The sequence below is a fragment of the Lacerta agilis genome, chromosome 14 (genome assembly GCF_009819535.1).
Source record: "Lacerta agilis isolate rLacAgi1 chromosome 14, rLacAgi1.pri, whole genome shotgun sequence".
NCBI lineage: Eukaryota > Metazoa > Chordata > Lepidosauria > Squamata > Lacertidae > Lacerta > Lacerta agilis.
The window spans coordinates 12,204,972-12,346,413 of record NC_046325.1 but is presented as its reverse complement, the minus strand read 5'-3'; the positions used below and the strand labels follow the sequence as shown (position 1 = coordinate 12,346,413).

The following is a 141,442-nucleotide window of genomic DNA, read 5'->3' as shown; positions in this document are numbered from 1 at the left end:
CCTAATGGACCATCTTCCATTGCCTGGTTATTCATTCCAACAGCCTTGGGTGGATTGCCATTACCTGGAAATCTGACAAGTAGTTTTGTTTTTATAAATGCTTAACTCCAGTTAGGATTTCTGGGGAATTCCCAGATAATTGTTAAAACACTCACCTCCTGGGAAAGAATAGGAGACCAGGAGACCAAGAAGGCAAAAGTAGGTGACAACCCCCATCTTCTGGTTGACCTTTTGTGGAAGGAAATTTGCAGCAAATTATAAACCTATCCTTACTTACGGCATTGTCAATGTGGTGATAGCAGAAAGAAGTAAATCAGCATTTTCTGTTCTTAAAATCATAAATGGGAAGATTAGAGAAAGAAGAGAGGATCCAAAACTTAAAGTTGGCGATTGTTGAAGTATCATGGAGTCAAATGAGTTTAGTGTGCAGGTGCACCTATTGCTGACCACTGACCCTTCTGGCCAATGGAATCTGGTGTCCATTGGGGCAGGTAGGTCATAAGGCAGGAAGACCAATGATAGGTGGAGCCAGTGTCAGTGACAGGCAGAACCAACCAATCCTAGTCTTGTTCCCATCCTCTTACCTGCAGAGTTCCCGTCCTCTGTAGTGTTTCCTTAGGACACTCTAGACCCAAAATGATGGACCATGGCTGTCTGAGTCATCTCTGTGAAGACAACTGCTGCATGATTTTGAGGAAATATTCATGGAACAAATCACCATGAGTTCTAGCATCTAAGGAGTGCCACTAGACTCCTATTTCCTCAAAGGCTGAGCTTCCTTATATGTGAAAAATCTGATTTCACTTCCTCTAAGTGTGAAACAGCAGCCACGATGTCAGAACAGAGGTGGTGGCCACCTTCAACTAGGAACGTGGGGAAAATATGTTCCAGTATGCATACAAAGGAAAATCCACCTGATTTGCATGTATTTCTCCAGATTGGCAGTGCAGTTCTCCAGCCAAGTAATGTGAAGGGAAATGCAATGACTAGAACACAGTGTGTAGAAATGCATATGTATATGAAAATAGCATGTAAAATGCATTATAGAAAGGAGAAACGTTTGCAGAAATGTGTAAATTAGTAGACGTTTACTAAAATGCAGATTTTTAAATTTTAAATGTGATGTGGAAGATTGCAAGAGACCAAAGCTGTCAGATTCACCCATCCCAGTCTCCAGCTTACCCAAGCTCCTTCCCGTTGAGGTGGTGGATGCTGCTTTCTGCTGTGGCAAGTTGGCGTCTCAGGCTGTGGTGCCCATTCTTATATAAAACTTGGCCAGGGAAGGGCATGGAAAAGAGGGAAGAAAGATTAACCGCTTATCCATATATGGAGTACAGATCAAGAGAGAAAGGGCAGCTTTCAAATTCCACTGAAAACCACAGACATTTTGATTGCGTGAATATTCAGAGCAATTGCTAATATGCTTGTCCTAATGCCAAGTTCCCTCTGCTGCTGCATTCAGATATGATTTATCTGAATGATTTATAACCAATTGAAAAAAAATGTTTAAAAGGACTTTTGTTAAAAAGCCGGAAAAATTTTCATTAGGGATTTTAGGACAAGATATACCAAAGAAAATAATCAACTTATTCATGTATGCTACAACTGCTGCGAGATTTCTGCTGGCACAAGGATGGAAGAATGAAGAAACACCAACAAAGGAACAATGGCAAGAAAAATTGATAAACTATGCAGAATTAGCTAAATAAATGATAAAGGACAGTCAGGACTTTATGGAAGAATGGGGACTTTTTACAAGCTATTTGAAAAAACAACAAAGAGACTTCGAATCACTGGCATTGTTTGAATAAACATTGTTGTTGTTGTTCAGTCGTTCAGTCGTGTCCGACTCTTCATGACCCCATGGACCAGAGCACGCCAGGCACGCCTATCCTTCACTGCCTCTCTCAGTTTGGCCAAACTCATGTTAGTAGCTTCGAGAACACTGTCCAACCATCTCATCCTCTGTCACCCCCTTCTCCTTGTGCCCTCCATCTTTCCCAACATCAGGGTCTTTTCCAGGGAGTTTTCTCTTTTCATAAGCTTAACCCCAATTAAAATTTCTGGGGAATTTCCAGATAATTGTTAAAACACTCACCTCCTGGGAAAGAATAGGAGACCAGGAGACCAAGAAGGCAAAAGTAGGTGACAACCCCCATCTTCTGATGGACCTTTTGTGGAAGGAAATGTGCAGCAAATTAAAAAAAACTATCCTTACTTATTGACATTGTCAATGTGGTGATAGCAGGAAGAAGTAGATCAGTATTTTCTGTTCTTAAAATCATAAATGGGAAGATTAGAGAAAAAGAGAGAACCCAAAACTTAAAGTTTCTATTGTTGAAGTATCATGGAGTCAAAGAAGGTTAGTGTGCAGATATACCTAGTGCTGACCTTGTCTCATCTTCTGGTTGACCTTTTATGGAAGGGAAAGTACAGTAAATCAAAACCTATCCCCACTGATTGCCATTTCGTCCATGTGGTGATGGAAGGAAGAAATAAAATAGTATTTTATACTCTTAACATCACAATTCTCCTTCATGTGAACTTCTAAAAATGAGAAGAGAAGGAAAAGAATGGGGGGGTGAGAAGGTTAGGGAAAAAAGGGAAAACCTAAAGAGTTTGCCATTGTTGAGGAATCACAGATCCTGGATTCTGGACCAGTAGAGGCTGGTGTCCATTGCGACTGGTAGGATTTGTAGGGCATCCTGTTACACTGTCTCTTACTGCATCAGTTGTCAGGGAATGACCTCCGTATTTGATTCCCTGCCGTGCTGAATTTCAAAAGATTTGTCTTATGTTAAATAGGTACTTACAAAGTCCAAATAGATCCTAATCGTGGAGGAATTGAGCGCTCCTTCTGCCAGCAGCCGCTACTTCTTGCTGAAAGGGTAGTGGAGATCCACAATACCGAGCCTTCGACCCCGCTCGCTTCAGCAGCCCTTACTAGGGCTTGCCGAAGAGTAGGGGAGGCTCTGGGGGTATCCACAGGATCCATGCCTCCAGGACGCTCTTCCTGGAGTTTTTCAGGGGGTCGCAGCGCAGTTGCGACTCCCCCTCCCCCCTCAGCAATAGAGAAACCTCAGAACCAAGGCTTCTCCCGACTGTGCAGCTCGGTGCCCAACCGGAAGTCTCTTCTCTCACTATTTGAACACTCTCTATTTGAAAGAAACATTTCCCATTTCCTTTACGTCTACAGTTGTACCTTGGTTTTCGAAGAGCCTAGTTCTCAAACATTTTGGCTCCCGAACGATCGAAACATGGAAGTGACTGTTCCAATTTTTGAACATTCTTTTGGAAGCTGAATGACCGACAGGGTTTCCATGGCTTCTGATTGGCTGCGGGATTGATTCAACTTCCAAGATACAACTGTACTTCTTTGCGCAGGTATTCCACAACCTTGGTTATTCTCAGTTGCAATCATTAAATCATCCACAAATGCCAAAACGCAAGAAAATTATTCATTTTTTTGCACTTGGTTTACACGCACATGTCTGCATGACCTTGTGTGTATCCCAGCTGTTTGAGCATTCCATGCTCCAGCAGCGTGTTTTAATCCTAAAGCCCCTTCTGAAGTTTGCATACTAGATGTACTTTGGTTTGATAAAACCTTGGGGCTGTTCCATATAAATCTCTTCCTAGATGTGGCCATGCAAAAATGTGGCTATATGAGACTGGTTATCCCACACTATGAGGATTCTCCTAATAACTCAGCACCCTTAACAAAGTGCAGTTCCCAGAATTCTTTGGAGGAAGGTATAAATGTGATGTAAAGAGTGCTTTAAATGTATGGTGTTGAAGTGACCTTGGTGTCAGAGAGATGTCAATGTCTGTGGTATAATGTGTATGCCACAGAGGACAGGAAATTGCATAGGTGCAGCTGGCAATGTAGGTTTGCTTCAATCAAAGCACCATCTAGTGAAATGTTCTCTTGCACTTTCACACTTGTGAAAGGAGACCCTTGCAGTCCACCTTAGGTGTCCCAAGATAAATCTCCAGCATCTACAGGTGGGACAGAGAATGTCCCCTGTCTGAATGAACCTGGAAAGCCACTGCCATTCAGTGTGGTGTAGTGGTTAAGAGCGGTAGACTCGTAACCTGGTGAACCGGGTTTGCGTCTTTGCTCCACCACATGCAGCTGCTGGGTGACCTTGGGCTAATCACACTTCTCTGAAGTCTCTCAGCCCCATTCACCTCACAGAGTGTTTGTTGTGGGGGAGGAAGGGAAAGGAGAATGTTAGCCGCTTTGAGACTCCTTCGGGTAGTGATAAAGCGGGATATCAAATCCAAACTCTTCTCTTCTTCTTCTTCTTCTTCTTCTTCTTCTTCTTCTTCTTCTGAGTTAGATGAACCTATAGTCTGACTTGGTATCAGGCAACTTCCTATACATTTCTTAACTGATCATCTTAGAGCAGTCTGAGTGGATTGTGAAGGACAGAAACACACCAGGAAATATGTGCATCCGAGAGAATTTATTAAGTTCATAGTGGAGTACAGGCACAAGAAAAGTTCGAACCAAAGTGGCACCTCTTCAGTTATGGTCATTTTTAAAGTGGTGAATGAGGACTGGAAGAGGAGGTACTGAGATCAGAGAGATTTCCAGCAGGCTAGTGTCCTCGCACACAGTGAAGGGAACTAGAATCTTCTTTAGGGTGATTGTTTACAGACAAAGGCATTTTTCTCTTTACAGGTAACAGCATCCCACTTCTCAAAATCTAAAATTCAAAAGACACGGCACAAATTATTTCTTGTTGCTCATTATTTAATGACCCATTCCATGTGGTCTACAGCAAACAGGAAGAATCAGATCCATCCAGGAGGCCCACCGTCTGCAGGTCGCTTGAAGTGGGTGGCCCACCTGCTGATCTCTGGACATCAAACTCTAAATGTTCTCCTGATCCTAAATATGCAACCAAATTCAGCGTTTTTTGAATATTGCACCTTTTTAAATATCACTGTTCAGGGAAACACAAAAAGGCGCCAAATTCAAAAACTGTAAATGTTTGCTGCAATGGAAGAATTGGGAGCCCAGTTGGCTTGTTTCAGTGTTTGGAATAAACTGTATCTGAAGAAGTGTGCGTGCACACGAAAGCTCATACCAAGAACAAACTTAGTTGGTCTCTAAGGTGCTACTGGAAGGAATTTTTTTATTTTTAATTTTGTTTTGACTACGGCAGACCAACACGGCTACCTACCTGTAACCATAGCTGTCAACCTTTCCCTTTTCTTGAGAGGAATCCTATTCGGAATAAGGGAATTTCCCTTAGAAAGGGGAAAAGTTGACAGCTATGCCTGTAACTGGAATAAACTAGTTCAATTGAACAAAGTTCAATGAATTATTTCAAAAAAATCTCTGAACTGCACCTGAATTTCCATAATTAAGTTCATTTTGAGGCAGAATTTTGTAACATTTCTAATTTATCTTCAAATTCACTCCTTCTTTCCCCAACCTATCAGTCTCTTAGCTTTCAGTTAAAAAAAAAGTCAGTCAGCAAAATGTGGAGACAGTGTTCTAAGGAGGTGCTGCTGTTACTAAGGACACCAGTAAATTAATCACAGTTGATATGCAGTCAAAAAGGAGAAGGGTAAGACATTTTCTGTATCTTCCCTGCTGAGGATATTTGCTGTCTTCCAGCAGGAGCAGCTTTCAGCAAGAAGTTCAGACCAATGAACAAAGCAAATTATGCTTCATGCCTTAGCTGTGCGGTTTTTCTAGTATGGAAATGTTTAAACTGTTGACATTTTGCCTGTGAGACATCTTACTTCATGTATGTGGCTCCTGATTTACATTTTACTTTATAACATTCTGAATGCTAAAAAAAAAAAAATAGCTGAGGGTGAACTTTTTATGAACTGGAAAGTTCATTTGGATTAACTTGAACTGAACTAGTTTGTTGTGCAAAAGAATGAACCTGAACAAGAACTAGTTCCTTTCAAAAGTGAAGTTTCCAATCACTCATAGAATCATAGAGTTGGAAGAGACCACAAGGGCCATCCAGTCCAACCCCCTGCCAAGCAGGAAACACCATCAAAGCATTCCTGACAGATGGCTGTCAAGCCTCCGCTTAAATACCTCCATAGAAGGAGACTCCACCACACTCCTTGGCAGTAAATTCCACTGTCAAACAGCTCTTACTGTCAGGAAGTTCTTCCTAATGTTTAGGTGGAATCTTCTTTCATGTAGTTTGAATCCATTGCCCTGTGTCTGCTTCTCTGGAGCAGCAGAAAACAACCTTTCTCTCTCCTCTATATGACATCCTTTTATATATTTGAACATGGCTATCATATCACCCCTTAAACGTCTCTTCTCCAGGTTAAAAATACCCAGCTCCCTAAGCCGTTCCTCATAAGGCATCGTTTCCAGGCCTTTGACCATTTTGGTTGCCCTCTTCTGGACACGTTCCAACTTGTCAGTATCCTTCTTGAACTGTGGTGTCCAGAACTGGACACAGTATTCCAGGTGAGGTCTGACCAGAGCGGAATACAGTGGTACTATTACTTCCCTTGATCTAGACGCTATACTCCTATTGATGCAGCCCAGAATTGCATTGGCTTTTTTAGCTGCTGCATCACACTGTTGACTCATGTCAAGTTTATGGTCTACCAAGACTCCTAGATCCTTTTCACATGTACTGCTCTCAAGCCAGGTGTCACCCATCATGTATTTGTGCCTTTCATTTTTTGCTGGTTTGCTCATAATTCTTCCTTCAGAGCCCCAGCTTGAATCCAAGTTTTCCTTTAACTTTCAAATACCTGGCATCATACAATATCAGGCCCATGAAAAGCAGGCGTGGTTTACACCAAAGAGCCTGGCCAGGGCAAACTCCAAGGCCTGGAAGGCCTAATTAGACTGGTCTGGAGGAAGTTAGTTTCTTCGAATCTCAGTTTTCATTTATGAAAAGCAAAAGATTCTTTACTTAAGACTTTCCCCAGTTTTCCCACATTTGGGCCTAACAATTTCTTAAAGGAACACACTAGAAAAAATATAATGTAACCCAGACTTTAGCAACCAATGCTTTCAAAATGTATAGTAATCATACACTATATTATGCAGATTGGCTGTAGCCAAAGCCTTCAGCTCCTGGTGTATTCGGAGGTGATTCCAAATGTTGAACAACTGGACAACTGCTCATCTGTGCAACTGACTTGTGAACCTTGCTGCAAATAAACACCTGGCTAAGGGTTGTCACCAGCTTAGTCACATTCAGAATTAACCACCAAAATCAATGGGCCTTTGTCACTACCAGCTTGTCTTTTAATTTTAATGTGCATATTTCTATTATGATTTAGTCCAGGGTTTCCCAAACTTGGGTCTCCAGCCGTTGTTGGATTACAACTCCCATCATCCCTAGCTAGCAGGACGTCAGGGATGGTGGGAGTTGTAGTCCAAAAACAGCTGGAGACCCAAGTTCGGGAAACCCTGATTGAGTCGGAAACAACCCTAAGAAAAGTTTGGAACTGATGGAGAAAGCAGGAGGTAGTGGAGAATCCAAAACCTTTTATCTGTTCCTACAAAATGGCTCGCTTACCTTTCTGTTCCTCCAGCTCTACACAAAACTTCTTTGCAGATTGAACAAACATGCCTGGCTGGTTTAAATTCCAGCTTTTGAAATTGAAGGGAGAATTATCAGCCCATTTCCACTTCCTATTCTGCAGGAATGAGACGGAAGAGATTGTGTGATTAGAGAAGACAGCATCCCACCACAAAAACGGGAGAGTTTGACCAACTGGAAATTACTGTTAGTTATGGTGGAGACATTTGAGGAGAACCCCACCCCACCATAGGAAAATAAAGCAGAATTTGTGTATGGAGTTTAGACTAGGAAATTGTTGAGACGATTGCGTTGCTAAGGAGCCCCATCTCTGATGACAATCAGGAACAAGCTATGTGAAAGCAGCTCACTTGCAAAGGATCATAGAGTCCAATCCAGACATCTGTACGTGTTTTCTGGTATGTTAAGATGTACTTGGCTATAATGGAAGATTCTTTCTGATTGAGGATGGAGGCAAGATGGACCCCGCGGCCATAGCTCTGGCACTCAATCTAAAAATGGAAGAGAAGCATTTGCTACCATTATCATATCTCACCAGTAAGATTATTGCAGAGTTGGAGCTTGCCAGTGTCAGATCAATTTCCTTGCGTCGAAGTTTTTAATGTTTTCTGAATTAGACTTTCATGAGTATTTTTAAGACACACAGGTCTTCCCGGAAGATTGGAAGGCAATGCTGTTCCATACTAACTTGTGTGATACAATGCTATTGAGCCTGTCAGTATTTTGCTGGAGGAATTTAAGCACATACCAGAAAAATGTTAAAGTTTGAACAATTAGAGTGCTTTAAAGCATCATCATGGCACAATAAATCTACTTCTAAAAAGAAACAAAAAAAAATTGTGGCTAGGAAAGTGATGGGGGAGTAGATTGAAAAATATGGGATCTTTGGAAGATGTATAAACACTCTCACAAATAATATACACAAGTATCAATTGTGGTGAAAATACTAGTTAAACACTCCCACAAGCAACTCAGGATGAATATTCATTGTTCTATAATCTCCCTGCAAACAAATGAGAACGAATGGGTGAGAAATATGCAACCCAACCCTCATGAAAACTGCAAGAGAATCGGGATGAATACCCAATGAATAGATCAATCTGGAAGAGCCTTAAATTAGTCTTTGTACAACCCCAGATTCAGAAGCATTCTTATTTGCAATTTTACAAACATTTGAGGGAAAGGGAACATATGGTTGGATATGTACAATGAAACTTGACCTTGAGAGATTGGCTTTGGAGTGTCTGCTCAGTAGCAGAGCAACGTGGGGGCGGTGGGGGCGGTTCACCCTGGGTGTCATCCTGAGGGGGGGTTGACATTTGGCATGCCGCCCACGACGACTCCCAAGCCTCCTCCAACTCCTGAGATGTCAAAACAAAGGGGGAAGACCTCCAGCAAAGTGGCACAGCTCTCCCCTTTCCACCGATGGCTTGGGGGAGAGTCGTGGGTGGGCGGCTAGCCCCTGTATGTGGCTAGTCCCCCTGGGATGTGCACAGCTAGCCCCAAACCCGGGTGCACAGCCTGTGCACAGCTCCGGGTGCCAAAACACCTCGCTCCGCCTCTGTGTCTGCTTTGTCTCCGCTTGAACTCTGCAACTCAGGTGATCAGCACTCCATCTAACCAGCTCTCCTTTGTTAACTCAAAAGTATCGGCTAGATGTTGTCATGGGACTACCCATGCCGATTGCCTTTCTAATTGTATTATGCCTTGGTTGGTGAGAAACTCCTCTTACCTCAGCATCAGCCCACGTCGTCCTCGTTTCAATATATGCGTAGCAGTTGCCCTGATTTGCCAGCCATCCATTAGGACAGGCAGCCTTGGCTGTCGGGGAGAGAAGGAAATGAGGAAAAATAAGGGATTAAAACAGTAAGCGGGTTGTTCTGAGTGTGACATTGCATATACCATTGGTGATTCCCTTTAGAAAGCACAAGTCATTTAGAAACCAATGGATAAAGATCTTGTTAATATTAAAAGTTTCATTTGCAGAAAATGTATGCATTGAAGTTTAAACGTCTGTAAATCTTTGCATTTGTAAAGCAGAGAAGTTTACATTAAGCAAGAGGTTTCACTCTAGCTGAAAGCGGAAGGCTGGTGTTTTTCCATTTCAGAGGGTTTGGCTTACCTGATCACTATTCTCTGGAAACCTGAGAAGATCCCTTGTGAGCAGGAAGCTGAAACCTGAGAAACTCAGTATCTCTGTGTTGTGGGAAGCCAGCAGAGATATTGCCAGCTCAGCATGGTGGGAGAAGGAGCCTCCAGCATAATGGAGTATCTCTTTGAGATCGGACTGTATTAAAGGGTAAAGGGACCCCTGACCATTAGGTCCAGTCGCGGATGACTCTGGGGTTACGGTGCTCATCTTGCTTTATTGGCCAAGGGAGCCGGCGTACAGCTTCCGGTTCATGTGGCCAGCATGACTAAGCCGCTTCTGGCGAACCAGAGCAGCACACGGAAACACCGTTTACCTTCCCACCGGAGCAGTACCTATTTATCTACTTGCACTTTGACGTGCTTTCAAACTGCTAGGTTGGCAGGAGCAGGGACTGAGCAACGGGAGCTCACCCCGTTGCGGGGATTCGAACCGCCGACCTTCTGATCGGCAAGCCCTAGACTCTGTGGTTTAACCCACAGCGCCACTGTATTAAAGGATTTTAAAGACTGAACTGCATTGCTGCTACTTTAATGCAATGTGTAACTTTGTATTTTTGTTCTTTGTAACATTTATATGCCACTAGTTTTAGACTGCTCTGCAGCAAAGCTTTGAAACTAATTCTTGGGATGGAAAGCTCATTTATTTCTGGTCCACAGCAGGGATTCCGCTGACCAACTCTACCAGACTTAATTTAAACTCTCCTGCTTCTGTGTTCTAATAGGCTTAGCTGGGTTGCCATCCCTTGAAAATCCACAAAGTACAGTACTTTCGTTCTCATGACTGCTTAATTTTAGTGAAGATTTCTGGGAAATTCTCAGGTGTTCGCTAAAATGCTCACCAGGACTAGAAACCAGGATTCCAAGAAGGCAAAGGCTGAAGTAGGTGACAAATCCCATCTTCTGACTGACCTTTTGGAGAAGAGGAATGTACAGTTAATTCAAGCGGTGTGTTTGTCAATTTTGCCTTTCATCCAATGTGGGTGGGAAGGAAGGAAGGAAGGAAGGAAGGAAGGAAGGAAGGAAGGAAGGAAGGACAGATAACTACTTTATATCCTATATAAGAAAGAAAAGAAAACCTGAACTTTGTCGGTGTTGTGGAATCACAAAATCACAGAATGTTAAGATCTGGAAAGGACCTTGAAGACCAATTCCTCAGGGCAGGAATCTACACCATCTCTGCTTGTCCCCGTCAGATAATAATCCAGCATTTTTCTCCATTGTCGAAGAACTCATACCTTTGTGGATTGTCTCCTGTTCTTCATCTAAAATCTACTCACCTGAAATTTCCACCCATTTAGCTTTGCTCTGTGGCACAAGGGAGAACAAGTCTGCTCTATCTTTTTTGAGACAGCACTTCAGATATTTGAACGCTGCTATGCTTAATCTCTTTAATCTTCATTTTTTTGGGGGACACACACATCTGAGTTGACATAGTTATGTCCTGTTTTCAAAGAAAAACTAAGGTCATGTCAGTGTGTGGAAGTATGAGAGGTTTTGTTTTTTGTTTTTTAATCCAAACTGGAAGGAAAATGTTACATTATTATTGTTTTTTAAACAAGGAGGAAAACAGTGCATGCTGGCAATCTTGTAGGGCCATTTCACCCACTACACAGTAGCAAATCCAGCAAAGGGTAACGCCCTAGGTTTTCCCTCAATGGGGTATTTTCCTCTATAATGTGCATATCATGAATGCAACCCAAGATCAGAGGGGAAATCAGAGAGACCAAGTCTACTATGTCTACCTGTCAGGCTTCAGGGGAATCTGATCCCCCTCCCTCATGGCTGGCTGCCAGAAATGGGAAAACAAGACATTCTTACCAAGGTAATTTATTCAATATTCACAGAGAGAGACGTCGCCTCTCAGATAATGGCGTTGCTCCAAATAAGTCCCACCCCCTCCGTCTCTCCTATTATACATCATTCCTATGTCAGCTAATCTGTGCTTTCTACCTCTGAGCTTTCTGTTCTCCTACTCTCAATGCCCACCGGGACCTGGGAGGGGGCTTAAGGAATGCTTGCTAAAGACACTGAGTCTGTCAGCTGTCTCTCCCCTAGTTCTTCTTCCTCCTGCTCCTCTCCCAATATCTCCCAGCTTCTCCCCTCTGCAGCCTCTGAATTATGACCTTCTGCAAACCACTGTTCTAAATCAATGCTGTCTCCTCTGGGAAGTGCAGGAGAAGGGGGGGAGCGGTCTCCACCATTCCTTCTCAGTCCAGTCCCTGACACTACTTAACACAAGTCTCCTAGGACCTCCCAGACTCCAACAAGACTGTGTCCAGAGGTGATCATCTGTGCTCTCCCCCTTTACATTTTCTATCATTGCCATGAGGGCAACCTGAGATCAAAGGGGGAATACACATACACCAAGGCAATGGTAGACCAGTCTTCAGAATTTTTTTTATTAATTCAATCCATCTAGAAGCTCTCAATCATTTATCACATTCACACTGTAGGGATATATATTTACCAAAGACTGCTGCTCTGTCTGATTAGTTGGCCGTCAATGGACAGGTCCTCCAGGTGTTGCTGCAAAGGTCTTTGACCCCAAACCGGTCTGTCTCCAGGGTTCTTATACTCTCTGCTTAATCTCTTATTATGTGTCAAGTGGATGAATATGTTGATTGCAGAGCTTTTGGATTATGTGCCCCTTTTCTGGCAGCATGATCCATCTCTAGCCTTGTCCCCGTGTCACTAGCAAAAAGGACACAAAGGTCCTGCAATGTGACATTTCTTCTTCCAAGGAATATTGTTCCTTCAAAGAAAGTCCTGGTGATCTGCAATGGCTATCAGTCACCAGGACTTGCTGTTCCTCTTTGGCAACCTTGCAGGTATTGACTTTTCATTCCAAACATCCATCTATCCTTCTCTCATTCATACAAGTTGCAATGAATTACATTAAAAATAATGCATGTTATAAGTGTAGTGGAGACTTGTTATTTTGAAAATAATACCTGGTGTGGTGGGAGACAATCCCCTTTTTGATCCTGAAATGTTCTTCCAGGTGAAAACCAAGGCCAAGGCATCAGTTCTGAAAAATAAAATATTGATTTCATCTACTCAGGAGCTCTCAATCATACCACATGTTCACACGTGTTCTGCAGGGATATATATACAGTTCTGTGTACGACTGCATTCCCAAGGCAGTTTATTCAATTTTCCTGACCATTTGCTAACTGTTAACTTGTACGTTACATTCAAGCATTTGCATGCTTCTGGAAATCTAGTGGAATAAACTAGAAGTTTAGCATTCATTTTTGTGCTATTTCCTTCGAGGGGGGGAAAATATATGTTTGCAAGCCTGGAATCCACTTGCAAGTCTGGAAGTCTGTATAGGGCTATGCACCACCTGAGGCCATGCAAGTTCCTCCACAAGTGCCTTTCCCAAAAGAAAGATGTTTGCAGAGCATCACACACACACACACACCCCAGATCAACTGCTCAACAATTTGGTCAATGGGCATAGATGAAGCTCCACTAGAAGCCTTTCTTTTAGAAAAACTGCTTGCAGAGCACTACTGGTGTGAATAAAATTTAGCTGGACATAGCAGTATACAGATACATGAGAAAACAGGATAGAATCACTGGCCTTTTGATCAGTAAAACTAATGAAATAAACCCCTTGTGTTCAGGCTGCCCAAGTAGATTACCAGTCTAATAGGACAGAGGGTTGTTAGACTGATTTTTGGGCTGCTTGTGCAAAGGTCTTCAACCTCAAATGGATCTGTCTCTGAGGTTCTTACACTTAGTCTCGTACCATGTGACAAGCAGACTGATACTGTGTATTGTATATCTTTTGAATTATGCACCCCTCCTCTGGCTACACAAATTGAAGATAATCATCTCTGGCCTTGTCTCAGTTTCTCTAGGCAAAAGGACACAATGTGGTCCTGCAATGTGACATTACTCCATCAAAGGAACATTGTTCCTTAAGAGAAAGTCCTGGTTCTTTGAGATGGCCATCAGGCACTGGGACTTGCTTCTCCTCTTTGGCAACGTTGCAGAGCTTGACCTTTCAAATATCACCTCATTCTCTTGCCATTTATACTCAGTTTATAACTGGGCCTGTTAAAATTAGTAACATTATCAAGGTAACAAGCATATATCCACAAAATCTTCAGACTCGTTTTGCAAAATAGCACCTGACTTATTATGGTGTGTGACACGTATGCACCTGCTTACAAGTCATAGGTAGGGATGCAGTGGCTATACTACTGATTTTTGTTCTGGGTATGATATGTGATGCTACCTCTTCATTTCTATTTATCAGGACAGCTAGATGGAACTTCCGTGTTAAGGGGCAGTAGACCTCTGATTACAAGTGAGATCCTCCTCCCCAGTGCTATTTTTCTTGAAAAAGAGGTGCTGGAACTCACCACGAACACCTCCCTTGCTCTCTTATAATGGCAATGGCACCTACCTGAGAGGTGCTGGAACGGAGTTCCGGTGAGTTCCGGCTGGGGAAAAAGCCCTGCTCTTGTCCACTCCACAAAGACACACACAGAATTCAAATCTCCATATTTAGAGACAGTATATAGCTCACTGCAAAAACAGAAGAGGAAAAATTAGGACTCTCTTGTGGTCAAAGTTCAGGGGTTGCCAATGTGCTGCTCAGAGGCACCAGTTGCCTGCCAATACCTTTTCTGTTATATCATGCCCCTCATGGCAGCCATTTTGTGTTATACATTTCCAGTGCTATTTTTCTAGAAAAAGAGGTGCCGAAACTCACTATGAATGCCTCCATTGTTCTCCTCTAATGGCAATGGCACCCACCCTGAGAGGTTCCAGAACTCCATTCCAGTGAGTTCTGGCTAGAAAAAAAGCCATGCCTTTATCAGCTATTTTGTGTTACATCACACGCAGCTCAGCAGCCATTTTGTGACTGGCACCCATGACCCTTTCTCACCATGGCCAAAAACGTTGGTAGCCCCAACTTAGTCTATTAAAGGCATTAGCAGTTCCCAGGATTCTTTGTAGGAAGCCATGACTACTAAAGTTGTATAAGAGTGCTTTAAATGTGTGGTGCGGATCTGACCTAAGTCTAGGAAGGCTAGAAATCCTCATGTTTTGTTAGCCCAAAAATGGAAAAAGAGCAAAGTCCCAAACAAAGAAAAATGGAAACTTAAATTGACGGAATACTCACAGCTTGCAGATTTAACATATTGAATAAGAGTATTAATAATAATAATAATAATAATAATAATAATAATAATAATAATAATAATAATAATAATACCCCACCCATCTGGCTGGGTTTTCCCAGCTACTCTTGGTGGCTTTCAACAGAGCATTGAAAACAGAATAGAACTTCAAACATACATACATGTAAAGAAGATTGGAAAATGTTTATTGAATATATGGGTGAAAATTGTGTACACTTAAAAACACTAGCAGAATTAAGATTAATTCCTCAGTGTGGATAAGTTCTGATGGATGTAATAATGGAATACTGAATGGTTTAGTTTATGTAAAAAGGGATTTCTTGTATGCAAACTGAACCAGGGAAAGAGAAGAAGGGAAGTCGTTGATTTAAGGTTGTTTAAATGAATATTCCTAAATGTAAAATAGAAAATATATATGAAATCCCAGCAGAACTGTCTAATTCAGGTATACAACTCCTCTGCCTGCCCCGCCCCCACTGAAACTCACAACAATATTTTTCCAAATGAAAGCCTAAATGACATAGCAGAAGTCCTTGAATGATTTAGGACAAGTGGCACTCCTCGTAAGAACATGGTGTTTGAACAGTATATTCCTTTTGGAACCATGCAGAGCTACAGTACATTGAGATATCATTGAACAGTTTGTTTCTGCAGAGACATCTGAGCAGAATGACCAGATTCTCCATCAAGTTATGGAGGCAGTCCATACTAAGAACATCACATTTTAAAAGGGTGAGATTCAGTCCAAACCTGAATCTGTGAAGTGCATGGGCTGGACAGTGACTGCAGCCATACAGCCAGAGGGGTAAGCTACTATACAGGAAGTCACAAAACAAGATTTCCATCTTAAAGCAGTGGAAGCGCTCATAAAGCATGGGTGGCCACAGTATCTGAGAAATGTGTCTTTGCTGCAAAGCCCTTTTAGCATGTAAAGGACTCCTTATGTTGTCTAGAAGTTAGGTAACGGTCTCCTCTGTGCTCCAGAAGTGGTTTTAGTCATGCTGGCCACATGACCCAGAAAGCTGTCTCTGGACAAACGCCGGCTCCCTCGGCCTGAACGCAAGATGAACGCCACACCCCATAGTCGCCTTTGACTGGACTTAACCATCCAGGGGTCCTTACCTTACCTTTACCTAGAAGTTAACTTTTATTTGAGAGACAGAGTGTCTCAAAGACAGCATATCCTCTTGCAACTTCATGACTCATCTAGGCATTCAGATAACTAAAGCTAGGGCAAGAGGATTGATGTATTAACCTGGCATATCTAATGATATTGAGAAGGTGGCTGGATGTTGTTGCGCTTGTGCTAGGCTTGCTCTGAGTAATCAAGGGGAACCACATAAACCACAGGTGGTTCCTGAATTACCAAGGAATATGTTGGGTGTAGACGCACTTGGATATGGCTCTTCCCCTTTTCTTCTTGTGGTTGATGATTTTTCAATATTGAGAAACATCGAGCCTGCCTTGGAAGACAGCAGTAACTGTGATTGTTAAGTTTAAAGTCAGATCACCAGATTTTTTTTTCAATGAATCTGGGGACACTTTTCAACTTCCTACTAAACAGATGGATTTTGTCAGGGGACTGATTTGTAAATCCATGGAATGTCCCAACACTGGGAAACGGGGGCATCTGGTAACCTTAGTTTAAAACTATGTTCATTGGTCATGGAATTCCTGGGATACCTATGTGTGATAATATGCCCTTCACTAAGAGTGTCAACTGTTTGTTCATGATTGGGAGTTTGAACAAGGTTTTAGAAGCTGTTCATCTGGTGGCAATTTTGTTTTTCAACAAAACCAAGCAACTGCTAGAAACTTGAGATGGTGACTGCCCAGTCAAGTCCACCCACGCTAAGGCTGGGGGCTCTTCTCCTTGCAAGGCATGTTAAGGGGGTTCCCTTTATCCATCTATGCTACCCAATGCCATTTCTACCACAAGAGTGTTTGCTGCCCATCCCAGCTACCTTTAAAAGGACCGGCTGCTGTCTTGCCCGGCCTCCTTCCTCCTTTTCCTCATGTAGAGGAAACTTAACCATTTCTCCCTCCCTTCCTCAGTTTACAGGCTCTCTCTGGGGCTTGAAGTCACCACCAGGGTTATCAGATCCAGAAAGGAATTTAACTCCCAACGACAATTGCCTCTAGGTTGATTTTTTTTTTTTTTACTATTCTTTCAGTGAGTAGCAGGAGTTTTATTAGACAACTCTTGTTCTTTGTCAGAACTTTGTGGAACCTGCAGGGTAGGCAGCTAAAGGGCAACCCCTGGTTCTAGCTTCGGCTGGTCTGGTCACTTGGCCACCTCAAATTTCCAGCACTCCCAGTCACTTGTTTGAACACCATTCCTGGGCCCTTAATGCTAGGTAACTTTCCCAAGGAATATCCTGGATGCAGGAAACCAAGCCAGATGAGTGGGGTATAAATAAAATTATTATTATTATTATTATTATTATTATTATTATTATTATTATTATTATTAGTGTTGATTTCTGCCCTCACTTGGACCATGGTATGGACAACCAGTGACTATACGGCAACATCATGTTCAAGCTTTAAGTATTTTTAAAGAAATGCTTGTGCTCAGAGCCCTTTGAAGTTGTTTTTCAGGGTTGAATTTCTTTGGAAATTGGGCATATGGTTCTTGGGAAGTAGATAACAGCAATGCCAGTAAAGCCTGCCAAATGATAAACCTGAACCAACAGAGCCCTGGAAGGTTTTCTATTGTCATTGTTGCTGGGGGGTTTTTTAAGGGCCATTATTACCCTTTGCTCAAATGATGGTGCCTACATTTGCAGACTACCTGAATGAAGCTCACCAATCAAGGACCACCATTTGGCAACAACCCCTACTGGGAACCATTGTGTTTTTCTGTTCTGCCTTTAGCCAAAAGAACACAAATGCAACAGACAACAACATTTCCACTGGTGTGTTCTTTCCCAGCCCTACCTGGAGATGCCAGGGATTGAACCCATGACCTTGTACCTGGAAGACACATGCTCTGCTACTGTCCTTTGTGCGGATAAGGAGAGGGGGGGAAAGCGGTGGGAATGAATTTCGATTGTAAGTGGAAGAAAATGGATTTTTAGTGGGATAAGAGAGTCACGGAGAAGGAGAAAGGCCCAGTTTCCAATTGTAAAGTTCTGGTGTCTCAGCAAGATAAGCAGGTGAGAATTTGGTAATGTCTCCCTGAAGCCATCCTGGTGCAGCAACAATACTTGCTCTCCAACAGCGGAGGTGAGGAAGCTGTAGAAAGCAAGAAAATGAGGATTATTTGAAATATCGTGAAAGACTGGATGTTTGAGTGAAAGCAGCTGAAATATAGGCATTAGCTACATAATGTTCGATATTAGGATATAAGAAGGAAAGAGTGAATAGGAGCAGAAGATAATATAATATGATTAAACAAGATGTTGTTGTTGATGTGTTATATTTAAGAATTAGAGATAGAGATAAGAAAGGTTTTAACCAATAAGCATTATTATGACTGTGAATTACACTGGTTAAGAAACTGCTAAAATAGATTTAATTAAGTACGCAGATAAGGGAATGGGGGAAGTCCTATAACAAGATTAGAAATAAGGATATAAAAATTAGAAAATTTTGTTTTTGTCTTTTTTGCATTGTATTGTTTTTTGATTGTTTTTATTTTTTTGTTTTGTTTTGTATGTTTTCCTTTTTGTAGTGTAGTTATGTTGTTGTGTATTTTTCTATTGTGTGTTTTGAAAAACTTAATAAACTCTATTTTAAAAAAAAGAAAGCAAGAAAATGAACAGGATGCATCTAACACTCCTTTGTCACTAGGTGGCAGCAAAAAGCAAGGACTGAACTCTCGATTGGGGAATCAGCAAGAATGTTAATCAGACTACCAAGATTAACAGTTGCATTTCCACAAATAAGTGCTGTGCTTGGTTCATTCCATTCAAACAATCAGGTTTTTAAAACCAATTTCTTTATTTATGAGAACAAATGGAATGGCTTTTTAAAATTTTTGTTTTTGCACGCCGCATCAGAGACAATAATAAAGTCAAGACTGGGAGTGGGAGATATTTACATTTTAGACCAGCATTTTATCAGCCTGGGGGCCACAGTTCCTTCTGTTCAACCTTCCAAGGGCTCCGTGCCAGCAGTGGGCACAGCAACAAATGAAAAGCTTATCTTTGTGCTGTAGGTTATTTTCTACACACTCACCCTACCTTCCTTCCAGAGAAGCAGCAGACATGATCAGAGCTTAAGGGCACATTCCAGCCATTCAGAATCATCTGGGGTGGCAAGCAAGGCCATGGAGCATTGTTGTTTCAGGAACGTTCAGAAGGCTGCATTCAGCCCCTAAGCCTGAAGTCCCCCATTCTCCTGTGTTAGCCCCGACATTAATGAACTTATGGGGTTGTCTCTTTATACAGCAAGTCAGCCTTATTGTGTTTGGGGGGACCCATTTTCGTTCTGCTCAGGGGGACCCTTGATGTCTGCCCCGAAGTTCTGCCCTGATGAAGGCACCTGAACCTGTTACAGCGTTAAATCTAAGCAGGTTTCAGGCTGTTTGCAGTCTGGAGAAAAAGTTTTGCGGAAGCAGTTCATTTAAGCAGATACTCTGAGCCCTCTGGAAGAAGAACAGTGTCTCAATTATCTTGACTCTACCCTTTTTACCCATCATCTGGTGTGCATCTTTTGGAAGCAAAAAAAAAAAATGCTGTTTCTTCTCCCCAACACAAGGGATTTGTAAAGAGAGACGGGTGTCCTCTCAGAAAATATCCATGCAGGGCAGGGCAGAAAACTATCTCCCTGTATACTTCCTAAAGGGGTCTTGCAGCAGAAAATATTAAGTGGGATCTGGACCTCGGATCACACAAGCTCTTAACCTCCTAGTTTAGGGGATCATTATTGCCGCAAGCAGGACCAGTGCTAGGGCTTCTGGCGCCCTAGGCGAACCACCTTCTGGCACGCCCCCCGCCAAAGCCTGCTTTAGCGGGAGCCGGAGGGGTGAAGAGGCAAGCAGCAGATTCTCCGCTGTAGCGGAGAGCTGCTGCTCGCCCGTCCTGCCCCCCGCCCCCTGCCAAAGCCTGCTTTAGCGGGAGCCGGGATGGTGGTGTAGGGGGCAAGCAGCAGTTCTCCGCTACAGCGGAGAAGCTGCTGCTAGCCCATCCCACCCAAGCCTGGCCAGCGCCCCCTTCATTTTGGCACCCTAGGCCAGTGTTTTTCAACCACTGTTCCACGGCACACTAGTGTGCCGCGAGATGTTGCCTGGTGTGCCGTGGGAAAAATTGAAAAATTACTTTATATATAGTCAATATAGGCACAGAGTTAATTTTTTTAACATTTTCTAATGGTGGTGTGCCTTGTTATTTTTTTCATGAAACAAGTGTGCCTTTGCCCAAAAAATGTTGAAAAACACTGCCCTAGGCAATTGCCTAGTTTGCCTAAATGGACGTGCTGGCCCTAACCACAAGGAATCCCGATGGCTCCCTGTTTGTGGGATGCTCTCCCTGGGGAGGTTTGCCTGGCACCTTCATTATACGTTTTTAGGACCCAGGCAAAAACGTGCCTCTCCAACCAGGCCTTTGACTGATTAGTATTCTATAGTGTTGTAAATGTGTCTGTTGGGGAAAGGGGGGGTTATTGTTTTGTCGTTTTTGTTCTGGTTACTTACTTGTGCTTTTGTCTTGTATTTTATTCTGTGAACCGCCCTGAGATCTTTTGATGAAGGGCAGTTTAATAATAATAATAATAATAATAATAATAATAATAATAATAATAATAGGAGTTTCAGAGCAGGCAACAAAATATCTCAAATTAGGTGTATTTAAGGACATATGGGCCCTACCAGATCAGACCTAAAGCCCATCTAGTCCAACATCCTGTTTTTCAGTGCCCACCCAGATGCTTCCAGGAACTGATGGTTTTGACAGGTGTTGAAGGAAGAGCCATAGCGCAGAGGGAGAACATCTGCTTTGCATGCGGAAGCTCCAGGATCTGGTCCTGCATTTCCAAGTGGAGTTAGGAAATACAGTACCCTTGCCTGTAGTTCTGGAGCCTCACCCCACATCAGCGAAGATCGGGGTGAACTAGGTGGACCAAGGACTTATCTCAGCACATGCTAAGCCACACATGGACTAACATGAAGAAGAAGCAGGAAAGAAGACAAGAAGGAAGACCTGAGAGGAAGTAATGTACTTTACGAACCAGTAACCTAAAGAGAGGGAAGAACAGTTTTCCTTTCCATCCATCAACCCCACCCCCACCCCAAATGCTTCAGGTAGCATATTGCAGGACAGAGTACGCAAGAGGCATTATCAGAGTTCAAGGACGCATTCAACCCTGGCAAAAATAATGAGTATGTTTATGATTAGTATACAGTATTTGTTTATATCCTGCGTATCAGTTATTCAGCTGGTATCATTTATTCAGCTGCAGAAAATCCCAGGGACCAAATATCAAACTTCACTGCAGACCCAACAGTCTCTGGTATCAAATATTACATTTCCAAACACCAGAAGCTTACAGTTCTACAAATACAGGTGGGTAGCCGTGTTGGTCTGCCATAGTTCAAACAAAATAAAAAAATTCTTTCCAGTAGCACCTTAGAGACCAACTGAGTTTGTTCTTGGTATGAGAACCAATCAACTCAGCCAGCCAATGAAATCATAGCCCACAGCCCAGCCATTTGTCAATGTTCACGAGCAGATATTTGGAAAAGGTGTATTTGTAAAGCCTTCTTGAGCGATTGCAGCACAGTAGCCCACCGGAGATGAAGTTCCAAAGTCACTGGGGCACAGTGGAAAAGGCAATAGACACACAAGAAAGGCCTCCACTGAAGATTTCATTTTGTAAGCAGGTTGTTGGTATGTCTGCAGGTGGGCCTTTAAACACCTCAAGTCAAAGTCGTTTAGGGCTTTAAAGTTTAAAAACAGCACTTTAAATTGGGCTCAGAAATGTGGTGGCAACCAAAGGAATGGTAATGGCCGCTGAAATATACTCGGAGTCCAGTGTGAATTTCATGCTCTTTATTCAGCTCATAGTAGTGAGGAATGCAGTTCCCCCAAAACGTTTGCTTTATATACACTATTTACACAATGGGCCCCACGTGATTGGCTAATTCCGGGATACTCCTGTATGCCAATCGGAGTGCGGATTCACTTCCACCTGGAGCTGGATTGGGTGGCTCCTGCGGACCAATCAGACTGCTGCAATCTCAATCCTATTGTTCTGGGACCAATCGGACTGCTGCAATCTCAATCCTATTGTTCTGGGACCAGTCAGACTGCTGCAATCTCAATCCTATTGTTCTAGGACCAATCAGACTGCTGCAGTTTGGATCCTATTCAACTCAGTACATAACAGCCGCAAAAGCCCCCACCTCCCCACAAAAAACTAATGTGGGGACATTTACTTGGGCCTGGAAAGGAACTGGCAACAAGTCCTGGAAGCTTGTCAGCTTGGCTAGCGAAACGACGACCCTGGCTTGCTCTGGTGCATATCTGGAGTGATATAAAGAAATCAGCAGGTGTAGGTAAACATTGTCTCCTGTTCATTTTACCACGACACCCCTTTCCTATCGATGCTACATTCTTTTTTTCTTTTTCTTTTTTTTTTTACAGAGCCATGTTGTGTAATTGTTGGTTAAATTTCAAACATTTCAGGTTCCTTTTTTTTTTTTAATTCTCCGGTAAACTCCTATTGGGTAAGTGGCTTGAAGTTCATTTCTTCTTTTCCCCTTGCCCTGCCCCCTTTTAAGCTTTTAAGCTCTGGGCAGGAGCAGCTAGAAGGACAGTCTCACCTCTTCGAAAAGTCGTATCCATAACTCAAGACCAGATTAAACTTGGGTAAGTTGTGTTTTTGTATATTCTATTGGAAACCACCCAGAGTGACTGGGGCAACCCAGTCCCGATGGGCAGGGAACATTAATTAATTAATTAATTAATTAATTAATTAATTAATTAATTCACATTTGGGGTTCTGGCTCCTCTAAGCTGCTGATTTGCATCCTGAGGACTCTGAAATGAGATCCTTCACAAATAAGGAAGCACACCCCTTGAGGAAGTGGGGGCCAGTTCCCCATCTCTTTGGTAGGCAGAGCTGAAGGGAATTTGCCTCCCTATAATGTCCTCAAAGGGACGCGGGTAGTGCTGTGGGTTAAGCCACAAAGCCTAGGGCTTGCTGATCCAAAGGTCGGCGGTTCGAATCCCTGCGATGGGGTGAGCTCCCATTGCTCGGTCCCTGCTCCTGCCAACCTAGCAGTTCAAAAGCACGTCAAAGTGCAAGTAGATAAATAGGTACCACTCCGGTGGGAAGGTTTCTGTGCGCTGCTCTGGTTCGCCAGAAGAGGCTTTGTCATGCCGGCCACATGACCCAGAAGCTGTACGCCGGCTCCCTCAGCCAGTAATGCGAGATGAGCGCCGCAACCCCAGAGTCGGACACGACTGGACCTAATGGTCAGGGGTCCCTTTATCTTTACCTTAATGTCCTCAAAATCACAGAGTTTGGGACCACTTAGAGCTGGCCAGGCCAACAGGCAGGACATTTTGTGCAGAGGATTTCCTAAGGACACATGGCTAAGGAAGGAGAAATGTCCTATATAGGTGTATTTCCTGTAAGGTGTATAAGATGCCTTAAGAAATAGGCATCTCTTTAATGTTCCCCCCTTTCTTCCTCTTCTTTTTCCTCCCAGAAGATTCTTAGACGCCACCATGCTGGTCTCTGGCTGCCTGCTGGTTCGCCTGGCCATCCTTCTCAGCGTCCTCCTGGTGCAGTCCTGCCAAGGGCAGTCTTGGGAAGCTTTTCAAAACAAGCACATTGATTATCCCCAAACCCGAGCCTCCAACCCCAGTGCCTACTGCAACCTCATGATGGTGAAGAGGAATCTGAATCCTAGTAGATGCAAACCGAGGAATACTTTCATCAACCATTCCAAGGAGTTTGTCCTAGAGGTCTGCGGCAAAGGTGGGAAGCATTGGCAAGATAAATTCTATGACAGCAACGAGAACTTCCCCATGATTGACTGCAGCTACACTGATGGCAAACCTCCAAAGGACTGCAAATACAAAGGCACAGGTTCCTCCAAACGCATTCGTGTCACCTGTGAAAACAAGAAGCCTGTTCACCTGGAGAAGGTGCTGTGATAGGCAGAAAACCACGCAAGCCAAGCTCTGCCCATTGAAGCCGGAATGCTTCTTGGGCCATTTCTCCCTGCAACGCATCCACATCATTGGCTTTCCCCGGTTTAACAGTCATTTGACACTAAGATAAGCAACAGACTTCATTTCCTTTATTCACCTGTGAACATACACATAGAGATGGCGGCAGCAGAGCAAAGACACGGTCAGCATCAAGGCTTAGCATGGTAGGGCGTTTGGAGTATAGGGCCTTACACCAAGTCAGTATCTGGCTCAGTATGGGGAGGATGTTAGCCATGCTTGCTGGGGCTGATGGAAGCTGTAGTCCAACAACATCTGGAGGGCCACAGCATTTTCATTTGTAGTCTGCACAGGCTGACAGGGTTTCAGGCAGGTGATATTCTCAGCTCTACCCTGGGGATTGAACCAAACTAACAAAAACCCTGGACTTGTTGCAGTCAGGAGGTAGACCCACTGAAGGAAAGGGGACCATGGAAGGTGTCAGGACCAAGGGCCCTGGGGCTGACACTGGCAGAAAAACCAGGAAGCTGGATATCACAGAGAGGGTGACACCATGAGTATCTATAATCAAATTCAAACATGCAGTGAGTATCTAATAGCCTAGGGTTACTGGGTTCAGTTTGTGAACCAGGCAAAAGATACTGTTCTGTTAACCAAGGGGGAGAGACTTGGTCGTTTAGCTGCTCACCTGAGTCCTTCTGCTGCTGAGCTTCCTTCCTTGGAAGATATGCTGGGGCTTGTCTGCTAAGTCTGTAGGTGCTTGGATGGTCTCCTGGCCACGCATAGCTTTAATATAGAGCTCAGGTGAACATGATGAAATATTAAAAGGTAACAGCTTTAAGGAAATGTCTTGATATGCTATTGGCAACATTGCATAACAGGGGGCCCAGCCAGCAGAAAGGTGATTTTTATCATGATCCCATTCACAAATTATGAGAGATGGGCCAAAATATGCCCTCTAGTTGAAAGTGTTCTGCCCCTGTGAATGGGGCTTCCCTTTTTCTGCCTCATTTCTGCTGTAGAATTTCAGTGGGTATGGATTCGGCATTCCTTATTGTGTTAGAAAGCTGGGGATGCGGGGGGTGGGGTGGGCAGAGGTGTTTCTTCCTGCTGAACTTTTCACCAGCAGTCTGCAGCCTCCCTAGGTGCCCACCATGAACACAATCTGTGCTGTGCAAGCCCAGTTGAAATGAAAAGAGAGTTCAGCAAAACCACAGTCCCAGGGTTGACCTTTCCACTAGAAAGGGGAAGAATTGGTATTCCATGGAGTGCAATTTTGTAGACTTCTGCTTTCAAATAATGCTGCCCAGCAGCAATGTAAATGAACTGGGAAATGACAATGGGAACTAGTGCTGACTCGATCACTTGCTGCTTCTGGATGCGTGGCTCCTGGAGAATGATGCAAATTATATATATATATATATATATATATATATATATATATATATATATATATATATAATAGATAGATGATAGATAATTTTATTAAATTTTCTGTTTTGCAATTTAAAATCTTCATTTAAACAACCTTAAAATATCAATGACTTCCCTGCTTTCCATGGGTCATTTTGCATAACATAAATCCCTGCATATTTTATATGAACTAAACCATTCAGTATTCCATTATTACTTCCATCAAAACTTATTTATACTGTTGAATTTATCTTAATGCTTCCAGCGTTTTCAAGTGTACACAATTTCCCCCCCATATATTCAATAAACATTTTCCAATCTTCTTTAAACGAATGTTCTTCTTGTTCTCTTCTTCTATATGTTAAGTCTGCAAGCTGCGCATATTCCATCAGCTTAAGTTGCCATTCTTCTTTGGTTGGGACCTCGTTTCCATTTTTGGGCTAACAAAACACCGGCCACTGTAGTGGCGTACATAAATAACCTTTTTTTACACCTGGGAATTTCCATCTGAATTATCCTCGGCAAAAAGGACTCTGTGGTTTTTTTTTGGGGGGGGGGAATACTTTTAAACATTTTTTTCAATTCATTATGAATTATTTCCCAATACCCTTTTACAGGTCCACCACATATGACAGAACATACCCACAGCCTCATTGCATCTCCAGCACTTATCTGATTCAGTCTTATACATATTAGCAAGTCTACTTGGAGTTTTCCATTTGGGGGCTAGCAAAACACAGGCCACTGTAATGGCATAAATAAATAACCTTTTAAATAAATAACCTGCCACGTGATTCTCCATACTTCCTCAATAATCAGTCAACGTTCCTTGTCCACTGAGCATACTCAGACTTCAATGGGATGTTTTGGGGGATTTCCCTTCTGTAGGGATTTTTTTTCCTTTTAAAATAATTTCAGTCTTGGGGTTTCCCTGAGCCAGCTGATACTTCCCTCTTGTGCATAGATGATGCCATGATGATCAGCACTCACACAACTGAGATTGCTATTTGCACTGAGAGTGGCATGCCCCAAACTAACCCAGAGACAACTGGATCTGGGTTTTCATTGGGTCACTTTCTCAATCTGGGGTTGCCCTCTTGTACTTGGTGACTATCTGCTAACAGGGGCAAAGGTTGTGTGTGAATCAACAAGGTAGAGTGGCCAAATGGGCAAATGTCATGGCTGCACTCGCATGCACACACACAAACACCACAAATGCCCCTGGTAAAATACCAATCTTATTTGTTTTAGTTCAGTTCTTTCACCTGTAGCCTGAATAAAAATCATGGGTTTTCATTCCACTGAAGGTATTAATTGGCTAACCAATGTCAGGATGTTTGTGTTATCATCAACACTGCTTTGTAATATATATGTGTGTGTGTGTGTGTGTGTGTGTGTGTGTGTGTAATTGTCACAGTTGGTGTTTTTGCTACTGCCTGAACACAGCCTTGAAGGTAAGAACAGAACCATCACAATAAAGTACACAAATAAAAGCAAAAGTAACTGGGTTTTTGCCAACCAGGCAGAAGGCGCTCAGGTTAAGGTGTTGGAGGGCTAAAATATGCAAATATCGTTCTTGACATGAAATACCCTTCCCTCCAGTTAGATCTCCATTTCAAGGAAACCCTCAGGGCTTGGGAGACTCCAGAGAAGCCTCCTAAAAGAGCAAAGTTTCATAAATCATCCCTCAGGGCTTGCTACTGTTAGTGGCGGTTTTAGCCAATTAGATCCAGAGACCACAAACAATGGGGCAAACCAGGAGTCAGGGACAGAGAAGTAAGTCAGGACTGAGGGCAAATGAGATTGAGGAGCATGAACAAGAAGCCCTCTTGCAGTAGCAAGAGGACCCATTGGCTAGCTTGGGTCAAAGCAATGGATCAGCCAGAGGTGGATCTATGGGTGAGCACGTCAAACCCACAGGAGCCTTTTATTATACACATATTCTACGTTGCATCAGCAAGTCTCTCAAGACTCACCATTTGTGACTTCATTACAGGCCCAGTCCTACCATTAGGCACAGTGAGGCAGCTGCCTTAGGCAGTGAATACCGAGATGTGTGGGTTGCAGCAAGATACTGCAGGACAGAACTCTGTGTGCATGACCTACTTTTGACAAGGGAAGGGACCCTCAGGCCTGGGGCTCAGTGCAGCCCTTCAATCCTCTCTCTCTGGCTCTCAGGGCTATCCCTAGGCTACATTCTTTCTCTGGTCACAACCTCTCTTCCCAGGCCATGTGTGTTTTTGTCTGGGTGGAATATCTCCTTGAACTCTTAATTATTTTTCCAGTGAAATCCAGCAATAGCAAAGGATGAGTGGAGAAGCTAGCCTAGTGCACAAAGATAAAATGTACATGTTTTGCTGTGCTCACTTTATATCCAGAACCCCCCACCACTACAGGAATTTGACACCCCACCCCCCACCCCCCAAATTGTTTATGACCCATAAACTGGAAAAGGTTTCCCAACCCTATCCTATGTAGAGATGTGAAGGCTCTAGGTGGGGGCTTAATCGTTTTCCCCATTGCTATTTCTTCCAAATTCTCCTCTCCCCCCCCCATGAAGAAAATGAATGGGGGAGGGGTTGTAGAATATATTATTTTAGAATGATGTATAAAATGTTTAAAGCAAGGCGTGCATATATTTACTCCCCACAAATGCTTTCGAAAAACTATGTAGTAGGAAGACTTTTATGTAAGAGGGTGCACAGCATCAGATACAATGAGGAGAAGCAAATCCTGTGTGTTAATTTGAGACTACAACTCTGAAATGGAAGAACAAGGTGCATTTATGCCTCTAGGGGGCACTGCCGTTGTCAACAAGAACGTTTCGATGCCTTGCTTCACTTGCGAAAGGGTAGAGATGAAGTCCGTTCCTTTGAATTATTATTATTATAATTATTATTATTATTATTATTATTATTATTAGAGAGAGCCAGTTTGGTGTAGTGGTTAAGAGCAGCAGACTCGTAATCTGGGGAACCGGGTTCGTGTCTGCACTCCTCCACATGCAGCTGCTGGGTGACCTTGGGCTAGTCACACTTCTCTGAAGTCTCTCAGCCCCACTCACCTCACAGAGTGTTTGTTGTGGGGGAGGAAGGGAAAGGAGAATGTTAGCCGCTTTGAGACTCCTTCGGGTAGTGAAAAGCGGGATATCAAATCCAAACTCTTCTTCTTCTTCTTCTTCTTATTATTATTATTATTATTATTATTATTATTATTATTATTATCTGGCTGGATTTCCCCAGCCACTCTGGGCGGCTTCCAACAAAAATCAGATACAAAAATATCACACATTAAAAACTTCCCTGAAAAGGGCTGCCTTCAGGTATTTTCTGAATGTCAGGTAGTTGTTTATCTCCTTGACCTGTGATGGGAGGGCATTCCACAGGGCGGGCGCCACTACCGAGAAGGCCCTCTGCCTGGTTCCCTGTAGTTTTGCTTCTCGCAGTGAGGGAACCGCCAGAAGGCCCTCGGCGCTGGATCTCAGTGTCCGGGCTGAATGATGGGGGTGGAGACGCTCCTTCAGGTATACAGGACCGAGGCCGTTTAGGGCTTTAAAGGTCAGCACCAACACTTTGAATTGTGCTAGGAAACGTACTGGGAGCCAATGTAGATCTCTCAGGACCGGTGTTATGTGGTCCCGGCGGCCACTCCCAGTCACCAGTCTAGCTGCCGCACCAGAAACTGCACCAGTGAAACGGGGAGACCTCAAGCTAGCCACCCATCGGAGGACAGACGAGGACGTTTGAGAGACTTTGCTGTACATACCATATCTATGAGCATTCATTGTACCATCACTCTACAGCACATAGTATCATATATGGAACTTTGCACTTTAAGAGTTGATAATATTTGGAAAGTATGCCATAGGCTACGCCTTTGAGGAGATACTTGTAGATAGGTGTTAAGTTATGCTATTTTCTGTCAATTTGTTGGTATAATATATTTTTGTAGTTCATACTTCAGAGTTTTTCACGGTTTTGTGTATTTCATATTGGATTATTATTTCTGTGATTGTCTGTTGGTTTTTGCACATCTCAGCTTAGTTTGGCTTAGCCAGCATGGTGTAGTGCAGCAGATCTGGCTTGTTGTTGTTCAGTCGTTCAGTCGTGTCCGACTCTTCATGACCCCATGGACCAGACCACACCAGGCACGCCTATCCTTCACTGCCTCTCGCAGTTTGGCCAAACTCATGTTAGTAGCTTCGAGAACACTGTCCAACCATCTCATCCTCTGTCGTCCCCTTCTGGCTTATAATTGCTTGTTTCCTGTAATTAAATCCAGTTCTGCTACTCGCAGGCATGAACAGAGGGATGCAGGACACTGACACACCCACTCTGCCCCAGATCACTAGAACCCTTAGACCAGGTGGGGCTATACTTTGCCCTCCAGGTGTGGCTGGACTACAGTTCCCATCAGTCCTGGCCCAATATTGGCTTTGATGGCTGGAGCTGGTGGGAGTTGGGAGTTCAGCTACACGGAAGACCATCACTTAGCCGTCCCTTCTGCTAGTACATCAAGGGGAATTGATCCACCCCAACACACTCACTGTGTGCTGGCCTTCTACTTGCAAGAATAGTGCAGGAGACCCTGCGGAACCACTGTCTTCCCTACTGGAAAGCTCCCATATGATTCCTCCCAGAGCACTCCGAAATGGAACGGTCCATTATAACCACTGCACAATTCTACCACCTCATTCTGTTGCCTGTGCAGACCAAGCCTTTATTCAGCCACCCCTCCAGCCTCTGAGATTTTGGGACAGTGCCGTGCACAAGAAGCTGGTGTAAAGCAAGCCATTGTGACTAAAGCTGACATAAAGTTACACCAGATAGAGATGCTGTTCAGCAGTGGGTCTGCTGCTGCTGCTGCTCTGCCTAAGCCTGACAGAGGGAAAACAAGCCTTTAAAAATAATCATAGAATTGTAGAGTTGGAAGGGACCATGAGGGTCATCTAGTCCAACCCCCTGCAATGGAGGAATATTTTGCCCAATGTGGGGCTCGAATCCATGACCCTGAGATTAAGAGTCTCGTGCTCTTCCGACTGACCTTTCCCAACAGTTTCATAATGTTTTATGCTGTCAGGTCACATGACCAAGGTGAACGGGCTTAGAATCCATCCTAAGTCTCCACTCTCTGGCCCCACCCACCACTAAACCCCAAAACACCACGACGGGGGGGGGGGGGCTTATACCAGCTTCAACTCAGACAGCTTCGGCTCAGCTGGCTGAGCCCAGAATCAGAAAGGTTGAGCAAGTTACACTGGCATATCTTAGGCTGCAGTTACAGGTAGGTAGCCGTGTTGGTCTGCTGTAGTAAAAAAAATCCTTCCAGTAGCACCTTAGAGACCAACTAAGTTTGTTCTTGGTATGAGCTTTCGTGTGCATGCACACTTCTTCAGATACCTTCAAATATCTTTGGCTGGTTAGGGGTTGGGTACTTAATGCTCGCTGAGCCCAAGAATCAATCAGTTGAGCTGGAAACCTGTTGCAACCTAAGCTGCTCATCCTAGCAGATCTTGCCCTAGGATTGACCCCTTCTCCATTTTTTCCCTCACAAACTTTCAGTTCTGCCTGCACAACTTTATGAAGCACTCTGCAGCCTTATAAGGACTCTAGACTATCAGTATTTTGTGGGAGAGATTCAAGCACATACAAGAACTTTAGGTTTGCATGATGAAAGTGGAATGTGCCACTCTGCCACCTTTGCATAACAATTCCACTTTTTAAAAAACTGACTATTTGCAGAAATAGTTTTTTGAAAGTGACAGGGAAATGTACTGAAAAGTGTGGGACGGATGAATTACTAATGGGCAGACATGTAAGCAAATGATGTTGAATGTTCCTTGTCATATACTGTAACTGCCCTGTAAACAAATCACACTGAATGCTCAAGAAAGGCCAGACATAATCTAACCACCGCATAAGCTTTCTGCAAACAAATCAGGATGAATGTGGAATAAAGAGGCCATTTGGAGGATCCCTATATACTAGACATTTGATTTAAAACAAACAACAACAAAGGGGAAACTGGGATTCCCCACAGCAGAAATGTAGACCCAAGGTGTTGGGATTTGTTGCCAACTGAGAGGTAAGAAAATATTAAAAGAAATCACTCACCAGAAAATTCATACTCTTAAGGAAGATTTTATTAGCATTTGTTTGTGCTGCAGCCACTGAAGGGTATGTAGGCAAAGCATATGGATAACTAAGGTTTAACTTCAGAGGGCATGTCTGCATTATGGACTTAAATGGGTTTTATACCACCTTAACTGTCATGGCTCTCCCCCAAAGAATATTGGGAACTCTAGTTTTATGCTGTTTTATGCTTGATAGGATGTGTTCTATTAAGGATCCCTTTCGCAGAACTATGGTTCCCAGGGTTCCCCAGGAGAGAGAGAATGACTTAAACTACTTAAAGTTTCTAATGCAGATAAATGCCCAGAGACTGTTTTGAAAAGGGGCAGTATCATTTGGGTTTAGAAGATTCTGTGTAGGTTGACCCAGAAGACCTTCTCCTTTGCAAAGGCGAGTCTTCGAGATGTACTGGAATTGCAGAAGGTCCATCGGGAGTCCCATTCATCTGAGTTCCTTCCATCTTGAAGTGACGGTTGAGCCAATGCCCTCTCTACAGTTCATGCTTGCAGATGTAGGCATTCTGTTTGTGGCATGCCGCATCATTCCATTTTGAGAAATCTAGAGGGAGAACAAGTCACCAGTTATTGGATGGTACAACAGTCAACAGCTTTGGGTCCCAATACTTTTGGGGTGTCAGAGGCAGTATGCCAGTTGTTGGGAAACACAAGTGGGGAGAGTGCTGTTGTACTTGGGCTGCCCATACGCATTTGTTTGGCTACTTGAGAGGAGGATGTTGGACTATGATGGTCCTTAGGCCTGATCCAGCAGGGCTCTTCTTATGACCCAACTAATCAAGGCAGGAATATTCAAAAACAGACAAGAGGTCCATGCTACACAATAGGTAGCATTACCTCCTACTCTGAAGTATAAAAATATTCTGCTACGCAAATCCAGTCAGTGGGGTTTTTCCACCTGGGAATCATACTTTTTCTCTACATACAGGTATAAAAAGGTAAAGGTAAATGACCCCTGACAGTTAAGTCCAGTCGCGAACGACTCTGGGGTTGCGGCGCTCATCTCGCTTTACTGGCCGAGGGAGCTCACCCCGTCACGGGGATTCAAACCGCCAACCTTCCGATCAGCAAGCCCTAGGCTCAGTGCTTTAGACCACAATGCTGTCCTGACCACAAGTGAGGGCTCATGGGTTAAGAAGAGACATGAGAGTGGCCTATCCAGTTAGTGGCATGTAGGGTCAGACTGAAGTTTCAGGACCTTGGATAGCTCCAGTTCACAGCCTATGGAAGACACTCCAGAGTGGCCCAATTGCTTGGGTAATATGTAGAATGAAGACAGGAGTGCCTGGCATGCTCTGGTCCATGGGGTCACGAAGAGTCGGACACGACTAAACAACAACAACAACAATGTAGAATCAAGCTGGCATTTCAGGACCTTGGATAGCTCCAAGCAGACAACTTGCTCCAATGGCACCAGGAACTCAGCTGAGGTTTCTTATCTCTCTTGGACCTAGTTACCCCTCTCAGGCTAACCTCTGTATCACAGTGTAGGAGATACTGAGATGCTTTTTGAACAGGACAGCCTCCCTCCTGGATAGCAGCTTCCAAAGACTGTTCACCTGAACGTTTAATGATGACTCTTTCTTCCCACTGTTGAGGTGAGTCGGCATCAGGAACAGCTGCCCCACTCACGGAACGTAGCAGCTCCACGCAGTATTTATTTCCGCCCCGTTTGTTGGGTGCCCCCAGCATCCATGCTTTATAGTTGTACGTAGACTCATCTGACCACCTCCACTTGCCGTTCTGCAGGGCAAAGAGAGAAAGGAACATGGAGATAAGTGTGTAGGTGAAGCAAAAGCCTCAATCCAGGATCTGGCGCGAGGCCAGTCCACCCATTAGGCAAAGTGAGGTGGCCACCTCAGGCAGCAGATTGTGGATATTGTGAAGGACATAAAACTGGGAAAGGGCCATAGTCCAGTGGTAGAGCACCTGATTTGCGTTCCAGGATCAATCCCCAGCATCTCTAGGTAGGGTTGGGAATGCACCTTGCCTGAAACCCTGGAGAGCTGCTGTCAATCAGTTAGATAGTCCAATGTTCTGACTCAGTATAAGGCAGTTTCCTACATTCCGAGTTGTTATTTAATTTATAACAACTCTAATGCTACTCCAAGGGGAAAACACATTTGATTTTGAAACTCAGGTGCCAAAAATAACTTGGCTGGCCCTGATTAATATCTACCTTGACTTGGGAGTGGGGGGAACCTCCACCTCACATAGAAAATGTCTTGCCAGAACCTAGATCTACTGGTTCCCTATTGTCTCTGGAATAAATTCCAACCTAGAAGGGTCAGCACCCAGCATCTATCATGCAGTGATCCAAGAACCTTACCCCCCCCCTTGCTACATTTGAACATGTTTCCTATGAATGTCAGTCTTGTGTGGATGCCTGTTTGGGCACCTGGATGTCTTATACCGACATAAATGTTTAATTTAATGCTGGTTTGTCAAGCACCATCTTTACCTAATTTTAGGTGCCAGGCAAAAGCTTTCCTTTCTACCCAGGTTTTTGGCCTTTAATTGGAAGGATTTTTAATGTATTGTTGGCCTCTTTTAACGGGACAGGATCTGCATGACCTGTTAATTATGTAAATGGTTTTTTTAAGGTTTTTATTGATGGTGTTTATTGCAATTGCTTTCAGTATTTATGTTGTATCTGTAAGTCTCTTTGAATAATTTCCATGAGTAAAGCGACACATGACTACTACTACTGCTACTACTACTACTACTTATTATTATTATTATTATTATTATTATTATTATTATACTGATGTCATTTTCAGGAGTGTCTCTCATTCACATTTCCCCTTTGTTTGCATTTCTTTCTTTCTTTCTTTCTTTCTTTCTTTCTTTCTTTCCTATTTGCTAATTTGCTTTGTAAATAAAGAATGAATTCTGAGACTCACATGATCCCAAATCAAATCTGCATCACATAATAGACTGCACACTGATTCCTGAAATGTGCCCTGCTGTATACAAGGGTGTGTGTTTTCTCTTGGGAACACTGTCTGAGGAGAAGCACAGAGGAGTCTAGATACTTACATGTCGGATATCATGCAGTCCAATCCACACATTGCTGGGTTCTGTCTGGTAAGCGAAGATGTGATCAGCCACCACAAGAGTCTCTGCAACAGTGAGGATAGAGGCAAGGTGTGCCCCACGGTGGTAACTCTGGCATTCGATCTGGGCAAAGGGGAAAGGTAGTAAAGGCTTTTAATGCCACTGTTGTCCTCCGACGTCATAAGAAGGAGGATGGTGCTTAGTGCCTCCTCCTAGACTGGCTATAAGTAGGTAAGCAAGTGTGGGCTGGTTGTGGGCAGACTGAGCTTCCAAAAGGAACAGCCTCCACTGCCTTCAAATCACCAAACCTGACAGGATGGAAAGGAGGAGAGCTAAAAAGTGAGGAAGCATCAAACGTATTGGAACCAAGAGTGGCCTCGGTGACAAATACCTAACCCAAGGCTTCATGCCCCCTCCGTTTCTTACCTCAGCTTCTTCCCAGGTCTTCTTAGCTTCAAAATAGCCATAGCAGTTGCCCTGGTATTGCAGCCACTCCCTGGCACATGTGTCAGCCTTAACTGCTCAGCAGAGAGAGAGTGTTAAACCGAAAGTAAGAGGAGTGAGACCGGGGTTGTTGTTGTTGTTGTTGTTGTTGTTGTTACATCCTTTTTCTTCAATAAGTATGCATGGTTCCCTCCCTCCCCCACATCATCTTCACAAGAACCCCATGAGGTAGGTTAGGCTGAGAAATAGTGCCAGGCCCAAGATCGCTGTGAAGTGTAGGTAGGTTCCCACGAGGGCAAGGCACAGTGATAACAGCAAGAACCTTTATTGAACTAACAGAACTTGACAACAGGGGAAAAGCAACTGCTTACATACATTTCTGAAGGCCTGGGCCACTCCCACTCCCAACGTGATTGGCTGTCCAAACTTCCAAGCTGCAAATCATAACTCAGAGTTTAAGGGCCAATGGCAGAGGCCCAAATCCTGAAATGTTCTGTGACTGGATATCATGTATTGAATCAGAACACAGAGGCTCAGAATCCTTAGTCCAGGCTCAAGCTCAGGCAAACACAGACCACTGAATACATAACACACCCAGTGAGCTTCTTGGCTAAGTGGGAATTTGATGACTGATCTCCTGGTCCAACACTGATCCAACACTCAAACCCAGGGTTTGGGAGCTGAATCTGGCCAGTGGGCTGCTCCTGACCTTTCCTAATCACCATTGGGCCATTTTGGCAGGTGGGTGAGAACATCGACTTGTCCGTCACCTTGCACCACCATGACATCAGATGACGCCCACACAGTCTGATGTCAAACTAAGGCACAGGGTTCTACAGCCACTATCAACCAGCTGACTGCTAGCACTTGGAAACCCCATGAATTTGTCCAGCCCCCTTTTGGAGCTGTCTAGGTTGGTGGCCATCTCTGCCTCCTGTGGGAGAGAGTGCCATAGTTTAACTATGCCCTCTCCTGAATCTTCCAACATTCAGCTGTGGTGGATATCATTTCATGCTGTGCCTTCTAGATTGTAAAAAAGGAAAAGGTTGGTGTTTTTTTAAAAACAGATCTGTAAGGTGCTGGGGAATTGGGGCTTTGGGGCTAAGGACCAGGGTAAAAATGCGTTTATACAGATGAAATATGCTTTAACTCTGGGGAAATCCTGCAGCTAAAGAACTGCCACTATGCCTGCTCCATTAGCGCTGAAGAATGCAGGAGAGACTTACCTCCCACAAGGGAGCTTGAAACCAGGAAACTGGCCAGGAAGACACTTAGATAAGTGAGAGACCCCATTTTTTCTTGGTTCACCTGAAATTACATAAGGAAATAGGACCAGAAGAACATAAGAATCCCCAGGCTGGAGCATCCTTGGGCAAATTCAGATCTGCAGCGTGTACTTCCCAACTGTGGATCCCATTGGTTATTTGCTGGGGAAATTTGCTGGGCAAAGCCAGAGCAGGTCTTCAATATTTAGACCAAACCAACAGTCTCGTGTTCACTGCAGATTGCAGTTGGCAATGTTGCACATCTCTGCTGCTTACTGTGCCTGAGACCAAACAGTCCCAGGCAAATTCATTAAGCTAACATAGGAACCTCAGATGTTGTGCTATACTGAGTCAGACCATTGGTCCACCAAGCTCAGTATTGTACCTGCTGACTAGAAACAAACAAATCTCCAGGGTTTCAGACAGGTTCCTTTCCCATTCCTACCTGCAGCTGCCAAGAATTGAACCCAGCACCTTCTGCATGCAAAGCAGATGCTCTACTGGTGAAACCCCAGAGCCCCCTTAGGGGAAGCGTCATAGCCCCGTTGTAGAGTATCTCTTTGCATGCAAAAAGACCAAGGTTGAACTTCCAGCATCTCCAGGAAAGGCTGGAAGAGAACCCTGCCTGAAACCTGGAGAGCTGCTGCCAATCAGTGTAGAGAATACTGAGCTAGATGGTCCAGTCATGTGACTTAGTATAAGGCTTCTTCCTGCATTCCTAGTTGCTCCTATAATACGGAATCAAACGAATCATTCGTCCAACCCAACACAGTAGTCGGGCCCAATTTATGCCCATTTTACAGATGGCCAACAAACAGTGAAGTGTCCATGGTTGAAACCACAGTGGCTTGGTCTGGAATTCAGATTTCCCTCATTTGGATCCTCCTTTATCCAATTGGTTTCACCCTGGCTCTTAACCAAAGTGTATTATTCTTGCTACAAGTGGCATCCGCAACAAGACCCGAACCCTGCAATCTTCATCTGAGGCCCTTCTTTGTGTGCCTCCTCCGCAAAACGTCTGGAGGTTGACTTCACAAGAAGCATAGCATCGTAAACTAGCATTGGTGATACAGAAAAATCACAGAAACTCAACTGCTCACCTGGACCCTTTGACTGATTCTCTTCTGAAGGTGTAGATGCGTATAGCTACCTGATGAGTTTGGATCTTCCTCAATGGTCTCTCCTGCTCCACAGATAGATGTTATATAGGACTCATCTGGACATGATGAAAGACCACAGGCAGCAGATTAAGGAAACGACTTGATGTGCTACTGTTCACATTACACAAGAGATGGCCGGGCTAGGAGATTTTTATCAGAGGCCAAAAGGTGCGGACCTCTGTCACAAATGACTCACTGGGGTTGTGTGGAACATTGGGCCAGTAGCTCATCCAGTCTAGTAGCATCCTGTTCTCACAGCAGCCAATCAGGTGCCAATAGGAAGTCTGCAAACAGGACTTTGTGCTCAAGCACACTATCCCTTTCTGTGGTTTCCAGTAGCTGGCATTCAGTGGTATGGAGGCAGAACATAGTCATCGGGGCTGGTTGCCGCCGATAGCCGTATCCTCTATGAATTTGCCCGATAGTCTTTGTAAGCTATCCAAATTGGTGGACATCACTATAAATACTGTAGTTTAACTGTGTGCTGTGTGAAGAAATTTGTTTGCCATGAATCTTCCAACGTTCAGCTTTGTTGGATGTTTATGGGTTCTAGTGTCCAAATAATAAATATCATTCATTCATTCATTCATTCATTCATTCATTTATACCCCGCCTTTTCCCTGACAGGGACTCAAAGTGGCTTGCAGATAAAATAAGAACAGCTGGAATAATTATAATAATTAATAAAATGGAATTACTTAGCAAAGTTTTTTTTCCCCGCTGAAAGGAGGAAATCTTAGTCAACAGCTCGGATTCTTCTGGGGTCAAACTTCCACCCTACTATTACCCAAGGGAACATATAATATCATACCTGGGGCTCAATTTAGTCACAGCAATTTTTGACGAAAGGTTGGGGTGGAAAAGGTCTTGTTACATGCACCACAAACTGTTGTCAGTATTAGACCATCATTTATTCTCCCTCAAAGAACCCTGGGAAGCCTCTGAAGCAGGGCCAGCCCTGCCATGCACCAGATCAAAATGATCTGTTTCAGGTGGCACCATGGAAGCATGGGAGCAGGAAGTTCAGTGGGGCAGTTGGAAAATATAAGATTTGGGAACTAGTGGTGTACAGGCAGGGATGGGCAAAACTCCATTTTGAGATCTCTCAGTTCTTCATTTTTCTGCTCTTAAGTTTAGTTTTCCACATTTCCACATCAGTCTGTGGGAGAGTAGAGGTTGGTTGTTTTGGGGGTTTATTTTTTAAGTCTTTATAAAAATTCATTAGCATTTCTTTGCAAATTCCTCTTAATATACAAATGTACCCACTGGCCCCAAAAGGGTTAGCCACATCTGCTTTGTAGTCATCCCTTTTCTTTTCTTTTTTTAAAGTAATTTTTATTGATTTATCTGTTTACAAATCCAAAATTTTTTACAATAACTTTACAAATCTGAATAAAAAGAGAAAAAGGGAAAATAGAAAAAATTCGCAACATACAATTTAAACCATGGACTTCCCTTCTTTCATATTATGTCTTCCTTATATCTTACATCTATATTTCGCACATATAAATTCATTTACACACATTTAATTCTTCCCTCTACATCATATTCACTTATTTTTCTAAATTCATTCCTAATTATATATCTTCACATATAACTTAATTTCACCTTCTGACTTTAATTTATTGTACCTTCTTCATTTATTTGGTGTGCCATGAGTTATTTAAAATATTCACATCTTACATACCTTGTCTAAGTAATCAATAAACTTTCCCCATTCCTTTCTAAGCGTTTCATCCCCCTGTTGTCTGACTCTCATTGTCATTCTTGCAATTTCCATATATTCAGTGACTTTCAGTTGCCATTGCTGCACAGTTGGTATTGTCTTTTGTTTCCAGACCTGTGCCAGCAGTAGTCTCGCCGCTGTTGTGGCATATAAAAAAAAACCTTTGATCCGGTTTCTTAATCTCTGGTCCTACCATTCCAAGAAGGAATGCCTCTGGAAATTTTTTAAAGGTGTATTTAAATATTGTCTTTAGTTCATTATAGATATTTTCCCAAAATTGTTTTACTAAATCGCATGTCCACCATAAATGGAAAAATTCCCCGTCCTTCACCTCACATTTCCAACAATATTTACTTCCTGTTTTATATAATTTCCTTAATTTAATTGGAGTGAGGTGCCAACGGTACATCATTTTATACAAGTTCTCCTTCAATGATGTGCACGCCGTAAATTTCAAACTGGTGTTCCAAAGTCTTGTCCATTTAGCAAATTCAATATTATGGCCGATGTCCATAGCCCACCTTATCATCACAGTCTTAACCTCCTCGTCTTTCAGAGTTCATTCTAGCAAGTAGTCGTAAGCCTTAGATAATATTTTTGTATTGTTTTGAACGACCTCCTTTTCTAACCATGACTTTTCTTGTTTAAAACCTTTCATTTTTTAATCCTTTACAAAGACACTATTCAACTGATGGTATTCTAGCCAACTTGTTACCCTTCCTCTAATTTCTTCATATGGCTTAATTGTTTGTATATTACATTCCATTTCTATTAGTTCTCTATATGTTAACCAGTTCGCTTCCTATTAGGTTTTTTAATTGTAAAAGCCTCTTGTGGTGATACCCAACCTGGCGTCTTCCCCTCAAACCAATCTTTATATCGACTCCACACCTGGTACAGAGGCTTCCAAATTGTGTGATTTAAAAAACCTTTATGTACTTCTACCTTGTTGTACCATAGGTAGGCGTGCCACCCAAATCTATTTTCCACCCCCTCCAGATCTAACAAATCCATATTTTTTAATCTAAACCATTCTCCCAGCCAATCAATGCACGCCGCATCATAATATATCTTGAGGTCGGGTAACGAAAAACCACCTCTTGTCTTTTTATCTGTTAATAATCTAAATGCAATTCTCGGCTTCCTCCCTTGCCAAACAAATTTTGAAATAATCTTCTGCCACTCTCTGAAATACTTCTGATTGGTAATGATAGGTATATTTTGGTAAAGAAAAAGTATTTTCGGTAGGATTGACATCTTGATAGCAGCTATCCTTCCCAGAAAAGATAGATTCAATCTTCCCCAGATTTCCAGCTTGTTTTTAATTTCCTTCCAGAGTACTTCATAATTATCTTTGAACAAATTTACATTTTTTGTTGATAACCAAATGCCTAAATATTTTATCTTTTTTACAATCTCAATTTCAGTTTCTCTTTGGATTTGATCAAGTTGTTGCAGATTTAATTTTTTTACCATCATTTTTGTTTTACTCTTGTTTATTTTTAACCCTGCCAATGCTCCAAATTCCGTAATTCCCTTCAAAGTCTCTCCAATACATAGATGTGGTTCCTCGATTGTAATAGCAATATTGTAGCCTTATTGCAGACCTTTCCGTTAACCTTGGGTTCTTTGTTGCACCCGGGGGGGTGAGGGAGGAAGGAGTCAAAAAAAGACACTGAGGATTTGAAATAGAGAAAGAGTTTTTATTCCTGTCATTTAGAATGGCAGGAAGGCACCCGCGTGATAATTCACAGCGAACTGCCCCGAGCATCAGTTGCATACAGTTTATATAATCTTCAAACCCCTCATTCCCCCTCCCCAGGAATCTGCTTCTTGCACGTCACACCATTAGTACCATCCTTGAAAATTCCTGTTCTTACAATCTTATCTTTAGGCCAAAAGGTCACTTAGGTTGAGTTCGTTCCTGGTGCCTGCCTGTCTCCTTGAGTGGGCCCCTCTTGATCTATTCCTTTCCTGGCTTAATATGCCAGTAAGGAATGCACTACTAATCAAGGTTCATATCTATCAGAAAAGGTTTCATCTAAACAGGTTACAGAAAAGCTTTTACTTAAAGGGTTTCAGCCTTGAGTTCATTATTGGGTGAAAGTTCCTGTCTCGCACTCTTATCTCAAAGTGGGGGTTAAGCAGCCCCTGGCTGCCCCTGGTACCTCCCGCCTTTCCCTCCAACCGGCAGGACCATCCATTAAAGAATTATCCTGTCTCTGGCTATCTGGCAACTCTCACATCCCTCGGCCAGGAATTCCTGTGCCATCCAGGGAAAGGGGCGCTCCAGTGAAGGGGCGCTTTTCACTGATTAATGATATGCCAGAGAGGTATGCACTAAGAGCAAGTAACACAAAGACAGAGCTTACAGAAAAAGCAAAATATTATACCAATAACATAGAAATATTAAAAAGGCCATGCAAATAGTATCAAATAAAAGGGGCTACAGACAAAAGCCAAAGTTTTACAAACTCAGGTAAAGTCTAAATACCATTTATAGTGAGGCTAGGAATGCTACACATCAGTAGAAGCTACATGTCAAATAAAAGAACTTAAAAAGCATGAGAGAGAGAGACAAAGAATCTCAGTTTAAAAGACTTAAAAGGGAGAAAGAAGGAAGGAAGGTAAAAAAGGGGACTTAAGAGAGACTTACATAGAGAAAGGAAAGTCAATTAAAAGGACTTAATTGCATAGGGAACAAGGTAAAAGGGGAACTTACATCAGGCTTTCCAGGAGGCTTTCAATATATAATCACAGAATAGAATCATAGGGTTGGAAAAGACCACAAGGGCCATCCAGTCCAACCCCCTGCCAAGCAGGAAACACCATCAAAGCATGCCTAACAAATGGCTATCAAGTCTCTGCTTAAAAACCTCCAAAGAAGGAGTCTCTCCTTGGTAGCAAATTAAAAGACTGTCTTTCAGAAGAAGAAGCTACCTGTATTCAGGGAGAAGGGTCTCTTTCTTTTCCAGAAAAGGAAGATTTTCAGCCCAGAAATCCAGTTCAAAATTAAAAGCTCTCTCTCTCTCTCTCTGTTCAGAGACTGTCCTTCAGAGAAAACCAAATGCGCGGCTCTGAGCCACTAAAAAAAAAACCTGACTTTCAGTTCAGCGAAAGTTGAAAGCTCTAGCCAAAAAGAATGCCATGCAGTACCAGGAGAAAGAGATAAGGGGAGGAAGCCCCCTCCCTTAGCTGCCCGCTTCTGGATTAACAGTATGTCAGTAAAGAATGCATTAGCAGACAAGCTCTTAGCTAAAAACTCCCCCCCCCCAACTTATACAGAGAGAGAGAAAGCTAACCAAGAAAGCTTGGTTACAAACAGACTTATAAACTTATAAACTAGAGAATTAAAACTCTCCCTCTTCAATATCATCGGCAAAAGCTTTAACTTTGCACTCTCTGCCTCCGTATCTTATACCTTTTATTTTGTCATCCCTTTTCTTCGGGGGACCCAGATAAGTATATAGAAAAAGAAAAAGAAGAGTTTGGATTTGATATCCCGCTTTATCACAACCCGAAGGAGTCTCAAAGCGGCTAACATTCTCCTTTCCCTTCCTTTCCCTTCCTCCCCCACAACAAACACTCTGTAAGTTGAGTGGGGCTGAGAGACATCAGAGAAGTGTGACTAGCCCAAGGTCACCCAGCAGCTGCATGTGGAGGAGTGGAGGTACGAACCCGGTTCACCAGATTACAAGTCTACCGCTCTTAACCACTACACCACACTGGCATGCCCAACACACTACCCCTGTGATCTTCAAAACCTAAAAAGGTGCTGGCACTGTATTTCCCATAGGCCATTATGCCATATTGCGGTCTACCCTCTTGTTCTTAAGGGATATCTGATGGCAAGGATGAGTGCATAAGACCGAATCAACAACATAGTGGCCAGACATGATTTAACTTTTTTAAAAAAAAATGAATGCAAGGACATATGCTGAGACACAGGTTTTTATTTGTAACTGATATTATTACTCATGCCCGTCATCAGCCAAATTACTGTTCTTACCCTATAGTGCACTGGTCGAAGCAAAAGTGAGATTTAGCAAGGCTGAACTGTCAAAAATCTGAAATATCCTTGCATACACAGACCTTTCAGCTGTCCTTTTCAGGCCATAAGGAAATCTATAGGCCTCAGGCTTCTCCTTTGACACTTCCTACAGTGGAGAGGTTTCATAAACCATCACCTGGGTTTGATCTTGTCTTTGCCTTTGTTTCTCAACATGGGGTAGCTGCGTACGAGTGTTTGTGTCTGTAGCCTCTGGTCACGCCATAGCGCGACTGTCACAATGCATCCGCAGCCGCTGGCCAGCCTGGGGAAAGAGTGGATGCATAATGAAAGCTGCCTCACTGAATCGACGTTGGTGAACTGGTGTCTCACAGGTTTGATTGGTTTTTTTATTTGAACTGGGCTCTATGTCACAAGTGTTCCTTGAGGACACCCTCAGGCGAATTCATGCCAAAGGTTTGTGCCTATGGCAGCCGAGTTGTTTCGGGTGTGGACTTTCCAGCTGTCTTCTCACAAGCTCAACCTGTTGTGTACATACTAACTGCTACACAACACATGGAATTCAGTCTGTTTGGGTTTGTAACACATCTTCACAACTGTGAGATTTGTTGATAGCCGACATCCATATGCACCTGCTCAAGATAGATAGATAGATAGATAGATAGATAGATAGATAGATAGATATATTGTTGTTGTTCAGTCATTCAGTCGTGTCCAACTCTTCATGACCCCATGGACCAGAGCATGCCAGGCACGCCTATCCTTCACTGCCTCTCGCAGTTTGACCAAACTCATGTTACTTTTCTTTACAGCATTGGACTTTCCTTTCGCTTCCAGGCATATCCGCAACTGAGCGTCCTTTCGGCTTCGGCCCAGCCGCTTCATCAGCTCTGAATCTACTTGTACTTGTCCTCCGCTCTTCCCCAGTAGCATGTTGGACGCCTTCCGACCTGAGGGGCTCATCTTCCAGCGTCATAACTTTTATATGCCTGTTGTCTTTGTCCATGGAGTTTTCTTGGCAGGGATACTGGAGTGGGATGCCATTTCCTCCTCCAAGTGGATCACGTTTGGTCCATACTCTCCACTATGACCTGTCCATCTTGACCTGTCCATAGCTTCCCTGAGTAATTCAAGCCCCTTCGCCACGACAAGGCAGTGATCCATGAAGGGGTATACACATACACACACACACACACACACACACACACACTTCTCTTCTTCTCTTTCCATGGTTCATTTTGCATATCATAAATCCCTGTATATTTTACATAAACTAAACCAGTCAGTATTCCATTATTACATCCATCAAAACTTATTTACACTGCTGAATTTATCTTAATGCTTCCAGCGTTTTCAAGTGTACACAATTTTCCCCCATATATTCAATAAACATTTTCCAATCTTCTTTAAATGAATGTTCTTCTTGTTCTCTTACTCTATATGTTAATTCTGCAAGCTGCACATATTCCATCAGCTTAAGTTGCCATTCTTCTTTAATTGGGCCCTCACTCGTTTTCCATTTTGGGGGCTAATAAAACACAGGCTGCAGTAGTGGCAGACATATATAATCTTTTTTGACACCTGGGAATTTCCGTCTGAATTATCCCCAACAAAAAGAACTCTGGTTTTGTTTTTGTTTTGTTTTGTTTTTTGAAAAGTACTTTAAAACATTTTTTTCAGTTCATTATGGATTATTCCCCAATAATCTTTTACGCTTTTACAGGTCCACCACATATGAAAGAATGTTCCCTCGACCTCATTGCATACCCAGCACTTATCTGATTCAGTCTTATACGTTTTAGCAAGCCTACTCCAAGTTCAGTACCATCTGTAAATCATTTTCAAGTAGTTATCCTCACCTGCCCAAGCTTTATGTCGGCCATCCAAGCCCCTGCAGTCTGGCTGAGGATGACTACTTGGGGGACAGGAATACTAAGCAATAATTTCATAGAAAAGCTGGGTTGGGGGGGTCAGATGCTGAAGCTCTGGGCTAGAAAAAAAGTCACTCTCTGGAATGTAATCCCACAGAAGAAAAATGAGCAGGTTTCTTCATATTTGAGAACCGCTTTCATAAATGCTTTAGCTACTCTCCTAGTTAATAATACCACTTTTTAAAAAGCCTCCCCCCACACCATATGCCTTTCTACACCTAAATATTTGGTTTTGATCTTATGTAACAAATTTATAGAAAAGTAAAGGGTATCATGATGCCCTTTTTGCGATGCTCAAGGCTAGTGATACAAGCTGCATTCCACCGATTCAGCCCTGGATTATGCAAAACTGAAGACATTGGACCAGTATTTTCATGGCTGATTAAGAATGTGGTTCCTGTTCCTCTTCATAAGGAAATGAATTCAAAACTCTCCCCCCCCCCTTCAATATGCTTTTCCCCACCAAAATGAAAGAGAGGTTGGTGCAAGCTACATTCCACTGATTTGGCCTTAAATTATGCAAAACTGAAGGCCAGGATTTCCTTGCAGCATTTTGCTCATCTTAGTATTGCACCACCTCTGCCTGGGGTCTATATAACAGCTGCCCAGACTAGGTGAGACCATCAGAGAGGCACCTGGCTCAGCTGACAACCACATTGGTCCACCCAGAAGAACAGCATCGCAAGGTAAGAGCTTGTGGAAGTGATCTACGTGTCTTTGGTGAGGGTTTTTTTTCAAAGGCCATGAGGGAGATGGATGAAAGGTTCATGAACAAGGACTTGTGGTGACGGTGCCTGGTGCCCACTGGAATTGATAGGGCGGGAGGCCAACAGTTGATGGAGCCACAGCCAATGGCAGGCAGAGCCACTCACTGATTGGTTGTAAATAAGAAAGTAGGAAGATGAGGATTGGCTGGGGGGCAGGCTGAGGTTGGTGGGGCAGTTCCTATTTGCCCTAATGCAGTGATGGCCAAACGTGGCCCTCCAGCTGTTTTGGGACTACAACTCCCATCATCCCTAGCTAACAGGACCAGTGGTCAGGGATGATGGGAATTGTAGTCTCAAAACAGCTGGAGGGCCAAGAATGGCTATCACTGCCCTAATGGGTCAGTCTCCACTGATTTGTGGGAAACAACAATGTAATAATTCTGTCACTAAGCAGATAAGGGCTCATCCATGCTTCCTTTTATGCTGTGTTTCCAGGCACAGGATTGGTCTTTCCAAGTCTGTGTCTGAGCAGAGTTTTGTTTTGTTTTTTTAATCCCATAGTTTTCCCTGGGAAAACTCACATTTTACCGCTTATTCAGAGCAAACAGCAATTGAGCTTTCCACAGACTGCCATTTGCTCCGATTCAGTGGTAAAACTTTGGTTTTCCCGTGGAAAGAGCTGGGACAAAAAAAAAAAGCCCTGCTCAGACACAGACTTGGAAAACTTGAACCTTTGCCAAGAAAGCATGGAGTAAGTGCAGGTGAGCCCTAAGTTCACAGATCAGACAGAAAAAGAAGATCAGACAGAGAGGAACATTGGCACAAAAGCTGAACAGAAAACCTGCATGGACTCATTTGTGTGCAGATCAAAATTTGATTTCCAGTTAACAGGTAGACTGAATAACCACCAGGGGGCGTATGTAGGGCAGGGAGAGAAAATGGATTTAAAGGCAAATGTGTCAGATTCTCACTTTCCGGGAAAAAAAAATGCAAACTGAAACACAGCTCTCCTTCAAAATTCAAACTTGTCCTTATTTTATGATGCAGTTCTGCAACCAAATAGTGCTTCCAAAAAATGAATTATACAGGGGGAAATGGCTTGCAAAAAATGTGTACATTACTCAAAACTGCATACAAAGCGGTGTTTATGAACAGAAATTTGCGCTAAAATGTAATGAATTTTCATGAGCATTTTTTTTAAAAAAAGTAAGATCACAAAATGTTCCTAATTGAAGCTGATGAAGTTCACTTTAAATCAATGCCAATATACCCTTTCATAACACTGACAACTATTTGAAACTTTAGTTTCTCCCTTCTTTCTCTAACCTTCCCAGTTCTTGGAAGCTCAAATAAAGGAAAATTGCAATCCTTCCTTCCTCCTCCCCTCCCTTCCATTGTATGTATGGCAATCAGTGAATGCAACTTTGATTTTACTGTGCTGTACGTTCATCTCCCTCAAAGGTCAACCAGAAGATGGGACTCTTCACCTACTTCAGTCTTTGCCTTATTGGAATCCTAGTCTCCAGTCCTTTCCAGGAAGGTGAGCAATTTTATAAATACCTGAGGCTTACCCAGAAATTGCCGTTGGATTGAGCAGTAATTATTGTCCATGTCATGTTTTCAAAGGATGGTAGGCCAGCAAAGGATATTAGAACAGAGCAGAAGGATGTTTTAAATTAGGCCGTAATTTATTGATTTTGAAGTTATCCATCCTTTCTCAATGGAGTCATATTTCAGAACCCAGATCCAGAGTGGTGGATCCATTCACTTCTATGGGATATTTTAGTGCACATTATTTTCATTCAGGTGAAATTCCTGGCGAATCCCATTAAAATGACTGCATAACAAAGGATGAGAAAGACATAAGAACATAAGAAGAGGAGGCTGCTGGATCAAGCCAGAAGCCTATCTAGTCCAGCATCCTGTTCTCATGATGACCACCTTGTGGGAAACCTACAAGAAGTAACCTAGCACAATAGCACTCTTCCCTCCTGTGTTTTCCAGCAGCTAGTGTTCAGAAGCATTACTGCCTCCAGTTGCGTAGGCAGAGCATAGCCATTGATAGCCTTTCCTCCATGAAACCCAAGAGAGTTGCTACCAGTGTAACTTAGGGGCAGCAGCCTGTGTCTAGGGCTGATGGGATCTGGAGTCTAAGGCCATAGGTCCTATTAAATAGTGGGTGGACATAGCAGACGACACAGTGATTCTCCAAGCAGCTCTGTTTATTCTCAGGCTGGAACAGAAGTGAGCTGAAGGGCTCAGCAGCCTGCTTATATGGAACTCAGCTACAAAGCAACAGTAACAACTTTCTGTAGTTACCCAATCCCTGAACGTCACTTTCAATCCCTCATTTGCATGTGCGGACCTGAGTGAAAACTGCAGCAGAATAAACTATATACACACACCCCTAGTGGCCTAGGGTGAGAACTTCAATATATAACAGGTCCCATCAGCCCTGGGGTAGCCAATACTGGTCTGCAATAGATACCAATGGCCTAACTCATTATAAGGCAGATTTCTATGTACAATTATTTGTGTCCTCTCCAGCAAACCCAAGAGGCATCCCTCCTTGTCCCAAAATGCCACCTGTGCGTTTCTTTAAATGTTAAGAAGTCTGTTTGTTCATGAATAGACCTGCTTCTGGCTAGGGATGCCAGCTTCCTGTTTAGAAAGGAAGGCAGAGCTGCCTACTCCTGAGCACACATAAATGCCCTATTTTGCAGGGCAGAAATGTTTTTTATAAATTAATAAATAAATAACACATACGGTGTAGACAGAAGTGGGATTTCAGAGAGCACATTAAAGACATGTCTTCTCACTGCTTTGCCTTCTTGGGGCATCTCCCCCCCCCCCATCCTTTCTCCATACAGCTGAGGCCGACACCTGCGCCAGGGAGTGGCTGCAAAACCAGGGCAACTGCTATGCGTATTTTGATAATAAATTGAGCTGGCAAGAGGCTGAGGTAAGAAGAGATTCTTGCTGTCAATGTGGGGGTGCTACAGTGCAGGGGTGGTGAAACACAGGCCAGGAGACTAAATCTTGCCCATTTGATCTAGCCTCAAGGATCTCTCTAGTCCACATCTAAATCTAGCCTCAAGGATCTCTCTAGTCCACATCTCCTCCCCAGTCACACACCCTCTTCCCTGAGTGTTTTGCTGGGCTGGAATGTGTCCTTGAACGGCAAGGATGCTTCTTGGATAGGGGATAGAAGGGTGAGTGGAAACTAGCCTTCAATACAAATTTACGTTCATTATTCTGCCCACTTTTGCCTGTGGTCCTGCTTACCATTAGCATGAGGTTGCCCCAGTTGTGGAGGAAGGGGGCAGGAGTGCCCTGCCCCAGGTGCAACCTCTGAGGGGGGTGACAAGAAGGCACCCCATGGGGGACTCGCCCTGCCACCATCCGTGCGGCAGCCGCAAGCAGAGGATCCCACCGCCGTACATATGGTACATGTGCGGTACATACGGTGCAGTGCATACGCCAGCGGGTGGTTTGCCCCAACGCCCCACACCAGGTGCCAGTTCTCCTTCCTTCGCCCCTGGGTTGTCCAGAAGGGAATGGGGTCCTCAGGCTGAAAGGGGTTCCCTACCTTATTATGGGTTTCTCATCAGATTTCCATAAGTAAGATTATCAATGTGAGTTGCCTTGAGGCAGCATGTGGCCAGCATCTCAGTCTCCACGGTTGTTCATGTTCTGGTGATATGTCTCCTTGGGCACCTAGAAGGCTAGGTGACAGTCAGAAAGGACAACACCATTCTTAATAGTCGGATATGACAATTGGGGACAAAACCTCCCTGCTTCTTCTCCGTCCTCAGATTGAGTGCCAGAGCTATGGCCGTGGGGCCCATCTTGCCTCTGTCCTCACCAAAGCAGAGACTCTCTTGGTGGCCGAGCACATCTCCACTTACCAGCAAGAAATAAGCAATGTCTGGATTGGGCTCCACGATGTCCGTCAGGTGAGCTTCTCTCATGTGCTTCATTCCTGGCTACCATCAATACTGAGTAGTGACTCTATAGCAATTCCATCCCATCTTTATCCCAATAATCTTCCAGACAGAGTCATACATACACCACTTTGTTATTTTCCATGAGAGTCCTTCTCTTCTCTATCATGGTTGACATTAGCTCCCCACAGGCCAGCCTCTCCAAATCATCTCTGTATTGGGCTCCTCACACTTCCCTTATCTCATGATCTGTTCTGTCTCCTTCCTGCAGTCCAAGGAATAGAATAGGGCTCCATTTCTGGTTATCATAACTGAGCAGTGGCTCCTTAGCAATACCGTTCCACTCTTACCTCAACAATCTGCCAGATTTAATCCCATATGCTGTTTCTCCATTATTTTCTATGGGTGTCCTCTTCTACTGTCAGCATCACAGCTGGCAACAGCTCCCCATTGGACAACCTTTCCAGTTCATTTTGCATTGGTGTCATTCCAATGGTATCTTCCTTTTTCTGGGCCCATCATTCCCTTCATCGCACGATCTGTTATGTCTCATTTCTACAGACCAGGAGATGGAGGTGGGCTGATGAATCCACCTACAACTACAAAGCCTGGATGAAACATCAGCCAGACAACTACCGCAATGCTGAACATTGTGTGGAGCTGAGAAGAACCACAGGTAAGCAAACCATTTGCGCATTTTCCTGATGGAGAGGACCTCCTTTTGTCTTGTCCTCAATCTTCCAACATCCAGCTTCATTGGACGGCCCAGGTATTAAAGGCCTTAACAGTTTGAGTCCTCCTTTAATGAAGCTGGATGTTGGAAGATCGAGGACAGACAAAAGGAGGTCCTCTTCACAGAGAACATGGTTAAACTATGGGATTCACCCCCCGAAAAGGCAGTGGTGGCCAGAAGCTTGGGTGACTTTAAAAGAAGATTGGGCAAATTTATGGAGGATGAGGCTATCAATGATGACTATGTTCCCACCTCTGCTGAATACCAGTTGCGAGGAATTGTTGGGGAAAGATGCTGTAGTACTCAGGTCCTGCTTTCAAGCTTCCCACTGTGAGAAGAATGCTGGACCAGATGGGCCTTTGGCCTGATTCAGCAGGGATCTTCTTGGCTTTAGCTGATTCTCCATCACTTTCCCATGGTTGTATCCGACACTAAATCATACTCAAAATAGACTTAAACTATTCATCACTGAAGTCTGCTGGTTTCAATAGATCTACTTTGCACAGGCATAGGCAAACTCGACTCTCCAGATGTTTTGGGACTACAACTCCCATCATCCCTAGCTAACAGGACCAGTGGTCAGGGATGATGGGAGTTGCAGTCCTAAAACATCTGGAGGGCCGAGTTTGCCTATGCCTGGCTTTGCATATAACTTGGTCAGATACTACCTGGCATTTTTGTTAGTTCTGTAGACCAGACCAGCTATGCTCCACCTACATCATTTCCCAATATGCCATGAGCCAGAAGACTCAGGCTAATCCATATGGTTTAAGTTACAGGTGGGTAGCCGTGTTGGTCTGCCATAGTCGAAGCAAAATAGAAAATTCTTTCCAGTAGCACCTTAGAGACCAACTGAGTTTGTTCTTGGTATGAGCTTTCGTGTGCATGCACACTTCTTCATATGGTTTAGTTGCATGTGATTATCATAATTTATCATTCTTTCCCTAGAAATGGTAGTTGCAAACCAAATTCCAGGCTACGTATTCCTCCCCCCCCCCCACACACACACACATTTTTCCTGTAAGAAACTATTAGGCCCAGATTGGAGGGGCGGGCGGAGATCACTACTCTTGTTAAATGTGCCTCCTAACATCTGAACCTTAGCATGAGTTCTATTGGGGGGGGGGGTCTTTAAAAAAAAAAGTTTTTCAAGCTATGAGAATTAAAGCTTTTGTTTTTAAAAAAATGAAAGCTGAATCCTGAGAAATTGACAACATCCTCCAGACCGTACTCACTGGAGCAAGAAGTAGTAAATTTTTGTTCTATCTTTTTGCATTTTAGGTTTTAAGGAGTGGAATGACGCTCAGTGCAAGAAACTCAATGCCTACATCTGCAAACATGAACTGTAAAGAAGACTGTGGTTCCCAAACTGTGCCTGTCGGGATGCTGGCTTGGTGGATTTCTCTCTGATCGCATTAACCCCTCTCCCATCCCTCAAAGTGAAAGACCATCTCTCCCATTCATCCCATCTCTGAAGAGCAACCTCTTTGATCTCTCTCTTTGGCATTTTTCTGTGCGTGCAGCACATAGTGGTCTTAATAAACTCTCTTTTATGCATATATTTTCTGGTGCGTTTCTGTCCCTCTCAGTTGACCTAACCTGCTCCAGGATGGTCAGATAATAAGTGCATGGGAAGCCGGTTTATACAGAGTCTGACCACTGGTCCATCTAGCTCAGCATTGCTCATACTGAATGACAGAAGCTCTCCAGGGTTATTCAGACAGGGCACATTCCTGGTTCTACATGAAGATGCCAGGGATTGAACCTGGAACCTTCTGCATGCAAAGCATATGTTCTGCCACTGAGCTATGGCCCTTTTGCATAGAGGGATCACATGGGCTTTCTTTTGCATATTATTATTATTATTATTATTATTATTATTATTATTATTATTATTAATGTTTTAAGCATTTTACATCAAAAACATCAACCTGCTTATTACTGAACAGCAAGTTACTCAACCCACCTACTCTTGGATTGGACAATATGGGCTGGGTGGGAAGGTGTGTGGTGTTATAGAATGACAGTTTTATTTTAAGTTGTTGTTGTTGTTGTTATTATTATTATTATTATTATTATTATTATTATTATTATTATTATTATTATTTACTGAATTTATATACCATCCTACACCCGGAAGTCTCAGGGCGGTTCACAGAACAAAATCAAGATATAAAACCACAAAATATACAATCAAAATAAAAACAACAACCCTATAACCTGTCTACACACACACGCCCGCCCCCCCCCAAAAAAACAACCCACATTTTAAAAGGGCATAGTGTTCCTGGCGTTTCTGCATTTACATGTTGAACCCCAGAACCAACCTTTCATATGGGTTACTCTCATTGTTAATGGGGAGACAGAAACTCTTGCCCATCTGTTGCCAAACATGTAGAGATCTTGTTGTAACCCCACTGCTGAAGAGATTCAAGATTGCCCAGAGAAAGACCTGTGGAAACTTGATTGTTTCCATACTGAGGGCCGCTCATCTCAAACTCCCTAAGATTTGGGAAAGTTTGTTGCTGGTTGGTCCCAATCCTTTCCTAATGATCCCTAATATGAAATGACATATTGAAGAGAAAGGGGACACACACACACACACACACACACACACACACACACCCCAAAAAGTGCACGACAGATCTCCAGCAAAAATTTCTACTCTGAACTTAGCCATTCAAGCAGAGATTTTAGAAAGCAGACCAGGCTTGATCTTACAATGTGACAATACCACTGCAGCGCCAGCCATAGTAGGCAGTTCTGAGCCAGATAGACCAATGGTCTTACTTGCTGTAAGGCAGCTTCCTATGTAACACTCTCTGCAAGAGCAGATCAGGAAGCAGCTATCCACTGAGTTATCCAATCTCTGGGAAAGGCTGATCCAGCCCTACACTAACTAACAAGTGTCCAATCTCTCAGCATTACCTTGATCCTGTGTACCTGAGATGCTACTGACTGAACCTGGGACCTTGGGCATGCAAGGCCATTTCCAGAATGACTAGCTGTGTGATATTGGGACGGTCAAGCAGGTCTGAATACAGAATTTAACACCAGGGGCAATAGAAATCTTGTGACATCTGGCTGAAGGGTTAGTACATTGTCACAACACTCTTGTCTCCCCTGTACTGCAGCAGTTATTATGTGCTCCTGGCAAGAGCTTGATGAGACCTCTGTGGTCAAAATGATGGACCTGGTGGTAATGGCAGTGGGAACTAAGGTTGCATTGTGGAGTGGATGAGATGTTACATGTGTGTCTGTGTTTGTAACTTCACACGTTTCTGCAGGTATACTTAAAGCTGGTCATATGGTGTATGTGAGATGCAGAGTGCGAGTTCCTGTATTCGGAGTAAGCAAGCTCTGTCTCACTAACTCTCAGCTATACAGCTGCAAATAGAATGTTCTAAATGTGCTGTGAAGTGCAATATACAAATGTGACACTAGATGGCGAAAGTGAGCTATGCCAAAGTCAATGCATTTTTCAAAAAGTTTTTTTTTTTCAAAAAAGCATTTTCACCACATTTTTAATAGGTGTGTAGATCCCACCTAAGATGTAATAAGTTATATCTGCTCTGTTTGAAGGAACTCTGTTCCCTGTGGGGTCTGCTAATTGCTAGTTAAGGGCTTTCCCCTATTGTGTTTCTGTTTTTGGTCAATAGTTATCAATGTATGCCAATGTATGTCGGGAAGTTTCATACTGTGTTCTGTGTTAGAAACAAGAGTGAGGGTCACATAACCTGATATCTTAACACAACGCAAGCAAGACCGACGCCTTGTTCCATCAAAATGAACCAAAGAAAAACCAGGTCAAGTGATCTCTCATTATAGTCACCCATGAGAAATGGGTTATTCACTTTAATGTCATTGCACTGCCTGGAGCCAAGAGCATAACCAACAGAGGTGATCACAACAGCATTTCAGAGACCAGTCCTGGATAAGGACTGAGAGTGAGTTGATAGATGTCATCTTTTGAAGGAAGAGCTTCTTGGCATAACAAAGGATGAACTGTAGAGGTGGTAACATTGCTGGATCTTCCTCTGACTCCCTTGACTCCATGGGGATATGCTTTGATCCATCTAACCTAACCATCCCCTAGAATGACAATATACCTTCTTCTACATCTCATGTTTGCAGATGTAGGCTTTATGTTTCTTGCAAACAGCATCAATCCATCTCTTATACCCTGCAGTGGAAAAAGAGAATCCAAGCTCCATTCTTATCCGTTCTCCGTTTCAAGCATTTTCAAAGTATCTCAAGGTACAGTCATTGTTCTTTTTATCTGCATATACCTGTGTTTGTTATGGCACCAGGGATGGGCCAGGAATCTGTCAGCTATAGTCCCGGGATATTTGTGGGGTTCCTTCCTAATTTAGGAGGCAATTTCTGAAATTTACATCTTGCCATGAGTCTATTTGTTCTGCTCTAACAAACCCATTTTGAAAATTCCCTGGCTTGTTTTAGAAGATAATGACATGGTATAGTCTGGTTAGCTCATGAGCAAATGAGGATGAGGATTTACCTGCCTTTTACCCTAAAGTGCCAGGGTGGGTTTCAACAATTAAAGCACAATGTTAGAAACAGTTTAAAACAACTCACAATCACAGAAACAAGGTGGGTCTTAAAAATATACATCTCATGTTTCAAAAGGCAGAGTAAAGAGCTATGTATTTACTTTGTACTGCTTTGTGCCAGATCTAACCATCGGTCTAACCCAAAGCTGTGGCCCTCAGGATGTTGTTCTGCTCCAAATCCCATCAACCTCAGGATGGGCAATGGTCAGGGATGATGGGGGTTGTAGTCCAACATGATCAGGAGGGTTGCAAGTTCCCCACACCTGATCCAAGCCAGCTTTCTGAGTTGCATCCAATTAAGTTCCACTTAATGGATCCAAGTGTATTTACCTGTCTGAATACCACACATATATGGGAGGGCACGATAAACTTGAATGTGTGTTTGGGGTTGAGGTGCATGCTTTGCAAGAGACCTCTACAAATATGTGTGTGTTTGTGTGTGTGTGTGTGTGTGAGAGAGAGAGAGAGAGAGAGAGAGAGAGAGAGAGAGAGAAGAGAGAGCTGAAAAATCATGCCCCCCCCCCAAAAAAAAAATCTAAAAATGAGACCATTAGATAAAGGAGGGTGAATATTTCATAAAATCACACAATTTTAGCACTCAATGGAACTTAGGTGTCATCTACTTCAATCCCCCTCTTCAGTACAGGAATCTGCAGCATCCTTGACAGAACTCTGTCCAGCCTCTGCTTAAATGCATCGGCCAAAGTGACCCTTCCCACAAGGGAGGCTGCTGCCCCACTGTTTGCCCCCCTCCTTTATTTGGCTCAGCCCAATCCTTTCTGTTCTATTTATGTCTCACCGTAGCAGTACACCTCAAGGCTTAACAACTTCCCATCCGTGGGAGGACAGTAACATGCCCACCTGTGGAAGCCCTCAAAGCCACACAGTACTCGGAATTCCAGAGGTTGTTGGGCTCCCCTCGCATCCAGTTGTTGTAGTTGTAGGAGGACTCATCGGACCACCTCCAGTTCCCATTCTGCAATGACACGGGAGATAAAAGGAGCCCTGATTGATCGGGAGAAAAGTGACATCACGCTCAGCATTCTGTTTCTGACGGGGGACAGCTTTCAACACGGGAACACAGGAAGCCGCCTTACACTGAGTCAGACCATAAGTCTGTCTGGCTCAGTATTGTCTGCTGCATCCTTAACTGCTCATTCCATAGGATCGCCCACTTAGTGGCATATAAATCCTATTTTTTAAAAAATACAAATGTATTTCATCTCAAAATATGCATTATAAAACAGTTTGATATCAACTTTTGATCCCAAGATTGTATTAGAATATTCAGGACATATGGCAGCCAACAGATAATGGATGGATGGCGGCTAATGGATTGAGGTTGAATCTTGACAAGACAGAAGTACTCTTTTGGGGGGGACAGGGGGCAGGCGAGTGTGGAGGAGTCCCTAGTCCTGAATGGGGTAACTGTGCCGCCTGTGTCTAGGGCAGCTGTCTACCAGCTCCATCTGGTACGCAGGCTGAGACCCTACCTGCCCACAGACTGTTTCACCAGAGTGGTGCATGCTCTAGTTATCTCCCACTTGGACTACTGCAACGCGCTCTGTGTGGGGCTACCTTTGAAGGTGACTCAGAAACTGCAATTAATCCAGAATGCGGCAGCTAGACTGGTAACTGGGAGCGGCCACCAAGACCATATAACACCGTTCCTGAGAGATCTGCATTGGCTCCCAGTATGTTTCCAAGCACAATTCAAAGTGTTGGTGCTGACCTTTAAAGCGCTAAATGGCCTCGGTCCTGTATAACTGAAGGAGCGTCTCCACCTCCATCGTTCAGCCCAGACACTGAAGTCCAGTGCTGAGGGCCTTCTGGTGGTTCCCTCACTGCGAGAAGTGAGGTTACAGGGAACCAGGCAGAGGGCCTTCTCGGTAGTGGCACCCTAACTGTGGAACGCCCTCCCATCAGATGTCAAGGCAATAAGCAACTATCTGACTTTTAGAAGACATCTGGAGGCAGCCCTGTTTAGGGATTTTTTTTTAAGTCTAATGCTTTATTGTGTTTTTAATATTTGGTTAGGAGCTGCCCAGAGTGGCTGGGGAAACCCAGTCAGATGGGCAGGGTATAAATTAATTAATTTTTTTTTATTATTATCATCATCATCATCATCATCATCATCATCATCATCATCTAACTTCTGATCCTTGGATCAGGCCAGTTCTTCTCAGAAATTGCAAATATTGTGTTCTTTCAGCAGCCATGAATTGATGGTAGATGGAACAGGGTAGCCCAGTTGGCTAGAGTGTGGTGCTGATAACGCCAAGGTTGCAGGTTCGACCCCCGTATGGGTCAGCTGCATATTTCCTGCATTGCAAGGAGATGGACTAGATGATCCTCAGGGTCCCTTCCCAACTCTTTCATTCTATGGTTCTATGACTGATGGATCAATAAACTCAGGAGGCTAAATGCTTACCTGGTGAGTATCATGGAGTCCAATCCAAACGTCAACCCCTGTTTCTTTCTTGTCAGTGGAGATATGTTTGGATACCATCAGAGTTTCTGCCCTGACAAGAATGGATGCGAGGTGGGTCCCACGACCGTAACTCTGACACTCAATCTGGAGAAGGGGCAAATGCACAAGAACTTCCATCATTCAACTGGACATTCTCTGCAACCTGTTAATGGATTGTGAGTCTTACCTCAGCTTCATGCCAACTCAACTTGTTGTGGAAAAACCCATAACAGTTGCCCTGGTACTGCAGCCATCCCCTGGGGCAGCGATCCGCTTCAACGGCTTGCCAATGGGGGGGGGGAGAGATTATGAAAGAGATGAAGAGCAAAGTCATCACAGATAAACTAGTTGTAGAGTTGCATGTTATAACGCAGGGTAAGTCAACGTTTTGTTGTCTGTAACAAAATGGCCACTGTGGGTTGTGTGACCTAAAACAAAATGCCAGCTGTGAGAGTGTAGCTCGACACAAAATGGCTGCTCTGGATTGCGATGTAACTCAAAAAGCCTGTCATGGAGAATATGGCACAACATAAAATGGCATGTGGGGAGTGTAACCCGGAATGGCGGCTGTGGTGTACTACAAATGGCAGCTATAGGGTTTGGCGTAACACAAAACGCCATCTGTGTTGATGTGGCTGCCACCTGTAAAAGTACAAAAGAAGAAACAGGAACAAAAAATGGTGCGGGCATACTCCACTTCACCCCATCGTGTGCATTTTTACCCAAATATTTCCTGGCACTTTTCATGGATGCCATAGGAAGTTCTTCTGTGCACATTATCACCTGTAGGTACTAGCTTGGTGGCCCTTGTTTTAATGTACTAGTGGGTTCATCTCTAACTGGTCTCCTAAAGCTTTTAGAAATTGCTAGGCAGGTTAAACTGACTCTCCAGGGTGAGATATGTCAGTATATTCAGTTTTCAAACATTATTCCTGAAGTCTATCACTCTTTATTTGGCAGCCTTTGCCACCCTAGAACGGTCTTTGGCTGCATTCGCCTGGCAGTTTATTTCATTTCCCCGATGTTTCCCTAGCTGTACATTTCTGCATTTTAAGTGAGCAACATTCCCCAAGTCTGAATGCACCCTATAGGACAGAGAGTGGTACTATAACTCAATAAGGACTCACCTCTCATGAAGAAGCCAAGCAAACATAGGCTGACACAGGCCAAACGCCCCATCTTTCTTCTTCACCTAAGAAGAAATCATGAGGTATTGTTGCATGACGAAAACATTGAGTTAGCAAGACCACTTGTGAAATGTGGGTCTTGAAAGGAGAAATTTCCTTGTCGTAAGTTAACAGTGTTTGGCTCACACTGCTGCAGGGTGTATTTATCATCCACCAGGGCCAGACCGGGGCATTTGGCTGCCTGAGGCAAAGGACAAAACGGCCCCCCCATTTCACATACATTTATTGGACTGGCAGCTGAATCTCATTTTGACAGTGGTGATGGGACAGCATCTTCCTGAGGGCAGCTAGCTAGCTTAGGAAGCACAGGGCACGCTGCTCCCTAGCACCTCCCTGGCCAATCACCACACTCCCTGCCATTGGCCGCCTGAGGCAACTGCCTCACTCTGCTCAATGATAGGGCCAGCCCTGACATCCACCCTGATGAGTTCAGAGTTGTATACCTGGCATATATGTCCAGTTTAGGACCAAACAGGATTTGATCTCAGCAGTGCCATGGCTGGAAAGCCACGAAAAGATAATAAAGAAGCCCTGCTTGAATTTTTCTTTCTAAAAACCAAGTTTGTCTGGTCTCTAAAGGTGTAGGACATAGCTGTCAACCTTCCTTTTTCTTGCATTGGGAAGCGGCACTGGAATAAGGGAATTTCCCGCAAAAAAGGGAAAGTTGACAGCTATGGTGTGGGGAGACAATCCTAATTGATCAGGGGTGGACTGGGGCAGGGTCAAAAGAACTGTGGCAGAACATTTCAGAAGTGTGAAAGCTCACATTAGTTTGGGAAGTGCAAGTGAGGTCTGTTCATACTAGGATTTATAAAGGTTGAATTCCTTGAGAATCTCTACCAAATTTGCTTCTGCCTCCCTTATAGTAGTGGGTTTGAGCCTGGAAAGAAAAAGGAAATGGCTTTTACTCTCATGTTGGAGGATTTAGAAATGGGAAAGTACAGGCAACAGGAAGCTTTATAGAAAACAAACAGTGCTTAAGTTGGGCCCTGTGGCTGTTGTATATAATTGCACCCTGGTCATCACTAAAACCCTGGTAGGTAGGCTCATGTGAGAGACTGGTCCATGGTCACCAAAGGGTTTTTATGGCTGAGAATGCAATTGAACCAAGTCTATCCAATCATAGCTCTCGCTTTCAACTATGCTGCATTGACTGTGTTCACACATAGCTCTAAGCTATGGTTTATTCCACAAACCAAGAGCTATCTCACACATGAGCAATCATGCTACAGCTTGCTTCTCCAAAGCTTGATTTGTTTTCCAGATGCTCTTGCCTTTGGGGTGTAGCGCTGAAACAAACCATGGTTAAGCGAGACTGGTGTGTTTGGACATAACACCAAAACATAGTTAAAACAAGCTGTGGTTTGTAAGCCGACAACTAACCATGGCTTCACATTGTGCTTTGTTGACAGAAAACAAAACACAGATCGTCTGTTGGACAGGGTTCACTGATTCAAACAAATCACAATCAAACTAAATAAACCATGGCTTAGTGTTATGTACGCTGGTTTATCATAGAGTTTAGCTCTGAAAGTACACATGGCTCAGAATATAAAATGTTCTTTAGAAAAATGTTTGGCATGTCTGCCCCTTACAAATCCAATAAAAAGATAAGGTGTGGAAACTCTCTAACCTGTATTTTACAGATCAACAAGCAAAAGTATGTCCTCACTCACCCAAGTCCTCGTTCCCAAGATGGTTGTCCTCAACAGATGGCTGCCTCTGCTGTGTCCTGGTCAGAGTGTCTCATTCTGAGCAGCTTTTATCCAGACATGGTTGGAATCTGGCTGAAACCTGGAGCAGAAAGGTTAAGGCAGCACATGATGGACGAGTTTGCTTATTGCACAAGTCAGAGGCAAGTTAAGCCAGGGGCTATTTTATAAGATTTTTTTTTTTAAGCAAGCTCCGTCAATGGGATGTTGTTGGGTTTTTTGTGGGGGGTGTATAATGCTTCTTTAGAATTAAAACTGAGATTGATTCAATCAAGATCGCAGTTCCAAAAATCAATATTCCTGTGGTGCGAGGTATCATAGAATTGTAGAGTTGGAAGGAACCCTGAGGGTCATCCAATCGAACCCCCTGCAATGAAGGGATCACAACTAAAGAATCTCTGAGTAAAAGATCATCAGTGAAAATGGACTCTCTAAGACCTTGTGGTTGGAAAGAGGCTTACACTGCAAGCCTGGAAGACTAAACATCCAATTACTGTTAATATCAGCTGGCAATGACAACTTATGGAATACAAAAAAAGCAAATAATCAATTCCTCTTGTTGTTATTTGCTTTTAAAAGCAACCCTTCAAATTAAATCTGCAATGCAATTCAAAAATGTTGCTTGAATTTCACACAGATCAAAATCCAGATGATTTCACTTAACTGCTTGACAGAAACATTCTGTAAAGTGTAGATGTAACCTACCAACAATGTCATGCAGCACTCCCTGATTGGACGGAAATTCCTCTTAGTGTTGACATAACCAAGACAAATTGGCATCGTGCACAACAACCCCCCAACAGTTCCCCAGTCCCTAAAAATAGCCTTCAACCTGAGTTCCCCCCCTTTGCCTAAGGCCCAAACAACTGGGGATTGTGGTTTAAACAGGTCGACGTGAGCAGCTGAGAGTTATACTCACGGAAACTTTCAACGTGACCTGCTTAAACTGCCCTGCACATGCAGAAATATACAGGACAAGTACTGAGATAGAAGCCGTAGCAGAGGAAGAGATCCAATCAGCCTGGGTATCCTATGCCACTGGGCTAAATACCACAGCCTCAAGCCCTCTGACCCCCTTCAGGATATCTTCTCCATCAGAGAGAAATGAGACCCATGTGTACACTCATGCTTAAAAACTCCGAAGGAAGTAGTGTGTGCTAAAATTGTCTTCCCTTTTTCTACTGAGTTCTCAACATCTTCACAAATATGCACAGTGGGCCCTTCCTGGTATCAATTTTATCGTGCATTCATGAGGACCTGTGCTCATGATGGTATTGGGCTGGTTGTAAGGGATCCTGTTTTCAAGACTGTTTGGACTTGCAAAACCTTCGAGGTGAACATACCGTTATGGGCAACCTCCCCGAATCTCCAAGCGATGAGAGACTCCAGGAGTGCCTGGGCTTTCCCAGGGTTCAGTTTCCTGCATTCACAGCACTTTATTTCATTTCCCTAGCTCAGGGGTCCCCAAACTAAGGCCCGGGGGCCAGATGCAGCCCAATCGCCTTCTAAATGCAGCCCGCAGATGGTCCGGGAATCAGCTTGTTTTTACATGAGTAGAATGTGTCCTTTTATTTAAAATGCATCTCTGGGTTATTTGTGGGGCATAGGAATTCGTTCATTTTTTTTTTTTTTTTCAAAATATAGTCCGGCCCACCACATGGTCTGAGGGATAGTGGACCGGCCCCCTGCTAAAAAAGTTTGCTGACCCCTGCCCTAGCTGTTAATTTCTCCATTATATCTGAGCGTTCCCACAATGCAAATAACACTTCTGGGAAACTAATGGAATATAGTTCGTGTTTAGCACCCATTTCCATGTTAGTTGGTTCCAGAAAAAAATCCACTTGCAGCTCCTTTAATGTGAGAAATCATGCGAGAATATTACGTGTGAGCTATGGTATATATGCATACAAAGGAAAGGATATTAGAGGATCTTGGGGACCACTGGCTGCAACTTAGATCAGGATGCCTGTACATTTAAAGCAGCAGCAGGGAATAGGGCCAGATATGTCCCTTTAGGTGTTGGTCATCAAGGAAAGACTTTTACCCCTTTGCCTTGTGTGCACCCCACCCCACCCCACCCCTAGGAGCCTTCAGAAGGGAGCTGTTGCCAGAACAACAACTGAGAGGGGAGAGAAACTCTGCGGCTGCCATCAGGGGATAGTTGGTTTCACCAGTGTGACCCCATCCACCAACCCCAGGAGCCTTCAAAAAGGAGTTGCTTGATGGACAATTTGTGCGAGATGAGCGCCGCAACCCCAGAGTCGGACACGACTGGACCTAATGGTCAGGGGTCCCTTTACCGTACCTTATTAGTAAGCTGGTAAGACGGGCCACTGGTCCCATCACCTCCTGGCAAATGGAAGGGGAAGAAATGGAGGCAGTGAGAGATTTTACTTTCTTGGGTTCCATGATCACTGCAGATGGTGACAGCAGTCACGAAATTAGAAGACGCCTGTTTCTTGGGAGGAAAGCAATGACAAACCTAGACAGCATCTTAAAAAGCAGAGACATCACCTTGCCGACAAAGGTCCGTATAGTTAAAGCTATGGTTTTCCCAGTAGTGATGTATGGAAGTGAGAGCTGGACCGCTAGAACGACAGATCCTGAAGCTGAGGCTCCAATACTTTGGCCACCTCATGAGAAGAGAAGACTCCCTGGAAAAGACCCTGGTGTTGGGAAAGATGGAGGGCACAAGGAGAAGGGGATGACAGAGGACGAGATGGTTCGACAGTGTTCTCGGCCAACATGAGTCTGACCAAACTGCAGGAGGCAGTGGAGGACAGGAGTGCCTGGCGTGCTCTGGTCCATGGGGTCATGAAGAGTCGGACACAACTAAACAACAACAATTAGTAAGCTGTATGTTTCAGTTAAATGTTTAGATATGTTAAATTGTTGATCATTGTTTCTTTTCATGTTATGTTGCAGTTTCTGGTATTGTTAGTCTAATACTGTACAGTGGTACCTCTGGTTACAAACGCTTCTGGTTACGAACGCTTCAGCTTACGAGCTCCGCTAACCCGGAAGTAATCTGCTCCTGTTTGAGAACTTTGCCCCAGGATTCGAACAGAAATCACACACCGGAGGCACGTGCGCAGCAGGAGGCCCCATTAGTGAAAACGCACCTCAGGATAAGAACGGGTTCGGCGTAAGAACGGACCTCCGGAACGAATTAATTTCGTAACCAGAGGTACCACTGTATTTAGACTTTGGTTTTTCTGTGAACCGCTTTGAGCAGAGATTTACCTGTGGATATATAAATAAATTGACACTAGACCTCTCCACCTGTCCCTCGGGACTCTCCCGAGGCCACACCCCTCACCACCATGTCCTATGTTCTTTTAAAGTCCTTTATGGTGTGGAAGGAATGTGTCCTTGAACACTTGCTTGTCCAAGTCAAAGTTGAAGATGTGAGTGGCTGAGTGTAGAAGCATCTGACTCTTACATTGCTGGGATGTAGCCTACTGGACAAAGGTAAGAATTGGCGCCCATTTGTAACTCTGGCACCATCCACAAGGGGTCTGTGGCCCCAGAAAGGTTTCCTATGTGGCCCTTGGGTCAAGAAAGGTTCCCCACCCTTGGTTGAAAAGCTGGAATTTCATGCAGAGTTCGGAGAAGTTGTACCTACTGAAATTCTGCCTTCTGCACAAAGGTGAATGAATGGTGGAGTGGAGCCTCTGCTGTCCTCCTTTCTACCCAGCAGCCTAAGAAGACTGAAATCGTTCTACAATAACAGAAACACGCCAAGATATTTATGCATAAGATAGATAGTTTATTAAGACTGCACTGTGCTGTGGCCATTAATGAAAGGCAGGAGAAGAGAGAGGCCCACACAAGATAGTTCTTCTGAGGTACGTGTTCTGAATGGAGGTGGTTGGAGGCTGTGTTGAATGGCAGATCTCTCTCGCTGTTGTTGAACCAGGTGCATCCCAACAAGCCCAAAGGGGAAACTCCAGTCTTCTCTAGAGTTCGTGCTTGCAGATGTAGGCATTGAGTTTCTTGCACTGAGCATCGTTCCACTGCTTAAAGTCTAGAATGCAAAAAAGAAAAGACAAGGCAGGTGTTAACTACTTCTTTCTGGCACAGATAGGTCAGTGGCTTGTAGAATATTGTCAACCACTTAGAAATTTCTGCTTTCCATGATTGTAAAGTAATGCTTCTAGTCCTCATGCTTGTAAAAGGATTTTTTTTTAAGAGTGGCATGGTAGAAAGAATTCTAGGGTTCAAAACAAAGGAAACTAATACCCCCCAAAAATCCAAACTAGTTCTGCTTCCTGAATTATTTTTTTAAAAAAAGTATGGGCTGGTCCATTAGGCAAATAGGGCACTGCCCCGCCATCTTTCTTCGGGCCTCAGCCAGCTCCCAATTGTGTGTCTTCTTACTTGCAACCAGACCAGAAGGTGGCTCTGGCTGTCAGCTTCATCTTCCTTAGTCTCAGTGCTGCCCTTGTAGAACTCATTAGGAATTGTGGGGGGACTAGAATTAGTTGGCTCTTCCTGGCACTGGCTCAGTCTACCGTGGGCCTTCCTTCCTTCCCCCCTACCAGTCCAATGGAGGCACCAGTCACCACTGCTTAAAACCCTTTTCATTTCAGGACAATTAACTAGGGATGGCAGGCTCTGTCAATTTCAGTTTTCTCATTTTTCCACTTTTGAATTCAGTTCCCTGTATTTCCACGCTTAAATTCAGTTTGCCGCACTGTGAAGTGAATTACAGTGGTACCTCGACTTATGAATTACTCGACATACGAATTTTTCGACGTACGAATGAAAAAAGTGCCCGCACGCCTATGAATTTTTCAACATCCGAAGGACATCCGTTGGCGGTTTTAGATGGGGTTTACTCGACTTACGAATTTTAGATGCGGTTTACTCAACTTACGAATTTTTTCGAATTTTTCATTTCCAATGCATTCCTATGGGGAAATCGCTTTTTCCGACTTACAGTTTTTTCAACCTACGAATGTGCATTCGGAATGGATTAAATTTGTAAGTCGAGGTACCACTTTTTATTAAAATCGTTATGAAAATTCAGTATGAATTTCTCCTACTAAACACATTTTTAATATGAAGTTTTGACCGATGTACTGTAGACGTTTTTGCCATTGCTGGGTCTGGTGGGTCAAGAATGCAATGCGTGAACCTGGCTCAAAACTGTGGCTATCAGAACAGTTCATCAGCTCACTAAGAACCACACTGGCCACACATCCTTGTCCTTTCTCAGACCCTGAGAATGGATTGCTTACCCGTGGATCGACGCAGCTCCACACAGTGTTCAGCGTTGCGGTAGTTGTCTGGCTGGTTTGTCATCCAGGACTTGTAGTTGTAGGTGGATTCATCAGCCCACCTCCATTTCCTGGTCTGCAGAAGAGAGACAGAACAGATCGTGTGAAGGGCCCAGAAAGAGGAATATACCAGGGGTCAGCAAACTTATTCAGCAGGGGGCCGGTCCACTGTCCCTCAGGGGCAGGACTATATTTGGGGGGGGGATGAATGAATTCCTATGCCCCACAAATAACCCAGAGATGCATTTTAAATAAAAGGACACATTCTACTCATGTAAAAACACGCCGATTCCCGGATTGTCTGTGGGCTGGATTGAGAAGATGATTGGGCCGGATCTGGCCCCCAGGCCTTAGTTTGCCTGCCCATGAACTAATACTATTGGGATGACACCAATGCAAGATTAACAGGAGGAGTTGGCCAATGGGGAGCTGTTACCAGCTGTGATGCAGACACCCATAGAAAACAATGGAGAAGCAACATGTGGGATTAAACCTGGGAGAGTTGTGTGATAACGAAGGGATGCCATTACTAAGGAGCTGTGCTGGCTCCTGGTTTGGGGGAACCTTCATCCATCACAGACCCCTCTCCTCCTCAGCACTATTACCATCAGCTGCTGCCTGCCCTCGCTGGTGCCACCTGGTTGTCTTGCCAAGCAGAGAGCCAATGGGCAACCAGGCAGTGACATCTACTGCTCCTCTTCCTCACCCACCACTATTGCCTGGGTTAGAGTGAGAGGCAGGTGAACAAGCAAGTTGCAGTGATGAAGAGGAAGGACAGGTTTAGGAGGCTCTTATGGATGGGCCACTCCCACTGCGGTATGGGTTCTTGGCGGATGCCCAACTGTATCGAGCCTTGCCATGCTGAGGAGTTGCTACCTGGTGACGATAGCTAGGAATGGAGCAAGCTTACCTGACGGACATCGTGGAGCCCGATCCAGACGTCGCTTATTTCTTGCTGGTAAGTGGAGATGTGCTCGGCCACCAAGAGTGTCTCTGCCCTTGTGAGGACAGAGGCGAGGTGGGCCCCACGGCCGTAGCTCTGGCACTCAATCTAAACACGGAGAAGGAAAGAGTGGTGGTTTCTTCCCCAATTATCATATCCCATCAACAGGATTGGTCAGACGTGGCTCGCCAGATGAGGGAGAGCCACTCAACTAGCTTCCTGGCAGGTAAGGGTGCTGAGAGTTGTTGGGAGACTCACAGAACAAGAATTACCAGAGATGGTCTTCTTGGCAAAATTGACCTGAAAGCTCAAGAACCAAGAAGACCAAAACTTCAACAGAGTGGGGGGGGGGAATTATACTTTATCTTGGAGACCACTGTTAAGCAGATGAAAACATTAGCAGGATTGCAATAACACTTGTAAAGCAAAACAAAATAAAAAATTAAAAAATCCTTCCAGTAGCACCTTAGAGACCAACTACTTAGTTGGTCTCTAAGGTGCTACTGGAAGGATTTTTTTATTTTTTGTTTTGTTTTGACTATGGCAGACCAACACGGCTACCTACCTGTACTTGTAAAGCAGCAAATACTATGGAGACAATGGAGTGATATAAAATGCGGACTACTGAATAACATGCAGTTGAAAGGGTCGACAATAGGACCCATGGAGGGGAAGGTGGAAAGCCCAGAGATTCGAAGGAATCTATAAATATGGATGTGGATGGTTGTATTGCTATATTCATATACTAGTAAAATCAAATAAAAATTATATTAAAAAAAGAGAAAGAATCACCAGAAATGGATTGACTGGTAAACCACTCTGAAAATTACAGTGGGGGGAATAGAGTATCCTAACAATGCAAACTATGCTTCCAATGATTCTTTGTGTGAAGCCATAGCTATTTTAAAGTACAGTGCAGACAGGGCCTAAATGTCTCCCCCATCCCTTGTTCCAGCCAAACCCCTGAAATGGGAACTGGGAAGCTGACTTATATCACGTCTGGGTGGCTGAGAAACACTTCCTACCTCAGCCTCTTGCCAGCTCAACTTATTGTCGAAATACGCATAGCAGTTGCCCTGGTTTTGCAGCCACTCCCTGGCGCAGGTGTCGGCCTCAGCTGCATGGAGACAAGGGGGTAGAAAGGAAAGGAAAGAAGCACAAAACAGTCAGCAGATATTCCAAAACATTTTTTGCCTTAAAGCAGTATAGGCTGGTCCATTAGGGCACTGACTAGGGCACTTCCCTCCCAACCTCAGTCTGCCCTTCGCCAGCCCCCAGCTGCCTGCCTTATTACAGCCAGTCCAGTAGGTGGCGATGGAGGTCAGCTTCCTCCTCCCTGGTCTCAGTGTTGCCCCTTGTAGAGCTCAGCAGGAAGGGGGACGGAGGCAAAACTAGGATTCGTTGGCTCTGCCTCTCATTGGCTCTGGCTGTGCCATTACCTCTGACTCCACCTCCCTTCTGCCCTGCCAATACCAATGAGCAGCAGCCACCACAGTATTAAAGAAAAGCCAGCTTGAGTTACGCCACAGGTGGCATGGACAGGGGTGCCTCTGAACACATGCTCAGTGCACCTGTTTGAGATCAGTCCCTAGCTCACAAGCTCTTTCGCTTCTGGCTTTCCCCAAAAATGCTCTTTTTCAACCACTTAATTCTGGGCCGGAGGGGGGGGGGACGCTTTTAAGTGATTGGGATTGTTAAACAACTGGAGCCTGAAAACTTTGCTCATCTACTGCAAATAGAGATGACGAGGGAGAAATTCAACCAGGTTTGCATTTAAAAGTGAATCCACCCGATTCACACTTTCTGAACCAGCGTGCAAGCCAAAATTCAGTCATCCTTTGAAAATTGCATTCTTCTGAATTTTTCAGTGCAGATCTGTGGTTGAGCAACATGTACCAAAAAATGCATATACTGGGGTAAAGTATGTATTAAAATTGCAAAAGATGGGTGAAAATAACATACAAAATGCATTACATTGGGAGAAATACCTTGCAGAAATGTGTGTGGCAGTCAAAAGTGCATTTAAGAATTTGTTCACCGGGAGAAATGGACACTAAAATATTGATACTTTTTTCATGATGGTTTTTTCCTGTTTTTAAAAAAAGTTGCAAATTGTCGCGGGCATGTGGAGGACTGAATTTAAGATTGGGAAAACGAGAAACTCGGAGAGCCAAAATTGACGGATTTGTCTGCAAATCACCCAGAAAACTCCTCCTAGATTTTGAGCAACCTTCGGCCCACCCAGAGTCTCTTATTTAAAGGCCCTATAAATGCTAAATTGATTCACCACTTTCTCTCTAGGGATGTTACTCAATGTGATCAACGGAGCAAGCCCAGATTATTTTTATCCTTGTTAACACGAGCCCAGTTCAAGGCACCCCATTCTAAAGAGCCAGAGGTTTAGTAGATCTTAGTGGATTGCCGTTACGTGAAAATGAAACACCTACATTTGTTTGAAATTCTGCTCAATTGTGGCTAAGGTTTCTGATATCTTCCTGAAAGACTGAATTGGCCAACTAAATGCATTTGAAGAAAGTTGCTTTTCACCCAAGTCCACTTCTTAACTGGTCATATAATATCAGTACAGTGGTACCTCGGGTTACATACGCTTCAGGTTACAGACTCCGCTAACCCAGAAATAACGCTTCAGGTTAAGAACTTTGCTTCGGGATAAGAACAGAAATCGTGCTCTGGCGGCGCAGCGGCAGCGAGAGGTCCCATTAGCTAAAGTGGTGCTTCAGGTTAAGAACATTTTCAGGTTAAGAACGAACCTCCGGAACGAATTAAGTACTTAACCAGAGGTACCACTGTATTTGCAAAGGAAACTCACCTCCCAGGAAAGGGTTGGAGACCAGGATGCCCAGAAGGCAGAGGCTGAAATACGTGAAGAGTCCCATCTTCTGGTTAACCTTTGAGATGGGAGGAAGAAGAAATGGGAGGGAAAGAGTATGTTCAAAAGGTGCATTTAGTGAATACTATACTATACTATACTATACTATACTATACTATACTATAGTATACTAATTTCTAAGTTCATCAATGCATTACTTACTGGCAGGAACATTTGAGACTTCCTGCCACGTTTCCCATAAGTCATAGAGCTGGAAGGGACCTCCGAGGTTATCTAACTGAACACCTTGCAGAGGCATAAGATCCACTACAACATCATCCCTGGTGGGTGGTTATCCAGTCTTTGGTCAAAAACCTATAGCCAAGGAGAGCCCACCACCTTCTGAGGCAGAAGTCCTGAGCCGAAGAGTCCATCATCATATCTCAGAGATTTTGATAACATTTCGCTCTACACTCTGCAGGAACTCACTCACAAAGACTTATGGGTCACCTCCCCAGAACTTACCTTGCGATGCTGTTCTCCGAGGTAGACAGATGTGGTTGTCTGCTGAGCCAGGTGCCTCTCTGATGGTCTCACCTAGTCTGGGCAGCTGTTATATAGACCCCAGACAGAGGTGGTGCAATACAAAGATGAGCAAAATGCTGCAAGGAAATCCTGGTCCGGTGCCTTCAGTTTTGCATAATTTAAGGCCAAATCAGTGGAATGTCGTTTGTTTCACTAGCCTTGAGCATTGCAGAAAGGGCAACAACGTCTCCTTCTTTTTGGTGGGGGAAATAATATTGAAGGGGGGAGAGAATTTTGAATCTATTTCCTTCTGAAGAGGAACAGGAACCACATTCTTAATCAACCATGAAAACACTTGCTCGCAGTCCTTATTGCCTCTGCCCCCACTCACCACTGCCATGTGGCCCTTAGAAGGTTAAAAGGTAAAGGGACCCCTGACCATTAGGTCCAGTCGTGTCCGACTCTGGGATTGTGGCGCTCATCTCGCATTACTGGCCAAGGGAGCCAGTGTACAGCTTCCAGGTCATGTGGCCAGCATGACAAAGCCACTTCTGGCGAACCAGAGCAGCGCACGGAAACACCATTTACCTTCCCGCCAGAGCAGTACCTATTTATCTACTTGCACTTTTGACGTGCTTTCGAACTGCTAGGTGGGCAGGAGTTGGGACCGAGCAACGGGAGCTCACCCCATCGTGGGGATTCGAACCACTGACCTTCTGATCAGCAAGCCCTAGGCTCTGTGGTTTAACCCACAGCGCCATCCGCATCCCCTGGAAAGAAATGTGGCCCACTTTTTGCCACTATGTTATACCAGCTCCCGAGGCAAGTTTGCGCCAGAAATGTCACACAAAGGGATCAGGATCTCGCCTCCCTTACGGGGCGGTTGTGTACACTCTAATGATATAATTAATGATTCTGCAGCCAAATGACACCATTCTTCTGTTGACATTAAGCAGCTCTGACCCAATACGCTGCCTGGAGGAGAAGATGAGCCAGGAACCAGGTGTGCATGTCCCTGAGCTCTTCCAAAGGACAGCAGCATCAAGGGATCATCACTCACAAGTGTCTGATGTGTGACATTTAAAACATTAAGTGCATAGTTACAATGACCTAATGCTCTTCGCATCCTGTTCATGTAAACACAGCTTTCAGATGCCACCTTGGAAAGCGGAAATATCACCACGTCCTCCTGTCCCCCTTATTTTTTTTCCCCCAGGACAGCCCCTGTTTTCTGGCTCCTTGATAAATCACTGCCCATATTTTGTCCCTATTTTGCTGGGTTTTTTTCTGGCAGTGGAGGGGAAAGGGAAAGAGAACCCCTTAAGAAAATCACCTAGCTCCACCTTCTAACCGTCTAAGTTTTATCCAAATCATGCTCTGCTGTAGCCTTCAAAAAATGAAATACAAATAAAAATCTTTGATATTTCACAACTAAAACCTTCCTTTTTATCTATCTTAAACGTATCGTTTAATTGGGATAGATAAAAAGAAAGGTTTTGGTTGTGAAATATCAAGATTTTTATTTGTATTTCATTTTTTCAAAAAGATTTGTTTGAGAATAAGGTTAAGGTACCATCTGAAATGCATAGCTTGCTTTTAGAGTGGCACACAAAAGATGAAAAAGTCAAGTCAGTAATGATACACTGGGCAAAGGACATGGGACATAATGTTCAGGTGGCAGACTGGGAAAGGTTATGGAAATCAGATTTGAAATTTACGGCATGTTGTACATTGAAAGAAAATTACATGGAAATGATGAACCGGTGGTATTTGACTCCTACAGAGCTAGCAAGAAATGTATAAGACAAATTCAAATATCTGCTGGAAATGTAAAGAAAAAGAAGGTACCTTTTATCCTATGTGGTGGACTTGTAAGGTAATAACAGCTTCCTGGGAGGTGATATATAATGAAATCAAAAGATGCTTAAAATAATCTTTGTTAAGAAACCAGAAGCATTTTTATTAGGAATTACAGATACAGACTTACCAAAGGAGCAGAAAATACTCTCTATGTTTGGGACAACAGCCACCCAGATGTTTTTAGCCCAGAGCTGGAAAGAAGACAAAGTCCCTACCAGAGAGGAATGGCAAACCAAACTGATGGACTATACAAAAGCTGATTGGAAAACTCACAAACCAAAAGGATAAAAACTATAAAAGAATGGGAAAACTTTATAAGTTACTTAGGAGATCACTGTAAGCAGATGGAAACAAGAGTAGGATTTTGACTCACCTGTAGTTGTAAAAACACTATGGACAATAAGGTTTGATATAAAAATTGGAGTACGGATGAATATGCAGTTGTAGGTGTTTAAAATAAGATTCCATGGAGGGGATAGGGGGGAAGTCTCGAGATTCGGAGAATCTCCTTATACAGATACCTTTTTACTAGTTTGTGTTTATTTGTACTCTGTATTTGAATTATGGTGCTGGAGGAGACTCTTGAGAGTCCCATGGACTTCAAAAAGATCCAACTTATCCATCCTTAAAGAAATCAGCCCTTGGGAAAGATGGAGGGCACAAGGAGAAGGGGACAATAGAGGATGAGATGGTTGGACAGTGTTCTCGAAGCGACTGATGAGTTTGGCCAAACTGTGGGAGGCAGTGAAAGATAGGCGTGCCTGGCATGCTCTGGTCCATGGGGTCACAAAGAGTCAGACACGACTGAACGACTGAACAACAACAACAATTTGTAAAACCAATAAAAATGATTTTTAAAAAGAAATACAAATAAAAACGAGAAGCTGTCACAAAAGGTATGGAGACCAGCCCCCTTCTGCTTACCCCCACCCCAGTCTTTGAGCATTTATTTGTTGAGAATTGGGGGCATCATATACCCTTTAAAAACTTTTGCTAACATGCAAGTGCATGGCATAGAAGATGCTACCTTCCCTTCCGAAAGGCACATGAGGCCACCACTTTGCTGAAGCTAAGCAGGTCCCGGTTTGGACAGTGAGTGGATGGGTGACCACCTAAAAATCACATGCAATGCACATTGGGATCCATGGCAGAATAAAGGAAGAGGAGCAATGTAAATAAATAAATATGCAATTGAATGCCAGTCCGTTTGTGGTCTGTAGGTCCATAACACAGCCACCTTGCTGAAGCTGAAGTAGTCTGGGTGTGATCCCTGCAGAGATGGAATAAATACCTGCAAAAATTGCTGTATGCTACCTTGAGTTCCCTTGAGAAAATGTGAGCAATAAATGAATTGAATATCAAACTGGGGTGAAGAGAGAGAGAACATCACATTGAAAAATAACAAGTCGGGCTACAGAATGGACTAATTTCTTTTTCCTTGACATGAAGACCTTCTTCGTGGAAAGATTTTATTTTATTTATGTTATTAATAATTATTATTATTGCTTTCATGGAAGACGGCCAGTCAGCTACCTGGGATGTAAAGCTTAAGAAAAGGAGCAAGTGCTTTCATGGTTGATATTGAACATTCTTCCCCCCCATCCCAATTTGGGTACAGATTTAAAAGGCCAGACATTTTTCAATACACATTTCCCCATCTATTTTTTTTTAAATGCACGATGTCCTTTCTGCAGTGCTGATGAACACCGATAAAAGCCGCTTTCCAGAAACTCAGTCTTCGGTTATGCAAAACTGGAGACTCTGGGCCAGGACTTCCTCTAAGCAATTATCTCACCTTGGTATTACACCATCTCTGCCAATGGCCTATATAACAGTTGTCCAGGAAAGGTGAGACCATCAGAGAGGAACCCGGCTCAGCTTTGACCACATCTGTCTACCCAGGGAAACAGCAACACAAGGTGAGTGGCTGGGAAGATGATCCCCAGGTCATGATGAGAGGGTTCCTGCAGGCAGCAGATCAAGGGTACAGATATGCTTACCTTTGAAGGGTTGTTGATGCATAGAGAAAGTCATTCAGGGGAAACATCTGGTGGCAGTCAAAAGCTGGAGTCAAAAGTTGGTGGGGGTTGCAGCATTCCACATCTCTTTCTCTGCCACCCCAGCTCTCCCTCCTCTTTCTACTCAGCTTTTTGGGTCAAATGTGATCAAACCTAGGCCATAGGATTCCCACCGCAGACTTAGAGTGTGGGCAACTTTCAAAGACTTTGAGATGAGATGATGGGTTCATGAAGGAGGTTCTTGCAGGATGTTGTAGCAGCAAGGGCTGTAGCTCAGTGGTAGTTGCATATTTTTGTTGTTTAGTCGTGTCTGACTCTTTATGACCCCATGGACCAGAGCACACCAGGCACTCCTGTCTTCCACTGCCTCCTGCAGTTTGGTCAAACTCACGTTAGTAGCTTTGAGAACACTGTCCAACCATCTCGTCCTCTGTCGTCCTCTTCTCCTTGTGCCCTCAATCTTTCCCAACATCAGGGTCTTTTCCAGGGAGTCTTCTCTTCTCATGAGGTGGCCAAAGTATTGGAGCCTCAGCTTCAGGATCTGTCCTTCCAGTGAGCATATAGAACAGGCATCCCCAAACTTCAGCCCTCCAAATGTTTTGGACTACAATTCTCATCATCCCTGACCACTGGTCCTGTTAGCTAGGGATCATGGGAGTTGCAGGCCAAAAGTTCTAGAGGGCCGCAGTTTGGGGATGCCTGATATAGAAGGTCTCAAACTTACTGTACTCTCCACTCTCAAAGGTCAACCAGAAGATGGGACTCTTCACCTACTTCAGCCTTTGCCTCCTGGGCATCCTGGTCGCAAATCCTTTCCTGGGAGGTGAGTTCCCCTTAATAAATACTGGCATTGCATGACCAGTTAATGAACGGACTTGACTGAATACCTATCACCAGATCGTTTTAGTCTTTCCAAAAGATATTGGAGATAAGGCTAACCCAAAATCTCCATCGGGCTCATGCAGTCCTTAACATTAGTGGGCCTCTGTGGTGCAGTGGTTCTCTAAAGCAGGGGTGCTGTTGGACTACAATGTTCCTCGGTTCTGAGTGCTGACCACGCTTGGTGGGGCTGATGGGAGTCGGGAGTCCAATGACGTGGAGGGCACCAGGTGGGGGTAGGCTGGAAAGTGTTGGACTAAGGCTTGGGCAACCCAGGTTAAGCTCAGCCTTGGGCAGGACACTATCTCTCAACCTAACCTGCCTTGCAGGATCCTTGTGTAGTTGGGAGAGGCATGTATGCCACGTCAAGCTCCTGATTGGACTGGTGGTATATCAACAAAAGGCAAGTGAGATGCAGCATCAAATTTCAGGGACAGTCAAGCAAAAACATTTCGGGTGTAAAACAGGGCCAATAAGGGGTGTGGCCTGTGAGAGGGGGTGTGCCCTAGGGCCAGATAGAGGAGTTCCAAGGGCCAGATAAAGGAGCTTGGAGGGGCACATTTGGCCCTAGGCCTGATATTCCCCTACCCCTGGAATACCCTTCCATAAACAATTATGCGGGGCAGGTCTGTGCCACCTGTCATCTAGGGATGAGGTAGGGTTTTCTTCCTCACAGGGAACATTCTCCCCTAACTTCCAGTGTGGATTTGATTTAAATCAAATCAGTTTAAATCACTAGTCGGTAAGACTTGATTTAAATCTCTCTTTTTTACAGAAAGAATCGTTCTTGCTGGTATAATATTAATATTTACAAGCAGATGAAGGTTTCATGTTTGGAATAATAAATTTGCAGAGTAGTTTTTACAGTTATATCAAAAATTACTGATTAGGTTATGCTATTAGAAATACATAGACAGATAATTATGAAATTATTGTGAGGTTTAATAATTAACTGATTATATTTGGACAACCTTTCTGCTGTACTTTATTGGAAGGAGAAAAATACTCTCATTTCCTTAATAATAATTTAAGCAATTTATTTAACGGGGGGGGAAACATTATAGCGTATGTATCCATGTCTGTTAACTGAGGTGGTTAAACAATTAAAAAAAAACTTAGACTAAGTTTTAGCAAACATGAAAAACTTAAAACAAATCCTTATTTCCTGATGAATAGCCTTTGGAGTATAATGTAACTTAAATCGAAAACTATGTTTAGAAATATTTTTCCTCCAATAGTGTTTTGTTTTAAAAATCCAATTTAAATTGTTTTTTAAAAAAAGATTTAAACTTTAAAAATGCATTTTTCTTTTTCTTTTTCTTTTTTTTAAAAAAACATTGATTTTTATCCACCCTGCTAACTTCTAAGCAACCTGTCCGTCCAACACCAACACCGTTTCTGTCTCTCTCTCCACGCAGCTGAGGCCGACACCTGCGCCAGGGAGTGGCTGCAAAACCAGGGCAACTGCTATGCATACTTTGATACCAAACTGACATGGCAGGAGGCAGAGGTAAGGAGCATTTGACACCCAACCAGTTACATCCCTGCAATTTTGAAAGCAAAATTTGAGAATGATTGAAACTGTACAAAGCAGAACTCATGATTTGGAAAGTTTTGCTCCTGCACCAATCCAGCTGGATGGATATGATCGGGGGGGTGGGGTTCTTTCCTCCTTCTTTCACCTCAAAATGAGTACTGACCTGAATTTCTCTCCCCTCTCTACCGGCTAGTATAAAAATATTGAATATGCCAAGTTGATAAGTAACAAAGTATATTCCCAGAAACAAGAGATACTGCAGATGTTCCCTGAATGTCCCGGACACTGTAGAGCATATTCTCTTTTATTGTCCACTACACAGTACGCTGCGTGAACGCGTGTTGTCCCCCCTTTTGGGTGGTTTGAAACCGCAGCACGGTGGAAGTGCTGGATTCTGTCTCTCTGACATTGACTAAGGGGTGACTGCAGGGGTAGCCGAGTTTTTGGCAGCAGTGCTTCAAGGAGTACCTTAACAGGAGGAAATTTTAGATTTTACATGTATGTGTTCCTTTCTCTCGTGGTTTTACTTGTAAAATGCCTAATAAAGGTTTGATAAGTAAGTAACAAAGTAAAACTCACCATCAAACTTGTGCTTCTTAGACGCGTCCCTCAAATTAGTGACTTTTATTTTTATTTTCTTGAAATTCCACAAAATTTAAATTCCAGTGTGGGTGGATTCAGCTCTGCTCCAGCCCTGCTGACAGGGTAGGACAAGATAGGATATGACATCTCTCTTTTCTTCTCCGTCCTCAGATTGAGTGCCAGAGCTATGGCCGTGGGGCCCATCTTGCCTCTGTCCTCACCAAAGCAGAGACACTCCTGGTGGCCGAGCACATCTCCACTTACCAGCAAGGCATAAGCGACGTCTGGATTGGCCTCCACGATGTCCGTCAGGTGAGCTTCTCTCATGTGCTCCATTCCTGGCCCATGCTTCCTTAGCATTGCCACTCCATTTTTATCCCAATATCCTCCCAAATTGGACAAATTCCTGGAGGATAAGGCTTTTGATGGCCATCCTCTGCCTCCAGTCTGGGGTAGTAATTTTTCTGAATGCCAGTTGCTGGAAACTTCAGGAACGTGTGTGCTGTTGCTCTCAGGACCTGCTTGCAGGTTTCCCTCAGGCTTCTGGTTAGCCACTGTAAGAACAGGATGCAGGGGCATAGCAAGGTAAATTGGTACCCGGGGGGCAAAAAAGTTTTTGTCACACACACACCCCGGCATGGGAAGATCAGGTGGTACCCGGTGCGGAAAATTTCTTGTCAACAGCCCCATTGATCCCCCCCCCTGCAAAAATGGTTTTACGTTATTTCATCTTTTCTTACAAAGGAATAATAACAAGTAATAATAATAATAAACTTTTATTTATATCCCACCCTCCCCGGCCAAAGTCGGACTCAGGGTGGCTAACATCAGATACATAACATGGGTATAAAATCAAACAATAATTAAATTACCTCTTTAAAAAATCTCAAAATCAAATTAAAGTCTAATTAGATGGCTTTCCACAGGGTTAGGGTTGGGAACAGTCAGTGTTCTCTGAACTGAAATTTCAGCCTTCGTGACATAGGAACACAGCCAAGTGAACAGCTATTTTGGTGGAGGAGGGTCAAGATATTAACCGATATGCATGAAATTTCATATATAGCTATATAATCCCTAGTATAGTAAGATAAGACCTTCAGAGCAGGCATTTAAAAAAAAAATCAAAAAAAATATTTTCAAAAAAAGTTGTTCCTTGATAATTTGTCACCCCCTCCATTATGGAACCCGGGGCGGCCCACCCACCCCCATTGCTACGCCCCTGACAGGATGCTGGGCTATGATTGGCCATTGGTCTGATCCAGCAGACTCTTCTTACATTCAACTACACCATTTTGTTATTTTCCACGGGAGTCCTTCTCTTCTCCTCCACCATAGCTTGCGTTAGCTGCCCGCTGGCCAGAACTCTCCAGCTCAGCTTTTCGCGCTGGGCTCCTCCCACTTCCTTAATCACATGATCTGTTCCGACTCTTTCATGCAGATCAAGTAGAATGGAGCTCCATTCCTGTTTGACGGAGCGGTGGCTCCATGGCAATGCCGTTCCGCTCTTACCTCCAACGATCTCCCAAATTTGTTCCCACATGCCGCTGCTTCTCCATTGTTTTCCATGAGATTCCTTCTCTGCTGCTAACACATCCCCATTGGGATAACTCTCCAGCAAGTTGGCTTCATCCAATTTCTCTATCTGACTCCTTCATCACATGATCTGTTTTGTCTCGTTTCTGCAGACCAGGAAATGGAGGTGGGCTGACGAATCCACCTACAACTACAAAGCCTGGATGAACCACCAGCCAGACAACTACCGCAACGCTGAATACTGTGTGGAGCTGAGAAAAACCACAGGTAAGCAAGCTGTTCTCATTGTCTGAGAAATGACAAGGGCGTTTTAAGACAAGGATAGGAAAACTCAGGCCTGAGGGCCAAATATGCCACTTTGTCTGGCCCTTGGAACTCTTCCCAGCCATATCCTCTCTCCCCTAGCCATAACTACCCTCCCTGACTCTTGTTGTGTGTTTGTGCCTGACTTGTTGTGTGTTTGTGCCTGACTGGACTGTGTTCTTGAGCTCCGGCTTGTCTGGATAGAGCATGCCGAGGAAGGTGGGAGTGTGTGTGTGTGTGTGTGTGTGTGGAAACCAGCTTATTGGACAAGAATAAAATTAACATTCACTGCTCCACTTACTTTTGCCTCTGGCCCTGCCCATCACTGGCACGTGGCCCTCAGGAAATTGTCCAGATAGATAAGCGGCCCTCAGGCTGGAAAAGGTTCACCACTCCTGATTCAGGGACACAGTGGCTGGCCAGTTTCTGAATATACCATGAGATGGAGAGCTACAATTGATCTATGCAATTTAGTTGCCTGTGAATACCATAGCTTGCAGCTGTATACACACTATACCTTTAAACGAGATTTGAAGCAAATTCTTTCCCTCACATAATTCTGGGCACTGTGGTTTGCCCCTCACAGAGTTACAGTTCCTAGCAAACTATAGTTCCAAACATTTTTCAGGGAGGTGTTCTTTGAATGTGCTGAATGCACACAAAGTCTGCATATAATTTTTGTGGTGTGGGTGTTCCCCAAACCACAGAGAGGGCATGCTCTCCTTTTTTACAAAGTTAGGGTAGCCAACATGACACCCTTCAGATGTGCACTACAACTCCCATCCACTCCGGTCCACACGGCTAGGGGTCAGGGATGATGAGTCTTTCCAGTAGCACCTTAGAGACCAACTGAGTTTGTTCTTGGTATGAGCTTTCGTGTGCATGCACACGAAAGCTCATACCAAGAACAAACTCAGTTGGTCTCTAAGGTGCTACTGGAAAGAATTTTCTATTTTGTTTCGACTATGGCAGACCAACACAGCTACCCACCTGTAACAGGGATGATGAGTGTCATTGTACAAAAAAAATCCAGAGGTCACAAGGTTAGCTACCCCTCTCCTAGAGTGCTCTTGAGCAAAAATATCTAGCCTCAGATGTAAAAAAAACTATCGGGGAAGAAATGTACAGATCAGAGATCAAACTGAAACTTTACTCCTTTGTTTTACTGGCCTTCACACGTTTGAACATTAGAATCAGTTCTATTTGCTTTCCCCCTTAAAAATATCAAGCGTGGGAACTTGAAGCTCTCGTTAAACCTGAGATTTAATTGGAGGTTGGCAACGTCCTGCAGGCCTCCTCAGTTCAGGTTACAGAACTGACAAAACAAAGAGTTAACTTGAGCCTTACCTTCTGCCTCCTAGACTTTAAACAGTGGAATGACGCCGCCTGCAGGAAACTCAACGCCTACATCTGCAAGCATGAACTGTAGGGAAGACTGTATCGCCGGACTCTGCCTGCCGGGATGGAACTGGATCCGGCCACAAGAGACTGGCTGACTTGGTGGATGTGTCTCTCTGATGCCATTACTCTCCGTCCTTCCACAAAGCCAAAGACCAGCTCCTCTTGTTCATCCTGTTTTCAATGCCATCTCTGAGGAGCTGATTCTGTCCTCTGCCTCTTTCCCTTCGCCCTTTTCGTGTATGTGAGTGTATCTCTGCAGGCACAGTGTGATGTTAATAAACCCTTTCTTGCGCATCTCTGTTTCCTGGCATGCTCCTGTAATTCTAGATGGCTCTCAATCCGCTCAGCCTCCTCTAGGATGGCCACGTGGGGGAAAGGGGTCAACAGGAACGCAATCTCCACTCCTTTGTGCATTTGAGAGAATTTGGAGAGGTTACTGCAGCTTCTTCTCTTCCTTCTCTCCTAGTCACAATCGTGGCATCAGCTGTTGACCATGCTGGCTGAGCTGGAGTCCAGCATCTTCTGTGGGAGCACCACATTGGGTAGTCCTGGGCTACACAATGCCAAAATTTTCTTCTTAACTGTTAAAGCAGGGCAAGGAATCAATGGGACTTCCAGATAGCATTGGACTCCAGCTTCCATCATCCCTGATCTTAGGCCATGCTGGCAGGGGCTGATGGGAGCTGGAGTCCAGTGGCATCTGAAGAGCCTAATTTCCCCTGTCGCCTCCTCCCTGGATAGTAACGTCCCACAACAGGCCACCACACTATCACACAAAGTCAGATGTACAATTGCAAAGTACTCTGTGCAAAAGCACTCTGCAAAACATACACACAGAGACACAAATGAGCCTTGTGCATTTCCAAACCCTACATGCATACATGCAGACACAGAAGACACCTGGCATCATCCCGGTACGACGGGGTGTATTTCCTTTTGAATTCCACCACCCACCACCACCCCAAATTTGTACCTGTACATATAAGCTACCACCATATGCAAATTTGTGCCCTCTTTTCGTGGGGGGTGAATCTGGTCTGCTGCTCTTATTCCGCCCCCAAAGCACTTCTTTTTTTACTTCTTCTTTTGCATTGTTGTTGTTGTTCAGTCGTTCAGTCGTGTCCGACTCTTCGTGACCCCATGGACCAGAGCACGCCAGGCACGCCTATCCTTCACTGCCTCTCGCAGTTTGGCCAAACTCATGTTAGTAGCTTCGAGAACAGTGTCCAACCATCTCGTCCTCTGTCGTCCCCTTCTCCTTGTGCCCTCCATCTTTCCCAACATCAGGGTCTTTTCTAGGGAGTCTTCTCTTCTCATGAGGTGGCCAAAGTACTGGAGCCTCAACTTCAGGATCTGTCCTTCTAGTGAGCACTCAGGGCCGATTTCCTTGAGAATGGATAGGTTTGATCTTCTTGCAGTCCATGGGACTCTCAAGAGTCTCCTCCAGCACCATAATTCAAAAGCATCAATTCTTCGGCGATCAGCCTTCTTTATGGTCCAGCTCTCACTTCCGTACATTACTACTGGGAAAACCATAGCTTTAACTATACGGACCTTTGTCGGCAAGGTGATGTCTTTTGCATTAAGAGACACCATATGCACTACAACCACCGCCAAAGATTTTCAAAACCTTGCAAATGCCTGTCAAATATTGGGATGAATCAACATGTCCTAGCTCAGTGGTAGAGCATCTGCTTTGCACGCAGACGGTCCCGGCGGCCGCTCAGCATATTTGAAACTCCGGAGAACTAGCGCCTGTCAATGTCGACGGTACAGAGTTTGCCGGTGGACCGGTGGTCTTTCTCTATAGAATGCAGCAACTTTCTCAAACTTTCTCCTCTAAGGAAGTGCGGCTGCCCAGAGCACGCTTAAGCAATAGCTCCCCCTGCTGGCATGTTTCGGAATCACTAGGAGGGAGGATGTATCCGAATTTTAAGCACTGAAATTAAACGATGTGCTCTCTCAACTTTAAAATGACCAGCGGTAGGGCAGCGGGCGCTCGCTCACTGCAGCGGGTAGGTTAAAAGTTATTTAAAGGGACGGGGCATCTGATCATGAATCTCCAAGACCTAGTTTTGTCCTGGGAGAGAAGGGAGAGAGAGAGAAAAAAAAATACAACAATCCCTTCAATAACCATTTCAAAATTCAGTTCTAAACTAGATTCTCATTCCCTCAGTTCCAAGATAGACAGTTCAAAGACTGATAATTCAAAGACTGATTATTCAATAATATGCTTTATATATTCTATAAGCCGCCCAGAATAGCTGGGGAAACCCAGCCAGGTGGGCGGAGTATAAATTAAATTATTAATTATCATTATTATGAAAGAAAGAAAGAAAGAAAGAAAGAAAGAAAGAGTCCCTAGCAGGTAACTAAGTTTTTTTTTTTAAGCCTCTTGTTTTATGTCCTAGATTTTGATTTTGAGCTGCCTTCCGTGTAAATTGCCTCCCTATTCCCATCAGCTACTGGTTCATCCTTGTTGTTGTTCAGTCGTTCAGTCGTGTCCGACTCTTCGTGACCCCATGGACCAGAGCACGCCAGGCACGCCTATCCTTCACTGCTTCTCGTAGTTTGGCCAAACTCATGTTAGTAGCTTCGAGAACACTGTCCAACCATCTCATCCTCTGTCGTCCCCTTCTCCTTGTGCCCTCCATCTTTCCCAACATCAGGGTCTTTTCCAGGGAGTCTTCTCTTCTCATGAGGTGGCCAAAGTACTGGAGCCTCAACTTCAGGATCTGTCCTTCTAGTGAGCACTCAGGGCTGATTTCTTTGAGAATGGATAGGTTTGATCTTTTTGCAGTCCATGGGACTCTCAAGAGTCTCCTCCAGCACCATAATTCAAAAGCATCAATTCTTCGGCGATCAGCCTTCTTGATGGTCCAGCTCTCACTTCCGTACATTACTACTGGGAAAACCATAGCTTTAACTATACGGACCTTTGTCGGCAAGGTGATGTCTTTGCTTTTTAAGATGCTGTCTAGGTTTGTCATTGCTTTTCTCCCAAGAAGCAGGCGTCTTCTAATTTCGTGACTGCTGTTTCGTGACCTAGAATTTTATGATTCTAGGTTCATCCTAGAATCATAAAATTAAAGAGTTGGAAGGGACCCCCAAGGGACATCTAGCCCAACCCCCTGCAGTGCAGAAATCACTGCTAAAGAATCCCTGACAGGTGGCCATCCAACCTCTGATCAAACACCTCCAGTGAAGGAGGTTCCAGCAGAAGGCGTGAGATATGCCTGGCCCAAAGCCGTCCCAGACCCAGACGCTGAAACTTGCTCCCCATCGGCAGTGATCGGTCCCACCTTCTCGTCCCTTTTGGGGTTGATGTTTGAGGGCGCTCATCAGTTGCTGGTGACAGATACACAACCTGCCCCGGCTGTGCGTTGCATTGATCACGTTAAGGATCTGGGCAAACCAGTCCCCCATTGGCTAGAAGCAGGATCCGTAGCTCCACCTCCCGGAAGTTGATTGGACGATCTTCAACCTGCCCGGTTTGCCTAAGGAGCAGAAGGAAGGAGAAGCTACCCGAAGAAAGCTTGCTTGCTGCTGTTTTGAAACAGCTTATACTTTAGGATCCGTGCTGAAATTCCTTTATCTTGCCAGGTTACCAATGGCGAGATTAGACAGGTTCGTTTTCTTTTATAGCCTCTGTGCTCTCCCTTACGCGCGCGCAACTTTGCCTTTTCTGTGCTGCATATAAAATCCCAGTAAACTTAATCAGTTCTTCATTTTGGGAGTCTGCTACGATGGACAGGTCTGCAAACAATAACATGTGCACTGTGAGGGTTGCAGACACTCCATTTCATTCCCCCTTTTTTCTTTTTCTTTCTCCACACACAATCAATTGCCCTTTGGGAGTTATTTTTTATTTTATTTTTACTTTTTATTTACTAAAGACAGTGTAATGAGTTCATGGGTGCAAGACTAAATTCTGGATCAAGCTAGTGTTAGAATTTAATTAAGGCTTGTGTGTTTAAGCCGCGTGTCATACTTCCACAACTAAGACTCTTAATCAAGACCCGTGTGTATTAAGCTGTGTGTTAGACATCACTTTAATTCTAGGAAATCAACAAGCTTAGCCTTAGCCTTTATTTTACACACACACACAAAGTTTCTAGTCCTCGTGTTGAGAAAGAGATACTTGACAAGGTGGGGAAACCTCCCGTGATTTCTTAATGTTCTGCGCTATACTGTAGTCTCAGGAACCACCCCTGGTATTTCCGGTTGCTCTGACTTGGCAGCTGATTTGTGACTCATTTACTCTCTCACTCCCCTCCTGCGCTATTGGTTTCCTTGTTTTCATAGCCAGCGATGCTGTCAGAGGAGACGGGACATATCTTGACGCAAGGTGGGTACTGAGAACTCAATGCGTTAAAATGTATATTTGTTGGTGCCCTGTGACCAAGTAGTTAGGGTAAGGAAGGGTGGGGTGCTAATGCTGTAGAAAAGAATTATATCTCTATGAGGGGTAGAATACAGTGCCCAGGATTCTTTGGGGAAAGCTCTGTGATTTAAATGTGTTTTATATCTATGGTGTGTGCGCGCAGACTCAGAAAGAAGGTTTAAGAAATGGAACCCTTCTCTGCTTAATGATGTATGTCAGACCAGGGTGTGCTTCCAAGAATAATTTTTATTGAGTATTTATCATGATCTGATTACAGGGAAACTGTAGCTTTGGCTACTAATGAGCATTTATGCTGATGTGTTTGCTGGGAGGTTAGATGGCATTGCGTCCAAGCAAGTGTTATCCCACACTTTCCAGAGCATTTTCCCCATCACTCTCCTTCCTTACTTGTGAGCCAGTGTGGTGTAGTGGTTAAGAGCGGTAGACTCGTAATCTGGGGAACCAGGTTCGTGTCTCCGCTCCTCCACATGCAGCTGCTGGGTGACCTTGGGCTAGTCACACTTCTCTGAAGTCTCTCAGCCCCACTCACCTCACAGAGTGTTTGTTGTGGGGGAGGAAGGGAAAGGAGAATGTTAGCCGCTTTGAGACTCCTTCGGGTAGTGATAAAGCGGGATATCAAATCCAAACTCTTCTTCTTCTTCTTCTTCTTCTTCTTCTTCTTCTTCTTCACACCAAAAGTCCAATCTTTGAGGGAAGCGGGTTTATGGCACAAGACCTCCCAATCCACTATAACTGTGTGACTTGAGTCTGCTGGTTTTCGACTGAATCCCACTCAAGAATAGCGACAGTCTGGAAGCACTCGGAGTGGTTTGGAAAAACAACGAGCCTTCCAGAACAAGAAATACCTTGAAGCATTGCTGATAGATAGGGATGGAGAGAAGGAAGGAACTCAATCACTTCTAGGAAGAAGAGAACATAGGGAGGTGTTCTTTGTTGTACAAGGACCAGGGGTCCACCTAGCTCAGCATGGTCTGCACTGCCGGGCAGCAGCTGTCCAAGATTTCAGGCAGGGGACATTGCAAGGTAGATGCTGTTCTGCTGAGCTATGACTTTTCACCATGCAACGGGGATACAATGCACAGTTTGTCTGTGATGCTTCCTCTACCCCGACGTTAGCTCCTACGGCGGGAGCAGGAGGAATCATAGAATCATAGAATCAAAGAGTTGGAAGAGACCACAAGGGCCATCCAGTCCAACCCCCTGCCAAGCAGGAAACACCATCAAAGCATTCCTGACAGATGGCTGTCAAGCCTCTGCTTAAAGACCTCCAAAGAAGGAGACTCCACCAACCTCCTTGGCAGCAAATTCCACTGTCGAACAGCTCTTACTGTCAGGAAGTTCTTCCTAATGTTTAGGTGGAATCTTCTTTCTTGTAGTTTGAATCCATTGCTCCGTGTCCGCTTCTCTGAAGCAGCAGAAAACAACCTTTCACCCTCCTCTATATGACATCCTTTTATATATTTGAACATGGCTATCAGATCACCCCTTAACCTTCTCTTCTCCAGGCTAAACATACCCAGCTCCCTAAGCCGTTCCTCATAAGGCATCGTTTCCAGGCCTTTGACCATTTTGGTTGCCCTCCTCTGGACACGTTCCAGCTTGTCAGTATCCTTCTTGAACTGTGGTGCCCAGAACTGGACACAGTATTCCAGGTGAGGTCTGACCAGAGCAGAATATAGTGGTACTATTACTTCCCTTGATCTAGATGCTATACTCCTATTGATGCAGCCCAGAATTGCATTGACTTTTTTAGCTGCTGCATCACACTGTTGACTCATGTCAAGTTTATGGTCTACCAAGACTCCTAGATCCTTTTCACATGTACTGCTCTCAAGCCAGGTGTCACCCATCCTGTATTTGTGTCTTTCATTTCGTTGTTAGGGGGTGGCTCAAGGGGGAAGAGATCCAGGTCTTGCCTGCTTCGCCCCATATCCACTGCCCCTTCCCTCCCCCTTTTAAAAACAAATGCTTTTTCAAAAGGTTTCACGTACAAAGCAGCTGGGAGTGCCCCAGAGTGCAGCGCCAGTAAGATCCCATATAGACGTCCCCTTAATTTGCCCAAAGGCAACTCATACAATTATGTGACACGGGTCTGTGCTCCCAGTCCTTTAAGTACCAACCAATTGGGGGGGGGGGGACAGCAGCATGGTATATTATTCCATAACCCCGCACACCAAAAACCAAATCCATGAGTTACATTTTGCAGCCAAAATAGACCGTGTCGACAACTACAGTATACAGAATTTGCTACAGCAGGTAGTGATTGGATGGCCACCAGCTCAGATGGATTTAAAAGATGATTGGGCAAATTCATGGAGGATATCAATGGCAACTAGCCATGATGAGTATGTTCTGCCTCCACTGTTGTTGTTGTTTCTTACTAAATAAATTCACAAATTTTGCTGGTGGCAAATTAGTAGCTCCAGCCTAGATCCCAGCTGTGTTCTCGGTTAACATTTTTGAGGAGCAGTTTTGAAAGCTGCCTATATTAAGCAGGAAAAAGATCCCCAGACCATTTCTCTTCCTGGTTGTGTTAACCCATCTGGCTCTAATGTGATGTAAAAGTAGCGATGCCAACTTTAAGTGACATGTCAGTGAGTGAAGCCTGACTAAGCCACACTTGAGATGTTGTGCTACAAATCGCCCCAGGCCAGGGTTGAGTCAGAGGCTGGAAATATGTTGGTTTGGTTTGTTCCTCCCTGTGTCATCTGTGAAGTTTTCCTTGAAAGTGTCCTTGATTCCTTGTCATGCTGGGCTCTCTGTATAAAAGCAGAGCGGGGCAGATTGCCCTTGGCAGAGGGAGCCTGGCCCAGTTCTCCAACTCAGGTGAGGCTTGGACTTTGACTTGATCCATGACAGAAGCAATGTAAGAGTCCTCAGGCTGGCCACACCTTAAAACTCAGCCACAGCTTGTGCCAAAGTTTCAGCGTCAACCTGGGTAGAGCATTTTGGGGCAAGGAAATCTGGGACGTCTCCAGTCCCACTATTTACAAAGTTGGGGTCGGCATTATTATGCCCATCACAGTGATTAAAGGCATGAGTGAGAAGGTTAGACTGGAAGGAAAGCGAGAATACTCTTGTACTCAGGTCTTGCTTGCAGGCCTCCTGAAGGGCCATCTGGTCAGCCACTGTGAGGATAGAGTGTTGGACGAGGAAGACCCTTGGCTGGATCCAACAGAAATATTTGTATGTTCTTATTGAATACTTTTGAGTGCCTTGACTGATCATCAGGAACCTGCTTCGGAGTCCACCTGCTAGGGATTGCACTTTGCGGTATAGCGCCTTCGGGACTTTCTATGGATATAAAACTGTATACAGTAAAAATATAATTTTCAAATAAGCAGTTCAGGGCAAATCTCACCTCCCAATAACCTTTAGAACTGTTGTTCCCCATTTGAATTTGATGGGGGCAATTTGGAAGGTTGCTTAGACCAAGTTAATGGCCTTTTTGGCTTCCTCCACATGAATAGGACTTCACTTTTCGAATAATAAGAATTATTTGTCAGCGGGGGGGGGGGAATCAGGATTTTAGAGATGCTTAGGTGAGGCATGGCCAAAATCAGGTTGGGAACCACTGCTTTAGAACCTACCTCGCCACACGATGTAGCAGGCCCCTGTTATGAGGAACCCATTGAGAATACAACAATGTGGTATTATTTATGGTAGGGTTTTTTCCAGTGGGAAGGGACTTCCATTTTGAACTGGGGACTGACTGGTCAAGAGTCATGGCATGGGGCAGATTTCTGTGCACACCATTAAAGATCAGGGCATTGTCAAGTCATTAATTTGCCAATTTGTTTTTTACCATCCTTGGGGGCTCCATTTTGTTCTTCCCACCTCAGGTACCAAGCCTCTTGAGACCACCACCTCCATCCTTCCCACCTCGCTTGGCTACCATCCATCACCTGACAAAGAGCAACAAAGGGGACAACAATGGCAGAAAGAGGCCCACGTCCAGGGCTGACCACCACGACACTCCTCTTCCTGGCGGCCTGCTTGGCCGTGGCTGGCGCGGAAAGTTACCAGAAGTTCGAGAGGCAGCACGTTGACTTCCCAACGACGGAGGCTCCTGACCCCCGGAGCTACTGCAACCTTATGATGAGACGCCGTAACCTGGCCACCTCCCACCACTGCAAGCACCTCAACACTTTCATCCATGCGGACACCTCCAAGATCCAACTTGTTTGTGGCGAGGGCGGGGTACCCACCACAGGGGACCTCCGGGAAAGCAATGCCAGCTTCCCCCTCACGCTGTGCCAACTTCAGAAGGGCTCCTGGGCCCCCGACTGCAGTTACAAAGGGACCGATAGCACGGAAAGGATAATTATAGCCTGTGAAGGGGGATATCCCGTCCATTTAGAAACTGAAGTCCCAGCTGATGTGGGGCAGGAGGACCTGTGATGTGTGGAGCCAGGAAAAACAATCCATGTATTTCTCTCTCTATATATATATATATTTCCATCTCTCTCTCTCTCTCTCTCTCTCAATCTCTCTCTCTCATTTTTCCTCCTAACCATTTCTTCTATTAACTGAAAAGAAAATCTCACTTTAGTTCACCTACTCCACTTTTATCTGGAGAAGAAAAGATAAGCTGAATTTATGGAATGTAGTACAGAAATCTGTATTCAGATTTCTCTCTCTCTCTCTCTCTTTCTCATTTCCCTCCTGCCATTTCTTCCATTAGTTACCAAAAAAAAATCTCTCATTCACATATTTTATGTTGAAAATAAAAAAAATAAGCTGCATTTGATATTGACTTGCTTCCTTTCTTTGGTTTCAATATTGCATTGGGGTTTTTTTTTTAAATAAACCCAGCAACACAAAGTTTTGGACAATGAGTAGTTTCAAGAGCATAAAAAGAAGAAAGATCATACCAAGAACAAACTTAGTTGGTCTCTAAGGTGCTACTGGAAGGATTTTTTTATTTTTTTATTTTGTTTTTCCCTTTGCAATGTACATCTGTAGAGTAAACTAGCAACGTTTCTCCCTCTCGTAGAATTCAGGAGGTCCCGGGAGATCCCTACAATTTTTGTGTCTCAGGGTAAACTTGGCGTGAGTTTTCCCGCACGCAGAACTCACGCGATCTGTTGATGAAAACACCATTCCGAGGTTCTAATGTTTTTCCTTTCAGGTTTCTTCATAGTGTACTTCAAAAAAACAGGGCTCGTCCGGGATTTGAACCCGGGACCTCTCGCACCCTAAGCGAGAATCATACCCCTAGACCAACGAGCCGTCCACTTACAGCAAACTCTGAAGGTGTCTTTTTCTGTTTTGGTGCCGCCTAGTGGCAACAGCACTGTTTTCTTTCTTTCCTGCTCTGCGAGTTTGCTGTCAACTTTTTGCTGTCGTCGCTTTTAAAAAGCAACCTATTGCTAGATCAAAACTTTCTTCCGCCCCGTGATTTTTTCCCCCTCATTTGAAACAGAGGTGGGAGAAATGCACTGGCCAAGAGATGATTATTTAGGGATGAGATTGAACTGGATATTCTCCTCCACCGTTGTAGAAAAGCAAGACGCCTATTTTGGGTAGGGGGGTGCAGAAGGAAGAAAAATACAATGAATTAAGCCCCCCGAGACTGGGAATCGTGAGTTTAAACTCCCGGGTGTGTTTTGAATCATAACCCTGACTCACCCTATGACTTTTTAAAATAAACAATGGGTTTCTCTGAACATGTACAGAAAGCCTCCGCCACCCCACTAGGAGACCACAGCTGGTACCTGCCCCACCTGATCCTTTTATATTTTTAATGGTTTAACGTGCATAAATCCTAGTAAATTTCCTGGGACTTCACCACGGCTTACTCCTGAACTCAGTGATCCTTACTTCTGAGTAAAACATGCATAGGCGTTGCACCGGGTCAACAAGATCGACTCTTGAACTCAGAGATCCTCCTTACTTGTGAGTAAACATGCACACTTCTGTAAATCCTCCAGTTCCTTTTGCAGAGCACAGGATTATCAACTTCTCTTGCGTGGTTTTAGTTCTCAGGATCTGATTTCGCTTCCACACACACAACCCCAAAATAAAAAAGAAACAGGAGGATTGCGATCCAAATCGTGAAAAAAGAAAAAACCCAGTCTTAACATCCAGCTGCCTTGTCACAGGACTGTGGGAAAGTAAATTATTACATACCCCTTTAAAAGACCGTCAGATTAGAGCCCATTTAACCAGATTCAAAAGACTGGTAGCGACCACGAGTATAGCAGCAGCACAACAACCTGGATTATATAGGTATGTCCGGCGACTTTACGAAGTTCATTGCTGGTGCAAGCATAACAAAGGCCCCAGCGAGATTTGAACTCGCGACCCCTGGTTTACAAGACCAGTGCTCTAACCCCTGAGCTATGGAGCCTTGTACACAAAGGCTGTTTAGTCCAATGCTCTAGAAAGGTTGGAGTCTAAAGGTTTCCGAGTTTTGCTGGACAGATGGAAATCTTCCAAATATTTTTCTGACACTTTTTTTTTATTACTCGGCTGATATATCCCGCGACACACAGTTCTCCCCAGGGAGGCTAACAATACAACTTTTGAAACCGCAAGTACAAAAATAACTCAATTAAAACTTACTAGATAGATAAACAGCAGCGCAGAGAGGAGAGGGATTGAATCGGAAAGGGAAAGCGAATAAAAACTAATTGGTAAAAGCAAAAACACACCAGAGACCCTATCCTCAACAATATCACACACACACACACGCAAATTATAATATACTCAGTCATGTATAGAAGTTTTGCTTAGTACAGATTTATAAAACTTGCCTTAAAAGCGTGTAATACTACTCAGATCTGTGTGCTGGCATTGCTTTCAGCGCAATCCTATGTAGGCTTACTCGGAAGTAAGCGCCACTTCGTTCAATAGAGTTTGCTCCCTTGTACGTGAGTTTAAAATTGCAATTATTTTATTTATTTCACTTTTCTTTAAACACTCTTTCATCTCCATACCCACCTCTGTAGAGAACAGGGAGAAAACACCCATTCTGTTCACCGTCCATAACCAGTGGTTTTATGCTATTTCCCCCAGCCAGCATGTCAAAGTGATTTGTTGTAAATGTTAAGAAAAAGTTGGGCTCGTCCGGGATTTGAACCCGGGACCTCTCGCACCCAAAGCGAGAATCATACCCCTAGACCAACGAGCCAGCTGACGAGAGTGTTCCGCACCCTTTATTTAAAGTTGGGAAATTGGTTGCGTTCCACGTGTACGCTGCTGTTCTCTTGAGAACTGAACTTCAACGCCCCCTGCTGGTGGGAATTTGGAGCTCCATCTAGAAGAGCCGACAGAGATAAACGCTGCGTTTGAAGAGCTGGATTAGCTCTACCTCTGTAAATAGGCCTAGCATGTAAAGATTGTCCAGCAGCAATCAAACTCATGAGGATGATTTGCAAAATCAAGACCGTCCTTGGATAAATCTGTAAGATAAAGAGGCAGTGGGATTGTAGCCAACACTTGTCCTTCTCAGAGTAGACTCAATTAAAGACCCTTCTCAGAGTAGACCCAATTGTAGCCAACACTTGTCCTTCTCAGAGTAGACCCATTAACTTCAATGGGTCTGCTCTGAGTAAGATTAGCATTGGATATGGCTAACTGACAAAGAGGGCTCTTGCTTTTACGGATATATATACATCATTCAGCCGTACACAACGGAGCAAAAAAAAAAATTGTAGAAATTCAAAGTATTGTTGCATGGAAACCAAGCAAGCAATTTTAATGCTCCACCCCCTTGGCTTCTTGATATGTCATCACCAAATGCTTCTTCCGTTGGACATGGGATAGTTTGAATTGAATTTCCTACTAATTTCCTATAGATACTTTTGAATTAAGGTGCTGGAGGAGACTCTTGAGAGTCCCATGGACTGCAAAAAGATCAAACCTATCCATTCTCAAAGAAATCAGCCCTGAGTGCTCACTGGAAGGACAGGTCCTGAAGTTGAGGCTCCAGTACTTTGGCCACCTCATGAGAAGAGAAGACTCCCTGGAAAAGACCCTGATGTTGGGAAAGATTGAGGGCACAAGGAGAAGGGGACGACAGAGGATGAGATGGTTGGACAGTGTTCTCGAAGCTACTAACATGAGTCTGACCAAACTGCGGGAGGCAATGGAAGACAGGAGTGCCTGGCGTGCTCTGGTCCATGGGGTCACAAAGAGTTGAACACGACTAAACGACTAAACAACAACAACAATAGATACTAAATGTATCTCCATATCAATGAATGACCAAACTGGCTTCTGGTGCCCTCAGCCAGATATCACCCCATCTACAAATTCCTGGTGTATCTTCCTTGATATCCTATGCCAGGGGTAGGCAACCTAAGGCCCGTGGGCCAGATGCGGCTCAATCACCTTCTCAATCCGGCCCGCGGACGGTCCAGGAATCAGCGTGTAGCATGTGTCCTTTTATTTAAAATGCATCTCTGGGTTATTTGTGGGGCATAGGAATTCGTTCATTATTATTTTTTTCAAAATATAGTCCGGCCCCCCAAAAAGGTCTGAGTGATAGAGGACCGGCCCCCTGCTGAAAAACTTTGCTGACCCCTGTCCTACGCAGCCAGCCACACAAATAGTAGTGGCTCACAGCAGCTCACTGAGACTGTTGACATCAGGACACCAGGAGAGCACTGTGTTATCAGGCCATTAGCCCATCTGCTTCAGCATCTTGCCTCAGTGGCCGACCAGAAGCCCACAAGCAGACACTGTTTCCAGCAATTAAGAATTGTGTCTCTGGGGACTTGCAGAGCGTGCGGAACTCCCTCACCCATGTGTGAATCATCAGCATCAAGGGTGCCAATTTGAATGAAATATTTTGGGGGGCCAGATAAGCCCCTCCCACATAACTGATCACATGACGTGTGGCGCATGCACACTGTTTGAATGGCGATGCACATCAGCTTTAGGGGCGGCTGACTCCAACTCCCATGGTCCATTTTTGATGGGAGCTGTAGTATAACGATGCCCGGGGGATCCTCTGCTCGCAATTTACAATGTATTATTCCCTGTAGTTGTTGGTGAATCATTTTGAATTGGTGCTGGGTTTCATCATGTAAGCTTTTTTCTGGTGTTGAGCTACTTCTGAGCATTGCTTACCCTGGAGAAGTCATGATGTGTGCCGCTGAGTCAGGAGTAGCCACAAGTCTCCCCAGTTTAGGTTTTCCTTGTAATTATTAGTGAATCATCTTGAAAAGACGCTGGCTTTTGTTATGTAAACTTCCTCTGATGTTGAGGCATTTATCAACCACAGAATTAGCACATGAATAAACTAATGCTGATGACAGCTCTGTGCTGAGTGATGCCTTAAAATTGTTTTAGCAAGCATATTATACTGCTTCTCAAATTTTGTTTGTTCCCAGCTCTGAATATTACAGTCTGATATTCTTTCAATTCAAAATAGTTTGGGAAATAAACATGTATCCATTGTATGTTTATGGATGTAGTTTACATGTTACCTGTTTGAGCTATATAATAAAAGCCTAGGTGCCATACTTAGGGATGCGATTGGCGCTGTGGTCTAAACCACTGAGCCTAGGGCTTGCCGATCGGAAGGTTGGCGGTTCAAATCCCTGTGACTTTGGTCCCTGCTGCTGCCCACCTAGCAGTTCAAAAGCATGTCAAAGTACAAGTAGATAAATGGGTACCACTCTGGCGGGAAGGTAAACAGTGTTTCCGTGTGCTGCTCTGCTTTGCCAGAAGTGGCTTAGTCATGCTGGCCACATGACCCGGAAGCTGTCAGCAGACAATTGCCGGATCCTTTGGCCTATAGAGTGAGATGAGCATCGCAACCCCAGAGTCATCCGCAACTGGACCTAATGGTCCTAATGGTCAGGGGTATCTTTACCTCTAGGTGCCATATTTATGGGGGGGGAGAATTGTAGAATTGGAAGTGACCCTGAGGATCATCTAATCCAACCCCCTGCGATGTAGGAATATGCAGCTGTCCCATATGGGGATCGAACCTGGAACCTTGCCGTGTGCATATGCTGGTGGTAGAAATAATGTGTCTTTTCCCCCAACTTGTGGTTCTAGTGAACCTGGGAAGGGGGACGAAACTCAAAGAATGAAAGCTCTAGCAGTTCACACTAGCAGTGTTTCAATGTGGCCTCCATAAAGGGGCAAGAGAGGGAGTAATGATGTACACAGTGATCAGATAATTAGGATTATCCCTGATAAATAGGGAGAGTTGGTTATATATGGGCCATTATGCACAGCTACCCAGTTTGGACAGACACATTAAACCAGGGGTTGCCCAGGGACCCACCCCCAAATGATTTTCTATGGATCATTGTAAAGTTGACATTGGCATCTAAACATTTAAAGCACACACAAACAATAATTTTTTATAAAAAAAAATCCTGGGAACTATTTGCTAAAAGTGCTGGGAATTGTACTTCTGGGGGTGGATGGGAGGAATGATTATAGTTCACAGGATTCATTGGTGGAAGCCCTGTGTTTTATGCTTACATATATGGTGTGGGAGTGTTATGTACTGAGCTTGGATCCTAGAACAATAGGCAGGTAGGATCCTAGAAGGCAGCAAGCTGATTGGTCTGCAGGAGCCGCCCAATCCGGCTTCAGGAGGAAGTGAATCAGCAACCTGATTGGCCTGCAGGAACAGTCCAATCAGGCTCCAGGAGGGGAGTTGAATCAGCCAATCACACGGGACCCATTGTGTAAATAATGTATATATAGCCAGAGGTTTTGGGGGAAAGGACTCACCATGAGTTACCATGAGCTGAAATAAAGAGCATGAAATCAACACTCAACTCCAAGTATATTTCAGGGAGCAAGATTTCATTAGTTGGAGGAAAGGCTTACAGTATTTATATCTGGGCCAGGACCAAGTGATTAGGCTTGTGTCTTCATTGACTAAAATAGTGGTGGAGGGAGGGGAGAGGATGAGGGGGAAATCATTTTCCATCGTGGAAAATTGTCCTGAAATGGTCACTCTGGGACAATGGGTGCAAATCCCACATATTCTCAGCATTGCGTGTCTTTTGGTACATGTGCACATGACTGTGGGGTGACCACTCTATCATCGCACTTGTTCATCTACTGGAATGTGGCTCTTGCTAGGGTTCCCCAAGGGCCACGTGGCCCTTAGTTTGTAAAGGGTTAGGGAAATCTGCTAATCTGTGATCCATAGTAGGGCAATGATGCACATACAGAAAACTCCCTTGGTTCAATCTGCAGTGAAATACTCTTAAATAACCAAATCTGGGAAGGATATCTCCTGGAAGAGATGGATCCAGGGTCACATTTACATTTAACACACATTTAAAACACGCTGCTGTCCCATCTCCCCGAATCCTGAGAACTGTAGTTTACTCCCTCACAGTGCTATAGTTCCCAACATTTTCTTTGCCAAACTAGGGTTCCCAGTATTAGGGTTGCCAGGTCTGCTTCCAAAAAATAGCGGACAAGCGGGGGGAGGGTTAAATTAAATTAAATTATATATTTTCTTACAAACATTTTAACACGTATTAAAATACCATTTCATCATAAAGCTTTTGAATAAAAAAGTCCACTATTTTGTGGAAAAAAATAGTGAACATAATGTGAAAAAGTGGACTGTCCACTCAAATAGTGGACACCTGGCAACCCTACCCAGGATTCTTTGGGGGAAGTCGTGTGTGTTAAATGTTTGGGGTGGATCATGTGACGCAAGTTTGAGGGGGGCCTTTGGCAAAGTGGCCTCACTCCATCAGGGGATCCCCTCTGCCTTAGATGCAGCAGGGTCCAGGTAGATGCAGCAGGGTCCAGAAACTACCATTTTCATTTCCCACAATTCCTCCCAGTGTAGCATCATACTGGGGAAATTAAATGGCAGCTCCCAAGCCCAGCCACCTTTTCCCAAGAATTGCTCATGGCTGCTGGGCTGTAGCTCAGCGATAGGGCATCTTGCTTTGCATGCAGAAGGGAGACCCCTCTGCCTGGAGCACTGAAGAGTTTCTGCTAGTCTATGCAGGCAGTACAGATGTAGATGAACCGTATGTCCTTGAGAACCACTATCCATTGGAGTCAGGGCCGGATTTAGGTTTGACGAATCCCTAAGCTACTGAAGGTAATGGGGCCCTTTATATGTGCAGCTGTCCTTTGTCAACAACAAATTGTCGCTGTTTTTTTGTGTTGAATATATGCTATATGGTAATTTATAGACCTAAAAGGTATCTAAAGCCATTTGCACATAACAAAATATGTATTTTATCAAAGTAATTGATATAGAAATGAGCAAACCAGTGATATTTTAGGGAGCTGGCTAGCAGGCGGGGCCCATTACTTATATCATATGAGCCTACACAACACAAAACACTGTTGCTGTATGTAGATTTTATTTTATTTGTTTTTTATCTTATATTTTGGAAATGTACATCCAGTTTTTTTCCCCTTTAATTTTTTTTGGGGGGGGGGGGCAAAATACAGTGGGGCCCTAAGCTATAGCTTGTTTAGCTTATACGTAAATCCGGCACTGATTGGAGTGGTCAAAGTATTGGTCTAGGCAGGCCAATTCTGTTAAAATCCTATAATGAATGTTCAAGGCCTCCCAGTTCTTGCTTGTAGTAGAGTTGTGTATGTGTGTTTGTTTTAACCTCAGCAGTCAGGCTCACACACCCCAAGAGAGGCGCAGTTATGTAGCTAACAATCTAGCCAGTATTCTCAATTCCCCTAATCCCCAACGGAAACCAACAGGCCGCACAGGTTTAATCACACCTTGGAGCGCACCGAGGAGAGATAATTGGTGCTCTGGTGAATCGCATCCCCCCCAGGTATACCAGGCCCTCAATTATTGTTCCCTCCTCCAAACAGGTGCTTTGATGCCAGCCCAGAGACCTCATTAAATCCTACAAAAGTTTGTCAGGAAACTTTGTTGCAACTGGGGATATTCTGAGTGGAGGGGGGGGTGACTTTTGCTCTTTCTCACGGAGCTCTCATCACATGCTCTGGGCTCCCAGGAAATACTGGCGATGAGCCAAGCTTTAATAACATGCGTGAGGTGGGGAAATAAGAATCTATAGTACTGCAGAGGAGGAATTCCTTTGGTCCAATGATTTCTGGGCAGGGTTGCCAACTTCTCTGACCGCTTGCGGCGCCTGTGCCTTCAACAACAACTTGCTCTGCGGTCATAAACAGGTGGTCGTCTCCATGCTAGGCAGAGCCTCGTAGGAAGCTGTGGTTAAAGGCACAAGAGCTGGATCAGCTTTTTATTTTGGAGCTAGCTGGCAATCTTGTTTATGGCTTACCCAAATTAAGAGAGAGTGGGGTTTATTTTTATTTTTTAAATTTTTTTATAAGAAATTTATTAAATTTTACCAATAAAACATACAATACAAAATACAACAAAACAACAACAACAAAAACCAAAAAACTACAAAAATACAAAAATACAAAAATCTAACTATCCTTAACTTATTCATAACATTATATTGGGACCTCCTCACATCCTCTCTTCTGCGTTCATTTCTAATCCTCTTTAGTAACTTTGTAACATTGTAAAATCCTCATTCTCATCTCATCTAAATCTTTATATTTTTTAAGCCCCTAATCGTATTCTTCAGTTCTCCAGGATGTTCTTAATTTCAGCTGGGGGCGTACTTGTTGCTAGCCGCCCTGAGCCTGGTCTTTGGAATGGGAAGGGCGGGATAGAAATATTATTATTATTATTATTATTATTATTATTATTATTATTATTATTATTATTATTATTATTATTACATACTTTTTGTGCGCTGTCATATTTCCAGCAAAAAGTTGTCATGTTAGCCCAAGGGGGGGGGGGGAAGGAACGACACATATATTGTCCATATTAGGACAATATATTTGTTAAGCTAACAAAAACATCATAAAATACTAGTGTTCAAGCTTTTGTCTTCCTCATAACTCTTCAGCAGGATAGAAGATGACAGACTCTGATGCTTCACCCCCCCCTCGCCCTCCCCCCCCCCACTTCTACTTTATTTGCCATCTATGCTGATGAAGAATCCTGGAAAACTCAAGAGCTTGCACACTGTTTTGTGACATTTTGGCCTCGTGAGCCATTGTCCTAACTTAATATAGATTTTGATTCAGCAAAATTAAATTATTATTTTTTAAAAAAATAAATTTTTTTGGAGCCTACGTTTTTCAAGTAGTTTATCTGACCAGAAACAGAATGATAGATTTGTTACCGGTAGGCAACGAGGTGTCCTCTGAACTAGTTAGTCTTCTTGTGTCTGTTCCAGTAAAGCCATTTCAGTATTAACCTGGCCAGAAAAAAAGAGGCAGGCGCCAGCTTCAGCCTTTTCTTTATGAGAGATTAGCAGTGCCAGGATTACAGAGTTGGAAGGGAACTCAAAGATCATCAACCCCAACCCCAACTTCCCAGCCAATGAGGGACATGAAGCCAGAGTGGAAAGAGATGTCACTACCCGCAAATGGGCACTGCATCAAATCACTTTTAGCCGCGTAACATTGTTCAAAACTTTGTTCAAAACATTGTTCAGGGCATTGTTCAAAACTTGGCAACCCTCTCTGCCCTTTGACTACATCTAGAATATATTTAGGCCACTTTTCCATTAACGATAAACAAACAGCAACAACTGTGGCTTTTAAACCTGCCGCATTGGAAGAGGCTATCAGTCAGCCTCAGATAAAATCCATTTTTAATTGGAGAGAGGGGGATCTGCAGCAATGGTAAATGCTATGTTGTTGTTGTTCAGTCGTGTCCGACTCTTCGTGACCCCATGGAGCAGAGCACGCCAGGCACCCCTATCCTTCACTGCCTCCCGCAGTTTGGCCAAACTCATGTTAGTAGCTTCGAGAACACTGTCCAACCATCTCATCCTCTGTCGTCCCCTTCTCCTTGTGGCCTCCATTTTTCCCAACATCAGGGTCTTTTCTAGGGAGTCTTCTCTTCTCATGAGGTGGCCAAAGTACTGGAGCCTCAACTTCAGGATCTGCCCTTCCAGTGAGCACTCAAGGCTGATTTCTTTAAGGATGGATAAGTTTGATCTTTTTGCAGTCCATGGGACTCTCAAGAGTCTCCTCCAGCACCATAATGCTATAAAAGCCTTTAAAAAAGAAAACAAATTCTTGGTGCAGTTCATCTGTCTTCTAAAGTGTTGGTGTTTCCGCTACTGGTCAGAGAAGATTATCCCAAGGCAACCCGAAATGACTTGCAGACAGACAGACAGACAGACAGACAATAAATCCCACATAGGTACATTAAAACCAAGGGAAAAGAGAAGTACATTTAAAAAACATCTCACCCGCTTCTAAAAGGCCACAGATAGTTAAAGGCCAAAGGCTTGGTTATAAAGGAAAGTTTTTGCCTGGCACCTAAAGATATGTATAATGGTGGCGCCAGGCAAGCCTCCCCAGGGAGAGCATTCCACAAATGGGGAGCCACCATAGAAAAGGCCCTGTTCTCGTGTTGCCACCCTCCGGAGTGGGAACACAAATAAGGGTCTCAGAGGATGATCACAGGATCAAGATCAGTTGATCTGATCCTGTGATCAGAGGCGCTCCCTGAGATCTTGCAGTCCTGAGCAGTTTAAGGCTTTATAGGCAAAAACCAGCATTTTGAATTGGGCCCAGAAACTAATTGGCAGACAGTGCAATCTATCTATCAAGAATAGCCTCCAGATGTTTTGGGACTACAGCTCCCATGATCCCTAGCTAACAGGACCAGTGGTCAGGGATGATGGGAATTGTAGTCCCAAAACATCTGGCAGGCCAATAGGGATAAGGATGGTAAGGGTTGTAGTACCAGAACATCTGGACTGCCACAGTGCCCCCTTCTGGTTTAAAGGCTTGATATGTGCCAGCAATAACTATTTTGTCAACATGCCCTCAGGTGCTGATTTCTAAGCTGCAGTTAAAAGCACAAGAACAGGCCAGGCTGATTTGTTCTGCTAGTGTTGTTGTTGTTGTTGTTGTTGTTGTTGTTGTTGTTGTTGTTGTTGTTGTTGTTGTTGTTTTACCACCCTTCATTATAAGATCTCAGGGCGGTTCACAGAATAAAATACAGGATAAAAACAAGTAAATAATTAAAACGAAAAAGCAGAACAATAACCGCCCCCCACCGCTCCCCGTTCCCACAGACACATTTAAAAGACTGTGGAGTATTAATCAGCCCTGGTTGAAGAGGAATGTTTTCATCTGGTGCCTAAAAATATATAATGAAGGCAACATTGCTCTTGTTTGGCAAAAAAAAATTCTAGGTGGTTAAAATGCAGTGCTCTCATCTCACCCCTCCCCCTAAGTCTGGCCCTTTTCAGTACTTTTTTACAGTTGGTTCAGCCAGTTACGGCACTTTTTGTAAAAAAATAATATATTTGTTCCATTTATATCGCACCAGCAGGGAACTCAAGGTGGGGTGTACACGCTTCTGTCCCTCCCAGTTTTATCCTCACAACAACCCTAAGAGGTAGGTTGGACTGAGAGGTGGTGGTTAGCCCAAGGTCACTCAGTGAGCTGCCAGTGTGGATAACCTTTGTCCTTCCGGATGTTGCTGTACTACGACTCCCATCATCCTTGGCCATTGGGTATGTTTCCTGAGGTTGATGGGAGTTGTAGTTCAGGAACATCTGGAGGGCTAGAGGTTCCCTGCAACCCGCTCTGCACTATAGAGTCCAGTCAGCTTTACTGCGCAGGATTGCATTTTGTTTCATTTAATTTCATTTGTATTACAGCAGTTTCACTATCTGGCCTCCCTGCTCCCAAGGAATCCTGGGAATCTTCATAGCCTGGCAAAGGTGGTGAGAATTTCTCTGTTAGAGAGCCTCAAATTTCTCACTGAGCTCCAGTTCCCACGACTCTCTGGGGAGAGGAAATGACTATTGAGACGGTGTGTTGCAATTATAGCTGCTCCTGCTGCCGTCTGTTACCTGGATATGAGCTGGAGTGCACCTGGGGCTGAAGGATGCTAGCATGGCAACGGCACAAAAAGAAAAGATAAAAGCTGTTATTTTTAAATTTTGTTTTAAATTGTCTGTAAAAACCTCCCTCCCTCTCCCCTGCCTGTCCCTTGTTCAGATGCTTGTTCAGCCTTAAAGTTCTGCTTGGGCTACACAGCTAACTTTCTTTTCTTTGTTTTTAAATTTATCTTTATTGAAATTCTGAATTAAAACATACAAAACCGTCAAACAAACAAAAAACAAAAAAATATCAAAACATAACATATCAGAACAAACCAAACAAACATACAAAACTTAACATTTATCAGTACTTCAACTAATTTATCGCTTTTATCACATTATTTGTTTCTCTTAAGCTAATCTATATATCTCTTTAAAAAATCATTCAACACATATCAAATACTCCACGCCAACACAGCTAACTTTCAGCCTGATTCAGTCATGGAACTGAAATGTGAATTTCAAAAGTTGATGTTCAATGTTAGCCGCATCCACAGTTGACCCATTGGAAATAATGGACTTTTTTTGTCTGTTTATTTCAATGTGTCTAATACTAGATAACCCCTCGTGTTTGTGGCTCAGAGCAGATCAATATAATACACTTAAAGCACATTATATTCCCCCAAGTAATCCTGGGAACTGTAGTTTGTTAAGGATGCTGGGAATTGAAACTTGTGTTGGGGGGAAACTACAGTTCCCAGGGTTCTTTAGGGGAAGTCATGTGCTTTAAATGTGCGCCTGTTGTCCTTTAAATGTATGGTGCAGACCTTCTGCCGGCTGCAAACAGTACTTCTTTTCATTTTAGTTTTTATTTATATTTGCAGGAATGCAATGCAAGCCACGAGCACACATTTTAAAACACTTTTATTGTTTTTATTTGTGGGGGAAATGTTCAACACCCATGACTGAGTGATTGTGACCAGAGCCATGTGTGTCAGCACAGATCAGGCATAGGCAACCTTCGGCCTTCCAGATGTTTTGGCCTACAACTCCCATGATCCCTAGCTAACAGGACCAGTGGTCAGGGATGATGGGAATTGTAGTCCAAAACATCTGGAGGGCCGAAGGTTGCCTATGCCTGGCATAGATGATGCCCTTTCGCACGGCTTGAGCCACAGACAGAACCAAGGAAGTTTTGCTCGAATTCCTTTCTCATTAACACAAAGTCCGGGTTAATGAGTTCACTGAACTGATGGTTTGTCTAGCCTGGCTGGCAAGACGAAAACAGCGACATTTCTGCGTCCACCTGCGGCAAAGGAGCTAAATAAAGCCCAGGGGCCGGTAATTGAATGGGCAGGCCTGGGCAAGCAAGCTGCAAATGAACATTAGACATTACCCACAACTGCGGGCCAGTTGCTTAGCTGCAGAGACTGTGGCGTAAGCAGATGGCATTGTGGGAAACTCCCTCGCTGACTCTGCCACTGCGGTCCTGCCCTCTCCCACCTCTCCGTCCCACAGGATCTGTAATTGGGCTAATGGCAGGGCTGAGGAACAAGTGAATTGTTCAGCTGGTGGACGGAGAAGGGGCGGAGAAAGTCTCCCCAGGAAACCATGGAAGTCTCCCACAGCAAAAGCCAATCGCAGCGCAACAGTGACAACACCACAGCGGCGCCCAGTGCGGTTTGAACACATGGCCCTGTGTTTACGAGATTAGCGTGCAAATCCCCTGAGCTGCAGAAAGACATCCTTGCAACAATTTCTAGCTGGTTGTCTTTCAAACAGGATATCTGACATTAAAATAATAATAATCATCATCATCATCATCATCATATCATCCTAGGCCCTGCAGCCTGGAAATGTAACCTATGAACCTTTCCTTGGCCTGAAATAAAGTGATGGTTAAAACATCACCTGACTAATTAAGGAGAAGGAACACAGCCAATGGAAATTGAATGCTGCTAGAGTACAATGTCCATCATTCCTGGCCATCAGCCCACACTAGTTGGGGCTAATGGGAGCTGAAAGTTCAACTACAGCTGGAGGCCCACAGGCTGCCCATCCCATGCCCTCCAACATGTTGAGTCCCAAAACCAGGACCCATGATTTCCCAGCTGTGCTCCTGTACGAGTCACCAAGCCCAAAAGACACACTTGAGAGGGGGCGTGCTCTTGCAGATGAGCACAGCACCTGAAAATGCTTGTTTCGGGGCACCGTGCAAGATCACGGCACCCCAAAAAGTTTCTTTTCGGGACAAGATCTCAGCGCAAAATCACATGAAATCGCAGCGCCCCAAATGGTCGCTGTGCTCTCGCGTGAGAAAACAGCATGTCCATGGGGGGGGGGGCGGTATGCCATCCCTGCCCAAAGTATTTGGTCATTTTGTGTGTCGTTTAACAAACTGAAGGGGGAAATGATCACACTGGGATTTCTGCACAGGGTGATGACGGAATGGGCTTTAGCCAAGTGGCGCCGGAACTGCACACAAAACGGCTTGTTGCCCAAGCTGACAGGCACGAATAGTAGCCTCATGGGTGATAAAAAAAATATTACAATAAATCATTTCATTTATCGTTTCATTTCCATTATATATCATTAATTGAAATATAATGAATTGAGAAAGTTGTTCAAAATAACTTTTATTAAATAAAAAACAACCCAGAAGCTTTTCTTTGGGGAATTATAGGGACAGAACTATCTAAATTGTATAGAATTTTATGAATATATGCTACCACAGCAGCGAGAATGGTACTTGCCCCAAAATGGAAAGAAGCAGAAGTCCCAGCAAAGAAAGAATGGATACAAAAACTTATGGAATATGCAGACATGGCGAAACTTGCCGGAAGAATAAGAAATCAAGATAACAAACTCTTTATAAAAGAAAATAAAAAATAAAAAAATTCCTTCCAGTAGCACCTTAGAGACCATCTAAGTTTGTTCTTGGTATGAGCTTTCGTGTGCATGCACACTTCTTCAGATACCATGCACACGAAAGCTCGTACCAAGAACAAACTTAGTTGGTCTCTAAGGTGCTACTGGAAGGAATATTATTATTATTATTATTATTATCATTATTATTATTATTTTCTTTTGACTACGGCAGACCAACACGGCTACCTACCTGTAACTGTCTTTACAAAAGAATGGAAATGGCTTATTGAATATTTGCAAACAAATTGTAGAAGATAAAAACATTAGCAGGATTATTGTAATAACCTGCAGTTTCATAAGAGTATGTATTTATAGTAGATAACCAAATGAGTAAATTAAATTAATTTGGATATGCAGAAGATATGAAAAAAAAAATAAGGAAAATTTAAGGAAAAAGGGGGAAGGAAGTAAAATGTTAAATGGATTGTAAAATTTATGAAATGTATAAATTTGAAAAGTATAAATAAAAAAACCTAAATAAATAATAATAATATATTACAATAAAACTGAATAATTTTGGAAACAAGAGGAATTACCGACGGTAGAAGAATGGACAGTGAAACTGACTGAATACGCAGAAATGGACAAATTGACAGGAAGAATCCGGGAGCAGCGGGACCAGAAGTTCATCAAAGACTGGCTAAAGTTTACGAACTATTTAAAAGACAATCTACAATTGAATACGTTAATAGGATTTCAAGAAGCTTTGTAGCTAATTTGTAGAGTTATCATTGTAAGTAGGATAGAAGTAAAAAAAAATTTTTTTTGTTTGATAGTGGTAAGCAATGGTTGATTTAAGAAGTATAATGTTAAGATATAAATTAGAAAGCCATGTGAAGGGGTTGAGGGAAGTCACGGCTTGTTAGCCAAGGATGAATGTAAGAAATTTTTGTTTGAATGTGGTATTTATTGTAGTTTAATATAAAAAATAATAATAATAATTATATGGGAAAAAAACAATAAAACTGAATAATTGATGGCTTGCTGCCTTTGAACGGGATCTTAAACATTGCGTGTGTGCAGGCAACCTCACAGAACCTCGTGGTGGGACCAGATCTGGTAGAGATCACATTTCCCACCAGACACACATATGGCCAATGTAAGTACTTAGCTTCCTTTGACGGTTGCCAGGACCCACTGCTGATGCTCCTCACCCCCGATCAATTGTTTAAATTGGGGGTGCAAGGGAAGGAGAGAGTGTTAAACCATTGAATGGAGAACCTACGGCCCTGTAGAGGTTCCTAGCCTCCAACTTCCCTGGCTGCGCTGGCTGAGGCTATTGGAAGTTTCAGTGGAATGGACTCCTTTGAAAGGTGGTGGACTCTCCTTCCTTGGAGGTTTTCAAGCAGAAGTTGGATGGCCATCTGCCACGGATGCTTTAGCTGAGATTCCTTCATGGCAGGGGGTTGGACTAGATGACCCTCAGGGGTCCCTTCCAACTCTACAATTCCATGATTGTGTCTGGGGGGCCAACCACTACTGGGCCCCGAGTTAAACCCTCACTCTCACAGTACCACACCTCCAAGAGAATCAACCTTCTCCACTTCCACCACAAAAGCATGTCTGGAGTAGGCTAATGATGATGATGATATTAATAATTAATAATAATAATCAGTGTATGAATAGCCCACAGAAAGCTCGTTCTTAAGAAATTCTTTAGAAAATTTTAACTGATGTGGAGGAAGATTCATAATGTGTTCGTTATTGCTTAAAAAAAAAAAGCCTGAGAAATTTGGACTGTCTGAAAATAACATTTTTAAGGAAATAAAATAAATGCCCAGTGTTTTGTGTGTGTGTGTGTGTGTTTAGAAGATACATGGTTCTAAATTAATGCCATAATGTATGGCTGCCGATTTTAATAACACTTTTAAGAAATTGAGGATTGGTTGAGTTGCAATATGTGCATAATTCTCTGTGTGTTTATTTGTTCATTTTTTAAAAGAGGTCATAACTTCCGATCTGCAAACCCTTTCTTTTCATCCTTGATGTGTTTCACAGGGTTGGGTAGGAAAACACTCTGCACATGCTCTGCGGCGTTTTTCTTTTATTGTTTTTCACACACTTTGGTGCTGTGTTTAAGAACTGAAAAGCAAGTTGGTGGACGGTCAGAATTCAGGTGGGGATTTTTAATAACAGTTGAAGTCAGGAACATTTTATTTTTATTAATGCTGTTAATAGGCATTCATTTGTTCCACCCATGATATTCTGAAAACAGCATTCAAGTGGTCCTAGACACATCTATTTAGATGCTCAATGGGACTTGCCACCAGGAAAATGTTACAGAATTACAGAAATTCAGAATACAGACCACGGAATCCACCCCATCCCACCCCAAGATCAAACTTTGTTTTTTAAGGAAATTTTATAGAACGCTAATTCCTTTTTAAGGGAAAAGAGATAAAACCCGACACTATAGGAACGTTCACTCATCGTTTAGTATTGCAATAAATATAGGGCTCGTCCGGGATTTGAACCCGGGACCTCTCGCACCCTAAGCGAGAATCATACCCCTAGACCAACGAGCCAGCTGTGATCATAGGGCTCGTAAAAAGTTTATCTACCAACCTCTGTCACTATGTGCCACGTGGAATTGTAGGACATTGAGCATCTTATTGGCTTCTGTGACTGATCAGCGCCATCTAGCGGTAGAGGACTGTTAGTTTCTATATTCGGAATAGTTGTTGAATTGTTTTTAAATACGTTGTACTGTATTAAAAGTGTGTAGACTATATAGTTCAACTAAACTTTTTCGTCTCAAGCTCGCATCTTTCTCATACATATTGATCCTGCACTTAAGAGAAAAACTTCGTTTTCTTTTCCTGTAATGCTTACTTTAATGTATTTTAATATCTGTTGGAGGCTGCCCAGAGTGGCTGGGGGGACCCAGCCAGATGGGCGGGGTACAATTAATAAATTATTATTATTATTATTATTATTATTATTATTATTATTATTATTATTATTATTATTATTATTTTCTTAATCTAGGAAAAGACACCAGTATAGCTACACTTGGCCAAAGCCTCCACCAACCTCACCTTGTGATTCTCATCGTCCCAATGTGCCTGTTCAAATAAGGGAAGCTACCCTTTGCTTGTGAAAGGGCTGCTTGAAGAGATGTGTGCAGCAAACAGACTGAAATCCAACAGGTGGTGTTCCCCGCCCCCGCCCCCCCAGTATGCTGGTGCAGGGACAGGATTAGCACCAGGATCAGAGGCTGAATGCCCTAGAAATCTTAACTGCTGGGAATTGCAACTGGGGAGAGTGCTGTTGCTCTCAGGTCTTGCTTTCACGCTTCCCATGTGGGCACCTGGTTGGCCACTTGGAGAAAAGAGGGTGCTGCACCGAATGGGCTTTTACTCTTCTTATTCTTAATATATTTTATTTTATTTCAAGATTCAAAGTTACACTTTGTCACTCAACACTTATAATCCTGTATCCAATACACTTGTCATCCACAAAACTTAGGAATGTTTTTAATTGCCTATCAGTGGTGCATCCGATAAATAAAATTGTTAAGGGTAAAACTGCCATAGTTCCATAGCAGTGGGGTAGAAATGGAACTTTCAAATCAAGTTAAGGCTAGAGCATGAGGCTCTTAACCTCAGGGTCGTAGGATCAAGCCCCACGTTGGGCAAAAGGGGGTTGAACTAATGACCCTCGTGGCCCCTTCCAACTCTACGATCCTCCCCCCCACCTCTCCTAATCCTCACAGACATAGAGAGGAGGAGATCTCTCATCCACCATGAAGCACAGAGGGGAATAAATCTAGGGAGAAAACCTAGAAAACCAAGATCTACCAGGATGAGATGATGATCCAGTGGATTTCCAGCCGAGCCAAGAGGTTCCTGGCACACAGCTAGGCGTATCCTGGCTGAACTGGGATACAGCTGGCTGAGCCAAGGCTGGTGGATTTTAAAATGGATGCGGCACGGAGGACTTAGACCAGATCCTAAGCCCATTTACCATGGTCATGTGACGTGTTACCATGGTGCAAGGTAAGCTGGAAAAATGGGTGGCCTAACTCAAACTCTTGTTTGCCTTCTACCAGGCTTTGGCCAACTCAGCCAGCAATATTATTATTATTATTAATTATTGTTGTTGTTAACTGAATTTATATACCGCCCTATACCCGGGAGTCTCAGTGCAGTATATAAAACCACAGGATACCTAACAAGAATAAAACAACAATAGCCCCTGACTCCTGAATGGAGTCTGGATCTGGTGTACTTTACCCCAGCTTCACATTTGGCCAACTTCTTGTGTTTACGGTTCCCTATTCCTTAGGGTAGGGGACTCAACTTTTGAAAACTTGGTGCGAGATCCTCCTTCCGCCCGTCTTACTGCAGGGCTGCCCACAGTGAATTGATCCGGCCAAAAAAAACGCGAAGCCAAGCACGTCAAATCTGTTCATTCCAGCGTTTATTATTTTACTCACGTCGTCTTAATAATTAAAACAGGGAGGCCCATTCATTCATTCATTTAAATAAAACAAAGAAAGTGCAGAATGCTCTACAAAAATATATATATATTTATATATCATTTCCAATCCTTCAGAGCCGCTGAACGGATATAAATCATTGTGTCCTTCATACCAGAGTTCCTCTTTGCCTCATCAAGCATCTACAGGGTTTGGGGGGGCAGTTTCCTGGTCTGTGGAATGATATTGCTAATACAGTAAAATAAAATAATTAAAAATAAAGAGAGAGACGAGGAAGAGGCCGTTCAAGCAGAAACCAGGGAGGAAGTATTGAGCGCAATCAGCAAAGCAGGACAGCAACTGTACCTGAGTTCATGTATCACTTTATGTGGAAATCAAGCCCAGCTCCCAGATTAACACAGGGCCAGTGAAACCAACTTTCAAAGCAGCCCACATGCAGAGATGTAAGACATCAAAAGCTCATCTGTGCTGGCTTCGGCTCTGCAGGACCGAGGGCTGTGGGCAACATTTCATCTGGGCCTTAAAACAGGAATTTGACGTGAGATGGGAGGGTTGGGATCTGGCGTTAGTCCTACTCAGAGTAGACCCACCGGAACTAATGGGACAGGATAAAGTGAGGCCCGACAAGTCCTCCAAACTGGACGAAAGGTTTTAAGCTCCATGCTGCGAAAATTCTGTGGTGTTGGGTAAAGCTCACCAAAACCAGACATATGGGGAACCTACGGATCTCCAGATGTTGTCAGACTCCAGCTCCTCCCCCCACCCCAGCCCTAGTCGGAATGGTCAGGGATGATGGGAGTTGTAGTCCAAGAGCATCTGGAGGCCCACAGTTTCCCCACACCGGGTAGGCAAATTAACTTTTTGCCAACTTCAAATCCCATCAGCCTGTGCTGGCCAGGGATGATGGGAGTTGTAGTCCAAAACATCTGGAGTGCACCAGGCTGGTGCAAGCAACACAGGAAAGCAACTGACGCCTGCCACGGAAACAACTCTCTCTCAAACCAGAAACAGCAGCTACTACTGTGCCAAGACAGCAAAGCTATTGCCAAAAGGGCCCTGGGCAAGTCTTGGCAGGGATGGGGAGATTGAGTGATTTATTTTGGCCTCTGTGGTGTTAGCACCAAGCCTTTGTTGGTTGGTTCGCTCACACACACCCCTCACACAAACCGCTCTGAGGCCCTCTAGTCATCCGCTCCAATTTAAAAACTGCTCTGGTGTCACTCAGATGTGAAAACCAGCAGGCCCGAAACGAGGAGCAAAGGGAGAGATAAACACCAACACCAAGCTGCCGCAAATCTGTGTGGCAAGGCACAAGCAAAGCTCTGAATGCAGCCAAATTCAGACTTAGGATGGGGCTACAGTATACATTCGCAAGTACTCGGATTCCTCAGCATGGAGGCTGCCAGCGACCAGGAGGATCCTTGATCCCAGCACCAAAAGAACATGTGTATTTGTGTGTGTGTGTGTGTGTCACATTGTCACCCTCTAGAAGCTGGTTTGTCTCAAAGGCCAAGATGTCCAACATTCGGAGAGGCGCCTCAGAACCCCATTGCTTGCAGCAGGGTTGCAATGGTCCAACCACGTTCTCCACTGCAGAATGACTTTGGGGGAAAGTAAACATGAGACAATCCCATGGGCCATGGCAGGAAATCGATCATCCATTCCCACACTCCCACTGGCCACTTCCAGTGGAAATCCAGATGAGAAAGTTTGCTGTATTTTGGAGGCCCCCCCAAAAAAAAGTTGACAGAGAAGCGCATACAATGTTGCTCCTTTGGTTCCTAGAGGGGTGGCAACATAAAACCAACCCCGTTCACTTAATAATATTTTCGTTTAAAAAAGGGCTGAATTTGGGCACAGAGACAGCAGGACCTTGGGAGTACTTTGTCACAAAGGGGTAGAGGTGGCAAAGCTGTTTCAGGTCTTCCATCACTGAATGCTCCTCTGTGCAAACTAATAAAAAAATATTGTTGAATATAGAAAACTAGCAGGTCAGGATTCTAGGCCAGCTAGCTCCATGATGAGCTAGCTTTCCACATGCAGGGACTGTTTACGCATGGAGGGGCATTCTGATATGTCAGCTGCACATCTGCCGTTTGAAACTGATCCAAGCACAAGCTTGCTACCCCAATCTGCTGCTGTTTGTGAGATTGAGGACTTAGCGGTTTATTGTGCACAGATGAACCCAGGTTCTGAGTAATTCACGGGATATTTAGAGTCCAAACGTTAGCCACCTTTGGGGCTGATATGTTGGGGACAAAGCAAGACTGGTTGCCCCTTAATGTGTTCCGAATGAACAAAAGTTCTTTACCATCTCCATCCACAAAGCCCTTCTAGAGAAGAAGCAACAGTTATGGAGAGGCATACGAGTCTAACAAGATGTCTCAAACAGACAAACGAGGGGACTAAATGAAGACACACACACAAACACACACATATCCTGGAAGGAGACATGGTCATTGCTTGATCTGAGGGGAAGTACTGATCTCTGAGGGGGACAAAGAAGCCATTTCCTAGCAAACTTAAGAGCGTGAGAAGAGGCTGCTGGATCAGGCCAAAGGCCCATCGAGTTCAACCAGAGATCCTACAAAGGACGCCTCAGGGCAAAGTGAGCATCCTGACAGCCAAGGACTGAAATCCCGGCCTTCAGGATCAAGCGAGCAGCACAGTATTAGCTGGCTTCTACCTGAGGAACCTCCTGACGAGAGAGCGGCCATTTTGAAATGCCCAATGGAAGCTTTCAGGGTTTCAGAAGCCCGCTCTCTGTTGTTCAACCTTTAAAAAGCTAAGTGCCATGAAAGAGGTAAATGTGTAAGAGGCCCGTAAGATCTAAGACAACCGGAACTGGCAACCTTATTCCCGCCCTGGCAGGGATTACGAGGAGGGGGAAACCTAAGAGCTATACACAAAATCCTGAAATACGAGGAGAGAGACAAGAGAAAGATTACACACGCAAACACACAAAGATGGACTGGCACCATCTCAGAGGCGAGAGATCAGGTACACAAACAGAGGTGCAGCCTAAGTTGGTCAAGGTACTGCAGCGGAGCGACGTTTCCAACTACCATCTTGACAGTAGATGACTCAGCAGCAGGATTTGACAAAGGAAGAATATTTCGGGGGGGGCAGGGAGGACGGGACAGTCGCCATGCTCTCCTCTCGCCTGGTCCGCGCACGGTTCTCCGTCACAAGACGGCAAGCGGGGTGCGGTCTCCCGCTTGACAAGACGTTGCTGGCGAGAGATCGGCAGGGGGCCGGCGCAAACCGCGCCGCTAGGCCAAGTTGTTGTTGCGCTCAATGCGCTGCACCATCAGGGAGACCAGTTTCTCGAGGGTGCGGGCGCTCTGGCGGCTGGCCTCCAGCACTTCGGCGTGGTTGGCCTTCTCCGTGCTCTTGTAGTCGAGGACGGCCTTGTTCGTGATGAGGGAGAAACCGAAGACGCGCATGCCGGAATGGCGGGCAACAATCACCTCGGGGACGGTGCTCATGCCTGAGGGGAAAATAGAGCAGGGGGTTGAGAAGTTAGAGCAGGGCGGAAAATAATTTTCAGCCAGCGGGGCGCAATTGCATCTGGGCAGAGGCCTGAGGGCCACATGTGGCTCCCAGGCCTGAAGTTCCCCACCCCTGGGTTGGAGCGAAAAAACTCAGGGGTCTTGCATCAGAGGTGGGCACCCAGTGGGCCTCCTGATGTTATTGGGTTCCAGCTCCCATCAGCCCCCTGGCAGGTTGGTCAGGGAAGATGGGAACTGTAGCCCAACAACACCTGGGGGGATTTAAATATGTGGGTGCATTAGGTCATTCCAGCGCACCCCGACTTGCACTCTGCGCAGCCCCGCCCTAGGGAGGGCTTTCCCACACCATTTGCTGCAGCTCCAAGTAAAACTGCACCTGCTTAATTGCTTTCTGTTTCATGGGTAAGGGGGTCACAAAAATGGTTGCCCACGGCAAACACAAGTATAGGCTCTGCCGCCCCATGTTAGAGGCCCCCACAAAAAGCCCCCTTCGCTCTGCCCCCGACTGACCCACGGCGTCAGCGCCCAGGCGCTGAAGGAAGCGGCATTCGGCAATGGTCTCGTAGTTGGGACCCCCCAAGGCGCAATAGACTCCCTCGCGCACCGACCCGGAGCAGCCCATCTCTGAGGCGACCGTGTGGGCCAGTTTCCTCAAGTCTTCGTTGTAGGCATCCGACATGGCCGGGAAACGTACCCCAAACCTGTGAACGAGGGGAGGGAGGAGAAGGAATATTAAAGCCAATGGCCCATCTACTCCACCATCTTGTTGTCACAGCAGCCAACCATTGTGCACAACAGCCGGGGATTGAGCTTAGAATCTCCTGTACACAAAGCATGAGCTCTACCCATTGGGCTATGCTGCCTCCAAAACAGCCTGACTTCTTGTGAGCGGGAGCAGTGCTGGGTGAGTTAATAGCCCATCCTCTGGGAGGGAAGCTCAAACAGATGGACTTGGGAGGACCACCGCCCCTATGTTCCTATGAAGGGAAAGGTGGGCAACCTGCAAGGCTCCAGATATTGCTGGACTTCAGCTCCCATGATCCCTGGCCATGGGTCATGCTGGTTGGAGGCTGCTGGGAGTTGGGAGTCCAGCAGCATCGGGAGGCTCACAGGTTCTCCACAACCACCGTAATAGAGGAAAAGGGAGCCTCTGGAGCAGTGTTTCCCAACCTTGGGTGTCTCCAGCTGTTTTTGGACTACAACTCCCATCATCCCTAGCTAGCAAGACCAGTTGTCAGGGATGATGGGAATTGTAGTCCAAAAACAGCTGGAGATCCAAGGTTGGGAAACACTGCTCTAGAGCAGGCTTCCCCAAACTAAGGCCCGCAGGCAGGATGCGGCCCGAGGGACTGTTATCTGGTCCGTGGCGACATCCGCCACCCGCTGCCGCCGCCCACTCTTACCGGCACAGCGCGGCTGCCCACTTTCGGGTCAGCGGAGCACCGGAAATAGCTTGTGCGCATAAGCAAGCGTCATTTCCGGCGCACTCCTGGGTCTGCAGAGGCCCGTGCACATGCACACAAGCTATTTCCGGTGCTCCGCCAACGCAGAAGTGCGCCGGAAAATACGCTTGCGCACAAGCTATTTCTGGTGCTCCGTCGACCCGAAAGTGCGCCGGAAATAGCGTGTGGGTGCGTGCTCCCCCGCCCTCCGGCCCGCTGTGCGATCGACGCTGGAGGAACCGGCCCGAGGCCAGGTAAGTTTGGCGACCCCTGCTCTAGAGTCTACTGGGGCCAACCTGTTGCATCTCACGGAGGAAGGACGAGAGCCCCGCCTTACCTGTCGTCATTAGGCCCCACCAGGGGGTTCTGCCCAGCAAAGCCCGGCATGTTGATGTGGTCGCGGATCACCATGATGTCCCCCACATTGTATTCGGGGTTGAGCCCCCCGGCCGCGTTGGTGACAATGAGGGTCTCCACGCCGAGCAGACGGAAGATCCGGACCGGGAAGGTCACCTGGGAGGGAGGGACAGAAGCGGCACTCAGGAGAGGTAGAAGGGTGCTTTGTGACCAGCCATGGCTGGTGCCCATACAGCAGGTGGAGCTGGAGTCAGTGACGGGTAGCGACCAACAAATTCTAGCAACTTATGTACAGAATGCATATAGAGACAGACTTTCTTTGGATAAATGTGATAATTGGAACAACTTTACACAGAATATATTAGGTTATTGATAAAGGTATTTGTACGTATCTGTATATTAATGTATGGAAATGGAATTTGAGTATTTTTCTTTTATTTCCATTTTCATTCACGCTTTTCTTTTTTATCATTCTTTCTTTTTATAAATGAAATTCTTCTAATAAAGCATTAATACACACACACACACAAAATTCTAGCTTCATCCACATCCTCCTCTCCGCTGAGTTCCTCAAGTGCAATACTGAGATGTCAGGGGAAGACGCTGGCAGGCAGCGCCAGCCCTCCTGCATTCAATGCAATCCTCACACAACAGCCCTGCAAGGCGGGCTAGGATGAGGCCCTCACTGGCTCAAAGTCAACCGGCAGAACGGGCATTTGAAATCAGACCTTACGCCCAGTCCTAAGCCAAAACTCTTCACTTTCAGCTCTCAGGTCCCCCTGCACTCTGCACATGCCCAAGGAACCATGAAACCGGGATTGATGAGGCTAAATTTTGGCTGAATTTTGTGGAACCGTCTTCACCCGTCATCCCATTCCCAGATGTGTTGGGCCGGTGAAGATGAAGAGGAACTTTGCATAGGCCCAGAGGCACTATCTTCTTTATCAATGTTTGTTACTATCGACCATCCTGCTCCTGAAATCGTAATCAGCTGGACACCTCTCGAGTTTCGAAAGGTTTGCAGCTCTGTGGAGCGACTCACCTTCCAGAGCGGGTACCCTTCGTACATGTGGAAGCGGCCTTGCATCACCACGCTTGGAGTTCCACTGAGGCTCCCAAACACCAACCTTCCAGCATGGCCAACAACTGGAATGAGGCAAGCAAAGTGTTAAAGGACTCGCTGCTGCCCCCTATTGGTGGTACAGTACAGTAGCGCCTTCTCCAGCTGCTGCTTACCAGCACCCCCTAGTGGCTGCCATACAGTACACCTGACCCCATCCCCGGTTCCTCCGCCACCATTCTGTGGTTTTGTGGGGTTTTTTACCTGTGCTCTCGGGGAAGTTGGGGATTTTGCCATACTCAAACGCCACTTGGTCCTTCAGGAGGTCAGCCAGCCCTCCGAGGCCCGAGCCGCAGATGATGGCGACCCTGGGCCGGAGCTTGGTGTGGGACAGCAGCCAGTCCGCCGTCCGCTTGCAGTCTTCGTACGTGTACCTGAGAAAAAGATGCGCATATTACACATGGTTGGCCGAGCTGGGGTTTGCAGGGCAGACTTCACGCCACTAGGGGGCAGCAAACACACACACACACACACACACACACACACACACACAGTTGTGAAACAGATTACGGTAATCCTGAAGCTTTGTCAAGTACAAACATCAGCCATGAAGCTCACCGGGTCACCTTGGGCCAGACACTAACTCTCAGTCTGCCCTACCTTCGCAGGGTTGTTGTGAGGATAAGGTAGAATGGGTCTAAACTCTTGGGGGGGAAGCAGGGCCAGATTTAGGTTTGATGAGTCCCTAAGCTACTGAAGGTAATGGGGCCCTTTATATGTCCAGCTGTCCTTTGTCAACGACGAAGTGTCGCTGTTTTTTGTGTTGAATATATGCGATATGGTAATTTATGGACCTAATAGGTATCTAAAGCCATTTGCGCATAACAAAATATGAGCCTACACAACACAAAACCTGCTGTAGGCAGGTTTTATTTTATTTGTCTTTTATCTTATCTTTTGGAAATGTACATCCAGTTTTTTTTCCTTTAATTTTTTTTTGGGGGGGGGGCAAGAGAGTGGAGCCCTAAGCTATAGCTTGTTTAGCTTATACGTAAATCCAGCACTGGGGGGAAGAGATAAAGTGAAGTAAAATAAATTAACTGGTGCCCCCTTCAAAACTATTCCTTTTCCATGGGAGAAACACAAAACAAACCATTCCTAATTGTTAATTATTAATCTGCATTTGCATTAATTCATAATCCATTTGCATACTGCATGCTTGAGGCACCTCACCTACACCAGTGTTTTTCAACCTTTTTTGGGCAAGGGCACACTTGTTTTATGAAAAAAATCACGAGGCACACCACCATTAGAAAATGTTAAAAAAATTAACTCTGTGCCTATATTGACTATATATAAAGTAATTCTCTTGAATAGGAATCAAATAAACACAATTTTTCCCACGGCACACCAGGCAACATCCCGCGGCACACTAGTGTGCCACGGAACAGTGGTTGAAAAACACTGACCTACACGACTCTAGGGATCCTTCCAATAGCCCTGTCAGGTACAGCAATATTTATCACCACATACAAAACACCCGGAGGGCACCAAGTTGGGCATGGCTGCAGACTTAAAAAAATTTATGGATTGACATACTATGTTTGCATCCCATCATTCCTCAGAGGAGGAAAGAATGCAACAACTGGCCAGATAGATAGATAGAACACACACATACTGCGCAACAGCCCTGTGGGGTAGGCTATGTTGAGAAAATATCAACTCGGGTCTCCCCAGCCCTCCTCATTCAAAAGTCGTAACCACTACATTGTTCCAGCTCTCGTACTGGTGTGCAATTTGAACTCGAGACACCATGGGCTCACAGTCGCAGCCACTAGGCCACCTTGGATTTCAAAAATGAAAAACGCCGTTGATGAATTTACTTGCAAGTTTACCTTTTGCTTTCAGATATCCTTTTCACAAAGTTTTCTGCAACTGTCCTCCCAAACTCCATTTCAAAAAAAAAACTCTCAAGAATGCCCAGTGCTTCTACCGTTCCTCATGTTCCCTTTGTTGTGAATTTGGCGAATTTGGTGGCGCCCTTGGCAATACCCACCAAACAGTCCCCACTTTTTGGAGAATATACAGTTCCTTCCTCTGGTCCAAATGCAGATCTTGGGCTGCCATACCATAATCTAAAGGGAGTTCCATTTTAGCTGGCAGTGCCAGCCTCTTCCATATATGCCAATGAAACTCCACACAAATCACATCTTCCGACGCCGACACCCTTCCCCTCAGGATATTTCTGCAAATTAAGCTGCGCCACAATAGCTTTGAAAAAATTCCAGTTGGCAAACCGGCCAGGTTGCAATTTCCTTTGTAGCTTTCCATTGCAGGAGACAACCTGCAAACAGAACTCTCCGAAGATAAACCTTCCCTGAATTTCAACCTCCGGGGGAACATTTTGGCCGCATCAGCTGACGTTTCCCAGGGGGAAGTGGGGCTGCGTGCTTGTCACACAGTCACACCCCAATTCTTAGCAGAGACAATGAACCTTTGGCCCTCCCTGCCCGATGGTCAAGCTAGCCGGGGTTGATGGGAGCTGGAGTCCAACAATTTCTGGAGGGCCACAGGTTCAAATCTGTCCCAGCCACACAAGCAACACTTTGGGCACCCTCTTCAGAGAAGTCACAGCTTTTTGCAGCAAAACAAAACAAAACAAAACAAAACAAAACAAAACAAAACAAAAGGCCTTGTGGCACCTTACAGACTAACCATTTTAATTATGGCAAAAGATTTGAGGACCACAGTTCCGAACCACTGATTTTTCCTTCTAGGGATCCTGAACATCTGCATAAGAAAAGGGAACTTCCATGCCTTCCTGCGTGCATACAGGATGGAAACATACTGTTTGTTCTCCACTACTGTATGTTCTCCACAACGCTGGAAACATACTACTGTAGTACTGTCTCTGGGCCCAGTCCTGGCAACCTGAGCCTAAGGCCAAGGGAAGAGACTTGGGTTTCTATCTCCAGTCCCTGGCAGCAGCTGGGCCAGGAAGCCACTTAAACAGAACCAAAAATGAGGAAAGATTCTCCTGAACCCTACAAGGGTCCTGGAGCTGTATCAAAGGACCAGGGAGCCTAGGTGAAAGGGTTCAAAGACATGTGAAAATCCACGTGCCTTGCTCCTTGACGTCACCTCCTAATCCGCTTGCTTAAACCTATTTAAATGCCCTTTTGGTGCTGGCAGGACTTCTCAGCGCCACCCGCCGAGCCTTAGGACAAAGCCGCAGCAAGAACACACACAGCTGCTTCAGAAGAACGGTGCCTCCAGGGAGGGATGCTGAGGGGGGAATAATATCCTTGGGCCAGATAACGCCGTGAATGAATGAATGAATGAATATAATACATTCCACCTATCAAACTAAAAATGACAGGTGCCCTGCTCACTTTTCGCTGTAAGCTCAATCCTCTTTTGGGATCCCTCTTGGCTTGGGAGATCTGCATCCCCAAACTCTTAGGAAGCCATCTTGTTGCCATTTTAGGGGTTCACCCCCCAAAAACTTTACTGAGCTAACAGGGAACAACATCACACACACACACACAGAGAGAGAGAGAGAGAGAGAGAGAGAGAGAGAGAGAAGGAGACAAGGTGACTGATTCTTTGAGCATTGTTATGAAAGGACTAGGCAAACAAAAAGGTTTCTCTTAACAACTCCCAGCGCCAGACTTGCCCGAGGACGCTGCTACGCCTTTTACTGTATACTGTAATATGTTTTTCTGTCTCTGCTCAGCGGGTTAATACGCTATTTGCGCACAGACACTTCACGGGTTGGCAAGCTGCCTTCCATGGCTATCCTCTGGCTTCTCCCGAGATCTCGTATAAATCTTTCGCCCTCCGCGGACGCCCAATAAAGTGGGATGGCAGAAGATCCTTTCTCTGAAGAGGCAGGCTTCCATGGGGCTCCTGCCAAAGACTAACTGCGTCATCATCTATGCACACAACGGTGCCGCTCATTTATGAACCAGTTTCGTTTTGTTTTGTTTTGTTTTAAAAGGCACACATCGGCCTGAAGTTTTCCCTTCACGCCATCCTATGAGGTAACCTCAAGGCAGGTGAGGGGCATCTCACAGCACAGGCAGCCATCCTGCTAAGGGTGCGAGAGAAGAATCCCACAGGCAAGAGAGATCCTTGCACAGGGCACCTCTGGAATTTGAAAGACCAAAGTCTGCCTCTGTATCATATCACCTCTCCTAAAAGGACCAGCAACCTTTGTCTCTTCTCTTCTCCTCAAAGTCTCTCTGCTCTGGGTCATCATTGCAAGAATCCTTGTCATTAATAAACAGTGCCTGGAGTTTTGGTTTTTTCCTTTTTTCCTCCCCAACCCTTTCCCTTTTGTGTCACACCTCAGGTTGTAAGCCCTCCTTCTGCAGATACCTCAAGGGCACCACTCCTCTAATGGCTAAATACACTCAAAATCTTTTATTTTGTTGCCTCTTATTACCTGCTATATATACAGGTGGAACTCAAAAAATTACAATATTGTGGAAAAGTCCATTTATGTAAGCAATTGTTTTCATTAGCTACTGGAGTTTAATATATGAGATAGACTCATGACATGCAAAGCGAGATGTCAAGCCTTTGCTTGTTATAATTGTGGTGATTATGACACACAGCTGATGAGAACCCCAAAGCTGAAATTGTTAATTTGGGGTTCTCACCAGCTGTACGCCATAATCATCACAATTATAACAAATAAAGGCTTGACGTATCTCGCTTTGCATGTCACGAGTCTATCTCATATATTAGTTTCACCTTTTAAGTTGAATTACTGAAAGAAATGAACCTTTCCACAATATTCTAATTTTTCAAGTTTCACCTGTATATTCCTATTCCTTTTTCACGGCAAATGATATTCTCACCTAAACCACAGTCAGCCGCAGCCAAAACTACCCACTGACACTCAGCAAAGAAAAACCTGAAATAAACGCATGGCTGTACTTGAGGCCTGATGAACTGTAATGATAATTTATTTGGTGGTTTTTTTTAATTATCTGGAGCCCCATCTGCACTGCACATTTAAAGTAGCGTTGCACCACTTTGCATAGTCATGGATCCCACCAAAATAATCCTGGGAACTGTAGTTTGCAAAGGGTGCTGAGAGCTGTTAGAAGATCCCATGTTCTTCTCAGAGAGAGGCAATTCCCAGAGTTCCCTGGGAAGAAAATTTGACTGCTAAACCACGCTGGGAAAGGAAGGACCCAGAAATCCTGCCTGCCAGATCCAAAACCTGGAATCCTCAGCATTCCCGAGGCATCTCAAGCAAGATGCAGGTTCAGGCTGGGACACAACCCCATAACAGACGGGAGTTCTCCAAACAAGATTTCATCAGGCAAGGTCAGACACAGGCCACATTCCCGGGCAGATTTCTCAGGAGAACTCTCCTCCTTCTCATTACTATTTAAGGCACAGAAACCAGACAGAAAAGTTGCCAACCCTACAGAACATCCATGGCAGGGGATCCTGGAATTGAGAATCAACTGCAAAGACTGTGTCGTGAAGGGACAATGACTAAGTGTGGGTCAGAGATATTTCCCCCTTGTTTATAATTTAATATGAACAACGTGTCCCAGGAGGACACGATGATGCTCTGCCCGTGGTCACAAACAGATCTTCTCGCATGTCCCTGCAAAGCCACATGGGATTTAGGGGCCATCTAAGCTACTCTGTACACACATATCCATTTCAATGTACAGTGTTACCTCGGGTTAAGTACTTAATTCGTTCCGGAGGTCCGTTCTTAACCTGAAGCGTACTTAGCCTGAAGCACCACTTTAGCTAATGGGACCTCCTGCTGCCGCTGCGCCGCCAGAGCACGATTTCTGTTCTTAAGCCGAGTTCTTAACCTGAAGCGTACTTCACCCGAGGTACCACTGTATTCAAACGGGGTTTAAATTACAGACCGGCCTTATCGTCCCACTTAGAAAGCCAAGCAATGCAGTAACACCTTCCTCACACAGTGACATTTAGCCCCAAATTAAGCAGAACTGAACCCTGATCCACACACACACACACGCAGCAAAATAAGACTATTGAGGATGGGCCAAACCATTTTAGGTCACGCCGTATATTTAAACCACGTTTATAGCATTTTAACAGTCACGGCTTCCCCGAAAGAATGCTGGGAGCTGTAGTTTACCACCCTCACAGAGCTCCAGTTCCCAGCACCCTTAACGAAATACAGTTCCCAGGATCCTTTGAGGGGGAGCTATGACTGTTAAAGTGGTATGGTAGAGTTTTAAATGTACGGTGTGGCCTCAGACTTCAGGTGACACCTGATGAGAGGGGCAGAGCTAGACCCTTTATTTATAGCAAGTGTCCCCCCCCTTCCCCAACTCTTTTTAACCTTTCAGGGAACAGCTTCTGCAATTTCGGGAATGTCCCGGGAAAACCAGGACCCTTGAAGGGTATGCTATTCTTCCGGCTGATTCCGCTGTATTATTTAGACGGGCTCTCTTTTTTTTCCTCCTCTGGAGTTGGCTGGTGGAGTTGCATGAAAGGAGCCCAATCAGAATGGACTCTTATGTGCAGAAAGTCACATAGAACCATTGTCAGGGACACCAGAAGGGTTTCATCCAAGTCCAACCCACTGCTGTGGAGGAATCGCAGCTCGAGAATCCCTGGCGGGCAGCCACCCAAAAACCTCCAGCGAAGGAAGAGTGCAGCACCTTCAACTCAGCTGACTCATAGGTTTGTACAGTAACAACACCAACAACAACGACAAGCCCTTCTCGGCAATCAGAAACAGAAAAGTGATTTGCAGCACTGCTTTCCTGTGGAAACCTGGGGAAGGAGAAGTGCAACAGGAAGTGATTGCCAACCGTGTGTTACGTTTCCCCCCCCCCCACCGCTCTCATGTCTGTCCCTAACACAGTCATACACAGTTCTCGAAAAGGATGTCTGCAATGTTTTCACGATACGTCATGTCCAGTAGTAGTGCTGGGCTTTTGCAAAAGGAAATCCGGCGGGGGCAAAGTTGTGCTCATCACGTCTTGCTACTGACATCTAAGGGCAGAGCATTTCCCCACCCGTTTAAATAGCTGGCACACCACAGAGTATTGGGGGGGGGGGGGGACTTGTGCCGGGAACCTGTAAAGATCCTGTGTGTGTTGGCTCCACCCTCCTTGCCATGTCAGCTTACAAACTGACCGGGGGCGGGGGAACAATAAAATCTGTACTGTACTCTCCTTGTACCTTTCGGGACAGTTTGATCTGCAGATAAATCAGCACCGGACAAGTTTCAGGGCAGGGAGCTAAGTATTATCATCTGCTTAGGATCTGCCACACTGAAAGGCAGAAGAGCACGGGCAGATTTTTTTTTTTTAAAGTTGTTGACAAATGGTGAGGCTGCAACACATCGGAGGCAGGGGTGTCTCAGGAGAGGAAAAACCTTCATCTGCTTGGGAACGTAGGAAGGAAGTTGTGTTACACCGAGTCAAGACTCTGGCTCCATCTAGTTCATTACCGTCTACACTGACTGGGAGAATTTCTCCAACATTTTAGGCAAGGGAATAATTTCCCCATCCTTTTGCAGAAATGGACGGCCCGCTGTCAGCCACCTTGTTGCAGTGAGGTATGCAGAAGGAGAGCAGGCTCTCGCCGAACAGCCATGTCCAATCATCACCGCCGTGCAATGAGATCAGGGTAATATAGGGCAGCCTTTGAGGATAAAGGCAGATTAAAGCAAACACAGAAAAAGGAAGAAGGATAAATGCTTGATCTGGCCGTGGCAGTCTGTAAGTCTGGTTTATTGCCTTCCTCCTAGGACTGCCAATCTGTTTTGTTTTCTGGCAGGGTTCCAGCTAAATAATGGGAAATGGCACAGTCATACCGAGAAAAGCTTCACCTGCTGAACACCTGCCGAAAACACAGGTGCCCTGTTTGCGGGTAGAGGGAGAGATGGGCCATCCTTCTTGCTTGACTGAGTAAGTTGGGGGCAGGGAGGGATTTACTTGGCAGCCAGCTTTCCAAAGCATACCTTTCCTTGGACATTTGAGCATGTGCAAAGTGTCTCTGATTCACAGCAGAGCAACTCCTGCGGGGAGAGAACAGGGCTAGCTTTGCAGAGGAGCAACATGCAGCAGTGGGACATTCAACGCCACGGGATGTGGCAATGGGCTTTTTTTCTATTTTAAAAAAAGGCTGTAGAAAGGGAAAGAGTGGCGGCTCAGTGGTAGAGCATCTGCTCCACATGCATAAGGTCACAGGTTTGATCCCCAGCATCTCCAAGCAGGGATGGGAATGTCCCTAAGTCTGAAACTCAGCAGAGCCCTTTCCAGTCTGTGTGTAGACAGTGCAAGATGGACCAACGTTTTGAAGGCAGATTCCTATGGTCCTAACCTGCTTCAGGCATCACCAAGGGGGAGAGAGATGGACAAAAGCAGGAGCTGGTGCCCAAATGGACCAGCAAGTTTTTTTTTTAATGTCAACCCTAGTTAAAGTGTGTTAGTTAATGCCTTGGCCAGCACTGAAGGGGAGGTCTAGGAGGCGATGGGGGTCCTGCCTTTGGGACGGGGGCACCCCATGGACTTCTTCATCCACCGCTTAGGTGTAGCTGATTCCCTATTGACCTCAGGGCTGGTTCAACCCAGAGACCTGCTCATCACTCGACTTCCCTCCCCAGTGTCTTTCCAGGTTAATGACTGACAGGTGCTGGCTGCCGGCCGTGACTGATCCGCCCCTTTTGCGCACAAACTTGAAGCCCGGACACTCTGCTCCGCACTGCAGGGTCATTGCCTCCTCTTTGGAAGGGAGTCAGAAGTGGGGAAAGTGCTGCGTGGCCAGAATGAATCCAAACTACTCCAGAGAGCCTAAAGGGCTCCCCAGAAAATCCCGGGGGTCCATTTAGATCTCAAAGTACACAACCAAACGAAAGCACACAAAAGTGCGTTCCTGGTCACGCAGCGAGCAAGTCAGGTGGGCCCACCAAAACATGCTGCAAACACCTGACCTCACCCCACACATCCACAGCAACAGTCAATACCCCTTTGTCCCTTACACAATACAGAAAGCTCTCCTTGGCCTGCTTATTTACAACGGTCTGTTCCTGGACTTTGGGGGCAAGTACAACAGCAAAGCAAACACAACGGATCAGGCTCTGCACCTTACCAATCAGCTGCAAATCCAGTCAGGAACATTTTATGTCTGATTCTCAGCACATGCTCTATAAACATACGGCACCGTCTCATCTCGCTGAAGCTAAGCAGGTCTGGGGTCTGGTCAGTGCCTGGATGGGAGAACGCGAAGGAGATCCTGTGTATGCTGCCAACCACAATGGCAGAAAGGAAGGCTGTGTTAGGAGAAGGGCTCTTGTTCAACCAGAGGGCTGGATTACCTGAGTGGAAAGCTGTCAAGGGCCGCTTTCCAGCAGCGAGTGTGGCCAAGCCCACTCAGGGAGAAAACTCCCTGGGTGACCCTAAGCCAGGCTCATGCACTCTCTCTCTCTCTCTCTCTTTCTTTCTTTCGTTCTTTCTTTCTTTCTTTCTTTCCCAAAGTAGCCTACTTTACAAGGTTGTTGTGAGGTTAAAATAGAGGAGGGAGAGCCACATAAGGCTCCCCAACCTCTTTGGAGGAAGGCTGGGGGTGGGGGTGGGGGACAACGGATAGCTGCTCCAGAGAAGCGGACACGGGGCAATGGATTCAAACTACAAGAAAGAAGATTCCACCTAAACATTAGGAAGAACTTCCTGACAGTAAGAGCTGTTCGACAGTGGAATTTGCTGCCAAGGAGTGTGGTGGAGTCTCCTTCTTTGGAGGTCTTTAAGCAGAGGCTTGACAGCCATCTGTCAGGAATGCTTTGATGGTGTTTCCTGCTTGGCAGGGGGTTGGACTGGATGGCCCTTGCGGTCTCTTCCAACTCGATGATTCTATGATTTCTGGAGAGGCAGCGGAAAAGAAGCTAGCATGCTGGGAACATTTTTTCCCCCAAAAGGCATTCCTGAAATCTCGCCACAAAGGCAACAGTCCGAACAGGACGCGGGTGGCACTGTGGGTTAAACCACAGAGCCTAGGGCCTGTCGATCAGAAGGTCGGCGGTTCGAATCCCCGCGACGGGGTGAGCTCCCATTGCTCTGTCCCTGCTCCTGCCAACCTAGCAGTTCAGAAGCACGTCAAAGTGCAAGTAGATAAATAGGTACCGCTCCGGCGGGAAGGTAAACGGCGTTTCCGTGCGCTGCTCTGGTTCGCCAGAAGCGGCTTAGTCATGCTGGCCACATGACCCGGAAGCTGTACGCCGGCTCCCTCGGCCAATAAAGCGAGATGAGCGCTGCGACCCCAGAGTCGTCCGCAACTGGACCTAATGGTCAGGGGTCTCAGTTTGTTGGCATTGCCAGGCAGAATGAAGAGAGCACTTCACCACGGGCAGGTAATGCAAAACAGGGGCTGTCTCTACGGAATGAGGGGAAATGGGAATATCCACGCCTGGCTGGTTACAGAAAGAGGAGGAGGTGGGTTCAGACTGAGGGCATCAGAAAGGGGAAGGAAACTAGGGAGGAATGTGGGGTCAGAGAACAAAACAGAAAATGCAGGAAGCTATGTCTTCACATCAGGACTCAAGATCCGAGTACCTTTGCATCATCATTTCGCCTTGGAAGGGAGGGGGGGGGAAGGGATTGCGGCAGTATCTCTGGCTTCTGATTGGCCTCTCCGCAGGAGGGGTGTGTGAGCCAGGGAAGCTCCTCGTTGGCTGCCTGCCTGTGATGCAATTGAAAGGGGAGGGGGAAGCGAGAGAGAGAGCCCAGCAAGAAATTGTGCCACTGCACAGCAGAGAGAAGGCAAGGATGGGAATGCCCAGATCGGAAAGCTTCCCATGCTTGCTCAGTGGAGCAAAGCAGTCCTTTGCTGTGACTGTAGCTGCAATGCCACCCTTGCCCAGGACATTAGTCATGCTCCGGTTTCAAGTTGAGCAGGAAGGAGCAGGAACGTGGGGAATTGTTCCTGCTCCAACGGGGCTGGCATTACACACTGTATCTCTGCGTCAGCAGCACCACCCCTGCTGCCCTCATTGTCTGCTTTGGATAGTCGGAGGGCAGTGAGAAAAATGCTGAGCGTGGATGGACCTTTGGTCTAATGCAGCAAGGCTGCTCTTAGTAAGAAGAGATAAACGCCGGGAGGACCCAGTTTATCAGCAAATAATAGCCATGGTTCCCTCTAATAGCAAACCCAGGTCATGGACAACCCAGAGGGAGGTAGCATCAGCATGCAAGACCAAGATATGCACAAGTGCACAACACGGTTGAGCTACATAATACTGAATGTCATTTGGGGAACAGGAACTGGGGAGAGGGGAAGACTGAACTGGCCTGCTTGAGTGTCTTACAGCTTACGGAATCCTGGAGAAGGGAATGGATGGCTCCCTGAAGAATGTACTGCAGAATTTTGTTGCAGGTCCCACTTGTAAAGATCGTAAGAGCTAGATCAAACCAAAGGGCCGTGGCAAATGGTCAGGGGTGATGGGAGGTGTTGTTCAATAGCTTCAGGTTGCGATAAGGCTGTTCTCCTTTGCCTGCTAATGAAAACACAATGTTCCTGTGCCTACACAGTTGGCACCCCAAGGAATCATAAGAACACAAGAACTGTTTTGCTGAATCCGGTCAGAACTGCACCTAGCAGGTCACACACACACACACACACACACCCCAATAAGGCTTTTCAGGCCTATGGACTACTCACATGCAACTTCCTACTCCATATATAATTGACTCTGCAATGATGGAGGTGAGGCAGAAGCAAGACTGCAGCTGACGCAATCCACCGGAAAGACTGATGGGCACAAGTTCCAGCTCTTATCAGATGCAACGGAGCCCATCATTATCTCTCAGCCTCTAATTTTACAATGCATAAAACGAGCGTGCAGTAAGAAACTGCTACCCTACAGGGTTACTATGAATGCGGTTGCAATCAGAGCAATGGGTTAGTCAGTCAACAGCTACAAGGAACAAGGAAGTTGCACACTCAAGGTTGAATGTACACTCACCATTTCATAACTGCAACCTGTCAAACAGAAAGGAATTGGTTCTAGGTGGAGAAGGCTGGAAAAATAGCTGTTTCCATTTCCTCTCCCTCCCTCTCTCGGCAAGTTTCTAGTCCTCAAGACTAACTGGCAAGAGAGGTGAAACCTCAGAATCTGGGAGGGGAAGGTGGACAGGGATCTGAGCAGGATTCTATGGGAAAGGGAGTGGTGTTTCCATGACCTGCATAATTCCTTGCCCCTCCCATAGGACAACAAGAAGTAGCATTTATCATGAGAAGGAAGCAAATATATTCAAAAGCCTTCAAATGTGCAAATGAGTCATATTTCAGAATTCTATATTTGTTGGGACAATGTTACTGCCTTTCAAAATTATCTGGAATACATACATACATATATATATATATATATATATATATATATATATATATATATACATATATATATATATATATATATATATATATATATATATATATATATATACATATATATATATATATATATATATATATATATATATATATATATATATATATACACACACATATATATATATATATATAACCTTGCCTGATTTGTGCTGGAGAAACACCAGATAGATAATGAGCAATACATTGCCCACACTGTGTTTACACAGCATCAACGGCTGTCAAAACAGGTTTCCGCTTTAATGACTGTAACAACTACCGCGGAATCTCCCTGCTGAATACTGTGGGGGAAGCCTATGCCTGCGTAGTTCTCAACAGATTGCAGTCCCCTGCTGGCAGAGTCTACCTGAGTCATGATGAAGATTTAGAGCTCAGAGGTCCACAGTCGGCAGGATTTTCTCACTCACTGCGTCAGCTGCAGGAGAAATGCCCGGGGGGGGGCAGAGGTGCAACTTGTGCCTCGCCTTCGTGGACCTGACAAAGGCATTTTGACCTCATCAGCCAAAAAGGACCCTTACACTGCTCCCCAAGATAGGATGCCCACCGAAGTTCCACAAGATGATTGCGTCCTTCCAAGAGGAGAAGCACAGCACCGTTCGGCATGACTGCTGATCCTTAGACGCCTTCCCTATAAAGAGCAGTGTTGTGAAACAGGGCTGTGTTCTTGCCCCGACTCTCTTTGGCATATTCCTCTCCCCGAGGCTCTCACACGCCTTCAGCTCGAATGATGATTCAAGGAGCAACAGGGGTCTGTTCAACCTGGCAAGTCTCCAAGATGGAGATCTACTAGGCTTGTGTGTTGAACATGCTGCTTTATGGAAGTCAGTAAATTAAAATTGTCAAGGAGCAACACCTCAACGCCTTCCACATACACTATGTCTAGAGGTTCTCCCCCAAGCTCACATTCCCATCTTCACACTCCTATCCAAGCGTCCACAGAATGGAAGATGGCAGGATGTGCCCCAAATATGTGCTTTATGGGGGAGCTGGCTTCTAGCACTAGGCCTATAGGCAGATCAGCCGTGTGTTACGAAGATGTCTGCAAACCAGACGGGAGGGGTGGAAATATCAACCCCACCACGTGGGAACCCCTTGCAGACAACCACAGGGCCTGGAGACAGACAGTCAGATCATGTATCCACAGAGGGAAAATGACTGCTGGGGGCAAGCACAGAAAGAAAGGTCATCATGGTACACCTGCAGCAGCACAACCGGATGCCTTCACCTGCCCCAGCTGCAACAAAACTTGTCTCTCCTGCGTTGGTCTCTACAGCTCTAGGCACTGCAACTCTCAAACTGATTTGACTTCACCCACAAAGGCACACTCCTCCGTTGTCTTGCAGACGGATGCCAACCAACCACAACAATTACTGCTGCCGAAACAGGTTTCCACTTTAATGGCTACTGCAAAGACCTCCTGCACAACCATAAATTCCATTATGCCGTTTCTTGTATATTTAAGAATCGCCACTCAAAAAAATAAGAACGGGTAGTGGCATTTTGAAGAATATACCACAGGAAAGGCTATGGGGAAAGGGTACATCCAGATACTGAGGCCCAATTCTTTTTAATGAACCCCCCCCTATTTTCCCCATGTGTGCCATCCCTGATCAAGCTTACAATAATATAAACTCCACAAAACAGCACCCCTGGGAAGGACTCATACCCCCACCTTCCAGTCCCTCAGATCAGCAGTTTCCATCACCTTCGCCCTGCCAAGCAGAGTCCAAAGAAACGTGGTTTCTTATTCAGCGACTATGACTAACAGGGTAGAAAACCTGTTAATCCACAAATAACGGTACATTCATCCCACACTCCACCCTCACTCACTGAAGACATTCTGGAAGTGAATTGAAGGTTCTGCAAAAGGAAAATGAGGTCTCCTTATTTATTAACAGTGACTGGTAGAGGAGAAAACTAAACTAGCTGCCCCAAAGGGTGACAGAGCCTTTAATCTGTTTCCTTTTAGGAGAATGACAGCCCTTATTGAGTCAGCAGTATGTTGTTCTCCAATGGAAGAACTTCACATTTATTATTTATCTAATGGTTGCTCTTAAAATGTTGCAAGCTTACGGACCATGCAAGACTCTTCAGCCATGGATTATTGGGTTGGCTGCTGGCAGTTTGTTGAACTTAGTATCCCTTCAAATCAATGGGACTCTTAATCATGACTAGCTTCCCCCATTAATTTCAGTGGAAAATGTGTCAGCTCTTCTAAGTAAGCCAGCCTGCGCAATCTAGATAATATCTTAAACTGACACCAAACAACTTTCTGTTTTATCCTCCGCGCTAAACTTTGCCCCCAACACTAAACAACGCAAATTGTACGTTTTGCATACTTTATTATCGGGATCCAGATAATACTAGTCACACTTTCGTTCCATGCAAATGACAACGTACTTGTCCCCCCGGGGCTAAAGTGTGCCTCTCCTCGTGGTGCAATTCTGTACATGCCTGTAGGGGAGTTCATTTCCAGTCAGTTCGATGGGGACCAATTCCCAGGTCAATGGGTTCCTAAAGAAATTTCTTAGGAGGAAATTTCCTGGGATAAAAGGTTGCAGCCTTGGGGGGCTTCTTAGTTTAGAAAAAATGCGAGGAAAAGGCAACATGATACAACGTTTATGAAATTATACGTGGCATGGAAAAAGTGAATGGAGAAAATGTGTCCTGCCTCTCTTATTAACACTAGAACTCATGGGCTTCCAATGAAGCTGAAGGCTGGAAGGTTCAGGACAGATAAAATACAGTAAGGTACTTCTTCACACATTTAAACTATGAAACTCACTTCTAAAAGTGGCAGGGATGGCCACCAATTTGAAAGGCTTTGTAGGAGGATTAGATAAATGCATGCATAAGGCTATCGATGGCCACTTAGCGATGATGGCTTTGCTCTGCCTCCATAGTTGGAGACATTAATGCTTCTGAAACCAATGGCAGTAGTGCTCTTGTGCTTGGGTCCTGCTTGTAGGTTTCCCATTGGGGCATCTGGTTAGCCCCTGAGAGAACAGGAAACTGGACTAGATTGGGCCATGAACCCTAATCCACCATAGTTGTTCTTACATTCTTAGCACTGCGGTCTTTATCTAGATCAGCCGGCTGCCCGTCAGACATTGTTGGGCTACAACTCCCATCAGCCCCAGTCAGTAGCCAGGGACAATGAGATCTATAGACCAGCAACATTTGAAGAACCACAGTTTCCTCATCCCTGGTTCAAAGGAACAGCTGTAAGCACAGTTGCCATGTTCAAAACAAAATAAAATAAAAAACTCTTTCCAGTAGCACCTTAGAGACCAACTAAGTTTGTTCTTGGTATGAGCTTTCGTGTGCATGCACACTTCTTCAGATACACTGAGACGGAAGTCACCAAACCCTGCCATGTTGCAACCCAAATATATTCTCTCTCTCTCTCTTTAGCAGCTCTGCTGCCAAAGAAAAGGAGGCGCAGAATCTGCTGTCTCTCCCCCCTGGTCCCACTACCCACCTACCCTTCTTCTTCTACCCAAAAAATAAGTTGCTGTTGCTAGATTTCAGTGGATTTCATTGTAAACCGCAATGAGATGTTTCCATACTAGGCAGCATATATACAGTACATAGGGCAGCAGTAGCCAAAGTCTGCACCTGATTCTTTTCCCCATGTCTTGCAGCAGGGGTTGCCAAGGTGGTGCCCTCCAGCTGTTTTGGACTACAACTCTTTATCAGCCTCTGCCAGCATGGTCAGTGGTCAGGGATGATGGGTTGTTGTTTTTTTGTCTGTGACACATGTTGGCTATCTCTGCCCTAGGGAGTGATCTGAATTAGCCTATTTATTTTACTTCCATTTGGGTAAACCATGTTAAGCAGTATGGAAAACCACCAGGCTTGCCTAACATTGAATTTGTGATTGGTGTACTTTCCTAATGAACTTATGAAAGAGAAAATGAATGGTCATTCTTGACAACCATTCAATGCAGACGTTCTGCTCTGAAAGAAAAAGTGGAAGGTGTTTAAGGAAACTGGTGTGGCTGCATAAGGAACTTACAGATGAGCTGAGATGTAAGAAGGGGGTGTATGAGAAATGGAAGTAATGAGAAATCAAGAAGTTGCCAACAACTGCTGAGAAGGTGATGTGCCCTTCCTGCTTCCTAACCCATAATTTCTCACCTGCTTCTCTCTCTGAACCTCCACCAGCACTGCAAGACAACCCCTTATTTGTCTTCCAGAGGTTGGGACAACCAGAGTCTGATCTGAATCGAACTTCACCCAGGCTTTGGCCGTAAGAACCGGCTTTCCCATAGCAAAGCCCGGCCCTGGAACGTGGGGGAAGCAGTGCTTTAGAGCTCATGCAGAGTGCTTCCCCACAACCACAAGGACAAAGGCAGTCTCCACGCTTCTAAACCACAGGGGGTGAGATGAGACAACATTTGAAGTGCAGATGGCTGGAGGAACGTGAGTCATGACGGAAACTAGGCTGTAAAGTATTTCATCTTCAAGTAGTGTTATGTCTGGGTCTTTCCCAAGTTAGACCTGACGTTTTATAAACCCAAACCTGACTTTCCAGATGCAGTGTCTGTAAAAAAAGCCACTTCCTTTCCTCTTCAGAAGGGCGCTAGAGTTCTTGATCATGACCTGTTCACCCTTCCCTCTAGTTATTAATAGTGTAAAGTACAAAGATGACGCTCAGTCATTCGTGAGCCTTGAAATCAGCAGAATTAAGCAAACTGGGCGCTATCTCAGCCCTTCTTTCCCTCATCCCCCAGAAATCTGGAGGGAAATCATTCTAGCCTACTTTAAAGGGTTGTTGTTAAGGGTTCAAGCATTGGACGCGGACCAGGGATGGCCAGGTTCACATCCTCCCACTTAATAATAATAATAATAATAATACATTTTTATTTCTACCCCGCCCTTCCCGATCCAGAAACCGGGCTCAGGGTGGCTAACAAACAGATATAAGACAATGATTAAAACAAATTTAAAAACAGCTTTAAAAAAGCATAAAAAACAAACATCAGTGGGATCACCAGGGCTAACTGGCCAGGTTAGTCATGCTAGGCCAGTAGGGAGACCAGGGAGGAATTTCAATGTTGGGACCCAGAAGGGTTTCTTCAGAAAAAAAGGGAAGGGGAAAAGGAATAGGGGATCAGGCTAGATTAAAAGCCAGGCGGAATAACTCTGTCTTACAGGCACTGCAGAAGGAGGTCAGGTCCCGCAGGGCCCCTAGTCTCGTGGGACAGAGTATTCCACCAAGCCGGAGCCAACACTGAAAAAGCCCTGGTCCTTGTGGAGGATAATCTGGCTTCTTTTGGGCTGGCAAGCCTTAAGCTATTGTTATTTGTGGAACTTAAGGTCCTCTGTGGGGCATACCAGGAGAGGCGGTCCTGTAAGTATGAGGGTCCTAAACCGCATAGGGCTTTAAAGGTCAGAACCAGCACTTTGAACCTGACCCGGTACTCCACCAGGAGCCAGTGCAGCTGGTACAGCACTAGATGAATATGCTCCCATGGCAATGTCCCCGTGAGGAGCCTCAAAGCTCACATGTGGGATGGGTTACCGTGAGCTCAGTCACTATCTCTCAGCCAAGCCTACCTGTCAGGGTTGTTGTGAAAATAAAAGTGGGAAGATGAGACCTACCTGAGAAGCTTGTAGGCTGGGTGGGGTAAAGACAGGAAAGCAAGAGTGTGAGTATGTGTGTGAGAGAGAGGGAGTACTTTTTTGGAGTGAGGGAAAACTGCAAATCTCCCTAAGCATTCCTATTAAAACACTATGTAAACTATCAGCTCCTACTTGATCCCATTGCTCAGTACAATCCCCTATTCCAGACCCCCAACTAGACCCCACCCCCACCCCCTCTAGGCTCTCCCTCACATATACACAAAAGACCCAATCCCCTTCCCCTTCAGCTACTCTGTCCCAAGGGCTTCAGGCCACCACATCGTCTCAGGATCCAGGTGTCCCAAATGCCACAACCACGGTCCGAGCTTCAGTCTTCACCCCACCCCACCCATCCCTAGCAGTCAACTCCTAGGGGCAGGGAGCCTTTGTCCCCCCCCCCATAAAATATTTGAGGGGCTCATCCACCCACCTCCAAAGTTGATGGGCACTGTCATTCAAATGGTGTGTGTTTTTATCAATTATATGTGGTGGGGCTTGCTTGCCACCCCAATATTTTATTCAAGTTGGCACCGCACCCCTACACCCATCCACCACCAGGGACACTGGGGGCATCATTAGAACCAACAACCCTAAATGCCAGGAGAGGAAAGAAGGAAAAATCTGGAAAGACCCCCAAAGCGGGTTGGGGGGGAGTGGAGGGAGAGAAGGGGATGCAACGCAACCTCCAGTTGACCGCTAGGAGATACGAGGCTGGCAGATCAGGGACACCCCCCCCCCGCTTCGTCGTTACCCTTCTTGAACGAGCCCCTCAGCTTATTTCGACAATATGGGACGCGGGGGGGGGATAACACTAAAACCGCCCTACATTTCGGGGCCTTCGCTAAGAGAGTAGGACCCTTTGTGGGGGGGGGGGATGAAAAGCCCTACACAAAAAGATGCGAGGTAGAAAACGCGGCATGGCATTAAATTTTTGGCTTCTGGGGGGGGGCAGGGTGCTGAAATGGTGAGGGATCGCGCCCCACCTCGCCCGACCCTTTGCAAAGCAACCGATCCAAGGAGAGCCACGTGCAGGCGCGATCTCCAAATAATCCACATATTATATATATTGCAATATATATATATATATATGTGTGTGTGTGTGTGCATATATGTGTATAATCCCACATATAGCGCAACCGGGATCATTCTGACCTTTCATCTCCGCTTCTCTCCATGTCGGATTCTGGTTGATGGGGGCTTCGATGCTTTTACTCGTCCGGACCCTCCGCTCTTTCTTCTCCCGGGAGAACTGTGCTTCTCCCTGCAGGAGGCGGCCGTTTTACCGGCCTCCGGGGAGAGCGACGGTGTCGTCACGGGCACGCCGGCCAATGGGACGCCAGCCTCTGCCGAGAGCCCGCCCGCTCGCGCGCCCGCCGGCCGGCCAGCCGGCCACAAAGGTTGCCCCTGGCAACGCCCGGGCTCCGGCGGCCGTCACGGCCCTGGACCGCTTTCGCCCGGCCCACCCGAGGAGGCAGCATCAGCATCCTCCTCCTCGGCCCGCTTCCCCTGCAGGACGGAGGAGGGCGAAGGCGGCTCCTGGGGCCCCCGGGGGTATTGCAGCGGGGTGGCGGACGGGCGACCAGGGAGAGAGAGGAGGAAGCGGCTTCCCACGGACAAAGCTCCTCGTGACACGTGGGTCACGAGGATGGGATGGTGCTGAATGCACACAAAGCAGAAGGAATACACGCGTGCACCTGACCCTGAACGTTAGGAGGACTGGTCGCGGGGGGATTCCCCTGGCAACGTGTTTCATTTCCCTTGCTAGGTTGTTGTGGTTGTTATAATAATAATAATAATCATCATCATCATCATCAGAGCTTTTGTCTAAAAAAAATGTTTAGGGGGTACTCTCATTTTGACTCAAAAAATAACTATTTTATTGTTCAAATCGGGGAAAATAAATACAGTAAATGGACAAGTACAAGTACAAAGATTCAGAAAATGTTCAGGGGTATGCGTACCCCCAGAAAAAAGCACTTATTATTATTATTATTTTGCTATCTTTTCTCTTGCTCCATGCTTGGGTCCACCTCAGGTGCCCAAATATCATGGGCCTGCCCTGCTTGTAGCCATTGATAGCTCTCTCCTCCATTTATGCCCCACCTTTCCTCCAAGAAGATAAAGGTGGCATGCATGGTTCTTCCTCTCTCTCTCTCATTTTATCCTCACATCAATCCTGTGAGGTATGTTAGGCTAACTGTTCCAAGGTCACCCAGCGACCTTCGTGGCAGAACAGGAATTTGAATCATCTCCCAGAATCTGATTTTAGTTGTGTGTGTGGTTTTTGTGTGTCTGTGTGAACTTTCTTTTTGCTGTCCAAGTTTTTATATTGTGATTGGCTGTGGTTTTCAGTAATCATATTTCATTGTTCGTGCAAACTGTACAGACAATTTGGTTGGATGTGTGGTATACATATAAGAATATTATTACTATTTATTATACAAACTGGAGGAATAATAGATGTTAACAACAGTTTGGATCCACCCAGATGTCATACTCCTCAGACTTTGAACAAACTTTCTGTTGCTATTTTCCTCCTGTTTCTCTTCTGTTCTATCACATCCAAACCTCCCATCACTTAAAAATTTCCACTCAGATTTCGTTAAGATCAAAAGCGCTGATAATTTGTGTATACAAATATTTTCAAGCCGCCCATGGAGGCTGGAACCTTGGCAAACTTCCAGGCTTGGCTTTCTTTAAATTGATAAATATTTCTCCATCCTCTTAGGAATGTATATATGGGTAAACCAATTTGTACATGTCCCTTTTCCATTTTGATACTCAAAACTGAAACATTTCTAGTAACCCTCTTTTCATTTGTATCGTGTTCAGCCTAATCACTGAGATGTTTCGGTGGCTCTTATTCATACTTAGTTTCTGTTTCCTGTGGCAGGAAAATAACTGGAGGTTTCTGGACTTGGGGGAAATAGAATTTTATTTACACAAACACTCACATATACAGGGTGAGCCCTTTAAAAGAGGCCCCGTGGATACAGAGTACACATGTTCCACAGGGCCTCTTTTAAAAGACTCACCCTGTACTGTATATACAAGCTGAGCCTAAGATTGGGGTTCACTAACTCTAGTATATAGTCTCCTACAAAATATAACTAAAACTACAAGTACTGATTAGTTCAACACATTAATGAACATTTCACAATGTTCCCAACAAGATGTGCGGATTTGTATTTACTTATGTACTTTATTTACACCAGCATGTGATAAAAACACTCAGTTTTTCAACAAAAATATTGTAACACTGTACCCTCTCTCTTTTGCTCAATTTCACCATGCAAACTATATCCCATGCTATAGTTAGGCAGATGTCCAGTCTTGGAGTCCTTATCCGCCCCTCAATTATAACAAATAGTTATTCGTCAATAAATGTTGAACCATTCATCCTCTATCATCTGTCAGTAGCACCAAATCTTGAACTGTGGAACAGCCACCACAGAAAAGTTCTCACGGTGCTGTATTTATGGTATTTTCAGTGCCAGGTGAAATACTTGATATAGTGCTATCCAGAGCATTGTAGGAAATTTAAATGGATGCTTAGAGACTTGTTTGTCCAATTTGAAAGGCCCAGGGTACTCAGCTGGCCTAGGATGCTAGGTGATTAAAAAATAAAAGTTACAAATAGAGCAGTTACAGTGAAAGGGTCACCTCTTAGCTCAGCTTTAGGCATGGAGAGTCCATGAGGACTAGAACGATGCATGATCCTGTTTTCTGTTTTACCTCTGTGTATGTCCAAGAGTATAAGGGACACGGGTGGCACTGTGGTCTAAACCACTGAGCCTCTTGGGCTTGCTAATCAGAAGGTTGGCGGTTTGAATCCCTGCGACGGGGTGAGCTCCCGTTGCTCGGTCCCAGCTCCTGCCCACCTAGCAGTTCGAAAGCACATCAAAGTGCAAGTAGAAGGTAAATGGCGGGAAGGTAAATGGCGTTTCTGTGCGCTACTCTGGTTCACCAGAAGCGGCTTAGTCATGCTGGCCACATGACCCGGAAAAACTGTCTGCGGACAAATGCTGGCTCCCTCGGCCTGTAAAGTGAGCTGAGCGCCACAACCCCAGAGTCGTCTGCGACTGGACTTAACTGCCAGGGGTCTTTTACCTTTATGTCCAAGGTTAGAGAATTACAGGAGGCAATGTGACAGTGTGTGTGTGTGTCCCCACCCCCTTCATAACTAGGAACAGTTTCCTGGGAAGCAAATTAGTTTAAACGCATCATGAACCTCTGACAGCACAATGAAAAGTTAACCCTCCTACTGCCCCGGACAAGGCCTGTTCCACGTGCATTCAGTTTCTGCCTTCCTCTTTGTACTTTGCTGCATGTAATTAGATGAGAAGATAGCCTGAAGGCTTCAAACAAATTGGTGGCTGATGGGATCATCTGGGCCCATATTAGACCAAAAATTCCTCTCCAAAATCAAAGGCTGGCAGAGACATGTCAGGTGATTCAGTCTTGTAATGAGAATTTGTGTCTTCATCAGGTGTTTGGCTCCTGGAATAGACAGGATATTGGAATGGGATGACTGATCCTGCCCAGCATGGATGACAGTGGCTGTTCCTTCCCTCAGAAGCTGTTTGCTAACCTGTGTGCTTGCCACTTCCTTATAGTCCTGCTCAATGAGTCTATACTAAATGCTTTTTTGTTGCACTATAGTCTCTGAAGGTTCTCCTTTGGTCAAAGATCCTCCAGCCTCTTTGCACCATGGGTCAGAGAACTGGGCTTTCCCTTTGGGAAGCTGAGAGACCCACCCAAGATGACCCTGCTTTGTGTGATATAGAAATGTCTGCTCTCTCCAGACAAGGAGACATAGAGGCGCCTCAAGAAAAAGGTAGGGGGGGCAAAAGGGATTGCACAGAAGGCCAAACCAGAGTGAAGAAGGCCTGGAAGAGTGGCATGAAGGGAATGAGAGATGGTGAGAGAGAGAGAAGGCAAATAACATCTTGGGAATGCAAGTCTGCATACACAACATACATTTAAATCACATGACTTTCTGCAAAGAGTCCTAGGAACTGCGGTTAAGGGTGCTGCTCTTTGTGAAGGTAAACTATAGATCCCAGGATTATTGGGAAGAATGAGTCATGTACTTTATTTTTTTTTTTTATAAGATTTTATTATTTTCTATTAGGGCAAAGGAAAAACATAGCATAAACAACAACATTAACAATACAAAAATGCAATACATAAACACCACACAAAAACACAATCCAACAATCACAATAAAAAGAAACATATACAAACCTATAAACTAACACTTATCCTCTTACTTCTCTTATTACTATCTTCTCTATTTTGGGGGACTTCCCCCATTCCCTCCACTGTCTTCAGAATCATTTGTATTTTCTAGGTAGCTTTGTATCTTATTCTATTCACATTTACTCAATTTTAATACACTTTACTTTACTTAATCATATCTTAACTAAAACTCCAAATCTTAACACATTTTCTGACAATTAGGTCTTTTACACCAAAATATCTTAATAACAATTTTATCTAACATATACCTACTAAAGCCGCTATTCTAATTGATTCTGCTCAAATATTCAATTTTACTGATTTAACTAAGTAATCTTTAAATTTCTTCCAATCTCGTGACACCTTCTCCTCCCTCTGGTCCCGGATTCTGGCGGTCAGTTCTGCGAGTTCCATATATTCCATCATCTTCATCTGCCATTCTTCCACTGTTGGTATCTCTTCGCCTTTCCATGTTCTTGCCAGTAAGATTCTAGCTGCTGTTGTGGCATACATAAAGAACACTCTATCCTGACTGGGTATCTCCTCATTAGTTATGCTCAGAAGGAATGCCTCTGGTTTCTTACAAAAGGTAACCTTCATTACCTTCTTGAATTCATTGTAAATCTTATCCCAGAAAGCACTCACCGCTGGGCACAACCACCACATATGAAAAAAGGTACCTTTCGCGTGTTTACATTTCCAACATACATCTGACATTTTGGTATTCATCCTAGCTATTTTAACTGGTGTCAAATACCATCTGTAGACCATTTTCATTATATTTTCTCTTAAACCATGACAAGCCGTAAATTTGATACCTTTTTGCCACAATCCCTCCCAGTCATCCATCATAATGTTATGTCCTACATCTTTCGCCCAACTTATCATTGACGATTTTACCAGTTCATCTTTCGTATGCCATTCTAGCAATAAATTATACATTTTGGAAAGGTTTTTAAAGTTCGATTCTATCAATTCTGTTTCCAGTTTTGATTTTTCTACTTGAAAACCAACTTTTTTGTCCATTTTGAATGTTTCATGTACCTGGTGATAATGCAGCCAGTCGGGGACCTGACTTTTCACTTGGTCGTAGCTTTTTAGCTTAAAAGAGTCCCCTTCCTGCTGCAATATGTCCATATATCTTAACCAGTTTGCAGACATATTCGGTCTCTTATAGGCTTTGGCCTCCACTGGAGAGATCCATCTAGGGGTCTTTCTCTCTAACAAGTCTTTGTATCTATTCCAGACCTGATACAAGGATTTTCTAACTATATGAGACTTAAAAGTTCTGTGTATCTTAACCTTGTCATACCAAAGGTATGCATGCCAACCAAACATATTATCGTGTCCTTCCAAGTCCAATACATCGACATTCTCTAGTTTGAACCAGTCCTTTAGCCAGCAAAAGGCCGCTGCTTCAAAGTAAAGTCTTAAGTCCGGCAGGGCAAAGCCTCCTCTCTCTTTAGAGTCTGTTAAAATCTTAAACTTGATTCTTGGCTTCTTGCCCTGCCATATAAACCTTGATAAGTCCTTTTGCCATTTCTTAAAACAATCCAGTTTGTCCAGAATTGGTATGGCTTGGAATAGAAACAGCATCCTTGGTAGGACATTCATTTTTATCACGGCAATTCTTCCCATTAACGACAATTTCAATCTTGTCCATATCTCCATGTCTTTCTTTATTTCCATCCACAGTTTTTCATAGTTGTCCTTATACAGGTTCAGATTCTTGGTTGTGAGATTGATACCTAGATATTTTACTGTTTTAACAAAATTGAGGCCAGTGCCTTCCTGTATTCTTTGAATTTGTTCTGCACTCATATTTTTTCCTAAAACTTTGGTTTTCTGCTTATTTAATTTGAAACCAGCTACAAGTCCAAATTGTTCAATTATTTCCAAGGCTCTGGGGACACTGCTTTCCGGTTCCTGCAGGGATAGCATCAAATCGTCTGCGAAGGCGCGTAGTTTGTATTCCTTCTCTCCCACACGGATTCCTTTTATCTGTTTGTCCTTTCGTATCATGTTTAGGAGGACTTCCAGGACCGTAATAAAGAGCAACGGGGAGATAGGGCATCCTTGTCTAGTTCCCTTTTCAACTTCGAACTCCTCCGATATCACACTGTTTACTATTACTTTAGCTTTTTGTTCTGTATAAATGGCCTTAATGCCATTCAAAAAATTTTCACCAACTCCCATCCTTTCCAAATTCTTTTTCATAAATGTCCAAGAGACTTTATCAAATGCTTTCTCTGCATCAACAAACAATAGTGCCGCATCTGTATTTATGTTTCTCTCCAGTTTTTCTAAAATATCCACAATAATTCTCGTATTATTGCTAATTTGTCTGCCTGGTAAGAAACCTGCTTGGTCTCTATGTATATAATCTTTCAACACTCTTTTCAGCCTTGTAGCCAATACATTTGCAAAAATTTTATAATCCACATTCAAGAGGGATATTGGACGATAATTTTTCATTTGAGTCTTGTCGGTATCAGGTTTTGGAATCAGTGTGATAAAGGCTTCCTTCCATGTCTCTGGTGCCCTATCTCCTTCTAGTATCTTGTTGCAAATTTCTCTTAATGGCTGCGATAGCCAGTCTTTCAATGTCTTATAATATTTTGCTGTTAATCCGTCCGGTCCTGGGGCCTTCCCTAATTGCATGTTGTTTATTGCATCTTCTATCTCCTGTGTCGATATTGGGTGGTTGAGAGTAACTAATTTTTCCTCTGGGACTTTTTGCAATCCGTTCTTTTCCAGAAATCGGTCTATTTCTACTTCATCTATCTTCTCCTCCTTGTACAGTTGCTTGTAGAATCTTTGAAAACACCATCTGATTTCCTCCGGTTTCTCCACATTTTTTCCATTTACTACCAAAGTATTAATGACATTTGCCTTTTGTCTTTTCTTCCATTGCCAAGCTAGTAGTTTTCCGCACTTATTGGCCGATTCAAATGTTCTTTGCTTCATCATTTTCACTTTCCATTCAATGTCCTGATTCATGATATTGGCATATTGGGATTGCAAGTATTTGATTTCTTTTTGAATTTTGACACATCT

General features: G+C 44.6%; 9 protein-coding genes and 4 non-coding genes across 14 annotated transcripts; 4 read left to right on the top strand and 9 right to left on the bottom strand.

Moving 5' to 3' along the window:
• Positions 1-1,178: 1,178 nt before the first annotated feature.
• On the bottom strand, positions 1,179-10,598 carry LOC117057473 (regenerating islet-derived protein 4-like). The gene is made up of 6 exons (XM_033168321.1): positions 10,541-10,598; positions 9,283-9,371; positions 7,901-8,041; positions 7,527-7,647; positions 2,099-2,101; positions 1,179-1,270 (listed from the first exon to the last, which is right to left on the bottom strand). The coding sequence occupies exons 1-6, from the start codon at positions 10,596-10,598 to the stop codon at positions 1,179-1,181; spliced, it is 504 nt and encodes a 167-aa protein (XP_033024212.1).
• Positions 10,599-22,611: 12,013 nt separating this feature from the next.
• LOC117058661 (ribonuclease pancreatic-like) lies at positions 22,612-24,076 on the top strand. 2 transcript variants are annotated; one of them, XM_033169978.1, is made up of 2 exons: positions 22,612-22,671; positions 23,517-24,076. In XM_033169978.1, exon 2 carries the CDS (start codon positions 23,536-23,538, stop codon positions 23,965-23,967), a length of 432 nt encoding a protein of 143 aa, XP_033025869.1. In that variant the 5' UTR covers positions 22,612-22,671; positions 23,517-23,535; the 3' UTR covers positions 23,968-24,076. The 2 variants fall into 2 exon arrangements, with proteins under 2 accessions (XP_033025869.1, XP_033025870.1); XM_033169979.1 differs by having other exon boundaries at positions 22,614-22,671; positions 23,520-24,076.
• Positions 24,077-31,754: 7,678 nt separating this feature from the next.
• On the bottom strand, positions 31,755-37,458 carry LOC117058888 (regenerating islet-derived protein 4-like). Its single transcript, XM_033170301.1, has 6 exons — positions 37,407-37,458; positions 36,268-36,349; positions 35,024-35,115; positions 34,580-34,720; positions 33,100-33,283; positions 31,755-32,084 (listed from the first exon to the last, which is right to left on the bottom strand). Exons 2-6 carry the CDS (start codon positions 36,332-36,334, stop codon positions 32,017-32,019), a joined length of 552 nt encoding a protein of 183 aa, XP_033026192.1. The 5' UTR covers positions 36,335-36,349; positions 37,407-37,458; the 3' UTR covers positions 31,755-32,016.
• An 8,228-nt stretch (positions 37,459-45,686) lies between these two features.
• Positions 45,687-52,049, top strand: LOC117058443 (C-type lectin BfL-2-like). Its single transcript, XM_033169609.1, has 6 exons — positions 45,687-45,818; positions 47,301-47,379; positions 48,710-48,801; positions 49,655-49,795; positions 50,345-50,459; positions 51,798-52,049. Exons 2-6 carry the CDS (start codon positions 47,313-47,315, stop codon positions 51,863-51,865), a joined length of 483 nt encoding a protein of 160 aa, XP_033025500.1. The 5' UTR covers positions 45,687-45,818; positions 47,301-47,312; the 3' UTR covers positions 51,866-52,049.
• A 2,582-nt stretch (positions 52,050-54,631) lies between these two features.
• On the bottom strand, positions 54,632-58,736 carry LOC117057472 (C-type lectin-like). The gene is made up of 5 exons (XM_033168320.1): positions 58,685-58,736; positions 57,745-57,839; positions 57,519-57,662; positions 55,949-56,063; positions 54,632-54,699 (listed from the first exon to the last, which is right to left on the bottom strand). The coding sequence occupies exons 1-5, from the start codon at positions 58,734-58,736 to the stop codon at positions 54,632-54,634; spliced, it is 474 nt and encodes a 157-aa protein (XP_033024211.1).
• Positions 58,737-64,204: 5,468 nt separating this feature from the next.
• LOC117058442 (C-type lectin BfL-2-like) lies at positions 64,205-69,587 on the bottom strand. The gene is made up of 5 exons (XM_033169608.1): positions 69,512-69,587; positions 67,707-67,798; positions 66,649-66,789; positions 65,700-65,814; positions 64,205-64,483 (listed from the first exon to the last, which is right to left on the bottom strand). The coding sequence occupies exons 1-5, from the start codon at positions 69,576-69,578 to the stop codon at positions 64,416-64,418; spliced, it is 483 nt and encodes a 160-aa protein (XP_033025499.1). The 5' UTR covers positions 69,579-69,587; the 3' UTR covers positions 64,205-64,415.
• Positions 69,588-73,697: 4,110 nt separating this feature from the next.
• LOC117058444 (C-type lectin BpLec-like) lies at positions 73,698-80,448 on the top strand. Its single transcript, XM_033169610.1, has 6 exons — positions 73,698-73,815; positions 74,659-74,737; positions 76,212-76,303; positions 77,084-77,224; positions 78,598-78,712; positions 80,110-80,448. The coding sequence occupies exons 2-6, from the start codon at positions 74,671-74,673 to the stop codon at positions 80,175-80,177; spliced, it is 483 nt and encodes a 160-aa protein (XP_033025501.1). The 5' UTR covers positions 73,698-73,815; positions 74,659-74,670; the 3' UTR covers positions 80,178-80,448.
• Positions 80,449-88,290: 7,842 nt separating this feature from the next.
• Positions 88,291-88,998, top strand: RNASE12 (ribonuclease A family member 12 (inactive)). The gene has a single exon (XM_033169655.1). The coding sequence runs from the start codon at positions 88,488-88,490 to the stop codon at positions 88,953-88,955; it is 468 nt and encodes a 155-aa protein (XP_033025546.1). The 5' UTR covers positions 88,291-88,487; the 3' UTR covers positions 88,956-88,998.
• A 716-nt stretch (positions 88,999-89,714) lies between these two features.
• TRNAP-AGG lies at positions 89,715-89,786 on the bottom strand. The gene has a single exon. It is a non-coding gene; the product is annotated as a tRNA-Pro (tRNA).
• Positions 89,787-90,833: 1,047 nt separating this feature from the next.
• On the bottom strand, positions 90,834-90,906 carry TRNAT-UGU. Its single transcript has one exon. It is a non-coding gene; the product is annotated as a tRNA-Thr (tRNA).
• A 711-nt stretch (positions 90,907-91,617) lies between these two features.
• TRNAP-UGG lies at positions 91,618-91,689 on the bottom strand. The gene has a single exon. It is a non-coding gene; the product is annotated as a tRNA-Pro (tRNA).
• Positions 91,690-106,755: 15,066 nt separating this feature from the next.
• Positions 106,756-106,827, bottom strand: TRNAP-AGG. The gene has a single exon. It is a non-coding gene; the product is annotated as a tRNA-Pro (tRNA).
• A 3,665-nt stretch (positions 106,828-110,492) lies between these two features.
• PNP (purine nucleoside phosphorylase) lies at positions 110,493-134,426 on the bottom strand. Its single transcript, XM_033169807.1, has 6 exons — positions 134,297-134,426; positions 115,379-115,548; positions 115,097-115,200; positions 114,035-114,210; positions 112,766-112,956; positions 110,493-112,233 (listed from the first exon to the last, which is right to left on the bottom strand). Exons 1-6 carry the CDS (start codon positions 134,317-134,319, stop codon positions 112,016-112,018), a joined length of 882 nt encoding a protein of 293 aa, XP_033025698.1. The 5' UTR covers positions 134,320-134,426; the 3' UTR covers positions 110,493-112,015.
• Positions 134,427-141,442: the final 7,016 nt, after the last annotated feature.

Coding starts and splice junctions, on each gene's coding strand:
- LOC117058888 (XM_033170301.1), bottom strand. CDS start 36,334: ATGGGGTCTCTCACTTATCTAAGTGTCTTCCTGGCCAGTTTCCTGGTT. Junction 35,116..36,267: donor TTCAAGCTCCCTTGTGGGAG/GTAAGTCTCTCC, acceptor TCTGCTGAGCAG/TTAAGGCTGACACATGTGCC. Junction 33,284..34,579: donor GACTGCATGATATCCGACAT/GTAAGTATCTAG, acceptor TTTGCCCTGCAG/AACGGCAAGTGGAGGTGGTC.
- LOC117058444 (XM_033169610.1), top strand. CDS start 74,671: ATGGGACTCTTCACCTACTTCAGCCTTTGCCTCCTGGGCATCCTGGTC. Junction 77,225..78,597: donor GCCTCCACGATGTCCGTCAG/GTGAGCTTCTCT, acceptor TCGTTTCTGCAG/ACCAGGAAATGGAGGTGGGC. Junction 78,713..80,109: donor GGAGCTGAGAAAAACCACAG/GTAAGCAAGCTG, acceptor TCTGCCTCCTAG/ACTTTAAACAGTGGAATGAC.
- PNP (XM_033169807.1), bottom strand. CDS start 134,319: ATGGAGAGAAGCGGAGATGAAAG. Junction 112,957..114,034: donor GTGGGGCCTAATGACGACAG/GTAAGGCGGGGC, acceptor CCTCGTTCACAG/GTTTGGGGTACGTTTCCCGG. Junction 112,234..112,765: donor CCTGGGCGCTGACGCCGTGG/GTCAGTCGGGGG, acceptor TTTTCCCCTCAG/GCATGAGCACCGTCCCCGAG.
- RNASE12 (XM_033169655.1), top strand. CDS start 88,488: ATGGCAGAAAGAGGCCCACGTCCAGGGCTGACCACCACGACACTCCTC.
- LOC117058443 (XM_033169609.1), top strand. CDS start 47,313: ATGGGACTCTTCACCTACTTCAGTCTTTGCCTTATTGGAATCCTAGTC. Junction 48,802..49,654: donor TGAGCTGGCAAGAGGCTGAG/GTAAGAAGAGAT, acceptor CTCCGTCCTCAG/ATTGAGTGCCAGAGCTATGG. Junction 49,796..50,344: donor GGCTCCACGATGTCCGTCAG/GTGAGCTTCTCT, acceptor TCATTTCTACAG/ACCAGGAGATGGAGGTGGGC.
- LOC117058661 (XM_033169978.1), top strand. CDS start 23,536: ATGCTGGTCTCTGGCTGCCTGCTGGTTCGCCTGGCCATCCTTCTCAGC.
- LOC117057472 (XM_033168320.1), bottom strand. CDS start 58,736: ATGGGGCGTTTGGCCTGTGTCAGCCTATGTTTGCTTGGCTTCTTCATG. Junction 57,840..58,684: donor GCTTGGCTTCTTCATGAGAG/GTGAGTCCTTAT, acceptor CCCATTGGCAAG/CCGTTGAAGCGGATCGCTGC. Junction 57,663..57,744: donor TGAGTTGGCATGAAGCTGAG/GTAAGACTCACA, acceptor CCCCTTCTCCAG/ATTGAGTGTCAGAGTTACGG.
- LOC117058442 (XM_033169608.1), bottom strand. CDS start 69,578: ATGGGACTCTTCACGTATTTCAGCCTCTGCCTTCTGGGCATCCTGGTC. Junction 66,790..67,706: donor TGAGCTGGCAAGAGGCTGAG/GTAGGAAGTGTT, acceptor CTCCGTGTTTAG/ATTGAGTGCCAGAGCTACGG. Junction 64,484..65,699: donor GGAGCTGCGTCGATCCACGG/GTAAGCAATCCA, acceptor TTTGCATTCTAG/ACTTTAAGCAGTGGAACGAT.
- LOC117057473 (XM_033168321.1), bottom strand. CDS start 10,598: ATGGGATTTGTCACCTACTTCAGCCTTTGCCTTCTTGGAATCCTGGTT. Junction 8,042..9,282: donor CGACGTGGGCTGATGCTGAG/GTAAGAGGAGTT, acceptor TTCCATTTTTAG/ATTGAGTGCCAGAGCTATGG. Junction 7,648..7,900: donor GACTCTATGATCCTTTGCAA/GTGAGCTGCTTT, acceptor TCATTCCTGCAG/AATAGGAAGTGGAAATGGGC.